General features: G+C 45.2%; 1 protein-coding gene and 2 long non-coding RNA genes across 6 annotated transcripts in view; 1 reads left to right on the forward strand and 2 right to left on the reverse strand.

Moving 5' to 3' along the window:
* Window positions 1–39511: 39511 nt before the first annotated feature.
* On the reverse strand, window positions 39512–87389 carry LOC148775844 (uncharacterized). 4 transcript variants are annotated; one of them, XR_016038870.1, is made up of 3 exons: window positions 85636–87389; window positions 83460–85336; window positions 39512–41172 (listed from the first exon to the last, which is right to left on the reverse strand). It is a non-coding gene; the product is annotated as an uncharacterized LOC148775844 (long non-coding RNA). The 4 variants fall into 4 exon arrangements; XR_016038869.1 differs by lacking the exon at window positions 39512–41172 and having other exon boundaries at window positions 81568–83548; window positions 83920–85336; XR_016038871.1 differs by lacking the exon at window positions 39512–41172 and adding an exon at window positions 81568–82578.
* Window positions 87390–92906: 5517 nt separating this feature from the next.
* LOC129556356 (uncharacterized) lies at window positions 92907–96889 on the forward strand. The gene is made up of 3 exons (XR_016038872.1): window positions 92907–93217; window positions 94550–94639; window positions 95926–96889. It is a non-coding gene; the product is annotated as an uncharacterized LOC129556356 (long non-coding RNA).
* Window positions 96890–139419: 42530 nt separating this feature from the next.
* Window positions 139420–144179, reverse strand: part of HMGB1 (high mobility group box 1) — a 6222-nt gene continuing 1462 nt past the window's right edge. The window contains exons 2-5 of the mRNA XM_055426313.2: window positions 143156–143319; window positions 142790–142935; window positions 142166–142340; window positions 139420–141123 (exon numbers count right to left, since the gene is read on the reverse strand). Coding sequence (XP_055282288.1) covers window positions 140947–141123; window positions 142166–142340; window positions 142790–142935; window positions 143156–143305 — 648 coding nt within the window. The 5' untranslated portion in view covers window positions 143306–143319 and the 3' untranslated portion in view covers window positions 139420–140946. The remainder of the gene's footprint in view (window positions 141124–142165; window positions 142341–142789; window positions 142936–143155; window positions 143320–144179) is intronic.

Raw genomic sequence — 144179 nt, forward strand, 5'->3', positions numbered from 1 at the left:
AACACGCATCTCTTAAGTCTCCTGGATTGGCAGGCAGATTCTTTACCACTAGTGCCCCCTGGGAAGCCCAAATGTAAAGTTAGCTCATTTTAATTGCTATAACAATATAATACAGTTCTTCCATTTCCTACCAATGAATGTTTATATTGATGTCTTAGTGCATTTAGGCTGGTAACAAAAATCCATAGACTGGATGGCTTATCAACAACAGAAATGTATCTCTCACAGTTCTGCAAGCTAGGAGCAGCAGATTCAGTGTGAGATTTCTAGTCATGGACAACTGTCTTGCTGTGTCCTCGTGGCAGAAAGGGAGAGGGAGCTCTCTGGGGCTCCCTCAAAAAGAACACTAATCCCATTCACGAAGGGTTCACCCTAATGACCTAATCGCCTCCCAAAGGCCCCACCTCTAAACACATACCATTACATTGGGGGTTAGGATTTCAGCACATGACCTGGGGAGGTGGGACAGAAATATTCATGTCATTGTATACTAACTTCACTTTCAGATAGTGAGAACAGGTAATTGGTAAGCTAGGGGGAAAGGGACAGAGATGAGGGTGAATAAGAGCTTTTAGAAATCTTTATTACAGCTGTCTATAATAAAGCCTATAGCAGTCCACATGGACACTTCAGAATTCATGTCCTACTCATATGTCAACTCAAAAGTCTAAAGTCCAAAGTCTCCTCCAAATATCATGTAAGTCAGATACAAGTGGGACTCAGGGTAAGATTCATCCTGAGGCACATTCCCCAGCTGTGTGTCTGTGAAACCAAACCTGCCATGTGCTTCCAAAATACAAAGTGGTAGGAGGGGCATAGGACACACACTCCCAGTTCAAAGAGGAGAGATGGGAAAGAAGGAAGGAGTGACAGTCCCACACCTGTGGCTCCACAGTTTGTTGGTCCCATCCTTTGAAACCTAGGTGGAGGCAGCCATGCACCCAGGGCTGATGCACTCCGTGGGCACAGCACGGATGCTGTCACAGTCTGCTGCCTGGGCCTCAGCTGCACCTGCCCGCACCTGGGGCAGCTAAGGAGCACCATGCCCGAGTGCAGGTTGCAGACACGTGATGCCAGGCGGCGCTGGCGGGTCCCCCGAGCTCCGGCAAGGGCCAGTAGCCCCTGCTGCTCTCTCCCACCCTAAAGGCAGGCCTGTGATGGAAGCAGCTCCCCTGATGACCTCTGAATCAGTTTGGAGGGAAAGGAGAGTTAGTCTTCCATCATCTTGGAGAAGAGCTCCTGGTTTCCATGGAAGTGGCGGGATAAATCTCTTTATGGAAGGCTCACCTGGCCCCATCCTTAGTGTCCTCTCGCACACGGCACTTCTCATTTGTTCCAACATGGACACTGTTGTTCAGTCGCTCAGTTGTGTCCGACTCTGCAACTCCATGGATAGCAGCACAGCAGGCTTGCCTGTCCTTCACCATCTCCCCAAGTTTGCTCAAACTCACATCCATTGAGTCGGTAATGCCATTTAACTGTCTCGTCCTCTGTTGCCTTCTTCTCCTTCTGCCCTCAATCTTTCCCAGCATCAGGATCTTTTCCAGTGAGTCAGCACTTCGCATCAGGTGGCCAAAGGATTGGAGCTTCAGCATCAATCCTCCTGATGAATATTCAGGGTTGATTTCCTTTAAGATTGACTGGTTTGATCTCCTTGCAGTCCAAGATCTCTCAAGAGTCTTCTCCAGCACCACTGAGATTTTCCCAAATCTTTAATTTCTATTTCTTTTTTTATTAACAATTTTGTCTTTGAGTCATTTCTCTTTCTTTTCACATTTTATCCTGAAGAGTCAGAAAGAATCAGGCTACTCCTGCAACTCTGCTTAGAAACTGCTTCAGCTAAATATATCATTTCATTCCTTGCAAGTTCTAACTTCCACAAAACACGACAACATGAACACAATTCAGTTCTTTGCCACTTTAGAAGGACAGCCTTTCCTCTACTGTCCAATAAAATGTCCCTCGTTTCCAGTTAAGACTTCATCAGGATGGCTTTTTCCATCCTGATTTCTGCCAACATTCTGTTCAGAAGTACTTAAGAAGATTGAGGTTTCCTCTGCTGAAGGAGGACATGGCAACCCACTGCAGTATTCTTGCCTGGAGAATCCAAAGGACAGAGGACCCTGGCGGACTATAGTCCTTGGGATCGCAAGAGTTTGACACGACTGAGGTGACTTGGCAGTAGCAGCAGCTACATCTCATCAGAATCACCCCTAATAAACATGAATACAATTTGTATCCTACTATTGTGTGAAAATTGTATAAATCTTAATTACGTTGAATTGATTCATGGTGCTTTTCAGGTCTGCTATATGCTTCTACTTTTCTATATATTTATTCTATTAATTTTTGAGAGTTTGGCATTGAAACTTCAACTAAAAATCTTAATTTTAGATAAATTACTACTTACATTACTTAAAATAATTGTAATATACAGGGGACATATATGTAACTTTGTTCTGTATATTTCAAGTCTCCTGTAAATATGTTATCATACTTTCATAATTAAAAAAATAAGAAAAAAATCACCCAAATGGTCTGTTCATAACAATGATGGTTTTTTCTAGAAGGTACCTCAAAACTCTTCCAGCCTCTACTCATCACCCAGTTCCAAAGCCACTTCTGCATTTTTGAGTATTTATTACAGCATCATCCCACTCCTGGGTTTTCACTGATACTAAAGATAGTGCCATGAATATTCTTGGATCTTACGATGTGCATAGTATTAAAGTTTTTTATATCAAGAAGTAGAATGACAGGTAACAAAGAATGTCAGGTAGGAAAGGAAGTTGGGCAGCAGAACTGTTGCTGTTTTCAGTGGCTCAGTTGTGTCCGACTCTTTGCAACCCCATGGACTGCAGCACGCCAGGCTTCCCTTCCCTCCATCTCCCTGAGCCTGCTCAAACTCACGTCCATTGAATCAGTGATGCCATCCAACCATCTCATCCTCTGTCGTCCCCTTCTCCTGTCTTCAATCTTCAAGAATGATGGGTAGTAAATAATGTTGGGTAGCAAGAAAGATGGAGAAGGCAATGGCAAGCCACTCCAGTACTCTTGCCTAGGAAATCCCATGGATGGAGGAGCCTGGTAGGCTGCAGTCCGTGGGGTCGCTAAGGGTCGGACACGACTGAGCGACTTCACTTTCACTTTTCACTTTCACACATTGGAGAAGGAAATGGCAACCCACTCCAGTGTTCTTGCCTGGAGAGTCCCAGGGACGGGGGGCCCTGGTGGGCTTCCGTCTATGGGGTCACACAGAGTCGGACACGACTGAAGTGACTTAGCAGCAGCAGCAAGAAAGATGGGGAGTGAAGCACGTTCCTCTTCAATTTTCCATTCATGTTCTGCTCCCCATGAAACAATCAGTTCCTTAGAAATGGAAACTGTCTTTATGGCTCTTTACCCCCAGCTGTACCCACCCTGTACCACTTGTACAGTGCATGACATCAAGTCAAAATTAATAAGTATTATATGAATATAATAAGTGAATGAATGTCAGAGACAAAAAAGTTCCTGCCAACATTTATCGACAATCTATTGAATGTAGAGTATTGTGCTGGAGAGAATTATGGAAAAAATAGTGGAAGTTGACAGCGATAAATTTTTTTTAAATAGGTATAAAATGACCTGCATTTATAAATAAGAAGTGTCCTTATACACAACTAAGTGTCATCAGGAGTCCCACTGACAGTGTGCTGAATGCTGAAAGTGCGATTGAAGGAACACATGCCTTTCAGCCCTTCTCTTAACCGATTGCCTATTTTTATCTCTTAAGAAGGAAACCTCAGACATCTCTCTCCTAACCCAGATCACTGTAGATGGTGATTGCAGCCATGAAATTAAAAGACACTTACTCCTTGGAAGGAAAGTTATGACCAACCTAGATAGCATATTAAAAAGCAGAGACATTACTTTGTCAACAAAGGTCCGTCTAGTCAAGGCTATGGTTTTTCCAGTGGTCATGTATGGATGTGAGAGTTGGACTATAAACAAAACTGAGCACAGAAGAATTGATGCTTTTGAACTGTGGTGTTGGAGAAGACTCTTGAGAGTCGCTTGGACTGCAAGGAGATCCAACCAGTCCATCCTAAAGGAGATCAGTCCTGGCTGTTCATTGGGAGGACTGATGTTGAAGCTGAAACTCCAGTACTTTGGCCACCTGATGCAAAGAGCTGACTCATTTGAAAAGACCCTGATGCTGGGAAAGATTGAGGGCAGGAGGAGAATGGGACGAGAGAGGATGAGATGGTTTGATGGCATCACCGACACAATGGACATGGGTTTGGGTGGACTCCGGGAGTTGGTGCTGGACAGGAGGCCTGGGGTGCTGCAGTCCATGGGGTCGCAAAGAGTCGGACATGACTGAGCGACTGAACTGAACCTAACTGAACTGAACCTAGATCTACTCTCCAACAATAGGACCCAGTGTATGGCAAACAACAGAGCTCCACAAGTCCCTACATGACTGACTCAGGGCCCTCCATACAGGCCCATAAACCGTAGTGAGATAGCAGCTCACACCTGTCAGAATGGCTATTATCAAAGCCACTGGAGTGGAGGCAGACAAAGGGGAACACAGGTGGACCGCTGGTGGGAATGCAAACTTGTGCAGCCGCTATGGAGACCAATATGGAGATTCCTCCAAAAATTAGTAGAACCTCCATATGATCCAGCTATTCCACTTCTGGGTATTTATCCAAAGAATATGAAAACACTAATCAGAAAAGATCTATGCACCCCCTGTGTTCATTGCAGTATCATTCACAATAGCCAAAATACAGAAATGACCTAAGTGTCATCAGTGGGTGAATGAATAAATATACACTACATATACATGTAAGTATATACATATACACTATATGTATATATGGCACTAGTGGTAAAGAACCTGCCTGCCAATGCAGGAGACATAAGGGATGTCAGTTCGATCCTTGGGTTGGAAGATCCCCTGGAGAAGGGCATGGCAACCCACTCCAGTATTCTTGCCTGGAGAATCCCATGGACAGAGGAGCTTGGTGGGCTGCAGTCCATAGGGTTGCAGAGTCAGACACGACTGAAGCAACTTAGCACACGCTCGTATATAATGGAATATATAATGGCATATAATGGAATATTACTTTGCAATAAATAGGAATGAAATCTTTCTGTTCATGACAACATGGGATGAATCTTGAGGATATTGTGCCAGATGTCAGACAGAAAATTCGACTACCATATGATTTCTAAAAAAACAAAACAAAATAGGCCCAGGGAGCCCAAATAAAGTAATATGACATGTTACAGATTTTAAGGTGGCTTAAGAACACATACAGCAACTGCTTCAAAAACAATTACAAGCCAGAAAATTCAGAAACGCAGCAGGAAGGGAAGTGTGAATCAAAAATGGACTCAGTGGCTCAGACAGTCCTTTTACCCCGGGAAGGCCAGTTTGTTCTGGTCAATTCTGCAACCGAGGCTGGTAAATCAATGAACAAACCAGACCAAAAACATACACAGACTCCAGGTAACAACGTAAATTTTGCAGTTCATGTTAAGTCCCAAGGGTAGGAAAAGAGTGCTGTAAATCACCTGACATCTCTCAAACCACTGACTCTTCCCTGTAGAATAATAGCAGCAATTTATATTTGTGCTGCGGTTTATAGTTTATGAGAAACTTTGTTCCAAGTGAGCCCTGTAAGGTAGGTCCACATAGTATCCGAATCTTACAGATGAGCAAACAGAGAGGTCACACAACCATGAGTGGTCACACAGTGAATGAATAGCTGGAACTATATGGGTTGTTGTTTAATTGCAAAGTCGTGTCTGACTCATTGCAACCCCATGAACTGTAGCCCTTCAGGCTCCTCTGTCCATGGGATTTCCCAGGCAAGAACACTGGAGTGGGTTGCCATTTTCTTCTCCGGGGGATCTTCACCACCCAGGGATCAAAGCCGAGTCTCCTGTATTGGCAAGCAAGTTCTTTACCACTGAGCCACGAGGGAAGCCCAGGACTGTATTCATAATCGTACCACTTGTTACAACAGAAGAGCAATCAGAAACCTGGATTCCAACCCCAGTGATCCTAGCTACTTAGCTATGTGATCCTGGACATGTTACCCAGCCTTTCTGAGCTTCCTTTCCTCACCTATAAAAAAATGTGCATAATAATACCTTCTCCATCTGCCTCACAGGGTCCTTATGAGGACAAAGCTGGTGGTATGTTGAACATGCTTTGTAACTGGGAGGATTATTATACAGATGTCAGGTCTTAGCAATCTTTTCCAACAAAATGAGTCATCTTGTTATCATCTTTCTACTTTGACAGGGCCTTTCATTGCAGCCTTTTGATAATTTTGCAGCATATTATTCCTATATAACATCCCTGTTCCTACCATCTCTACAGGTATACCAGCAGCTGACCAATGAGGGAGGGGCAGGCTTCTTTCTTCTGGAATGAATTTAGAGCAGTGATTAGCATCACCTGCAGAACTTTAAATACACAGGCGTCTAGGACCCACACTGTGGCTAGTTAAAATCTTTATCTGGGGGTGGGGAGGAACTGGGCATCAGTCATTTTTAAAGTTCCCCAAGAGGTTCTGATTTGCAGCTAAAGTTGGTAGCCGCTGCTGTAGAGACTGTGTGCGTGAATGCTCAGTTGCTCATCGTGTCTGACTGTCTTTGACCCCATGGACTATAGCCCACCAGGCTCCTCTGCCCGTGAGATTCTCCAAGCAAGAATACTGGAGTGGGTTGCCATTTCCTCCTCCAGGGGATCTTCCCAACCCAAGGATCAAAGAAGCGTCTCCTGCACTGCCAGGCAGATTCTTTACCAGTGAGCCACCTGGGAAGCCTGTAAAGACTACAAGTCTGTCTATTTGTTCCAGAGGGTGAAGCACATAAGCTGAGGATATCTGAAGTTACCTGGGAAAGTGACTCAGGAATTGGGCCTTGGACCACAAAGATCCTAAAGTCCTGCCACCACATCGGTAGCCTGGCTCCTTTCCGGATGGGCACCGTGGGCAGGAAGTATGGGCAATGTGTGCGGTGGGAAAGATGCTGAGCACGCAGAGAAGCCTGAGCAATGCAGAGTCCATGTCCTCATCCTCATTTCTGTCTCTGTAAGATCTGCTTCTCAGAAACATGCACCTATGTCTTCCCTATGTCTAGAGATTGGAAAATTGAATACATTTGTTAATTAAAAAAAAAAAGAAATCTCAGAAGATAAGCAAATATTCTATAAGTGTCCAATCCTGTCATTTTCCCCACTGATCAGAAAGAAATAATCATTTAATGTTAACTTCTCCCTCTCAATTCTAATGCTTTTGCAAATTAGCATGTTCTATCTGTTTTGTTTTAGGGTTAACCAAATAAGCATAAAATTACTTTACAAATACGCTTCCTGGGTGGTGCTAGTGATAAAGAACCCACCCAATGCAGGAGACATAAGAAACACGGGTTCGATCCCTGGGTGGGGAAGATCCCCTGGAGGAGGGCATGGCAACTCACTCCAGTATTCTTGCCTGGGAGAATACCATGGACAGAGGAGCCTGGCGGGTACAGTCCATGGGGTCGCAAAGAGTCAGACACGACGGAAGCGACTTAGCACACATAAGCATGCACACACTTTACAAATGGGATTTTTAGAAATGAACATCCCTCCCCTTAAAGTGGTCCCATTAGAAAAGATCTTGAGATGAGTTACACTGTCTCATTTGATCGCTCCTCTTATAAGACTGGAAACAATTTGGTGGGAGTAAACTCATGTTACAAGACCTGGAGATTTAAATACTGAAGAGGTTTATGTCTCATCTGAGAAGAGTTTATGGTCCAAAGCAATGGCCTGGAGACAAGTAGGAAGCCTCTGGGACCCCACAAAGGGGGTAATTAGGCAGCATTTTATTATGATGCAGTGATGGTGTGAAAGCTGGAGCGGGGCTTAGAACCAAATTGGCTTCCTGGAGAGCCAAAGGAGGAAATCTGGCAACCTAAAAATATTTAAAGAGCTAACATGCCCAAGGGAGAATTTCCAGCTATTGAAGTGGAAAAGATAAAGCATTTGCTATGTCCAAAAAGGAGATTTTTAATGAAAAACTCAGCAAAGTGCAGACTTTTGTAGGACATCTTTAAAATAATAATAATTAAGATAATACCTATCATAGATAGCATATATATATGTATATAGTAATATATAGTAATCTATTTTCTCTATGATGACATTAAAAAGGAGCTAAAAATAGACTGAGCAATAACGAACCACTCTTTCCCCAGAGTTCATTAGAATCCAACACCTTCATTATACAGGACCTGCCTTCCATCTCACCATCTCCAAGGCGTAAATCTTGACACGGACTTCAAGATCGTTTCCTCTGGCCTCTAATTATAATTCTGCTTCTTATTCCTCAATCCCGTCTGCATTTCATATGCTCCTTATATGAATGAGATGCAGTGTGTACTGCAGTTAAACTTTCAGGCACCAGGCCCACCTGCGTGGCCCAAGTTCTCTGACCTTGGCAATGACTTCCCTGCTTTGTACCTTGGTCTCCTTGGCTGTAAAATGAGAATACCAGCCTCAGTGGGCTGTCAGGAGAATTAAAGCAGGTGTGCAGGAGTCCATGGGGCTGCAAAGAGTCGGACATGACTGAGCGACTGAACTGACTGACTGACTGACTGCTTGCGATGGAAAAGCACTTGAAAAAATTCTGACAGTCAGCACTCAATAAATATTTGCTATTGTTATCACCACACTTTGCATTTCTGTGGTGCCTCAGTTCAGTTCAGTTCAGTCGCTCAGTCATGTCTGACTCTCCGCCACGCCATGAACCACAGCACGCCAGGCCTCCCTGTCCATCACCAACTCCCGGAGTTCACTCAAACTCAACATCCATTGAGTCGGTGATGCCATCCAGCCATCTCATTCTCTGTCGTCCCCTTCTCCTCCTGCCCCCAATCCCTCCCAACATCAGACTCTTTTCCAGTGAGTCAACTCGTCGCATGAGGTGGCCAAAGTATTGGAGTTTCAGCTTTAGGATCAGTCCTTCCAATGAACACCCAGGATTGATCTCCTCCAGAATGGACTGGTTGGATCTCCTTGCAGTATAAGGGACTCTCAAGAGTCTTCTCCAACACCACAGTTCAAAAGCATCGATTCTTCGGCGATCAGCTTTCTTCACAGTCCAACTCTCACATCCATACATGACCACGGGAAAAACCATAGCCTTGACTAGACAGACCTTTGTTGGCAAAGTAATGTCTCTGCTTTTTAATATGCTATCTAGATTGATCATAACTTTCCTACCAAGGAGTAAGTGTCTTTTAATTTCATGGCTACAAAAATATTTAAGATATGTTTAAAATTTTTTAAAAAGATGCTTGGTTTAACAAAGGATTCTCTTCAGATTCTTGGATTTGCTTGTGTTCAAAGTCTCAACACACCACTGAATTACACGTTTAAAGTATTTTTTTACCTATGATTCTAAAGCCCCAAAAGTATTCTATAATGTGGCCTCTAATCTCAACCAGCTTATACTGGTTTTTTAAGAGATAGAACATAAGTTCATGAAACGCTCATTAAGAATCAAAAGCAGTTCACAACTGTGTATAAATAAGTAGTTCAGACCGTAACAGCTACAAAAATTTGGAAGAGAAAGAATTCGGAGGGACTAGAGCCTTCACTGTGGGCGTAAAGCTGACAGAGAACAGCACGTAGAGTATGGAACACAGATAAGGAGGACAAAGAGATGTTCCAGCAGGAGAGACGCCATGAAGGTGCGGGCACTCCGCTCACCTGAACGTGGGACCTGTGTTTGGAATTTGGTGAGATGAGCCAACAAAGTCACTCCAGGTGCAGGCCGCATGGTCGAGGGCTTCAAATACCAGACTAAGGAGTCTGATTGCATTCTGAGAGTTATAGAAATTGTGTTAGTAGAGATGTAGCATAAACATAATTATGTGCAAGATAGGTTCATGCGGGGAGAGTCCAGAAGCATGGTGATGAGGTGATGAGGTCCTGGGCCAAGGTGGGGACACTGGGAAAAGAAAGCAAGTGACAGCCGTGAACGGCGTGACAAAGACGTCTCCCCTCTCTCTGTTCTCGCTGCCCAAGTGTTCCCTAGACCGTGTCATCTGAGCCAACTAGGTGCATTCCCAAAGCTTCCCGGGTGTCTGGGATCTGATGCTTTCTCTCCGCCTTAGGTGCCTCAGAACAGAGCCGCACATGCCCCTAGGAAGCGACTTCAACATCCTGGTAGACCCTCTTGCCCTGATTCCCTCTTGCCCTTCTGTCATTCGTGTGTCACACAGATCCCAGACAGAACTCATATTCATAAATTTACATTCATAAATCATATTTGTCTTGCTCCCTCTCAAGGTCACATAATATTTCCCAATTGTGTTGGATTTAAAAAAAATTTTTTTTTTATTTGTGTTGGTGAATAATCTGGGCCGGGAAGATGCCCTGGAGAAGGAATTGGCAACCCACTCCAGTATTCTTGCCTGGAGAATGCCATGGACAGAGGAGCCTGGCGGGCTACAGTCCATGGGGTCGCAAAGAGTCAGACATGAATGAGCAACTACACCATGCCACCACATTAAGTAGTTTAAAAGGTTAATACTTTGAATGGATACAGTTTATTGTCCCTACATTATTCCTCAATAAAGTTCATTTTAAAAAGGTTTGATAATGGAAGATACAGAGAGGTGAAAATTAAAGCTTGTAGATTGAGTATTAAGGGGAAAAAAAAAGCTTAACCTTAGTCCCAAGGCACTAGAGCTCGTAGCTGAGAAGTTTGCGTCGTTTGTTTCGTGTATGATAATATATCTCATATTGTATCACAGGATCATTTTTCTCTAATCCAAGATTAACAAAATGGAACAAGCAACTTTTATTCCCCTGAGTATCAGGACCTGGGGCTTCAGTCACCTGTGCTTATTGAACATTGCACTGGGGTACACGCCTTGGATAGTAGTTTAAAGTGATGATGAGTCTTGATAGCCTCTTAAAATGCCTTTCAGCTCAGCAAGTCATGTTCAGATTGGTATTTTCTGTGCTGAATTTGATGATGGAGATAGTAGCATGCAGAGCAGTGCTACTCAGAGAGTGGTCTCCGGATGAGCGGCGTCAGCATCCCTGGGGGCTTGTGTTGAAAACGACGGAAAATGCAAATGCTGAAGCCCCAGTGAACACCTTGCCAATCAGTGGCTGTGCTGTGCTGTGCTTAGTCACTCAGTCATGTCTGACTCTTTTCAACCCCATGGACTGCAGACCGCCAGGCTCCTATGCCCATGGGGATTCTCCAGCCAAGAATACTGGAGTAGGTAGCCTTTCCCTTCTCCAGTGGATCTTCCCAACCCAGAGATCAAACCCAGGTCTCCTGCATTGCAGGCGGATTCTTTACTGGCTGAGCCACCAGGGAAGCCCCCCAGTCAGTAGAAGGGGGCTCCAAATCCAGTGAAGCTCTGTGTGTGTGTGTGTGTGTGTGTGTGTGTGTGTGTGACGGTCCACACAGCAGTCAGGAAGCAGAAACATTATGAAGAGCCATGTGTCCAAAAAATAAATTTAGTTATATAAAATATAGACTATAGGTAAGTGTTTTGTAGTTATATATCTCTATAGAAATAGAATCATCCTCTATTTTTAAAATTTTAAGATTTTTTTCGATAGAGTCTTTATTAAATTTGTTACAATATTGCTTTTGTTTTATGTTTTGGGTTTGGGGCCAGGAGGCAAGTGGGATCTTAACTCCCGACCAGGGATCAAACCTGCCACCCCTGCATTGGAGAAGTCTTAACCACTGGATTGCCAGGGAAGTCTCTAAATTTTAGAACTATTTCCAGTCAAATTTTTAATAACACTTAGATATCTGAAGTGCTATCTTCTGACAGTTTCCAGGAATGGAAGGGAGGAGGGAAAGAGAAGGGGATGCTTAGTTTATTTCATATACTGTTGCAAGCTCTGAGAAACAAACTCTTACTCTTATCACTAACACTGTGATCGCTTGGGGGAGTGAGAGTACCCTTTAGCTTAAACATGGTTCTGGGACTTCCCTGGTGGTCTGGAGGCTGAGACTCGGCACTCCCAAGGCAGGGGGCCAAGCTTTGACCCCTGGTCAGGGCACTAGATCCCACATGTCGAAACTAAAGATCCAGACCTGGTGCAGCCAAATGAATTTTTTTATTTTTTTTTTTAAGTGTGGCTTCAACAGATGTTACTGTCAACTGGCATTCTTATCTAAATGTGTAAAAGCACACATCTTCCTAAAAGGCTCAGCCCCTGGACTGTAATCGCAGAACAGTCTCTCCAGTCCCACCCAATGCTTTGCTGTCTGTCCTGGTCCTGCTCTCTGCCTTGCAAACAGCCCAGGTGCCACTAAAACCCATAGCCGCCTCTCAAAGTCTGCATCCCATTCACACGAACCCTCCCTCCCCAAGGTGCCCTGCCGGGTCACAGTTTACAGCCTTTGTTTCTATCCTTTCTTCTGCCTGAAATTCCCGCCTGCCACTAGTCTACCAGACAGACCCTGACCATCCATTAAGCCTGAGCTCACATACTCTGGCCTCTGGAAGCTCTTCCAGAATCGCCCAAGCAGGTTAGGGACCTCTTCTCCTGGACCCCTCACACAGTGACACAGGCACACACACAAGTTCACTATAATGGCTATAGTGCAATCTTCTGTCATTGCACATATGCGTGCTAAGTCTCTTCAGTCATGTCTGACTTTGTGCAACCCTATGGACTGTAGCCCACCAGGCTCCTCTGTCCATGGGATTCTCCAGGCAAAAATACTGGATTGGGTGGCCATGCCCTCCTCCAGGGGATCTTCCCAACGTGAGGAACGAACCTGTGTCTCTTATGTCTCCAGCATTGGTAGGTGGATTCTTACCTCTAGTGCCACTTAGGAAGCCCCCTCATTGCATATCTTTATACTCAAATTCATCTCTTCATCAGACTAAGTCCTTTGAGGTTGGAAGGATGTCTCTCTTATGCATCCTTAGCAGGGGACTTATTGCCCAGTAACAAAGTATTGTTGAATGAATAGATTCAACGAATGAATGAATGCTATCTAAACAAAGTCCTACAGGAGCAAAGGAATGGAAGCTGTAACCATTGAAAGATCACACAGAAAGAGATAACACTTGACCTGAGTATGGAAGGACAAAACTGATTTTACCTGAAAGAAAAAGAAGGGAAGAATTGCAAACAGAAGAACAAGAAGAACAAAGTCAGCAGTGGGGACAATGGTGGGTCTCCTCCAAGAGCAACCAGTATTCCCGGTCCAGTAGAAGACAGCACTAGAGAGGAAGTTGTGCTGACTCAAGGGCCAGAATAATGTGCCCAGGACTTCAGGCCTCGCTCTGGTTGTGAGGGAGACCCGTGAAGGGATTCCGAATAGGGCAGCGAAGTGATCAGATGGAATTGGAGATTGTTCCAGAGGAAAATGCTAGAGTCCAAGACAGCTGTAATAAGTGACACTCTGATGGAGCCAAGCGACAGTGGAGCAAGGAAAACAAAAGGAACTTGAGAAGCTCTTTTAGAAACAAAACCTTCTCTGGTGGCTCATATGGTAAAGAATCTGCCTGCAGTGTAGGAGACCGGGTTTGATCCCTGGGTTGGGAAGATCCCCTGGAGCAGGGAACGGTAACCCACTCCAGTATGTTTCGTCTTCACAAGGAGATAAAAAACCTCAGAGGGAGCAAGGATCTTAGCATGTTCTCTGTGCATCCCTCGTTCAGAGGCACTTTGCTAACATTCATTGAGAGAATTATATACATTAATATAATTATTATATAATATTTAATATAATACATTATATACATAATAATTAATAATTAATGTGTATAATTCTCTCAACGAATATATATAAAGGGAAAATAGTGCCATATTCATAGTAATGTCTCTTCTTCAGAGATAAACTGAGTTTTTCTTGGATTCTCAGCATGTTTTTCAAGCACAAAGGAATTTACGACTGCATCTTACTCTTCAATCGTGCACCCACCAGGTGGCCCCTGCCCTTCCTGCCCAACAGAAATCTCCTGTATGATTGTGTGTGGGTGGGCCGGGCAGGGAGTGGGCATGAGACAGGTAACTGGTGGGGTTTTCACTATTTTTGGAGGGAGAGCTATGATAGTTTCATTTCTCTGAAAAAATGAATCCAAAACAATAAAACGGGCTGAATGTTTTCCTCCAGTGGAAGAAAAGAAAGCAAACCCAACTACAGGTAAATTGAAATCTTCAAATAGACTCATAACACATTGCTGAAACAGTCTTGAGATAATGGCTTTAGTTAGACTGGGGCCACAAATCTTTACATTTCTTCATCTGCCTGGCAGGACTAATGAGATTTTATGGCGGGCAAGCTGTTTATCCCTTGGGTGACATTGGCGAGAACAGCTATATCTTTATCCATCAAGAGTTTTCTGCACTGCCGCTTCCTTCCCCACAAAAGCCTGCCCAGCCCAGATCACAACCCTTACAACATGTAAGATCCTCATTTTGTCACAGAAACACTCCACTCATTCTCTCCTGCTGCTTGGATCTAATCATTCCTTCCTACCGTCACATCACTCCATAAATGTAAAAGAGAAGAAAAGACAGTTTTGTTTGAAAGGGACCCGCCAAGAGAAGGGCCTTCCCTGGTGGTCCAGTGGTTAAGATTCCACATTCCCAAAGCAGTGGGCACAGGTTCAATCCCTGGTCAGGGAACTAAGATCCCAAACGCAGTTGATGGCCTGGCCTAAGACATAAAATAAAGATTAAAGTTCTGGGGGCTTCCCTGGTGGTCCAGGTTGAGAAGCTTGCCTTGCAATGTAGGGGGGACATGGATTTGATCCTTGGAGACTAAGATCCCATATGCCATGGAGCAACTACCCCTGTGGGCTCTGGAGCCCATATGCACCAAAGATACTTCGTGACACAGCTAAAGCCCAGTGCACTAAATAAATAATTAAAAAAAAAAAAGATTAAAGTTTCACATACACAAAGCCAACACAAAACAAACAGAAAGGGGACCCTGGGATGAGATGCTGGGCTGACATCTCCCCACATGGAATATCACAGGCGCCCTACAGGCCATTAGGAGAAGAGCCGCCCCCAAGCAGCTGTCCAAAGTACCGTCGCATCAAACAGGCCGGGCAGACTCTGCTCCCATCAGCAGTGCCTGGCGATGAGAGGACGGTGATGGCCACTCTGGTCTGGAACAAGGACTGGGCTTCTCTTTGGAGGTTTCACGATGCCCACAATAGGCTGTGGTGTCTTTTATCCACACTTCAGTAGTACTCACACACACACAGATATACAGGCTCACATACTCGACAACCGCCATCACAAACTCCTATGATGATACGTCCGCTCTCCCTTTGTAGCTAGGAAAGGGTCCCCAGTTTGGAGAAATGGCTCAGCAAAAGTCAATAAGCAACTTCTAGATCTGGGTAAGATGAGATCTCTGTTTCTCTATCCTGGCTCACCCAATGAGTTCCCGGACAGAATTGGGGTTGGGGGGGCAGTGATCTGAGGACCAAGCAGAAAACACCAATCCGTAGCAGCATCAGCTGACTTCAGGTCCACCATTCCCCTCCCACACCCTGGTATTCCATGGAAGAGACACAAGGAAGCCTGAAGCCCAGAAGTGGGTGTCAGTGTGGACCGAGGACACTCCAGCAAAAATCTTCAAGTTCAGCATCCTGGTGTCACAGGTATAGGTTCGCAACCTCCAGAGCTTCCTTCGTGAAATCTAAAACTGCTCCCCATACAAGGCAGGTAGGGAGATATGGAGGTAACAAGTAAGACCCTACAGGTTGTCAGGCGGCAGGTTTCATGAGCAAGGGAACTTACATAAGGTGTTCATCTAGAGCAGCAGCAAGGCAAACAGATCACTGCATCCACCCACCAGAATCTTGAAAGATTATGCAGAGCCCTTAACTGGGTCCAGTCACATACACCATCTGGATGGCCTCAACAACACCCCCTCCCAAGGCTGAGATCTGGGAACAGTTCCCACCGCGGGAATCATGGGCAGAATGTACATTCACGGGAGGGGAGGGGAGTGAGGAGACTCTGCCTCTCCAGATCCAGCTCATGGGTCACCTGGAGGTCACATGTTCTCCATCACCTCCTCTGACAAGCATGGAAAATGCTGGGGAAGGGGACTCTTTCTCTCCAGGCTCCAAGAACATGCTTTTCCCTCTCTTGGTGTCCCCCACCCGTTTGGTCCTTTGTTGTTTCTGTTCAGTTGCTCAGTTGTGTCCAGCTCTTTGAGACCCCATGGACTGCAGCACGCCAGGCTTCCCCGTCCTTCACTATCTTCCAGAGTTTGCTCAGACTCATGTCCGTTGAGCCGGTGATGCCACCCAACCATCTCATCCTCTGCCTCCCTCTTCTCCTTTGGCCCTCAATCTTTCCCAGCATCAGGGTCTTTTCTGATGAACTGGCCCTAGACATGGGCAAAGTCAGAGGAACTGCACAGAAGAATAGGGAAAAAAAAACCCAGGTTTCTGCATGGATGGCCAAAAATGGGAAACCCCAGGAAACTGGAAAATACCAGGGAGATTATATAGAGAAAGGGGACTGGGGAAACAAACTCATGATGTTATCATCTAACTTCTGGGCTCACCGCCAAGTCAGGCATGCTTGGATTCGATCACAAACAGAGCTGCAAAGACAGACAACTGAACTAACAGGCTCCTCGCGCTCTAGGTCTCAGCCTGACCATGAGATGGTGGGCATTCAGAAGAAATGTGAATAGCACTGCAAAGACTTTGAAAGTGGAGCTGACATTGGAGCCACAACCCACAGAAGTCAGTTCAGAACTTGCATCCTGAGCCCAACTGTGTCGATGGTCTGCCTAAAAAAAAATCAACATTCTCTACCAGATTTCAACAAGACCCAGTAACTCCTAACATAATACTCAAAATGTCTGTGATATGATCCAAAAATATCTGGCATATGAACCAGCTAAACCTCAGCTCACACGGGAAAATACAATAGATGGATGGCAGTGCCAGGACGAGAAAGATATGAAAGTTGTCTGATAAAGACTTTAAAGCAACAATTATAAAAATGCTCCAAGAAGTAAAAACACACACTCTGGAACACCTCAGCCAAAAAATAAAAAATATAAGGCAAACCAAAGAAATATCTTAAAAATGAAAATACATTCACAAAAATGTAAAATTCACTAAATGGGTTTAAAAACAGAATATAACTAACATGAAAAAGTTGATCAACTCAAAGTAGAAATTATCTAGTCTTAACAAGAAACAATTAATATGTGTGTGTGTGTATGCATATATCTGAATCACTTTACTGTACTGTACCAGAAACTAACCCAACATTGTGAATCAACTAAATTTCAATAAAAAAAATTTTGAAAGACAGGAAAAAATAAAAAACAAAAAAGAGAGAGAATGAAGACTGAAAAGAACAAACCTTCCAAGTTCTAGGGACAATGCTAAAAAGTCTAGTATTTGTGTCATTTGCGTCTCAAAGGATAGAGTATGCTGTAGAAAACTAAGTCAAAAATACAGACTGAAAACGTCCCACGTTTATCAACAGGCATAAAACCTATCGGGAAGATTCCAGAATCTCAGCAAACCCCAAACAAGATAAACCCAAGAAATCCATGCCCAGATGCATCACAATCAAACTGCTGAAAATGGGGGGAGGGAAATCATGATCACAATCAGAAAAAAACCACACATTATGTTGAAACAGCTGAACAACTGGAATTCTCATCTGAAACAAATGGGGGAGAGCAGGTAGTTGAGCAACGGTGTTTATGTGCAGAAAGAAAAAAAAAAAACAGTCATCTTGGAATCCTATATTGTAAGAGAATATCCTTCAGGAATGAAGGTAAAATGCAAACCTTCTCAGGTGAATGAAAAATAAAAATTCACCAGCAGCAGACTTGCTCTAGAAGAACTGCTAAAGGGCTAAAGAAAGATCGTCAGATAAAATTACCCTGGGTGAAAAAAGCCAGACTCAGAAGGTTATGTACTATAATGATTTCATTTATATGATGCTCTCAGAGAGATAAAGCTATGGTGATGGAGAACGCCTCAGTGGTTGCTAGGAGTCAGGGGTGAGATGAGGGTGGGAGTAAAATGGGACAGCGGGAAAGAATTTCGGAGGGACGAGGCTGTCTGTATACTGACTGTGATGGTTTTAAGGAACTCTACATTCAGTAAAATGCATGAAACTCACACACACACACACACACACACACACAAAATCCACACTGTGCTTAGACGTCACTCAGTCGTGTCCAACTCTGTGACCCCACAGACTGTAATCTGCTGGGCTTCTCTGTCCATGGGGATTCTCCAGACAGAATTGGTTCATATTAATTTCTTTTAAAAAGTCAGGGACGTCCCTAGTGGTCCAGTGGTTAAGAATCTGCCTTCCAATGCAGGGGATGCTAGTTCGATCCCTGACCGGGGAACTAAGATCCCACATGCCACAGGGCAACTGAGCCTGCATGCCACAACTAGAGAGGCTGTGTGCTGTATGCGCAGAGCCCATGCACTCTGGAACACAGGCACCACAGCTAGGGAGAAGCCAGAACGCCACAGCGAAAGAGCCCATATGCCACAACTAAGACCTGATGCAGCCAAAGATAAATAAATAGACATAAAGAAAGTCAACAGAGACATTGTTCCCTAGGAATGCTTTGTTCCCTTGGACTGCAAGGAGATCCAACCAGTCTCTCCTAAAGGAAATCAGTCCTGAATATTCATCGGAAGGACTGATGCTGAAGCTGAAACTGCAATACTTTGGCCACCTGATGCGAGGAACTGACTCGCTGGAAAAGACCCTGATGCTGGGAAAGGTTAAAGGCAGGAGGAGAAGGGGCTGACAGAGGATGAGATGGTTGGATGGCATCACCAACTTGATGGACATGAGTTTGAGCAAGCTCCAGGAGTTGGTGATGGACAGGAAAGTCTGGCGTGCTGCAGTCCATGGGGTCGCAAAGAGTCAGACATGACTGAGCGACTGAACTGAAGAATCTTCTGGGCTTTGAATCATACCTAAGGCTCCATCATCTCCCTTGGACTCCTGCTTACAAGGGCAATCAATGAGGCCAAGGTCATGGCCAATGCCAGGCTGTTCCTGCTGCCCTTGAGTGCAGCCGGTAGCTGAATTTACCCTCCCCACCTGCCTAGCTACCAGTTCAAGGGAAGAATGTATCACATGCTTGAACTGGACAATGAGCAAGAAGTCTCGGATCACTTTGTGTGACAGCCTGATAGTTTTATGAAAACCATAAAATTGAGCTCCCTTCATCCCTACCGCACAAACAAGAAAAAACCCACTGGACTCACGGGCTTCAGGGCTTATGGATCTATATGACCCCTTATCGCTGGAGCTTCTGGGGCTGCTTCTTAGCTGCCACACCCACAGAGGTTCAGGAAAACCCTGAAGGCCCTGGAGTCCCTCCTGTACTGTACCACTCTGGCACCTGGCCAGCATGTAGAGCATTCCTCTTATAACAGATACATTTGCAGTCACAGTAATGAGCCTCCTGTTGTGTGTAGTGGTTGCTATTATGATTTACACCTCCGGCAGACCCATCTGGGAAAGAGGAAACCAGCACATCTGCAGGGGAGAAATGAAGATAAAAGCTGGCCTTGAGCTCCGTGTGGACACTGTTGTTCCACAGTGTATACAAGGACCCACCATAGAGCGCAGGCAACACTGCTCAATGTAGGATGGCAGCCCGGATGAGAGGGGAGTTTGGGGGAGAATGGGTACATGGATGGGTATGGCTGAGTCCCTTCCCTGCTCACCTGAAACTATCACAACATTGTTAATTGGCTTAAAAAAAAAAAGTGCACTTATGTCCTACCACATAGCACAGGGAACTCTGTTCAGTGTTATGTGGCAGCCTAGATGGGAGGGAAGTTCAGGGGAGAATCAGCTCAGTTCAGTTCAGTTCAGTTCAGTCGCTCAGTCGTCTCCGACTCTTTACGACCCCATGGACTGCAGCATGCCAGGCCTCCCCGTCCATCACCAATTCCCAGAGTGTACTCAAACTCATGTCCATTGAGTTGGTGATACCATCCTACCATCTCATCTCCTGTCGTCCCCCTCTCCTCCCGCCTTCAATCTTTCCCAGCATCAGGGTCTTTTCAAATGAGTCAGTTCTTTGCATCAGGTGGCCAAAGTATTGGATCTTCAGCATCAGTCCTTCCAGTGAATATCCAGGACTGATTTCCTTTAGGATGGACTGGTTGGATCTCCTTGCAGTCCAAGGGACTCTCAAGAGTCATGGATATGTATGACCGAATCCCTTCCCTGTTCAACTGAAACTAAAATAAAATGTTAAAAGCCATGGGAAAAAAAAAGGCGTGTTTATGTGACTCTCTCCCCTGGGGGCCAGAAATGGTGCTTTACTCGTCTTGTGTCCCCAGAGTGGGACCCTGTGACGGACAAAGGCACGGACATCAGGATGGGCTGTGAGCTGGTGAAGGACGCAGATGTGACGGAATGAACGGGCTGCGTGGCCGACAGAGGCAGCGTCCTGCAATCACACTAGGAGCTGAGCTCCCCGCACCCAACCTTTCAATTGCCACTGACAGGAGAGGATGGGCAGGGGTGATCTGGAGAGACGAGGGTCCAACAGGGGGACTCGGTCTGGCCAGGGGGAGGCAAGGGAATTGGGCCATGGAAGGTAACTCACCATCCTGCCCCGGACACTGGCCTGAGTTGCCCCTCTCTGTGTTGAGGAGGAAGGAAGGAAGCAGAAGAAACAGTGAGCAGGTGAGAGGCGAAAAGTCCACGTGCAAACCCATGCACCCTCTAAAGCACGTTTCGTTCCCCAGATGCACCGTCAAAGTGTGACCCGTCTTCAAATATGGTTAAGGAATACTCTGTCTTGTGTCTCCGTCTTAAAGAAAGATGACACATATTTGCTGGATTAACACCTCTGAAATGCACCACAGTATAGGAGTATGTTGAACTTTTTGAAAGATTTAATTGAGGTATTATTAACATAAGCACGAACCTCAATCGTTCAGGTCGATAAGTTTTAACAGTTGAATGCACACTTCCCTGGTGGTCCAGTGGTTAAGATGCCGTGCTTCCACTGCAGGGGGCACAAGTTCAATCCCTGGGTGGGGAACTAAGACTCCACATGCCACACAGTCAAAAAATAGAAGAAAAAAAAAAAGTTGAATGAATCTACCACCATCCGAAACGAGACACAGGATGTTTCCATCACCCCAGGAAGTCTCCTCGTTCCAGTCCATCCTCTCTCCCTTCATCCAGCAGCAACCAGTGTCTGACTTTTCATCACCACAGTCTGGCTCTGCTACTTCTTAGACTTCACAAAAACCAAATCATGCCACATGGATTTAATTCCGTGGGGGGTCTGGCTTCTTTTGCTCAATGTGAGATTTCTTACTTTCATCAAAGCTACTATGTATATTGGCTCATTCTTCTTTTCTTTTTTTGGTAGCGATTGAGCTGTATTTCACTGTGCATATATGGATGCATGTGTGTGCATGCTAAGTCACTCCATCTGACTCTGTGTGACCCTATAAACTGTAGCCCACCAGGCTCCTCCATCCATGGGATTCTCTAGGCAAGAATACTGGAATGGGTTGCTGTTTCCTTCTCCAGGGGACCTTCCTGACCCAGGGATCAAACCCTTGTCTCTTGCATCCCCTGCACTGACAGGCTCGTTCTCTACCACTACTGCCACCTATATGTTTATATATCTCATGATCTGTTTATCCATCAGGTTGTTTCCAGGTCTCGACTATCATGAATAAGGCAGTTACAAACATTCCTCTGCAAGTTTTTTGTGGTCATATGTTTTCATTTTTCTTGGGTAAATACTTAAGAAAGGAATGGCTGGGTCATAGGGTAGATATATTTAACTTCCTAAAAACTGCCAAGCAGCTCTCCAAAATAGTTGCACCTGTTAACTTTTTGGACATAGTGTATTTCCTGTATTCATTTGACCACAGAACCCCACGCATCTGTAAAATGAGCAGGTACGATGAGATAGCATTTAAGATTTCTCTCAACTATTCCCTCATAGTCAGTTGGTAAAGAATCCACCTGCAATGCAGGAGACCCTGGTTCGATTCTTGGGTTGGGAAGATCCTCTGGAGTAGGGATAGGCTACCCAGTCCAGTATTCTCGGGTTTCCCTTGTGGCTCAGATGGTAAAGAATCTGCCTGCATTGCAGGACCTGGTTTTGATCCCTGGGTTGGTAAGAACCCCTGGAGTAGGGAAAGGCTCCTCACTCCAGTATTCTGGCCTGGAGAATTCCATGGGGTCACAAAGAGTTGGACACGGCCACCTCATGCGAAGAGTTGACTCCCTGGAAGAGACTCTGATGCTGGGAGGGATTGGGGGCAGGAGGAGAAGGGGACGACAGAGAATGAGATGGCTGGATGGCATCACCAACTCAATGGACGTGAGTTTGAGTGAACTCTGGGAGTTGGTGATGGACAGGGAGGCCTGGCGTGCTGTGATTCACGGGGTCGCAAAGAGTCGGACACGACTGAGCAATTAAACTGAACTGAACTGAGTGACTTTCACTTTCACACGCTATGAGAAGATGGCCAACGCATTGAGAAGTGGAATTGTTTTGTCTTCTCTTTGTATATCTTGTCGACAAAACCCAATGAGCTGAAATCCAAGAGGACCAGAAAGAGTTTAAAAAGAAGTTGGTGACAGGAAGAAAGGAGGCAGCCTTGAGCACAGGGAGTGAGGAAGATGTTTTCAGCAGGCAGTCGTTTAGACAGAGGCGTGAAAAAGCCAGAGGGAATCTGAGATACCAAAGTTAGAGACAATTAAAGCAGCGACAATGGTGTACCAAGACTCCTGCAGTGTTTAAGAAGTTTCTCCGGATCTGGGGCATCAATAATGATAAGATATTAATAATACTCTTCAACATCACTTTTTTTAAAGGGATAATTGAGTAGACAATTTGGGGTAAAAGTAAAAAATTATTCGTTTAATTTTATTCATTCCAACTTCATTTATTGAGAGTTTAAGCTTAAAAAGACATTTCTGGAAGGATACAATTCTTCATGGATATCTCAAATTTCTGCATGTCTTGAGCAGAGACTCTGACCGCTTTTTGTTCTGGACTGTCTTTTGAAGGATATCTACGCATTGACCAGCCTTGATAAAGAGAGACAGCGTCTTGCTTTGAAGCAAAGTGCGAGCGTGCTTACATTCTTGTGAGACTGAGAGAATGTCTGTCTGTGAAGCAGAGGGTGTCACAGGCTTACTGCTGTGTATAAAAGATTCAGATTCCCTAAAATCAGGCTTCTCTGCTGTGGAGGCCAGAGTCTCAGAGCCAGATTTCTTACTCCCTCCTCATTTCATATCACCTGCCACCTTGTGGTATAACCATCAGTTACAACATGTCTTCTAATCGGGAAGAAGGGAGAGAAAGGGATCAACCACCCTCTGCTGTGGAGAATGTAGGAAGACTACCTGTTGCATTTTCCTTGTTATGAGCATCTTATTTGTTGCAAAGACTCCTACATATATTGGCTCCTCCCTTATCTCTTTGGAGCCAATTTCTCAGAGCTATCTGAGAGGCTGTGTCCTGAGCTTAAGTTTTCAGTTTTGTCTGCCAAATAAAACATAGTTCTCAATTTTTAGGCTGTGCATTTTTTTCAGTGGACAACAGTCAAATATGTTTACAGAACAGAGTAATGAACAAAAGTTTTGAATGCAGACCTTCTCAGAGCCTTTAATATGCTAAAGTGCATCTGAAGAGATTTGTTAAGATTATTTGGGCACGAAATTCTCTTTTTTTCCCCTTTGGGGCACCTTACAGTGCTACTGTTAAATGGAACACAGATTTTAAAACATTGCATTAAGGGGACTTCTCTGGTGGTCCAGTGGTTAAGAATCTGCCTTTCAATGCAGGGGGACATGGGTTTGATTCCTAGTCCGAGAAATAAGATTTCACATGCCGGGGGGCAACTAAGTTTGTTCACGGAAACTACCAAACCTGACAGCCAAAGCAAAGATCCCATGTGCTGCAACTAAGACCCAACACTACCAAAAATAAATAATAAATTAAAACCAAAAAACTGCATTAAGTCATTATATTCTGGATTAATTGATCAGATGTGCCAGCCAACTTGCCTCCATCAGAGAATTCTGTGAACGTTGGTTAGAGAACGTTGGCAAGTCTGAGCATGACCCTTCCGTGAGAGGGTCTAAGACCCCATAAAGGCACCATTCACCTGAGTCGGTCACTGGAAAACAGTAGATACCTTTTGGAGGGACTATGAGAAAGTGCGGGCTGCAACAGTGCAAGCTTTACCTACCTGACTCTTTTAATTGGCATTTAAGCCTGTCTCATCTCATCCAGTCCAAAGAGACAAGAGTGGGGTTACAGTCACACCTCTTTAATTCCTGGGGACTGTGTCTGATCTCCAGAACCTTAGGACAGCAGCCTTGGTCTCAGAATCTTGACGTGGCTCCTACAATGCTGGTACCCTAATGCTTTCATGTTGAAGACCCCCCACATATACAAGGCTGAGTACTTTTAAAACTTCCCAGGTAATTTCAGTATGCAAACACAATCAAGCAAGGAACTTTTAAGGAAGGAACTGACTTGAGTATACAGAGTTTAATTGTGACAGCTGGTAAAAGATGTATTTAGCTGTTGCAATAATCTAAGCCTTAGGCTATCAAAGCAAAAAGGAAAGTAGAAATAGAAAATGGGAGACGGAGGTGAGGAAGATTTCAGAGAAAGAATCCACAGGGAGGGGCTTAAAAATAACTCCTATTTTGAGAAGATTGAAAGGATACTGTACCACCAAAAAGCACACGGCAGCGATGGGAGGGGTGGGGAGGTCCTGAGTTTTGCAGAGAAGATCACTGCTTGAGTTGACATCTGGAGCAGCAGTTTTTAGAATGAGATGTGACTGGAAACATCCAGGAGGCATTTGGAGATGGTAGCTGGGTCTTAGAAGGCAGACGATAAACTTTGAAGTCATTTGTGCCCAGGCGCTGTTTGAAGCCTTGGGAGTTTAAAGTCAGTCTTTCCCACAGTGTGGTCCTGTTCAGGTGAGAACACACTCATCACTGCCAGGAGTCAGTGGGAAAGACTCGAAGTTCACGTTCAACGCTGCCAAACAGCTGCATGGCCTAGCACAAGATCCTCTTCCTTCCAAGCTTCAGTTTCTTTAGCTGGAAAACAAGAACAGCCATACCAAACTCCCTGGGCTGTTGCAAATATTAAATAAGCAAATCTTCACAAAGCACCTGGCATAATGCCCAGGTGAAAAATGTGACCTCGACTGGTCTTCCTGATGGCCTTGGTCTCACCCCATGCAACACCCACGCAGGACACCATACAATCCACTTCAGCATCAAGAATGAGTCCACCCATGCACACTGCTGTATTTAAAGTGGATAACCTGGGGGAGCATGGATGAATGTTTAGATGTAGCTGAGTCCCTTCACTGTTCCCCTGAAGCTATCACAACGCTGTTAATCGGCTATACCCCAATACGAAATGTTTTTGGTATTATAAAATGGATAACCAACAAGGACCTACTGTGTAGCACATGGAACTCAGTTCAATGTTATAAGGCAGCCTGGATGGGAGGGGAGTCTGGGGGAGAATGGATATGTGTATATACTTATGTTTGAGGCCCTTTGCTGTTCACCTGAAACTGTCACAACGCTGTTAATCGGCTATACCCCAAAATAAAATAAAAAGTTAAAAAAAAAAGTGAGTCCACCATCAACAAACAACCAATTTGCACTCACGTCGACAGTATGTGAAGATCAAATCTCAGCAGGCCAATTCAATGCTCTTCGACGATAGATTGGCCATGTAGATAGGGAATAAGCAGGAGGTATAATCTCTGTGCTGAAAGATGACCTTAGATTCTATTGCCAATGACTTTTCATCAATGAGATAGAAGGAAATAAGACTTCTTTCTTTCTTAAGAGCTGAATAATATCACCCAAGAGGTGGCTGATCGATAACTCAGCCTCCACCAGGGAGCATCCTGCTTGATCTCACTCGTGTCAGCCGGGGCTGAACATCTCTGTCTTCACCCCAGTGATGAAACTGAGAACGTCCTAATTAAGATCGCAGATGACACCCAGTTGGGAGGCATTAGTAAGAAGGCAGGTGGGAGTCAAAATAGCATGAACTGAACAAAGAAATAGTTTAGAAAGACAGTGAGATTCAACAGGAACAAGGGTAACATTTTTTTTAAACAACCCATGTAGACAAAAAGAAGGTTATCTATGGACTAATGAACTGGACCATCAACTTGCTCCACCCAGAGTTCTAGCTAAGTAAGCAAGGATGCTCAAGGGTGGCCGGAGAGCCTGAGTGTTTAACACAAAACTGAGAAGAAAGGAGAAGACAGAGGAAAAGGAAGGCAAGGCAGGATGAGGAAAACAGAGTGGAAGATTCTAGCTAATTGGAATTCTAGTTCATTTACACAGTCAGACACGATTCGACTGAGCTATTGAACAGTAACTGTCACACCTCGCAAAACAGTGTTCTCCTTTTGGTTTTTTTCCAACCACTTCAAAGCTTAAAAAACAAACAAACAGAAACCTTAGCTCACAGGCTATACGAAAATAGGCATCCGGGTCAGATGTGGGGCTCAGTCAACCCTTAATCCAAGAGACACTGGGGCAGGGGTTCCCCAGTAGACACCTGGTGAGCTGCATCCTTCCTGCCCGACCCACGATGGAGCAGAGCACGGCAGAGCCTGTGTCCCCTGGAGGCTAAAGACCCATGTGATTTAAGGCCAGGGCTTCCTTACTGGGATTCTGAAGGCAGGTCCCATGATGGAGCAGCCCTGACTCCATGAGGAAGAGGACTGACTAGTACTTGTAACTCTCTCTCAACAACAACAACGAAAAAAAACTTTGTATTTTTATAAAACTGCATCTCCTAAACTCCAACTCTTTCTGCAGCGAATGTAAGTTGCAGCAACATGGCTGCAGGTGGTTTATGGAGTGGGGAGCTACTGCACTTATATGGGCAATTTTCATATTTCCACTATTGTTGGTGTAATTTAAAAAAGAAGTTATTCAGATGAAAACAGGTTAAGCACTGACATCAGTTAACAAGGGAGGCTGCAGAATGTCTATCCTGGGATCTTTAAAACTCTGATCAACAACCATCTGTTTTGGAGGTTTAAGAAGAGCCCAGCATGCCTTGAGGGGCTCAGGGTGGGGAAAATGGACAAAACCACTCCAAGTTTCGTCCCTCTCCATAATTCCAGGGTACAAAAGGAGACAAACACCCACAGGGAAGAGCGGCTAGAAAGAGCAGTTCTTTCCTCCCCCCGCCCCCCACAACAGAGATGGCGAAGATTAACTCCCCAAATCCCTGTGTAACACTGAATACCCAGCAAAAGAAGTTTCCTTTGAAATCGCAGCCTCCTGCATACAAGGTCCACGAAGCCTGCATTTTAATGCCAAGATAACTCCAGTTATTTGAGCTGCTGTTACTGTTGAAAGATTTTTGAAGAGGAAGAAAAGAAAAGGGTTCTTAGGAGGACAAGGAATTTGTCGAAAAGGACGAGGTCCAAACAAGGTGCTGCCTTCTTTTTCCCTACAAAAGGGGTGGGGATAGCTGAGGAATTGCCCCCCGCCTTTTCTTGTCCCTGAAGAGAAGACAGATGGGCCTCGTTCTGGTCCCCAATCACTCTGCATCAGGTAGCCACTGCGTCTTTCTACTGAGTGTCTGCAAGTCAGGTCACTCACTCTTTCTCTGTCTCTCGTTTCTGAGTTTTCCCTGGTGCAAGAGATACTGTGCATCCAGAAGTGACTGGCAAACAGTCTTGACATCTCAGAGAGCCAAATGCATTGCTGCTTGCTCTTCTGGGGCTGGTTTCAAACCACTGTGTTAACAAGAGCCAGCACTCGGGGTTTTTTAATTAATTCATTACTATACTTGGTTTTGGTTGTGCTGGGTCCTCACTGATGAGGGCAGCTTTCTCTAATTGCTGCGAGTGGGGGCTATTATCGAGTCACAGTGTGCGGGCTCCTCAGTACTGCAGTTTCTCCTGTTGCAAAGCACAGGCTGTGGGCCCTCGGGCTCAGTAGTTGCGCTGCAGGGGCTTAGCTACCCTGAGGCCTTCGGGGTCTTCCTGGACCAGGACTCGAACCTGTGTCCCCTTGCACTGGCGGACTCTTAACCACTGGAACACCAGGGGAGTGTAGCACTCAGTCTTTGTCCCCTGTTATATAAAATCAGTTTTGTATAACCGATTAAAAATATAATAACATAGGGATAGATATTATGTGAGATCTTCTGAAATTTTTTTCTGCCATTACCTTTCCATGACCAGTTTTACTCCTGCAGTACACAGCGGAAGGTTGGCAGTTTCGTGGTACTTTTTATGCTATGCCATCCTCAGTCTAGGTGTCCAGATAAATCAGGTAACAGGGAGGCAGCAGAGACACAGCTAAGTTAGCTCTGTAACCGCCCAGCTGAGAAAAGTTCTCACTCACTCACTCCCTTCTGTCCTGGACAGAATCGCGTGGTTTACGTTTGCCAGAAATAGATGTGCAAATATTTTCTCTTGGCTGGACTTCCTTCTCTCTGTTGTAGTATCAATAATTATGAAAAGATGAATACAGAAGAGGAGCAGTGTCGCTTTTGATCATCGCCACCCGTCACGGACCACCTCCCGCAGACCTGCCTCCAGCACAGAGGCTCCCGCCCCTTCCTCCCCCTCCCCTCCCCCAACATCTGCGCAAGCCGGCATTATTCATCCATTTTTACAGCTACGTAAACTGAACGGCAGGAAGTTAAATAACTTGTCTGGGCTCATACTTCTGGTATGAAGTGGAGCCTGGCTTCCAGCCGAGCTGTTTGCCTGCAGCGCCTCCCTCTCCCCCTTAAAAGTCTCAAAGCCTCCCTAAGTAACTTAACGGGGCTGACCTAGCACTTTCTGTGACTGTCCCTCTCGCATATTCACCCGCCTCTTTCAAAATGGTTACTTTTTCCTTGTAATCGCACAACGATGACTTTCAAGATCAGTTGTAGACGTGGGGTACCACTCCCTCACAACTGTTTTCAGTTTCTATGCTTTCTTCTAAAGTTCACCAACGTGGATTTAACGAGCATACATTTTAAAAACTAAAAAATGTATATCCTTCTTTTGCACTTAACATATCATAAATATATTCCCATGTTTCTACATAATTATTTTAAACTAATTTAACAACTGCATACTATTTCATCAATAGACATCAATCTTAAAACCATTTCTCCTCTGTTCAGTTGTTTATATTTCCCTACCATAAGTAATGTTACAATAAACGTTTTTCAAGTATATACCCTTTTACCTTTCAGTGGGATTTTTCTTTAGACTATATGTCCAAAAGTATGATTTTGGGACCAAAGGATTTGAGTATTTTATGTCTGGCTATCTTTCACCCTGAACACATAGGGATGAGGTCCAGTGCAGACATCCCCCTCCTCATCTGTTTGGTTTTTTTTTACAACTATTTTAATTTTTAGCCTCATGTGGGATCTTAGTTCCCAGACCAGGGATGGAACTGGCGCCCCCTGCAGTGGCAGCTCAGAGTTCCAACCACTGGACCACCAGGGAAGTCCCCCTTCCTCATCTTCTAAGGTTAATCTGGGAGACACAGATTCAACTCATGGCTTCATTTTCCTCACACTTGACTGGGCATCGGGCTGGAATACAGCCTGTTCACACTCAAGAGATGCTGCCAATTTCTGAATGTAAGCTAGACTTCTCCCAAAATCTTTGTATTACCCAGTCAGATAGCAGGCCAGAAAGATAAAAATCATTACTCAGTGCTGGCAAGGGTATAAGGAATTAGACACACAAATAAACTATAAAGTGGAAGACTTCTCTGGAAGACAATTTGGCAATACATAGGAAAATCTCTAAAAATGTATATATGCTTTAAGTCAACCAATCTACTTTAATAATTTAATCCCAAAGGGGGAAAGTTAAGAAGAGGTACAAATATTTAACTACAAACATAATTTTTATAGCATTTCTAAGAAAAGTGAAAATAGAAACAAATTTATGTCCAACAAAAAGACTTGGCTTAAAGAATTATGACATCTGTATAATGGAGTGTGCTAGGCAGTTAAACTATGATGGTAGATGACAATATGTTAATGACATAAACACAGGCTTATAGTATATTTAATGAAAAAACAAACTAGTACTAATTATTCTACCTATTTGTTTAAAATATATAGACATAGAAGTATAAGATGCTTCAGTTATTAACAGTATTTATATCTGCATATTGAAAGTATGGGTTTTTAATGGTCTTCTTTTTTATTCATTTAAATATTTATTTATTTATTTGGCTGCACCAGGTCTTAATAGCGGCATATGAACTCTTAGTTGCAGCACATGGGATCTAGTTCCCTGACCAGGGATCAAACCTGGACCCCCTGCTTTGGGAGCGCAGAGCCTTAGCCACTGGACCACCAGGGAAGTCCTGCTTTTTAATTTTTTTTTATACCACAGATACTATTGCTTTTATAATAAGAAATAAACAGTGAAAGTTTATTCTTATTTATACCCATTTCTAAAGCTTCAGTTCAGTTCAGTCGCTCAGTCGTGTCCGACTCTTTGCAACCCCATGAATCACAGCACGCCAGGCCTCCCTGTCCATCACCAGTTCCCAGAGTTCACTCAAACTCAGGTCCATTGAGTCGGTGATGCCATCCAGCCATCTCATTCTCTGTCGTCCCCGTCTCCTCCCGCCCCCAATCTTTCCCAGCATCAGTCTTTTCCAGTGAGTCAACTCGTCGCATGAGGTGGCCAAAGTATTAGAGTTTCAGCTTTAGCATCAGTCCCTCCAATGAACACCCAGGATTGATCTCCTTTAGAATGGACTGGTTGGATCTCCTTGCAGTCCAAGGGACTCTCAAGAGTCTTCTAAAGCCTACAGGTACACAAAACCACTTCCCATACTCCACCCAGTTGAAATGGGAGCAAAAAGGACCGTCTGTGTCATTCTGTAGACTCTGTGTGTCCTTTCTCATCCATTTGCCCAAACAACCAGGGGATAATGAAGGTGTAACCAGGACACAAAGGAAGGGGGATGCTTCCACCCCTATAATCAGGGCCTGGACTTCTCTCCCTGTGGAAGGAAGGAGGGACTCCCAGAGACAGTAAGGGTAGCAGGGAAAAAAATACTGCATCCCCTTCCTGTAGTAACCGTCGAGCTATTATGGCTAACCACCCCTAGGCTCAGGAGCTTAAAACAACAGATGTGTGCCATCTCTCACAGTGTCTGAGGGTCGGGAACCTGGGCGTGAGCTCACCGGCGGCTCTGACTCAGGTCTCAGGAGACTGAAGTCAAGCGGGGACTGCAGGCATCTGAAAGGTCCACACCCCAGGGCATCGCATAGTCCATAGGGACCGCAGCTCCTCACTAGCTTTGAACGAGCAGTCTCTACTGCCAGGGCTCCCTCTTCACCTCCTTTTCTCTTCCTGGCTTCCAATGCAGGTTTTAAATTATGCCCAACAAGAATGACAGACAATCTCCTGACACTCTCACCTGAATCTTGGAAGGTCATCAGGGGTATCAAGTGGAGCGAAGAGTGGAATTTTAGGAAGAGGAATCAGTGTGACTTTTACAGTCATCTAGTGATTTGACTCGGAGAAGGCAATGGCACCCCACTCCAGTACTCTTGCCTGGAAAATCCCATGGATGGAGGAGCCTGGTGGGCTACAGTCCATGGCGTCACTAAGAGTCGGACACGACTGAGAGACTTCACTTTCACTTTTCCCTTTCATGCATTGGAAAAGGAAATGGCAACCCACGCCAGTGCTCTTGCCTGGAGAATCCCAGGGATGGGGGAGCCTGGTGGGCTGCCGTCTATGGGGTCACACAGAGTCGGACATGACTGAAGTGACTTAGCAGCAGCAGTGATTTGACTATAAGGTTGTTCAGGGCTTACAGCAAAGCATTTAGTAGACTTGTTGAAAGTGAATGCAGGAATGAAGAGTTGAAGAAGGACATGTGACGAGTTGACTCACTGGAACAGAGTCTGATGCTGGGAGGGATTGGGGGCAGGAGGAGAAGGGGACGACAGAGAATGAGATGGCTGGATGGCATCACCGACTCGATGGACATGAGTTTGAGTGAACTCCGGGAGTTGGTGATGGACAGGGAGGCCTGGCGTGCTGTGATTCATGGGGTCGCAAAGAGTCGGACACGACTGAGCAACTGAACTGAACTGAACTCTGTTTGGTAAAATAAAAAGTGGACAACTTTGTGATGGCCCCCCAACCCTCACCCTATCAAAAACAATTTCTGGCCTCTGTAATTCTGGCCAGTGCACCATTGTGTAACTGTATGATTAGTGTACCACTAATAATTTGTATGATTAATGAGTGCTAGGTTGCTTCGGTCATGTCTGACTCTCCGCGACCCTATGAACTGTAGCCCTCTGGGCTCCTCTGTCCATGGGATTCTCCAGGCATTGCTACTGGAGTGGGTTGCCATTTCCTCCTCCAGGGGATCTAACCGACCCAGGGATCAAACCAGCGGCTCTCACATCTCCTGCTTTGTCAGGCAGGTTCTTTACCTCTAGCACCACCTGGGATGCCCTTTATGGTTAGTACCATGGTTTTTCTCCTGCCTCTTGAGATTGGAAGACAAAGTCCCACAGAAGGACACAAGCTGACTACATGATCGCGATATACTGTATTTGCATTAGGAGTCTTGAGCCTAGTAACAAGAGATAGAGAAGAATCTTGTGGACAAGACACGGAATGTGTCTAGAAGTAGAGAAAGGGTTGTACTGTATGGAGAGTTTACCGGCTTACAGCTTTGAGAGAGACTGGGGGACGTCCAAGGGGCCCAATGGTGAGCTCTCCTAACCTGGTAAATATGATAATGGCAGGTGCTTAAACACAGTGTTTTTCAGGGTTTCCCAGGGACCAAGGAGCCAGACCTGAACTCCCACTGGCTTGGAGGAGGGAGGCCAGGACTCAGAGGTAAGGACTTGAATTCCACTGGAGTTCTTTCTCCCCATCCTCTTGTCTGCTTTCTTGTGTGTGGATTTCTTTCTCTCCCACTACAGACAGCTTCCCTTACACAGTAGTGGACATGGGAGTCCACCTCACTGGACTCCCAATCAAAAGACTCTGTGACCAAAGAAGGAAGGGTTCTTCTGCTGGGTCCAGCCCAGAATACCCTGGATTGGAACACTCTTGGGTGACAGGTCCATCTCTACACCAATCACTGGAGCCAAGAGGCTAGTTGTGTTTCCTTAAACTCTATAAGTTTCACTTTCCTCATGTGTAAAATAGGGATAGTATTAACACCAACCAGGACTTGCCTGTTGGTTAACAGTATGTGCTTCTAATGCAGGAGACATGGGTTCGCTCTCTGGTCGGGGAACTAAGATCCCACATGCCATGTAGAGTGGCCAAAAAAAAAATTGACACTAACCACAGATGGTTATCGTGCAGATTAAAATGATTTAAATGAGATAATGCATGTAAGGTACTAAATTCTGTAAGTGGCATATAGTAAATAAATGCTCAAGAAGTCCATTGTCTATTTTTGCAATTGTTAAAGCTTTGTGATCTGCTCAAACCACAGCGTCTGGTCTTCTACTTGTAACCCAAATGGTGAGGCTTTCTTGTCAACTCACCCCTATTCCAATGGCTAGACTGGAATTACGTTGAATAATGTACATAAAATACCACAAAATCACGTGTAGGAAGGTGTGAGAAGGTCAGCAAAAGTCAAAACCAGAATCATACAATTTAGGACTTAAAAGAACTTTTCACTATTTCAGAGAAAACTTGCACCCTTACTTGCCTACTTAGTGCCTTGTTGTTGTTGCTTAGTTGCTAAGTCGTGTCTGACTCTTCTGTGACCCCATAGACTGTAGCCCACCAGGCTACTCTGTCCATGGGATTTCCCTGGCAAGAATACTGGAGTGGGTTGTCATTTCCTTCTCCAGGGGATCTTCCCAGACCAGGGATCGAACCTACGAGTCCTGAATTGGCAGGCAGATTCTTTACCACTGAGCCACCAGGGACAGCCCTGAACTAGCGCCTAAGATGCTGTTATAATGAAATGATAGCATACTGGATTTGCATGCTGGTCTCAGTCTCAGCCAGCCTTGCTTTGCTCTAAGGCCTCTGCTTTTCCTTTCTGTAAAATGGAGATAATGATATTCCCCTTCGACTCCCACGCTGGGGTGCGGTGAGACTTAACGAGGCACTTTTGGTAAAATGCTTTGAGCTTAGCTAATGAAAGGCTCCAGGAAGTCACTCAGCTCTATTACACAGACTCTTCATGATCATGTGTGTTTGGAGTGAGAAGCTGGTTGGCACAACTTCAGACAACTGCAAAGAAACACAGATAAGCTAAACTGTCTTTTTTAAAATAGAGATTAAATCAAAATGGAAAGTTTGGCCCATTCACTGTCTTGTCTGAGTAGGGCCTCGTGCCTGCATCGTGGGGGATCTTTGTTCCCCGACCAGGGTTGCACCCTTACCCCATGCATTGGAAGTGCGGAGTCTTAACCACTGAACCGCCAAGGAAGCACCCCGTTTCCTCATTTTAACTCTTCCATTCATTCTTCCCGTCAAGCATCATTCATTACACCGAGGTGTCAGACCTCCTTTACCACAGTTGGAGTTTCAGTTAGATAATGTGAATTTTGGATGAATTACCACTGAGTTAACAACATATGAGTTAAATGCTAATTATATCTCAACAAAACTAGGAGAAAAATCCCCAATATAAGAGGAAAGATAATTGTGTTCTATATAAGAGCAAACTGAACAACTTTTTGTTTTAAACTGAAGTATAGTTGATTTACAATATTGTATTTCAGATGTACAGCACAGGGATTCAGAATTTCTGCTTGTTATATTCCATTATAGGTTATTACAAGATAATACATGTAACTCCCTGGGCTATATAGTATATCTGTGTTGCTTACCAATTTTATACATAGTAGTTTGTTAGTCCCATTCCCCTAATTTGTCCCTCCTCCTTTCCTTCTCCCGAGCTCTGATAACCATTAGCTTGTTTTCTAAATCTGAGTCTGTGTCTGTTTTGTATATACTTTGACTTGTATTATTTCTTAGATTAGCCAGTTGACTTATTTCACTAAGTTTAATATTCTTTAGGTCCATCCATGTTGCTGTAAATGGCATTATTTCATTCTTTTTATGGTTGAGCAACATCCCATTGTCAGAGAAGGCAATGGCACCCCACTCCAGTACTCTTGACTAGAAAATCCCATGGGCAGAAGAGCCTGGTAGGCTGCAGTCCACGGGGTCACTAAGAGTCGGACATGACTGAGTGATTTCACTTTCACTTTTCACTTTCATGCACTGGAGAAGGAAATGGCAACCCGCTCCAGTGTTCTTGCCCGGAGAATCCCAGGGATGGGGGAGCCTGGTGAGCTGCCGTCTATGAGATTGCACAGAGTCACGACTGAAGTGACTTAGCAGCAGCAGCAGCAGCATCCCATTGTATATATGTACTATATCTTTTTTATCCAGTCATCTGTTGATGGACATTTAGGTTACTTCCATGTCCTCGCTATTGTGAATAGTGCTGCTATGAACAGTGGGGTGCATCCATCTTTTTAAATTAGTATTTTCATTTGAAAAGTAGTTTTTTAGGACTTCCTTGGTGGTCCAGTGGTTAAGACTCCGCATCTTCACTGCAGGTGGCACAGGTTCAATCCCTGGTTGGGGAACTAAGATCATGTGGCCAAAAAAAAAAGGAAAAATAGTATTCCAATAACATACTGAAATGACAATTAAACCATTAAAAAGACATTAACGCAATGGTATGCCAGGGGCAGCTGATACTAGCTTATGAGAACTGACTGTTAAATTTTTAGGAATTTCTGGAACAAGTTGTTAAATACAGTTATTTTCAAAGCTAAATTGCATAAGCTTATAATTTTAAAAATGACACTGCAAGCAATGGTAATAATTTCTCAAAACTTACCACTTCATAGTAATTTTGCAATTATATATTCTTTTGAGGTTATTTAGCTGCTCCTTATGTCTATTGTGTCTGTACGGTAGAAATATTATATAATGATGTGCTTCTTGGCATTCCTTCTCATCTGTCTGTTCAGTGATGTCCTTTTGGTCACTCGAAATAGCCATACTAGGAGGACTGACACACCAGAAACTGGACCACTACAAATCAGGGCCTCTCGCTCCCCGCAGGAGTCACTTATGAAACATTTACCAATGCACTCTTGTCTAGACTCCTAAGGACAAAGAGAGAATAGCAATGGAGACAAAAGTAGGCCAAAAAGTCAACAATTTTCGGGACACTAAAAAAGCAGACGAAAGACAGTTCGTTAGTTTAGCAAAGAAGATACTGTCAAAACCTAAGCCCACAGGGAGGGAAGCCTGGAAGAAGCAAACCAGCTTCCATAGAACCTGAGAAAGAAACAGAAATCGGTTCCCCCCATGTAGGGCCTGGGTGCAGGGGCACTGAAGACAAACGTGTTGAAAATTAGTGCAAGGAACCAGGAGACACCTTCTGTGCCTTCCCACAAACCTGCACGGCCAGGCCACACCCCTGCCCAGCCCTGAGAGAAAAGACTGAATCAGAGACCACGTGGACAGCAGGCACTACAAGGAGCTGGCATGTGACCCGCTGCTGAAACAGGAGTAAATGACAGTCTGCACTGGGGACTGTAACAGCCGCAGTCTCCTCCCCGCTCTTGGCTCCCGGAGTGCTGGCAGTAAGGCTTACACCCCACAGGCAGACCAGATGATTCATCTCCAGGGAAGCTGGCAAGGCCAAGAGAAAAGACTTACAGAGACTGACCTAGCAGGAAACATCCAGGTCGCTGCAGAACCACCAGCCTGGAGCCCACTGGGCCACAAAGCTTGCCCAGGCACACACATCACTTTAGTGTGAGCAACAAACCAGCAGACACCAGAGGGAAGACCCTAACATGAAGAAAAGTTATTTGCAAAGTCCAGTTCTATATCCAGACAAACTACCATATGCTACAGAAGAATAAAGACACAAGTCCCCCAAACATTTATCTGCCGTGAACCCTTTCTCAGCAATCTACTGAAGGATGTGCTCCAACAAAACAAAGGATAACCCAAGAAAAATGACAGAAACTCCAGGAAACAGAGGATCCAACAGGAAGAGAAGGAAAGAGGATCCTCAGAATGATGCTGAGATGTAAGTGCAACCAGTTGAGGGGGAACCAGCTCCGAATCTGGAGCAGGAAGACAAATCCAGGAAGACAACCCACAGGGAGAGAACAACTGAGAGATTATGACGTGTTCATCACCTTGAGGAGAACCTGAGGATGAATTACTCAAAAGCACCCCTCAAAACTACATGGTTAAATACACAAGGCAATTGTTAACTCCAGGTAGGGGGAGATGTACTAGAATCAAAATACAACCATAGTACGCTACGTATACAATCAGGCTTCCCAGGTGGCTCAGTGGTAAAGAATCTGCCCACCAATGTGGGAGGTGCAAGTTAAATCCTAAGATAGGGAAGATCCCCTGGAGAAGGAAATGGCAACCGACGCCAGTATTCTTGCCTGGGAAAGCCCATGGACAGAGGAGCCTGGCAGGCTATAGTCCATGGGGTTGCAGAGTCAGACATGACTGAGCTACTAGACGACAACAACGTGTATACAGTCAAAATAAGATGAAAACTGATCAGTGATTTAATCAGAAATTGTGAAGTTCCATAATTTATAATAGTTTAACGTGCACATGCCTTTCACATCTTAACATCCTGAAAGTCAGACTGCACCTTGCAGTCGATGTGATAAGACAGTGATCCTGATGGTCCACTGATTAAGACTTCAAGTTTCCAATACAGGGAGAGAGGGTTCCATCCCTGGTTGGGGACCTAAGATCCCACATGCCTCCCAGTGAGGCCAAATAAAGTATTGTTTCTTAACTGGGGAGCCTTTTGTTCTTTCGTAGTGACTCATAGATAATGGTACATCTTATGATAGATGTCTTTTAAGATGGGAAAACAAGGGAGTGAATACCTGTGTCCAGGAGGGGAGAAGAAAGCTAAACCCTCATCTTCCACAGCAGTAAGTCAGTAGAAGATTTCTCAAATTATCAAAGATGCAGCTTTACAAACGTATTATTCAGATTGATGGCGGCACATACCAGGAGTACCAATAAATCAGAGCCAGCGGTTGGCTCAGGACAACAGTAACTGGACCTAAGAATGGGTGAGGCAGGAAGCACTGAGTTGTGATGTTTTTTGTGAGCCTTGTACACATGTGAATCTTTGGTGGTGGTGGTGTTAGTGGTTCAGTGGTGTCCGACTCTTTGCGACCCCATGGACTATAGCCCACCAGGCTCCTCTGTCCTTGGGATTCTCCAGGCAAGCACTGGAGCAGGTTGCCATGCCCTCCTTCAGGGGATCTTCCCAACCCAGGGATCGAACCTGGGTCTCCTGCATTGTCAGGTGGATGTGAATCTTTAAACTATACATATTAGAAGTCAAAGTAATGCATACAGAAATAAGAATAATAAAATTCAGTGCTCCATTTCAAGCGAGAAGTTCTCAGATCGTGAAAATGAAGACAGATATTTATGGTCTCCACACCAGGATGAGGAGTCTAACTGTCTCTGCGCCCCATCCCTGGCTGGTCTTAGGAAATGCGGCCCTTGGGCGATCTGGACATTGTCCCACATGCCACTTCTCGCCTCCCATCTCAGGAAACCCAGCTGCCTGATTTGTCACTCTCAGATGAGACAGCCGGTCTTCGGGGAAAGGGGAAACGGCAGGGCACACGACACATGTTTCACATACTGCTGCTCCCCAGAGCCCTGGAGAATGAGAAAGGAAGCCGGCGGTTGGGCAGGTGCGGAGGCCCCTTCCTGCAGACATCTGTCAGTGGTTCTGGATGCCCCAGCCCCTCCCTTCACAGAGGAAGAACCCTGGATTCCTGATGAGATGAGGCGCCAGCTTGCACCAGCTGCACGCCAGGCTGGAAGGAGAGGGTGAGAAAACCAGAGAAAGAGCCCGCCTGGAAAAGCAGGAGCTGCCAGATCCTCAGATGTCAGACCTGGAGTCCCCATTGGCTGTTCCCAGGGCATCCGGCGCTTCTGCCAGGGAACTGGGTGAGGTCACTCTTGCTGGTAGTGATCTGGAATAAGCACCCCAGGGAGCTCAAGGTGGGGACCAGCATCTCCCATCCTCTGCCCATCAGAGTGACATTCAGCTGCGGTGAAAAGCTGCAGCAGCTGGGAGGAGGGGGGCCCTCCCCAGGTCCCCCACACCTCCCACCATCCTGCAACCAATGGGGGAACATATGGCCCAGCAGGGGGCCTCCGGGAGCTGGCGCCAAGGCCCCCCCATGCTCTGATTGGCCAGGCTTGCTTGTTAAATATTTTAAATATCACTCCCTAAGCCAGATCTTATCCGTGAGAGGCCAGAAAGCAACTTCCTGCAGAAACCCCTCCACCTTCCTCTCCCGCCTCTTTCTCCCTCCCGGAGCTCAACGTTTGTCAGAGCAGCACGCCGGGGAGTGTCCTCTGTAGTAAAAATATCTTTTTTTTCTCTGTGTGAGAGGAGAGACCCTTTTCTCATTCCCCAGGGACGGCCCTGATGCTCCAGACTGCAAGGAAATGCTCCTATGTGCCTCTTTCTTCTGCTTCCCTAACTAGTTTATCCTGATGGAATTAGGTTAAAATGGCCAGGGAATGGTCCTAAAGGGGGAAAATGAAGTTACTAGAGGGTATCTGCAGCCTCAGGGGAACGTGCCAGTCAGGAGGAAAGCAGGCATGGACTGGGTGGTGTGCCCAGCCCATCCCAGCCAGGCTGGCTGGAGGCCTATGAGTACCACACGCTCTCGTGTTGGCCGCCAGGGTCCCTGTTTCCCTTCACCTCCCCTCTCTCTCAGCTGCCACTCTCCATTTCCAGCCACTGCAGAAGAGGGGTCCCCCTAGCCCTGTGAGGGCTCAAGTCTCAGATATGAGGATGTCCCTAAGGATGCTCTGGGCATCTTTCATGAAGCCTTGGGGAGGGGACTGCTCTTTCTGCCAAGTGGAGGTTTAACTGCTCTCTTACCCTCAGATGGACGCATGCTCGGGTCTCTCCAAAGACGAGGGCCCCCAGCTCTCCTGGCTCAGGGAGAGCCAGGTAACCCAAGGGCACCCCACAAATGGCCTCTGGCCCTCCCGGGTGTGCACTGTCATCTGAGGAACACTTCAGTGTGTTCTCGTCTACCTTTGTAGAAAACTTTCTCGGCCTGTCAAGATTATAACACTTGGGGCAATTTAGCAGATGATCTTTTTTGGGTTTGTTTTTTATTTTGCTTGCTTCTTTTTATGTGAAATCAAAGGCAGGCTGCAGAGGACTTCCCTGGTGGTTCGGTGGTTAAGAACCCGCCTGCCAATGCAGGGGATACGGGTTCTATCCCTTGTCTAGGAAAATTCCATATGCTCAGGGGCAACTAAGCTCATGCACCAGAACTACTGAGCCCACATGCCCTAGAGCCCCTGCTCTCCAACCATGAGAAGCCCGCGCACCTCAGTTGGAGAGCAGCCCCCACTTGCCACAACTAGAGAAAGCCTGAGCGCAGCAACGAAGACTCAGTGCAGAAAAAAATAATACATTAAAAAAAAAAAAAAGCAGGCTGCAGAGTGGAAAGGGCCCACCCAGTGAAGACTTGGAAAACCAGTGCAAATCCTTGTCTCTCTGACCAAGGCCTTCTCTCCCTGAAATGCCTCCCCCAAAGGGATGTGGTAAGTAGTAAATTTAACCCAGTTTGTAAAATGCCTTAAAAAGTGTAAAGCAGCCGTGTTAATTTAAGCGGCACTGGTTTTCTCTTCCATTCTAGCAAACTCGTGACCACTCTGCTTCCACTGGCAGCTTGGGATGGGGTCTCTCCTCCGTCATGGTGGGTGGGCTGCAGAGTGTCAAGGATGCCTTCAGTTCAGTTCAGTTCGGTCGCTCAGTCGTGTCCGACTCTTTGTGACCCCATGAATCACAGCACACCAAAGGATGCCTACAGCCCTGCTAAAGCACCACAGGGATGGGCCAGCCAGGGCGGGTGACCAGATGGCCAGAGTAGAAGAGCTGATGTGCAGATGTGGCTTGTTTAACCCAGAGAAGAGCAGCTGGTCCAGGGGGCTGTGCTTACAAGTCTTCAAATGCATCCTTTGTAGGGAAAAGATGAAGGTCTTCTGTATAGCTCTGAGAGGTGAAACCAAGTGGGCTCAGTGCTAGGATTTAAGAGATCAGATATTTTTTTCCTTTAACCATCTTAACCATTTAAAAGTTCATTATCCAGTATTGTTGAATATATTCACATCATTGTTCAACAGATCTAGAACTTTCTCATCTTGCAAAACTATACCCATTAAATTAAGTAAAATTAATCTATACCCTGCTGTTGCTGCTGCTACTGCTAAGTCACTTCAGTCATGTCTGACTCTGTGTGACCCCATAGACGGAAGCCCACCAGGCTCCCCCGTCCCTAGGATTCTCCAGGCAAGAACACTGGAGTGGGTTGCCATTTCCTTCTCCAATGTGTGAAAGTGAAAAGTGAAAGTGAAGTCGCTCAGTCATGTCCTACCCTCAGCGACCCCATGGACTGCAGCCTACCAGGCTCCTCCATCCATGGGATTTTCTAGGCAATAGTACTGGAGTGGCTTGCCATTGCTCTATACCTATTACATACTAATTCCCACTCACTCAAGCCCCTTTCTACATTCTGTCTCTATGACTGTCACTATTTTAGACATTTTCTGTGAGTGGAATCCCAGTATCTGTCTTGTTGTGACTGACTTATTTCACTTATGTGGTGGTGGTTTAGTCGCTAAGTCATATCTGACCCTTTGAGACCTCATGCACTGTAGCCCACCAGGCTCCTCTGTCCATGGGATTCTCCAGGCAAGAACACTGGAGTGGGTTGCTCTTTCCTTCTCCGGGGGACCTTCCCAACCCAGAGATGGAAGCTGGGTCTCCTGCACTGTAGTCAGATTCTTTACCAGCTGAGCCACCAGGGAAGCCCTCACTTCATGCAGTGGGCTTTAAGTTCATCCACACTGCAGCCTGTGGCAGGACTGCCTTCTTTTTCTAAGGCTGTATAATATTTCACTATGTGTATAGACCGCATTTATCCATGCATCTGTTGACTGGCATTTGGGTGGCTTCCACCTGTTGGTTATTGTGAATAACAGTGCAATAAGTATGGATGAGCAACTATCGCTTTGAAATCCTGCGTTGAATTCTTTTGGGTATATGCCCAGGAGTGGAATTGTGGATTATATGCTAGTTCTAGTTTTCATTTTTTGAGGAAACTCCATACTGTTTCTATAGTGGCTGCACCATTTTGCATTCCCAACAACAGTGCCCAAGGGTTCCAATGTCTCCACATTTTTGCCTACACTTGTTATTTTCTCATCTGCTGACAGTGACCATCCTCATGGCTATGAGGTGATATCTCACTGAGGTTTTGATTTGCATTTATCTGATGGCTAGTAATACTGAGCATCTTTTCATATGTCTGTTGGCCATTTTTTATCATCTTTGGAGAACTGTCTGTTCAAGCCCTCTGGCCATTTTTAAAGTGGGTTATTTATTTTTTGTTGTTTTGGTTGATTTCTAGAAGTTCCTTATAAACTCTGGATATTAATTCATTATGAGATAACATGATTTGCAAATATTTTCTCCCATTTTGTAGGTTGTCTTATTCTGTTGACTGTTTCCGTTGACATGCTGAAGTGTTTAAACTTAATGTGGTCTCATTTGTCTATTTTTGCTTTTGTTGTCTAAAAGCATATATTTCTGAAAGGCATACTAGAGAAGTAAAGTGATACATGTACAGGTTAAAAATGTCAAAAATATATAAAGATATAAACACTTGCGTGTGTCTTCTTGTACATATATCCATACACATCCACACGTAAAATTCTCCCTGCTGCCCCTGACACCCAGGCTCTCAATTCCCTTTCTCAGAGATAACCACCATTGTCAGTATCTTTCTAGATAAAACTTAAACATATATTCGTGCATATCTTTATTTTCAATTATATAAATGTCATATGTATCTTATACACTTTATTTGGAAAACTTTACACATCTAAGGGTTTGGAAGACATCAGTAATTTTTTAAACTATAAAATCTGTTCTGCACCAGAATTTCTTTCTCTTCACATGTATTATTGAACCTTTCCCCACTAAACAACCTAACCAGGGGCAAAAGAACCAACATAAAGGCTTTCCGATCTTTCCACTCTCTCATGTCAGCGCATGAGAATGGCTTCATTGTTTAACAGCAGCCTGATACTCCATAGAATAGACACTCCATAATTTGTTTAATCAGTCCCCTGATTAAGCATTTAAATTATGTCCAACCTTTTGCTTCAATGAATATCTTTGACACATGTCTTTGAGCCCATGAGGACTATATATCTGTACAGTAAGTGATTAAAAGTGGAATTTCTGGTCAAAGGCTTTATGGATTTTACACTTTGATAGATATTGCCACATAGTGGGTAGTGAGTGTGTATAAAAGTTGCTCAGTCATGTCCGACTCTTTGCGACCCCAGGCACTATACAGTCCATGGGATTCTCCAGGCCAGAATACCTGAGTGGGAAGCCTTTCCCTTCTCCAGGGGATCTTCCCAACCCAGGGATCGAACCTAGGTCTCCCACATTGAAGGTGGATTCTTTACCAGCTGAGCCACAGGGAAGCCCAAGAATACTAGAGTGGGTAGCTTATCCCTTCTCCAGTGGGATCGAACCACCGGAATCGAACCAACCCAGGAATCGAACCAATGTATTCTGCCTTGCAGGCGGATTATTTACTAACTGAGTTATCAGGGAAGCCCATAGTGGGTAGATTTTACCACAAATTAAGAGAGAATTTTAGCAATCTAAACTTCCCTGAGTGGTGTGGATTACTTTAGGAGACTGGGTGCTTTAAGGAAATCAAGACCAGGTCACAAATCAACTTGTCAAGAATGTTACTGGAAGTATTCAAGTGCTGTAACCTCACGCACCACAAAGTCCCTTTGACTTTGTTTTTTTTTTTTAATTTTTATTTAATAAATGGTACAAAGCACAATGCCATAAACATTAACAGTTAAAATTTCACCAAATGAAAAAAATACTATAGAATACACAGTTGCAAAAAGCTACATTAAGTTATTTTACAACTGCCTCAAGCTGCAAAAAGAAAAAAAACCCAATGCCATACCTAAGTTATCCCTCTCTCAAAATAATGCCATTTATATTATAAACCACGAGCTCCCCATCAAAAGACGGGAACTGCTTTTGTTAATTCATATATATATAGATGACTGTATCACCTTTGACTTTGATATTTCAGCTTTAAAAGGTATAGCCCAAGAGACTTCACTTTTTTTTTGCTGAATATTGCTCAGTGATAAGCAAGATGTGGGCTTGATCTGCACTGAGAGTTGCATAAAGGTTGTCTGTTAATACAACACATGCCAGACGAGGCCCCTGGGTGAAGCGATGCTCTAAATTAAGGACTCGCACATGCTATGCTTGTGCCACGTGGCCCTGGGCAGGTGGTTGGAGTGGATATGTGGAGGCCCTCCTTGTCCTCTTCGTCCATCACCACTCATATTCCACACATCCGGAACTCCACATACAGAAGAGTGCCCTGCAGGAGGTGTGGCCAACAGGGAAGGCTGCTTCTGCAAGAGCCCTCGGTCAGGGTCCTCGGTAGCAGAACCACGACCTGGGTGTTATAATCCGACTTGAGGAGTCTGCTCATTCCCCTCACTAATTAGAGAACTGAGGCTTCCCAGGGATGGAAAGTCCCCTACCTTGCGCCATCTCATTTAATTTCCAGCTATTGATTTTTTTTTTTTTTTGGAAGATCTTTCCTGAATATTCATTGGAAGGACTGATGCTGAAGGTGAAACTCCAATCCTTTGACTCCCTGATGCGAAGAACTGACTCACTGGAAAAGTCCCTGATGCTGGGAAAGATTGAAGGTGGGAGGAGAAGGGGACGACAGAGGATGAGATGGTTGGATGGCATCACCGACTCGATAGACATGAGTTTGAGCAAACTCCAGCCGTTGGTGATGGACAGGGAAGCCTGGTGTGCTGCAGTCCATGGGGTTGCAAAGAGAGGGACACAACTGAGTGACTGAACTGAACTTCTTATATATACTGGACTGAGCTGAAATCTGTCCCCCCTTAAAGTCAGTTTACTGGCTTTAGTTTTTCCTTATAGAGTCATTAAATACAAGATTCTTCGCCTACATTCTAGGCCTTAAGGTGCCTGAGAGCACCCATCAGGTGTCCACTCAGGCTTCTCCTCTTTGGGTTCAGTCCCAAGTCTTCACTGATTTCTTACGTGGCATGTTTTCCAGATGTCCACCACTGTAGTTCCTCTATCTGAACATCTATCTTCCAAGCAGTCAAAGCCCAGCACTGGGCCTGCCCCTGGCCAGGGAAGGATGAGATGGACTCATTTCCTTGTTTTCCTGTGGTCCTTTTCTTTTAAACAATGGAGTCTATAAATGGCAGGCCAGAGATTTCTTGGTTCTTCAACCTAACATGCCTTTCCACTTTTTGGGTAAAAGCCTTCTGACTTCCCATTAGGAAATTCCTCTTCCCTTATTCTGACAAGGTTTGAGGGCCTCTCAGTCAGGATTCTTCCTGCCCCCTCCTACTGGGGTGGGGGTGGGGCACAGAGAACCCAGTTGAAGCCATTCAGACTCTGGTTCCTAGGACTGTGAGCCTTGGGGAGAATGAAGTAACAGAAAACAGTGGAGCAGATGGCGCGCAGAGGGACAGAGTCTGCCCTTTCATTCCCGATCCTCTTCTTCCTGAGCCTTGACCCTTCCGCATCCAACAACTATACCTTTCCAGCAAAGTCCACCGACACAACTAAGCGTGTCAGAGTCTGTTTCCATTACTTGCAGGTAAAGCATTCTGACCTCATCAGATAACCTTGTCCTTGTATCTGTCCCAAGAGGGGCGCATTGTGGATCAGACTCCAGATCTCTTTCACAGCTTATGATCTGTTTCTGTTCACACTTCCGATACCAAAGGTATGTATGTTTGTTTCTTTCTTTCTTTCCCCCAACACCAAACAATTCTGCAGCTCTCTGCACACCAACTGGGTGTTCTAATTCAGGTCTTACACTTACTCAGAGTTAGCAGGGATCCCGTAGGTTCAGGGCTCAGTCCTACAAAACTGCACATTCTGCAGGTGCCAACCGCAGGTCCCAGGGCCTCCAGTCACCTGACCCGTGACCAGCCAGCTAGAAAACCAGAGGTTCCCACAACTCCCTCTTCAGATCCAATAATTTGCTACAACACTCACAGTTTACTTACAGTTTTTGTTGCCATGTAGTTGCTGCTACTGCTAAGTCGCTTCAGTTGTGTCCGACTCTGTGAGACCCCATAGACGGCAGCCCACCAGGCTCCTCTGTCCCTGGGATTCTCCAGGCAAGAATACTGGAGTGGGTTGCCAGTTCCTTCTCCGCATTTAGTCGCTTAGTTGTGTCCAATTCTTTTGTAACCCCGTGAACTATAGCCTGCCGGGCTCCTCTGTCTATGGAATTTTCAGGCAAGAACACTAGAGTAGGTTGCCATTCCCTTCTCCAGGGATCGAACCCTGGTCTCCCACACTGCAGGTGGACTCTTTACCATCTGAGCCACCAGGGAAGTCCAGTGTGTTATCAAGGATATAAAGGATACAAATGAACAGTCAAATGGAAGAGATGCATGGGGCACGGTATTAGAGGAGGTATTAGGTGGAGCTTCCACATCCTTTCTGGACACGTCACCCTCCCAGGACCTCAGTGTGTTCACCGACCCAGAAGCTCTCTAAACTCCATCATTTAGGGGTTTTGGTGGAACTTTCATTATATAGTGATCAAATCTTTGGCTTCTGGTGATTAACTGAAGTCTCTAGTCCCTCTCTCCTTGCTGGAAGCCCAGAGGTGGGGTGGAAAGTTCCAACGCTTTAATCGCTTTAATCAGCTAAGTGAGCTGGTTCCTCTAGTAACCAGCTGCCATCCGGAAACTCTCAAGTGCCCCTTCCCTGAAAAAAAAAGTTACTTCATTAGCATAATCTCAGGTGTGGTTGAAAGGGGCTTATTCTGAGTAACAAAAGTTGCTCTTCTCAGCAAATTGGGGCTTCCCTGGTGGCTCAAATGGTAAAGAATCTGCCTACAATGCAGAGACCAGGGTTTGATCCCTGCATCGGGAAGATCCTCTGTAGAAGGGAATGGCAACCCACTCCAGTATTCTTGACTGGAGAATCCCATGGACAGAGGAGCCTGGCAGGCTACAGTCCATGGCGTCTCAAAGAGTTGGACATGACTGAGCAGCTAACATTTTCAGTTCTATGACTCAGGAAATTCCAAAGGTTTTAGAAGCTCTTGTACCAGAAACTGGGGAATAGTGACCAGATACAGATTTCTTATTCTGGCATAGGATCACACAGGTGCTGCCATTAACTCACACGTCCCCTAGTTCTGTACTTGGAAAGTCGATTTGGGACAAAAACATAGCCTTTGAGGATCTTGAGTCTCCCTCATCTGTTCCCATCTATTTGTTACCAGATATTTGTCTGCTGAGTTGCTAACTTACATCAAGATCCATTCAAGCCACTGCCAAAGCATGAAGCACCTAATCAGAGCTCATGAGTATCTGTGGCTAACCTACCCTGTGCCTGTCTTCAAAGCAAGATAATCGGTGTTCACAGAGGTTTCCTAGCTGGCCAATAAGCCTGAGCTTCAAACCCAAGTCTGGAAGCCCCAAAGCCAGGGAGAAATCAGGGATTCTCACAGGGTTCACAGCCCACAAGCAACCTCGGGAGAAGCTATATTTTTAACTATTTTGGACGACCTGGAATAAAAGGGTGCAAGAAGTCCACAGGATGCAAAAGCCCGTTTCAGACTCTGTGAGGCAGGAGGCAGATGCTTCCCATCCTCCCTGGGTAAAGCAATTGGAGATTCATTCCCTATTGACCAAAACTCTAAGACAAGAATAGCAGGACAGTTAAGGGAGGAGGCTGGGCCCTGCTCAGACCACATATCTCTCGTTCTAGGAGTCAGGAGACCTCCCCGACCACACATGTGCAGAAAAGCTCCTTGGAGGCCAAAGGGGAGAATTGTCAAGGGATGCTCCACCGAGATGCCTTTGCAGTAAAATCCCATCTTGGCTAAGAGATGCATAGGAATCCATGGGAGGATCCTGAGATATACCAAATATGAATTGTGAACTAGGCAAATCAAAATGACTGGCCAAAAGAAACTGGAAGAAATGCCCCACAAAGGTAATTCAAACGACCACGAGGGTGCGACTCAGGCACTCTCCCTCTGAGTCTGCCCATGTGCCCATCCACATGTACCGAACTCTTTTCCTCTTAATAAATACTTCACTTGTTTCGCTGCTTTCCATCTTTGTGGCAATTCTTTTCTGGAAAGCCAAAGGGCCAGGGCCCTTGTCACTGACCACTGGTCTAGCGGCTAGGATCAGATGCTCTCACTGCTGTGACCCAGCCCAAGTTCCGCTCCAGCCCAAGCTCCGCTCCAAGCTGTTGCAGGCTGAGGCTACCCGAGACCACAGATGCTAATTAACAGCCAGAAGTCGAACTCACTGTGTGTTGAGATGGAGGTTTAAGGCATCAGCTTTCCTGTGACTGAGACCTGGTGGGGAAGGCTCCTCCCACCTGGCTTGTTCTGCATCCTGAGCACTGGACTGACAGTCTGATGCACCTCCCACGAGTGTGGCAGCATCTTTTGGATTTGAAGGTCATGAGAAAAACAGCCCCGCTTCTCACAGTACCCGCTCACCCCGCCTCCTCTCCCCAGCTGCCTATCTTGCTCCAGCAGTGACAGCTCTCAGGAGAGGGAATTAACAGTATAAGAGATCTGACATGAACAAAGATAAGACAAACATTGTGGGAAATGTAAGTTATATTAACATAGATTTAGATGTTGCTTTTATTCAAGTTCTTGTTTGTTTTTGTTTTTATTTTATTTTTGGTTGGTTGGTTGGTTGTTCTGTTTTCTCACCCAGCTTTGGGAGTTTCAGAGCTTCATTTTTATAACCTTGGTCACTGGGAGAAACTCAACTGATTCCTGTCACTTTAAACATCCTTTTCTCATCACAGCATCTAGAGTACGTTTCCTCTTCTTTTTCAACATATCACATTTCTTGGCAGAAATCTCTAGCAAAAAAGTACCAAAAAGTTTATAATGAGGATAAAAATCAAAATTTCACACATCAGATTTCTCTTGTAGACTATTTCTTCCTGTTCAGTCTTACCCTATTTTAACTGGGTAACGATTTAAAATTTGATTTCAGCATAGTCCATTCATTGTGCAGGGTTTTGATGCCTAAGGGCACTTGTTCTCTGCTCTGACTTTAAAGTTTCTAAACGGAAACTTTGCCTGTGTCACGTTCCAGCAGCAGTCCTCTTTCCGGTCAAATTCCCAGGGTAAACCCCAGAAGAACCTCCCCGCTTTCCCTGTCTCCGTTTCACTTGACTTCTGAGATTTTCCATTTTAAAATGTGTGCTGTGCTCTTGCTCCCAACATAAATGTTCGTGATTGTCCTTAGGAGTAAAGGTCAAGTTCAAACCCCAGATACCAACACGCACTGGAGGAGCCACAAGAACAGTTCACTGAATGACCAAAGCCAGCCAGGGGGCAAAAGGGGCTTTGCCACTTCCAGCCGAATCACCATGGGCCCCAGACTGTCTGCTTTTTCCCTGAAAGTGCCTTCCTGTCTCTGCTCACTGACTCACTCCATCACAAATGTGACCCAGTTTGTTTGGCAAGCTGTGGATTTTTTTAACTCCTGCTGCTTTCCCTGGTCACGACTCTCTCACAGGCGCTCAGCGACTCCCTCTCGGCATCCGTCTGGTCTCACCGCCGGGCTGGTGCATGGCTTTCTCCCCAGCTGTTCCCTTCCAGCCCTCTCTCCTCTCCCGAGAAAATCCATATTCCGTTTGCTTTTCTACAGCATTCTGGTATCTCCAGAGTCTCCCTAAAATAAACACTCAGCTCCAAGGGAAGCAGCAGGCAGAACCCACGGAATTGTACCAGCTCAGGAATCTGCTCTGAAGGCAGAGTGGGGTGGGGAGCTGGACAAGGGAGGTTATCAGCGTTTAAGGCTGTCCATTATCTCCAAGAGACTTGGATTCACGTTGTCTCATTTAACGTCCTTGATCGCCCACGGCACAGGTGTAAATGGTCCTTCTGTTTCATGGTAGGAAAGCAAGGTTCAAAGAGGCAGAGAACCTGGAATTCCCTGGCGGCCCAGTGGTTAAGCATCCGCCTTCCAGTGCAGAGAACGCTGGCTCAATCCCTGGTCTGGGAACTAAGATCCCGCTCTGCCTTGGAACAACTAAGTCTGGGATGCAACAAAGATCCAGTGCCGTCAAAAGAAGTAAACAACTTGTCAATACTGAGATTAAGAGAGAGGCCAGGAGCTGAACTTATGCTTTTAAAAACTGCTGTATAATTTACATTCAGTAAAATACACAGGGACTTCCCTGGTGGCACAGTGGTTAAGAATCTGCTGCCAATGCAGAGGGCACAGGTACAATCCCTGCCCCAGGAAGATCCCACATGCCACAAAGCAACTAAGCCCACGCACCACAACTACTGAAGCCCATGCTTTCTAGAGCCCAGTAGGCACAACTAGTGACCCCTGTGTGCCACAGCTCCTGAAGCCCATGTGCCTAGAGCCTGTGCTCTGCACCAGGAGGGGCCCCCGCAATGAGAAGGCCACACACCACAACTAGACAAAGCCCAGCAGCAGCAACGAACACCCAGTGCAACCAAAAATAAAAATAAATAAAATACACAGATCTTCAGGGCTGTTTGATGAATTTTGACAAATATATATACCTGTGTAAATACCCCCCTAAAAGGATCTAGAACATCCCCATAGCCCACCAACTCTGCACCCACACACACCCCTTTCCTAGGAAACCTGCCACCACCTTCTGGCTTCTCCATCCTAGATGACTTTGCCTTGAACCCGTCTTCTGATGCCAAACTCCATATTCCACGTTCTGCCCTTTTTCTATTACACCATGTGGGTCTTTGCAATGAACTCAATCGCACCCACCTGGCCAGCATATCTATAGACAGAGGACTGTGGGGAGCCAGGCCATAACCTTTCAGCTGAAAAAGTAGATGAGCTGGTGGAGTGGACCCTGGGGCTTGCAATCTGGTGGGGACATAGGGAGCTCAATTTCCAAACCACACAAAAGGCCTCCCTGCAAAGTCCACTGTGACGTTTGGCTCACTCAACAGCACTTGGCACTTGATCTCCAGAGGGTTTCTGAAGGAAAATCATCATAGGGTTTAAATAAGAGGGATCAGAGTTCAGCTTTGAGATCAAGGACACCAGACTCCACTCTGGTGGAGAAAGATTGCCAGGAGAAATATCAACAACCTCAGATATGCAGATGACACCACCCTTACGGCAGAAAGCGAAGAGAAACTAAAGAGCCTCTCGATGAAGATGAAAGAGGAGAGTGAAAAAGCTGGCTTAAAACTCAACACTCAGAAAACTAGGATGTTGACATCCTGTTCCATCACTTCATAGCAAATAGGGAAACAGTGGTAAGAGTGGCAGATTTTACTTTCTTGGGCTCCAAAATCACTGTGGACGGTGACTGCAGCCATGATAATAAAAGACACTTGTTTCTTGGAAGAAAAGCTATGGAAAACCTAGATGGTGTATTAAAAAGGAGAGACACTACTTTGCCAACAAAGGTCCTTATAGTCAAAGTTACGGTTTTTTCAGTAGTCACGTATGGATGTCAGAGCTGGACCATAAAGAAGGCTGAGTGCTAAAGAATTGATGCTTTTGAACTGTGGTGTTGGAGATGACTCTTGAGAGTCCCTTAGACTGCAAGGAAATCAAACCAGCCAATCCTAAAGGAAACCAACTCTGAATATTCACTGGAAGGACTGATGCTAAAGCTCTAATACTTTGGCCACCTGATGCAAAGAGCTGACTCATTGGAAAAGACCCTGTTGCTGGGAAAGATTGAAGGCAGGAGGAGAAGGGGATGAGAGAGGACGAGATGGTTGGATGGTATCACCAATTCAATGGACATGAGTTTGAGTAAGCTCTGGGAGTTGAAGGACAGGGAGGCCTGGCATGCTTAAGTCCATGGGGTCGCAAAGAGTCAGACACGACTGAGCAACTGGACAATAACAAGACTCCAGTCCACACTTCCAGGATCTCCCCACCTCCGTGAGCTGCCACCGCGGTGTCTGGGGCCACCGGTAACGGGGAACACTCTGAATTTTTACACTCATGGGCTTTTCAAGACCATCAGGTACATCTGTCCACTGGGAGTTTTGTAGTTAGGAGCCTCTGTTTTGGGGGGTGGCGAGAAAAACTTGAAAGAAAGGAAATAACTCTAAAGCCCATTTGATTACACGGTAAAGGGAACTCACTGAAAGTCGCTTTAGGTCAAATTCCTATCAGGTTTTCATTAATGAAGGGACACATGATACAATTAACCTTATCTGCTTATCTGCCCACAGTTCTCCGTTCTCTTTGTTCACTGTAGCAGGTTAACTGGTTTCTCTTGGTCCGTGTTTATACACAGCAGCGGATTGATCAATGTTTAACGGCTGATCCTCTGGGTGGGGACAACAGCCCTGATTTTGCAGAGTTTGCTGGTTTCTGCCTGGCCTTGACGGTGGGGTTGGGAGACAGGCTGTGTGATCAGGCCGCTAGGCCTCCCAACACACACAACACGTTCTACCGATGAAACACATGTTTCCCCCAGGTGGCGTGGGCAAGTAGGGGTGGCAGAGTGGCCACTGCCCAGCATGCCAGCCATCTCCAGGGTGAATGGTGTGTGTGTGTTGGGGGTGGGTGTTGGGGGCGGTAGTCTGACTTCTGTACCTGCTCTCTCAGGCTCCTCCCCTAGTGGGCTCCAATCTTCAAAAGATATATTTTACAGTCAAGGTTTTGCATGGGATGCCTCTCCTGGGCTGGACTTTCCAAATAAATCTTCAGATTCATTTCAAAGTGCAAAATAAACATAAGCTAGCCTGAGACGAATTCCCACAAGTCATCAATCCAGTGATTTTGAGCAACCAGCCTCCACTTTTCGTTCCTTTGCCTGAATTACTAGCCGGTCTTTAATAAAAGTTTTTGGACTAACCCTAACCATCCATCTTTCTTGTTTGGTTTTGTTCTTCCCCTTGGAAGACTAACTGCAGAAGAGCAAGCATGCCATCATTTCCTGCTCGCAGATGAGGATCTCTGGGCCAGCAGAGAGGAAGGGAGGCAGGAAGGGGCTTGGCCTCAACAGCTGTCTGGGGTCGGCTCTAATAATAATTCCCGTCGGAGGCCCCCACCTGCCATCAACACCTCATCCACAAAGTGATGATAGTTGGAGAAAAGAGTCCTGGATGTTCGCAGGTTTATAAAATGACTTGGGTGGTGGAAAAACTGTTCTCCTTTTTCATCAAATTGAGTCAGGTCAGCCGAGCACCCCGCTCTGTTAGCATTCACTGCACCACACAGTCTCTTAACCCCTTTAGCGAGTGCTCACCCCGTCCTCCAGAACTTGACCTGACCCTGCATGACCTTTCCCAGCCTCCCCTCCACTTCCTGTCCCAAGGCTCCCTTGCTCTTTGCCTTCTGCGCCGCACGTTGCTTTTACAGGAGCACTGGCATTGCATTTGTGAGCCTTCAGATGACTTTACGTACTTTGAAAAGTTGTCTTGGCTTCCTGCCTCCTGTTAAGCCCAGATTCTTTCATGTCATATGGTCATTAATGGAGGGACTCAAAGACATCCTAGAAGAGGTCCTCTGCCTTCCGTGATGCTGTAATCTAGGAGAGGGGACACCGATAGTAATATCAAAGCAAAATTGACAGCTGTTTCCTTCAATCACCTTAGATCTCATAATAACCCTCAAAACAGACACTAATGCTCTTTCCATTTGACATGTGATCACTAAGACTCAGAGAAGTTACATAACCTGCCAGAGTCACACAGCTCATAAACAGTGAATGTGATTACGACCTGGGAGTTCCGGCCCAGGTGATTCAAAACCTTGACACCTTATCACTGTGTCATGTGCTTACTCACTCAATCGTGTCCAGCTCTTTGCGACCCCATGGACCGTAGCCCGCCAGGCTCCTCTGTCCATGAGATTCTCCAGGCAAGAATACTGGAGTGGATTGCTATGCCCGTCTCCAGGGGATCTTCCTGATCCAGGGATCGAACTTGTGCCTCTTACATCTATCTCCTGCATTGGCAGGCCGGTTCTAGCACCACTTGGGAAGCCCTGTGTCTCGTACTAAGTATCAAATAATGATAATATGAGGAGAGGAAAGTGCTGATGGCAAAACCAGAGCAGAATTTAAGAGCTGGGTGATCTTAGAAGATGAGATAAAAACCAGAAGTGCTAGATGAGAACCTTCCCTGTGGGCAGGACTGGGCTCCCTGGCTCCAGGGTACTCTGGCAGAAGCTGGAGCCATCTGTGATGCTTTGGGCCCATGCCAGAGCCCAAAAGAGACCTCTGTAAGTCCTTCAGCTTTTGTGTGATGGTTTTAGCAAATGGCCTATGAGCTCAGCCTGGAAGGAAGGCTTCTTGTTGGTGTGAACAGAGGGGAGAAGGCATTTGGGGTGGAAAGAACCTAGGGGTGGATCTCCAGATCCACAGCACATAAGACATGCCTTTCATTGTGACTAGAGTCCCCAAAGGACACAAAGCATGCCCGTCACTCAGGTCAGGAGTGTATATAGAAAAACACTGCTGCTGTTTGATAGCTAAAGAATCAATAAATGTGATCACTGAAGCGAGTGATCCTCAAACTATGCTCCTGAATTTATTCCGTAAACTAGACTCAGGAAGTCTACTGGTAAAATTAAATAATTGCAGTTATTATCAATTTGCCTGGAGAATCCCATGGACAGAGGAGCCTGGCGGGCTACAGTCCATGGGGTCACAAAGAGTCGGACACAACCGAGCACAGCACGGCACAGCACAGAAGCACCCAGGTGTCCCAAAGGCACCTCAACCTCAATATAAGCATTTGAAATTGAGCTCTTAAATTTTTCTTCAAACTTTGGCAACCGCTACCCCTTATCTGCCAGTGAACAGTGATACAATAAAACAAATAAGTGAGCAGAGCTAACAGAAATGAGCAGAAAAACAGAAATAACCAATTAGGCTTGGTATGACAGCCTGATTTTTTTTTTCATAGACAGTTGGTGGTAATTTTAGATTGCATACATACATTATACAGTCATCCTTTCCACCCATAAAATTGTTCTTAGATCATTAATAGAAACAACTACATCAATATTTCATGGTGTTCTACAAAGAGCATGGCGGCTTCAGGGGCCCCCCTTTGCCTGCTGAATGTCTCGTGGCGGAGTGAAGACTGTATAATTACTGCACTGCCCTGCCCTGTGGATGAGGGTGGAGACATTCTAAGAGTGGGGCAGCACTGTTAGGCAGGGAGAGGACATTTAGAAGGGCTGGTGCAACACAGTTCAGTTTAGGGATACAAAACCCAGGAGGGTCCCAAGCCTCCTCACCCATTCTTTGTGATTCCCCCCATAGCATAAGCCCCCCATCCATGAGACTGTATTGGAATCACCCTCCAGGAGCTTCCTCCAAATGGATCCACACCACCACCTCCCCTAAGGATAGCTCAGCCCCAGGGCTGTCTCAAGCCTCTGGCTTGTGAGAGCCTCAGAGGCCTGGGGGAGGCAGAGGCCACATGTGTATGTGTGTTAAGTCACTTCGGTTGTGTCCAACTCTATGCGACCACGTGGGCTGTAGCCCGCCCACTGGCTCTTCTGTCCATGGGATTCTCCAGGCAAGAATACTGCAGTGGGTTGCCACGCCCTTCTCCAGGGGATCTTCCTGATCCAGGGACTGAACCCAAGTCTCTTATATCTCCTGCATTAGCAGGCGAGTTCTTTACCACTAGTGGCCCCTGGGAAGCCCAGAGGAGGCTATGCACAATGTGGAAGGTCCTTGCAGGCTATCCTCCCACCCATCACCTGCTTAAGAACTTCTGCCTGGACCCCACGATCAAGACCTTTAAAGACCTGCCTCACCAGTGGTCTAAACGCTCCCATGTTCAACAGTCCTTGTGGCCAGCTGGGGGCTGTGACTCACATCTCCTCCCCAAGCCCACCCTTCTCCCCTGTCCAGCAAGAGAACCAGCCTTGGGATACGATGTCCCAAGCCCTGAAAGAGACCCCTGCACCAAGCTGTTTCCCAGGACCTGAAGCCGCTAAGGTGCTCTGTCACCTCCTTAGACACCCACACACAGGTCAAGTGTCTCCTCTCTGCCTAGCTCTGCTCCCACGCAGCCCCCAACCCGCTTTCCCTCATGGCCTGAGGTGTCCCAACACTGGCTTGGCCCCATTCAGCAGCCACCTGGTGGCATCTTTCCATCCGTGGACTGATGACTGGCTTGGCACCTTGCAAGATGTCTGCTTGCCCAACCTCCACGTGGCCTCAGAGAAGGAGCTGACCCTTCAAGAAGCAGACAGTACAGTCAGGCCTTCAAAGGGCCGCCCATACCTCTTAGCATGGTGTCAGAGACGAGAAACACAGCTTCCAGCGTGGAAACCAGTCCTGTTCCCCCTCTCTGATTTTTAGCTGGTATTTACCAAGTGCATGGCTCTCACCAACCACCTCACAAAGGGTGACTCAGTGTCATGGGTGAGAACCTAGGCTCCATAGCCAAGTGAAAGTGAAACTCGTTCAGTCGTGTCCAACTCTTTGCAACCCCATGGACTATACAGTTCAGTTCAGTTCAGTCGCTCAGTCGTGTCCGACTCTCCGTGACCCCATGAATCACAGCACGCCAGGCCTCCCTGTCCATCACCAACTCCCGGAGTTCACTCAAACTCATGTCCACAGAGTCGGTGATGCCATCCAGCCATCTCATTCTCGGTCGTCCCCTTCTCCTCCCGCCCCCAATCCTTCCCAGCATCAGAGTCTTTTCCAGTGAGTCAACTCGTCACATGAGGTGGCCAAAGTATTGCAGTTTCAGCTTTAGCATCAGTCCTTTCAATGAACACCCAGGATTGATCTCCCTTAGAACGGACTGGTTGGATCTCTTTACAGTACAAGGGACTCTCAATAGTCTTTTCCAACATCACAGTTCAAAAGCATCAATTCTTCGGTGATCAGCTTTCTTCACAGTCCAACTCTCACATACATACATGACCATGGGAAAAACCATAGCCTTGACTAGACGGACCTTTGTTGGCAAAGTAATGTCTCTGCTTTTTAATATATTGTCAAGGTTGGTCATAACTTTCCTTCCAAGGAGTAAGCGTCTTTTAATTTCAGTCTTTTAATACAGTCCATGGAATTCTCCAGATCAGAATACTGGAGTGGGTAGCCTTTCCCTTCTCCAGGGGATCTTTCCAACCCAGGGATCGAACCCAGGTCTTCCACATTGCAGGAAGATTCTTTACCAGCTGAGCCACAAGGGAAACCCAAGAATACTGGAGTGGGTAGCCTATCCCTTCTCCAGAGGATCTTCCTGACCCAGGAATCCAACCTCAGTCTCTTGCCTTGCAGGCAGATTCTTTACCAACTAAGCTATCAGGGAAGCCCATAGACAAACCCGGGTTCAAATCCCAGGTCTGGCGCTTGGTGGTTGTGTGACCTTGGGCAAGTCACTCTCAGTGCCTTTCTGTGCCTCAACTTTTCTCATCTGTAAAATGGGATGAGAGCAGCACTGCCTCCATCAGAGGGTGACTCTGGGGAATGAACGAGCTAATGCAGAATAGTGCCAGGGATGCTGTTGGGGCTGCCCAGGTACCACTACCGTCATGTGAGTGTGCATCTCAGCAAACCCACTTTACAGATGAGGAGAGAGGGGACTGAGACACGAGCCAGGCCGGGGCCGGGGTCCTCCAGATCCACATCCTCACCCCAAATGATGCACGCGGCCCCGATGCCTTCCACCGAGGAGCCAGGCCTCCGCTCCCAAGGGTTAGACTGGGCAAGACAGTCTGCATCTTCATACACACATTGCTTATCTTGTTCGTAGGAAACGTGCTCCAAATTAATTCAAAAGTAGGAAATGTCCCATACTAAGAAACAGTTCTTTTTATGAAAATTAAGCAAAGGAACAAACACCCTTGCCAGTTAACACTCAACCAAGCCACTGCATGAGCCAGAAAATGATAGGGTAGCAGAGCAAGGGCTCAGAGTTTTGAGTCTTGACTTGATGCTTTCAGCAGACAACTCCACGGTCCCCCCGACCCCCCGGGAACATCAGAGACCTAGCATACAGACCGCGCCTGCAGGTGGGCCTCTTCTCCTTCAGCTGCCCAGGGTCGTTTGGCAGGAAGCATGTTGGTGCCCTGGCGGTTTCTAGGGCCGCGGGAGCTAACTGCCAAGTTAGACTTCTGCAATTAGAGCCCCCAGGGACCAGCTGCCTGAAATAAGACATTGTTGCTCTTATTTAGAAAGGATCAGGCAGTAGCCCTTCTGTTGTAGTTGCTAAGTCATGTCCGACTCTGTGACCCCATGGACTGACTGCAACACGCCAGGACTTGCTGTCCTTCACTGTCTCCCCAAGTTTGCTCGAACTCATGCCCACTGAGTCAGTGATACTATCCAACCATTTCATCCTCTGTCAACCTCTTCTTCTTCTTCTGCCTTCAATCTTGCCCAGCATCAGGGTCTTTTCCAAATAAGTCAGTGCTTTACAACAGGTGACCAAAATATTGGAGCATCAGCTTCAGCATTAATAGCCTTTCTAGTACAAGGGAAAACTTGGGATGGAAAAATTGACTTGAGTTCAGGTTTTGTGGTGACAAACAGTGAGATAAACAGGAGTGCTGCAGTTGGATGATTAATGAAGCACATAAGCCCTTGTGCTTGGCTTTGAGAGATTATAAATACATGAGTCTCATTGAGCACAACCCGTCGGTTACAAATTGCAAGTCATCTTTCAGTTGTCGTCCCTTCCTGCCTCTTGTTTTGAACAGAATGAGCACACAACCTTGAACCCACCAGCTTCGGAGTCCCAGGTGCCCCGGAATCTGGAGACACACCTGCACATAGACGGCTCTGCAGGAGTTCAGTTAACAAGACGTTCAGCAAAGCTTTGACCTGCAACGTCCCTTCCCATCACTGCACGCTTTGGTGTTGACTGGGAGGCTTGGTTCTCACTGCTCTGTGTTTAGGGGTTGTTACTTCATTAACATTTCTGAGATCCCATTTCTGCACGTCTCACCAGTCACAGAGACAAAGAGCTGTGCGGGCCATTACTTTTTAAAATGTAGTAGATGTATTTGTGTTCGGAGAAGCTTAATAATACTCTCAAGCATCCACTGTTAGAAGCTGCTTGCTTTCAGGAAGGGAACATCATACCTGAAAGATATGTTTGAAGAAAACAACCATGTGGTGACCATCCACAGTATGCCAGGGCATTTGTAGTGAAATCATTACATCCAGTATAACTGGGGCTGCTTCGGGATTTCAGCCTTTGTTGTGATACACACCCACACACACCCCAACAGCAAGCATATATGCTCCGCAGATTAAAATCTCAGCCTCAACAGTACAAAAGACACTTGAATCTTCTGTCTCAGACTCGGCCAGAGTCTGCATCTCCTAACACGAATTCCCTTGTTGTTCAGTTGCTCAGTTGCGTCCGACTCTTTTTCTACCCCATGGACTGTAGCCCTGCCAGGCTTCTCTGTCCATAGGATTTCCCAGGCAAGTGTATAGGAGTGGGTTGCCATTTCCTTCTCCACAGATCTTCCCGACCTAGGGATTGAACCTGTGTCTCCTGCTTGGCAGGCAGATTATTATTTTTAACCACTGAACTACCAGGGAAGTCCCATAATTTCCTTATCTTCTGAAATTCAGGACAATAGATATTTAGTTTACCTGGGCTCTCTGTAATTAAACTCAACTTCATGCTTCCCTGGTGGCTCAGATGGTAAAGAGCCTGCCTGCCAATTCAGGAGACATGAGACGCAGGTTCAATCCCTGGGGTGGGAAGATCCCTTGGAGGAGGGCATGGCAACCCACTCCAGTATTCTTGCCTGGAGAATTCCATGGACAGAGGAGCCTGGTGGGTTATAGTCCATGGACTCGCAAAGAGTCAGACATGATTGAGAGACTAACACTTTCACTTTTTACTTCATCTTAATTGGAAGAGAAATTTTCAAACTGAGAAAGCAGCCTCCCTCCAAGTTTACCCAAATATGAGAAAAGCACAGTTTGATTGCTTTTGTGTTCATTCCTTTTCCTTAAATGCATCTGCCAGAATGGTTCCTGTTCTTCAAGCCAACCAGTTGAGCGATATTTGATCAGGTTCCCTTTACAACACATTTCTTTCTCCTCACTGTATTTCTCCCAAACAACTGAAGTATTAAATATTTCATAACCTGTGGGGCTTGCACCTGGCAGAGTGGCTCAGCCGGAGCAGTCTAGCTTCACACAGTACTGCCCTTGCCAAGCGCTCCCTCATCCCCTCTGTGCTCCAGAAGGCTCTGTGAGTCAACAGATACACTACCTGAAGTGCTTCCTCCTTGGGGGAGAAAACAGGCAAAGACTCCTGCCCTTATCCTGCTCTTATTCACCATCCCTGCGAGTTATGGGATAGAATTTCATCAGAAGAGATGGGACAATTGACTAAACTCTGGTTCCAAAATCAACCCACAGGAAATCAGAGTTACAATGAATATCCCACGATTTGTGTGTGTGTGTGTGTGTGTGTGTTCAAAGGCAGGGTGGACTCAAGCATGATCACCCACCCAGTCACCTTAAAGTCCCTCGTGTCCTCACCTGTGGGTTTATCCTACATATAGTCAGTCACCAGCTTCCCAGGTGGTGCTAGTGGTAAAGAACCTGCCTGCCAATGCACGAGACTTCAGAGACAGGGGCTTGATCCCTGGGTTGGGAAGATCCCCTGGAGGAGGGCATGGCAACCCACTCCAGTATTCGTGCCTGGAGAATCCCATGGACAGAGGAGCCTGGGGTCTATAGTCCATGGGGTCGTGAAGAGTCCGACATGATTGAAGCGACTTAGCACTCAAGCATGCAGTCGGTCACTTCGTGCTGTTGCGTGTACCTCTCGCCAGCCTGGAATCCCCTGTGGTCTTTTTTGCTCCCTCATCCTGCCCCCGCACCCCCGCTGGGCTGGTGGTCTCTGGGCTGCAGTCCTGCCTTCCCTGTCCCTCCAGCCACGCTGCAGCAGTGAGGGCTCCAAATGCAAATTCAACCAACTCTCCTTTCTAGTGGGCTCCCCACCACCAGCAAAATAGAGTCCCAGTGCCTTCACAGGGCATGCAGAGACCATGCACTGGCCACCCCTCTTCTTCCCCACAACCACACACACCTCACTGTCCTGCAATTAGGTGTGTGTGTGTGTGTGTGTGTTGGAGTCGCCCCTTCACTGTGAGATCTTGACGGGCAGCCCTGTCTCTTTCAGATCTGGACCCCCAGTGCCTAACATGGGAAGAGCTCCCTTACTAAATGAGCATATAACCGAGAAAATAATTTTTATACCTTGCCTTATTCCAGACACGATTTGAGCTAGCAACTGAGGAAAATTTACAATCTCCATCCCAATCAGACTGTAAATATACTGAAACGAGCACATGGGTTTGTGAACACATCAAATAAGCTAGGAGGTCTGTGACCTTGGGGGGTGGGAGGGGCTTCACTATAAATGTTAATAATGGCTATCATTTGGCCAGTGTATCAAAAACTTTGTGAGGATTTAAACTCCTCTAATGCTGATCGCCGAAAAATTGATGCTTTTGAACTGTGGTGCTGGAGAAGACTCTTGAGAGTCCCTTGGACTGCAAGGAGATCCAACCAGTCCATTCTAAAGGAGATCAATCCTGGGTGTTCATTGGAAGGACTGATGCTAAAGCTGAAACTGCAATACTTTGGCCACCTCATGCGAAGAGTTGACTCACTGGAAAAGACTCTGATGCTGGGAAAGGTTGGGGGTGGGAGGAGAAGGGGACGACAGAGAATGAGATGGCTGGATGGCATCACCGACTCTGTGGACATGAATTTGAGTGAACTCCGGGAGTTGGTGATGGACAGGGAGGCCTGGCATGCTGTGATTCATGGGGTCGCAGAGAGTCAGACACGACTGAGCGACTGAACTGAACTGAACTGAACTGAATGTGGAGCTTTCTCTTCTTACAGGTGAAGAAGGAAAGGTTAAGAAACGTGTCCAGAGTCATATGATCAACAACGAGTGAAGATTTAGTGCTGGGAACCTTTTATCTCCACATCCCAGGCTCCACCCACTGTGCCACGCCCCCTCTGTTTAAAGCTTGGCTTCTATCCCTGTGAGCACTGCCAACATCTTAAAACAGTTTGCTTATGTCATGGTCAGCAAAGGGACACTGCAGCGTGGCCTTAAAGGAAAAGGTTAGAATTCATGCTGAGAGGTAGTATTGACCGAACCCTGATCGCATCTTTATTTATCCCCAACCCACATCTCCAGAGATCTTCCCCAGGGGCTCAGATAGTAAAGAATCTGCCTGCAATGTGGGAGACCCAGGTTTAACCCCTGGGTCAGGTAGATTACCTGGAGAAGGGAAGGAGGACAAAGGAGCGACAAAGGATGAGATGGTTTGATGGCATCACCGACTCAACGGACAGGAGTTTGAGCAAAGACAGTGAGGGACAGGGAAGCCTGGTGTGCTACAGTCCATGGGGTCGCCAAGACTTGACACAACTGAGTGACCGAACAACAACAATCGTACTCCAGGCTCCTACTCAGGAGCCTTAGAAGCTGCCGAAAAGACACTTTGACCTAAGCTAGTCACCAGGCAACCTGACCATTGGCATCAATTGCCCAAAGGGTACCTTGGAAATGACCGTGAGACTTGCAGGTGAGAGGGTTCGCTGCAAACCCCTCTGCAACTCCTCTGGGTGGTAGGATGTCAGGTCTGCTTTCTAGGGATGGAATCAGTCTCAGAGGCTAGAGACGGAGGCGGCACACCTGGGTTCCAGGCTCTGAGGCTGAGGATATGCAGAGAGGATATTCGGAGAGATGTCTCTGAGGAGAGACGCAGTGACTTAGATGCCCGGGAGCCAAGTGGATCCCCCTCCTAGGTGGGCACAGTGTCTGGCAGACTTGTTCCCAACATGCTCCTCCCCTGGATAGCTAGCGTGTTCAAGGAGTCCACCTTATCACTGGAACAGGCAGAGAGAAGTCCCCAACAGGGAAGCAGGTAAACCCTCCACCAAGACCCAAAAGCACATTGCAGAGGCGTGACTGAGGATAGCAGGTATGGAAAGGAGGCAGCAGAAGGGAGCTGGAACCAGGCCCTGAACCAATGAAAACTACTGTCCTCCAGCTTCCCTGGGGGTCCAGTGGTTAATAATCTGTCTTGCAGTGCAAGGGACCCTGGTTCCATCCCTGGTCCGGGAAGAGACCACATGCCTAGAAGCAGCTAAGCCTGTGTGCCACAACTACTGAGCCAGCTCCCTAGAGTCCTTGAGCCACAACTACTGAGCCCAGGAGCAGCAATCACTGAAGTCCACACATCCTAGAGCCTGTGCTCTGCAACAAGAGAAGCCACCAGCATGAGAAGCCTGCACACCGTGAGGAAGAATAGTCCCCGCTCGCCGCAACCGGAGAAAGCCAAATGGACTCATCCTCTATTGCTCTTCTCCAGAACATCCTGCTGTTTTTTCATCATTGATTATGTTCCTCATGGACAGCATGAGAGCAAGGACTGTGATTCCGCGTGCAGCAATAAAGACCTACCTCAGTCAAAATAAATAAGTAAATAAATAAATCTTTAAAAATATATTTAGCAGCCACAGCACATGCTGCTCCTGCCTCCCTCAAAACCTCTCCAACATCTTAGGGAGACTTCCCGGGCGCTCAAGTCTGCAACACTAGAGATCTTCCAACTCCCCTGCCCTGGGGTTTTTCTAAGTAACCTCCCAGGTCAATTATCAGAACAGTAGCATCTTATTCCAGGTTGACTTCCTGCTCCAGGAGGCATGTAAGCATGTCAGTGGCCTCCGGAAGCACAGAGGTGGGGGTGCTTTGGAGCCTCTCCAGCAGGAGTGACAGAGGCACTAATGTCTGGTCAGTCTCCAACCTCACGAGTGCTGAGTGGCCCAGCACAGTTTCCTGTGCAGCAGCCTTCCCGTCTGCAGCAGACGCAGTGTGGTTTGGGCAGCAACTACCTGCCCAGGCCAGTTTTGCAGCTGAACCTGGAGGCCTAGTCTGCAGCTTCCCTCTCCAGCACTCATCACCATCCTGTAACCCAGTGGTTCTCAAAGACAGGGGTCACTGGACCAGCAGTATGGGCAGGACCTGGGAACCCATTAAAAATGTAAATTCCTGGGCCTCACCCCAGACCTACTGCCTCCGGCAGTGTAACCCAGGAATCTTGGTTTAGCAAGGCTTCCTGGTGATTCTGATGCATGCTAAAGTTTAGGAATCTGTGCTACAAGCCAACAGCCTACAGTAAGTCCACTTCGGCTAAAACTAACTGAAGCGGAGTCTGTTGTCTGCAACTTAACCCTGACTGAATCACAGTCCCTGCTCTCATGTTGTCTATGAGGAACATAATCGATGATGACAAAACAGCAGGATGTTCTGGAAAAAAACAAAATAGGGGCACTTCATCCAGCCAAAAATGGTGATCCCTCAACTATTTTGACTATATGTCCATCTCAAAGTTTTTGAACGTCTACCTTCAATGGTTATACTTATTCCTAAATTTTATGGACAACACTCATTCCTAAATATTATGAACACTCTATTAGTATATCATAAAACACATATAAAGAGAACCACAGCAGGTGAGATTTTTAAATGAACAAATATTAATAGTCAAAATAAACACAAATTCTAACATCTGCATCCTGCACCTCTGTAGGTGACACTTTAGTGATCACTGGTCTCGAGTGCAGGAAACCTTCCAGCAGAATAGCAGAATCGAAGAAATTTAAAAGACAGTGCATGATGCATTTACGGAACCAAGTAGGCAACAGTGACTAGAAAGAAGGAGAGGGGTAACCAGAGATGACAATGATGATGATGACAATAAATAACATTATTGAGCAACTTACATGGTCATTTAGCGCTGAAAGCAACCCCATAAAGTAGATTTATTATCTCCATTTTTCAGGCTGGGAAATTGAGGCTCAACTGTCTCCTACCTAGTAAGTGGCAGAGCTATTATAATTATTTTCATATTTTTTAAATAAAATAACATGGATAAGACAGTAAAAACAATGCAGCACTTAATCACCTTATGCTCCTATTAATAAGTGAAAACATTAGAAAGAAACTATAAATAAGCCTTAATGAGTCCTTTTGCAAATAAATGGATAAACTGTAGTGGTCCATCCCAAGGAATACTACTCAGACATGAAAAAGGAATGGATTATTGATACATACAAAGACCTGGATGAATTTCCAAATCATTATGCAAAGTGTAATGAGTTAAAGAGAAAAAGAGTCACACTATATGATTCCATTTCTATAAAACTCTAGAAATGGCAAATTAATCTATAGTGACAGAAAGGAGATTGAGTGATGGCCTAGGAATAAGGGGAGAAAGAGGGAGGGACAGACAGACAGCAAAGGAGGAAACTTTTGAAATTGACAGATATGTTCATTATCTTGACCATGATGATGGTTTCATGAGAGAAGATATATGTCAAGTTGTATCAAATTGTATATTTAAAGTGTCAATATACACAGATAATTGTATGGTAAATACCCCTCAATTAAGCTGTTGAAAAAATAAAACAAAAAGCACACTTAATTTACATGGCAATTTAAAAAATGTTATTCACAATAACCTTTGCAAATTGATTGATTAAAATCACAGCTATGATTAAAGCCTGGAACGGTCTGCTACTCCCATAACAAAGAACCACAGACCTGGAGGCTTAAACAACAGAATTGTATTGTCTTTCAGTCTGGAGGCTAGAAGTCCAAGGTCAAAGTGTCAGCAGGGCTGGTTTCTTAGGAAGCCACTCCCTCTGGCTTGCAGATGCCACCTCCTCCCCGTGTCCTCACATAGTCTTCTCTCTGCGTACGTTGATGTCTGTGTCTTAATCACCTGTTCTCATGAGGACATGAGTCATATGTGATTACAGCCCTGCCTAATGGCCTCGTTTTCATTTAATCACCTGTTTAAAGACTCTGTCTTCAAATACAGCCACGTTCTGAGGTTCTGGGGGTTAAGGCTTCAACACAGGAATTGGGGAATAAGGTACAATCCAGCCCATAACAAACCATGTCTCTGCATATATTACAGCACTTACCACACAGTTCATTTAGACACAGCCTACTGCAAGGAGATCCAACCAGTCCATTCTAAAGGAGGTCAATACTGGGTGTTCATTGGAAGGACTGATGCTAAAGCTGAAACTGCAATACTTTGGCCACCTCGTGCGACGAGTTGACTCACTGGAAAAGAGTCTGATGCTAGGAAGGATTGGGGGTGGGAGGAGACAGGGACGACAGAGAATGAGATGGCTGGATGGCATCGCTGACTCGATGGACATGAGTTTGAATGAACTCCGGGAGTTGGTGATGGACAGGGAGGCCTGGCGTGCTGTGATTCATGGGGTCACAAAGAGTCGGACACGACTGAGCAACTGAACTGAACTGAACTGAACTGAATTGCTTTTAGGATATTCTGGTTATGTGAATCGCATGATTCAAAAAGAGATTTTCTTCTTTTTTTTTTTCAAGTCCTTATTGAGTTTGTTACAATGTTGCTTCTGTTTGATGTTTTGGTGGGGTCTTAGTTTCCCAACCAAGGATCGAACTAGCACCCTCTGCTTTGGAAGGTGAAATTTTAACCACTGGACTGAATACCAGGTAAGTCCCAAGAGATCTTCCTGAATTAGCATTTCTATTAAGCTAGCAAAAGCCATACTTGAGCTTTTGGTTTTGAAAAAAACCCACAGGGACAAGAGATAAACAGGCAGGAGGAAATGTGATCTTTCGGGAGATGAAGAGGGTTGGGAGTTGGGGGAGACAGGGCTGAAAACAGAAAGAAGGCCTGGAAGTTATTCCTTCCAACGACGTCCCGTAGGAAAGAGAAAAGAGACAGGATCACCGAGTTGCTTTCTCTTTATCTCAGGTCCTGTCTTACCATCTGCCTGCCTGGATGGACCCACATGAAGTTTTTGTCCAGCCAGGTCTGAGACCTATTTGTCCTGGGTCACTGGAGAAACACCCCAACCCCAAAGGAAAATCATGACTTTACGACTTAAATGACCGCATTTCCAGGCAGAGCTCCTTCCTTGTTCTGAGGCCAAACTGGTAGCTGCTGCATTTGTGAGCCCCTCTTGCCAAGGGCAGGAAATTCAAGCCAGAGTCAGGCAGGTGGGGAGCTCAGGTGTGGTGGGAATCAGGATGCTCGGCGGATAAGCACCTTCCAAGTGAGGCCTTTGTGTTTTTGTTCAATCTAATAAAGTTCAGTTTAGAAGTGTGCACAGGTTTCTAGATTGCAAAGCATTCTTACTGGGCCTGTGATGAAAATGTCCCCTTTGGGGTGAGCTTCTTGGACTTCTATGTGCAACTGGGGAGCAAAGATCTTTTTTAAATGTTATTTATTTTTTACTGTGCTGGGTCTTCACTGCTGCCCGGGCTTTTCTCTAGCTGCGGCAAGTGGGGGCTACTCTCCAGTTACGGGGCATGGCCTTCTCACTGCAGTGGCTTCTCTTGCTACAGAACACGGGCTCTAGGACAGGTGGGCTTCAGTAGCTGTGGCTCCCGGGCTCTAGAGCACAGGTTTCAACAGTTGTGGCGCTTAGTTGCTCCACATCATGTAGGATCTTCCCAAACCAGGGATCTAGCCCCCCAGGCTCCTCTGTCCATGGACTTCCCCAGGCAGGAATACTGGAGTAGGTAGCTACTCCTTCTCCAGGGGATCTTCCCAACCCAGGGCTTGAACCCAGGTCTCCAGTATTGCAGGCGGAGTCTTAACTATCTGAGCCACCAAGAAGCCCCAGGGGAGCAAATACCTTACCTCAGGCTTGAGGGGAACTGATGACATGAGTGTGACCTGAGCGTCGTCCTGTGACTGTCAGATACGCACCCGGCCTTGTACTACACCTGAAAGAATCACAGTCCCTTTTCCAGAGGTTTCTTTAAAGAATAGGTAAATGACTTGCATTTAGTTACATGTTTGACAACCTCCCATGCATTATTTCAATGCTGAGGTGGGAGGTGGAGGATCTGAGGAACCACCCGCGTTATCGATTTGGGGAAGTCATTTTGTCCTCTCCGGGTGTCCCTTTCTTCACGAGGAACTGCTGCTGATTCTTTGATTTCCACCGAAACCCTCACAGAGTAAATCAAGAGGGAGGAAGATCTACACGGTATCTGAGCTGGACTCAAAATCGAGTGGGCAACTAGAAAATTATGATTATTAAAGGATTATGATTTTTTCCATAATTATTATGTGACCATTTATTGGTTATCTACCACATGTCAGGCACTGTTGTAGACTATAATATATATATAACTTAATTCTCACCACAGTAAGAAATAAATAATAATAGTTACCATTTTTATATCAGTAAAATGAGGTTCAGGAAGCAACAGTTAGAACTGGATATGGAACAACAGACTGGTTCCAAATAGGAAAAGGAGTACGTCAAGGTTGTATATTGTCACCCTGCTTATTTAAGTTATATGCAGAGTACATCATGAGGAACGCTGGGCTGGAAGAAGCACAAGCTGGAATCAAGATTGCCAGGAGAAATATCAATAACCTCAGATATGCAGATGACACCACCCTTATGGCAGAAAATGAAGAGGAACTAAAAAGCCTCTTGATGAAAGTGAAAGAGGAGAGTGAAAAGGTTAGCTTGAAGCTCAACATTCAGAAAACTAAGATCATGGCATCTGGTCCCATCACTTCATGGAAAATAGATGGGGAAACAGTGGAAACAGTGTCAGACTTTATTTTTTTAGGCTCCAAAATCACTGCAGATGCTTGATTGCAGCCAGGAAATTAAAAGACGCTTACTCCTTAGAAGGAAACTAATGACCAACCTAGATAGCATATTAAAAAAGAGAGACATTACTTTGCCAACCAAGGTCCGTCTAGTCAAGGCTATGGTTTTTCCCGTGGTCATGTATGGATGTGAGAGTTGGACTGTGAAGAAAGCTGATCGCCGAAGAATTGATGCTTTTGAACTGTGATGCTGGAGAAGACTCTTGAGAGTCCCTTGGACTGCAAGGAGATCCAACCAGTCCATTCTAAAGGAGATCAATCCTGGGTGTTCATTGGAAGGACTGATGCTAAAGCTGAAACTGCAATACTTTGGCCACCTCATGCGACGAGTTGACTCACTGGGAAGACTCTGATGCTGGGAGGGATTGGGGGCGGGAGGAGACAGGGACGACAGAGAATGAGATGGCTGGATGGCATCACCGATGGAGGTGAGTTTGAGTAAACTCCGAGAGTTGGTGATGGACAGGGAGGCCTGGCGTGCTGTGATTCATGGGGCTGCAAAGACTGAGCGACTGAACTGAAACTGAACTGAACTGAAAATGAGGTTGGGGAAAATTCCTTGCCCAGGGACTCACAAATCTGAAGCAGCAAAGCTGAATTCAGACCAAGATTTATCTGATTTAAAAGCCCACTCTTGCTTCTCCACCACTCCTCACTTTTCTGAAAAAAAGGCCCTAAAACTCATTTGGGATTGTACCTGAGTGCTGTTATTTGGTGAGTTATCTTTGTATGTCTATTCAGAACGCAAGGTTCTTAATACAGAAAGAACGGGTCTTTTTCTGGCTTTGGTTTAGCAGAGTACTCAAACCTGTGTCTTTAAAATGTGACTTGAAGGTCAGTATCTGACTTAAGATATTGTACCAACATCAGGCTCCTGGTTTTGACAATGAACTGTTGTTATATAAAGATTGCAGGCGAAACTGAGTGACGTGTACATGGGAATTCTCTGAACTATTTTGCAACGTTTTATGAATCTTAATCTAGTTCAAAATAAAAGTATTTTAAAAATGTTACTTGGCAATGATGATAAGGAACACTGTGGTGTACAGAAGAACAAAGAGAACCTGGATCCCAGGTTCTAAAGCTGACCTTCAACAACTGCTCTGAATGGCTCTGCAGAAGTCCCGTGTCCAACTGAGGCCTGAAAAAGTTCAGATGGTGTCCAAGTCCCATGTGAGCCCCGAATAGTAATTTCTGTTGTGAAATATATATATACAATGTATATATATATATGTTCTACAGAAGTTATTAAGTGACCAGGTTGGGATTTGAACTCTTGATGACTGGGTACAAAACCTATTTTCTTTCTTCTATAAAACACTGCTGTAGAAGTTGCACTGACTGCAGAGATGATTTTTGGTTGTTCTAATTAATTGGTTAATATTTTTTTCCTTTCACCTTGTTGAAATAATTGCTAATTAGTAAACTGTAAAACTAACACTTTAGATTTCCCAGGTCTGTCTCACTGGAAATAAAAGAAATTTTAAATCTTGACTAGGGAAAAAAAAAAAAATTCTAGACCTCCACTTTTGGATGCAAGAATATATATATATACATCTAACTTGCTTCCTCCCAAAACACACTAAAACTGTCGCAAAGGGATGCTTTAAAGACACATCCCCCAAAGGACAGGGGGGCCAAGAGGAGATGACAGCAACAGAACGACAGAAGCTGGGAGGCAGATGAGTGAGTGACGACGGGCCGACAGGCCTGGAGCTGGCTGGAGGTAAAGCTGAGGGTGAATGCCCTTCACACGCCGGGACCCTCACAAAGCTCAGGCACCAACAGCACCAGTGTCCCTGGAGATGGAGACACAAAGAGGGCGGCTAAAGGAAGGCCTGGGTGAAAACCCCAGAGATACAGATCTCTAGATTGCTCCCCCTACTCAGGGCCCCTGGCAGACAGCTTTTCCCCTATCTGATCAGACTCTAGAGAGTTCCCTCTCTTAGGAGGGAAAGATAGAAGCTGAAATTGTCACGTCAAAACCAAGAAGAGCAAATGACTGCTCACACAATGACCATGGAGTGCTGAGACTTCCCACCCTCCTCCTCCAGCTTAGCTCCCAGAACGCAGAGCTTAAGCTTCCAGGCAGGAGGCTAAAGTTCTGCCATGGAGAATCTGACCACGCCAAGAGAAACAAGCCAAAAATACTGAAATTAGGAAATGTGTACAACCAGCTCACCCTGCAGGAAAGCTCACTCTCCACCAGTCCAGCCTGGAGCTCAGAGTTTCCAGTTAGATTTTTTGGTTCTATCATAAAGACAGATATTAAACAAGAGAAAAACGCAACTGGGAGGTTACGTAGGGAGAAAAGAACTTTCCCCCAAATAATTAGTATCCTCAGAGACATGAGAGAGGATGTATGCAAAAGAGAGCTATTTTAAACAGAAACATGTAGAGAACAACAGCAGAAAGAGCTCTGGGAATTAAAAACATGAACACACAGATGACAAATTAAAGAGGCAGGAAAAAAACGTTAGTGGGAAGTATCTCAGAAACTAGAGCAAAAAACCCAAAAACATTAGAGAAAAGAAAAACAGCGGGTAAGTCCAGTAAGTGTGATGTTTAAATAATGGAAGTCTACGAAATAGAGGAAAGAGAAATAGAAAAGAGTCAACCAGCAACAAAACTATTCAAGAAAATTTCCCAGAACAGAAGTACATGAGATGCCAGAATCAAAGTGTCCACCAAGAACCAACACAATGGATGAAAACAGACCGAGGAACATCACTGGGGAACTTCTAGACTCTGGGACCAAACAAGACCCAACGGGTTTTCCATAAAGATAAAACAGGTCAAACACCAGGATCAGGAAACACACTGACCTCAGACTTTTAAGAGCAGAAAGACAACGGACAGGGGGTCCAGTTGTAGGTAAGACAGTAAGCGGATCCTTCACCCAGACTCTCCTGTGGACTGCCCTTATAAAACCTGGACAGAAGGACACAGCAGCTGTCTGAGGAATTCGAAAAATAAACAGGAGCAGACAGACTGATGAAGACCAGAATCCAAAGTACCACTGAACCAGCGATGCAGGCATCGTTTTTTCCTCTGTAATATCCGGCTTTGACTTTCGGCAGTGTGACAGTTATGGCAGCTGCAGCCTGAGGTGCCAAGGGTGGAATATCACTCAGCAATAAAAAGGAACAAATTATTGATCCATGCAATAGAATGGATGACTCTTAGATGCCTTCGGCTAAATGAAACAAACCGGATCCAAAAGACTATTATGTTTCCGTTTATTTAAGATTCTGAAAAAGGACACACTTTGTGCAGGGACAGAAAATAGGTCAGTGATCACTACGTGACAAAGTAGAGGGAGGGGCTGACCATAAAGTGGAAGCTTCAGGGCATTTTTGTGATAGAATTATTCTGTATCATAACTGTTCCTTGCATTTGTCAAAACCCATAGATAGACCTGTACATCACAAAGAATGAAATTCGCTATGTGTAAATTAAAAAAAAACAAACAAACCAGGATATGGAAGAAAGCCCCCACCCAAAAAATGTAAGTGGTAACAAATTAACCTAAATGTTAACAATGAATAATATAACCACAGAGGAAAGCAGTGAAGAAAAAACTTTGGAGCTTTGAAGACAGTATTTAGCAGGGTAGTTTCAAGTTTAAGACAGCATTTCCCACCCCACCCCCGCCCCCCACCCCCAGCCCAGGATGTGTATTAACTGAAAAAGGAAAAATAATAACTTTACCTCGTCTGTTAGGCAAAGGAGGAAGGTAAACCTCACCAGTAATGAGAATTCTCAACACCATGAATCTCTGGACATGATACACTGAGAAGGGTACATCATTTCTGTTGTATCCTTGCTACAAACTCATCATGAACAGACACACCAACCCAAATAGAGGGTTGGTTTTATTCTACAAAATAACAGATGGGTGTTCTTCAGTAGTGATAAAGTCATGAAAGTGAACAGGTAAACCCCAAGGAACTGTCACAGGCTGGGAGAAACTAAGCAGAAGTAACCTCTAAACATGATGTGGGATCCTGGGACAGAAAAGGGGCATTTAGTAGAAAAACTGATGAGCTGCAAATCATAAACCCATAGTTCGACGTTTTACACCAAAGTTAATGTCCTGGTTTTGATCATCGTACTATGATTATATAAGACATAAAAATTAGGGGAAGCTGGATGAGGGAATATGAAAACCCTCCATACTATTTTCAGTTTTCTGTCTCAAATTATTCCAAAATAGAAGGTGTTTTTTTGTTTGTTTGGACCACGTGGCTTGCGGGATCTTCATTCCCCAACCAGGGATTGAACCCTAGCCCTCAATACTGAAAGCGTGGAGTCCTAACCCCTCCAGGGAATTCCCCAAAAAGGTGTTGTTGTTGTTAAGTACATACTATGTTAAAATGTCATCTTACATCCAAAGCTGATCTGTCCCAGATAATTGCTGAGGTTCCCCAGGAACGACGTGCGTTGAGTGCCAAGTCTCTCAGTCATGTCCGATTCTTTGCAACCCTTTGGGCTCTAACCTGCCAGGCTCCTCTGTCCATGGGATTTTATAGGCAAAATACTGGAGTGGGTGCCATGCCCTCCTCCAGGAGATCTTCCCAATCCAGGGGTCAAACTGCATTGCAGGAGGATTCTTTACCCACTGAGCCATCAAGGAAGCCCCAGTAATGATGTGGATTTATAAATCACACAAGAGCTCAACCCTAGTGGACGAGTGAGTTGGTGTCCGGGATCCTCTTACCCCTTTTTCTACATCAGCCCGTAGGTTTGGCTACAATTCCCAGGCCTTGGCCTTTGCTGAACTAGAAAAAGGAAGAGGAAGGGGAAGCGAACAGCCCCTGGGGTGGAAGCTGTCTTCCTGTGCTCCTCTAAGCTCCTTTCTGCTCCAGCTCTCCAGTTCTCGAACCCCCAAGGAAGCTACTCTTTCACCGTGTCCAGAAGACTACAGGATGATAGAGTGTAGGTTGGATGGGTGATGCCTGTTTATGCCCCTGGAATTTTTCAAACCATCTCCATGCTTACAAATCTGAGCTTTTATGTCACATTTGTGGGGAAATAAGCAAGCAGCTGCCAGCCGGTAGCAAGACTCTTCATGTTCAGAAGCTCCTCCGCGTAAGCAGCACATTAAGTCCTGAAAGGTTTTCTTAAGAGCACTATTTGTCCTTCCAGTTGCCTGGGAGGGGTTTACCGTTTGCAGCCCTCAGGTTTATATACTTCCATCAAACCGGAGGGTTTCAAAACCAAGTCTGTGCTGCTCCTCTGAGCTGGTGTCTGTCCTCCCAGGCATATTTTCCCAGCACATTTCCCCAGCACATTTCCCAGAGCTTTTCTACGGCTGCAGTGCATTGAGAGACAGGCCATCTGCAAGGACTATAAGACTCTCTCCCCAGCTGTTTCACAGCTATCACCCCACCCTACTTTGAAGTCAGGGAAATTCAAAGGAGCCTCGAACGGAGGAAGTATCCGTGGCTGGGGGCCAACGTTTCATCACTTCAGCCTCCGAGTCTTCAAACAAAGTCCTGGCAGGCTCCTGGGGGGAAGCTGGGAGGCTGTCCATGTGGAACCTCCCAGCCCGGACGCTCCCAGGCCTTTGGGTTCTGTCCATCACGCGACCCGTCTCTTGCTGGTTATCATTGGCTGTTGAGCCAAGGCAGCTTCAGACACTGCCTTTTAGAACCTTTCCTAACACTGAATGACTTGGTCACACCCAAAGCCAACGACATTCAGGATTTTTTCACTGCTTTTCATTTTTTAAAAATTACCTCTCGTTTGTACTTCACACTCGTAAACTACTCATGGACACGACATGGGGTTACAAATATTCGTCAGATACCTCTGGCTCAGCATGAGCAGAGCAGGCACACTGCAAACCAAGGTGGCTGCGGCCAAGACCTTGACCCTGGTCACCGGTGGCGAGCAGAGCCTTCTCGGGAGAGCACAGCTTTGCTGTAACCACGGAGAGGGCCTCTGTATCTCCCACAAAGAACAAGGAGATTCCAAAGCTGGTGCTTGGTACACTGTTTCCAGAATCAACAGCAGCAGGAGGTGGACACAGTGATGTGGAAGGTTTGGGCAGAAATCTATTTATCTACATAATTTAAAAAAATAATCAGGGGCTTCCCCAGCAGCCCACGGGTTTATACTCCACGCTTCCAATGCAGAGGCGTGCGTGCATGCTTAGTTGCTTCAGCGACCCCATGGACTGTAGCCAGCGAAGCTCCTCTGCCCATGGGATTCTCCAGGCAAGAATACTGGAGTGGGTTGCCACATCCTCCTCCAGGGGAAGTTTCCCAACCCAGGGACTGAACCAACGTCTCTTTTGTCTCCCCAGTGCAGGGGGTGTGGCTTCAATTCCTAGTCTGGGAACTAAGATCCCATATGCTGCGCAGCCCAGCCAATAAGTTAAAAAATAAGGCCTAATTAAGGTAAGTAATTAAAAAAAAATAGAAATAATCAAAGATTGCTTCAGAAATTTTTTAAAGGGTTACATTGTTTAGATGTTTACTCTGTGTCAAGCACACGCATCAGCTCACTGAATTCTGAGAACGATGCCACAATACAGATGTTATTGTTCCCAGATGACAGACTAGGAAACCAAGACACTGACTAGTAAAGGAACTTCTCCAGAGTCGCACAGCTAATTAGGGGCAACACTGAGACTCAAACCTGGGTCTCTGACTGCAGAATTCAACCACCAAGGCCCCTCAGACTCAGGGGCCTTGGGTCAATCCCTGACTGAGGAACCAAGATCCCAGGTGCCACCTCAACACAGCCAAAAACAAAGAAACATTCTCTCCCGTGCACCAAATCCACTAATATGCATCACAGACACGATGACAGGATTAAAAAAACAACAAAAAATAAATAGAGTAGAAATGAGCGTGCTTCTCTCCTTAGGAGTATGACCCTTTTCCTCACGACACTGTCACCTAGGAGTGCTGGCCTGGGAGCCCTGGGTCTCCTCCTGTGGCCATCTCTCTAGATGGCCTGACCCCACACCTGAAGAAGCCTCACATACTAATAAAAAGAAAGATACCAGAACACATTAGCTAACAAACAAAAGGATAGAAGAAAGAAAAAGAACCCACACAACTGGAAGCTGATGGTGGCCCTCAACCAGGGGTGATGTGGCCCCCAGGGGACATTTGGTAACGCCAGAGGGTACTGTTGATTGCCTGACTGGTGTATCCATTGCAGAGTGGAAACCACTGGGTAGCAGTCAAGAGGCTAATAATCAATTCTACAGAGCACAGGGTGGGGGTGGGGGGTGGGGGGAGTCCTCACTGCCCTACCCCGCCCAGTCCTCAATTACAATGGTCTGGGGGAGGTGGGGCCCCAGTGGAAGGACCAGCAATGCTCCCGAGCCGTTGTCCAGCAGAGGAGGATGAAGGGTCAGGAAGCTGGAAGCTGGGTCAAATGGCAGCTCACTGGTGGGGGCTGGGGGGGGGAAGGGAGGTGACCACTCACACTCAGGCTCATTTTACCCGGCTAATTCGTGCATCTACTGATCATCAGAACCGCCAGCCTCCTCTCCCCAATAAGCAACATGTTGGAAGCCTTCCCGAATTCAAAATACTGCCTGACAAGCTAGGCACATGATTTGACCAGGCAACTTTCCTCTGTGCAGCGGTGTGTCTCAGGGGAGTCCATGGGAGAGAGAGATGTGGCATAGACAAGGTCACAGAGGCCCCGGCAGGTGACAACGCCAGCGAAGAATGTTACCACCAGAGGAGGAGAGAGGCCCTGAAGGCTGGTCAGGAATCCTGGTCCCCACTTACCTGAGCAGAACAGGTGATCAGGCTCTGCAATGGGGAGGGAGGTGAAGGCGGAGCTATGACCTGATATCGCTGCAAACATACCTCCACTCGAGGAACTAAAACGAGATGTGTGTTACGCTCACTTCACGAGAAGCTGAAGGTCAGAGTTCTGCCAGGGGCTTCCCTGGTGGCTCAGAGGGTAAAGTGTCTGCCTGCAATGTGGGAGACCTGGGTTCGATCCCCAGGTCGGGAAGATCTCCTAGAGAAGGAAATGGCAGCCCACTCCAGTATTCTTCCCTGGAAATTGCCATGGACAGAGGAGCCTGGTAGGCTACAGTCAATGGCAACTTCACTTCTGCCAGGAAGGAACCAGCCTGCAGTCAGACACAGCTGGTTCTGAGTTCCAGCCTTGAGATGCTGTCACCATGTGACTGCGGCCAGGAAACAATCTCTCTGAGCTTCCTGGGTCTCTTGTCTGCAGCAGGACTAATTATCAGCCACTCCTGAGGTGTGACATGTGGAACGAGGCACGCGGTGGTGCTGGGCGCAGAGCGAAGGCAGTACCGCGTTCTGCCCTCTCTACCTGCTCCCTGCACTGGCACATGTGATGGAGATTGTTTTTCCCTGAGTGTGACTGGGAGAAGGGACCCTGGCCAAGGCTTTTTATTAAATGGAATTTACCTCGATGAATAATTCCATGCGAGATGTCCAGATAAGCATACTTGTCTTTAACAAGTATTTGTGAATCTAGGACCCAGAAAATGACTCCTTGAGATACACTTACAATGGAGCCAGAAGCAGATAGAGCCTGAAGCTAATGGAAATGAAACTTCAGGCCTCTCACTTTCCAGCCCCCAGTGGAGGCCCAGGCAGCAGCCCCAGACACACATTCATGGTCATTTGCTTCTGTAAACTTGGCAGTGGTGAGATGCTATGACCTTCATCGCTTAAGATAGCTGCTTCTTTCTACTCTGACTGCTCTTTGGCCATATTCCTCCTCTTTTTGGGTGACTCTGGAGTGGCCGCGGATATTCTGGGTCTGGCAAAGAGGAACCTGAGCTAAAGATACCTTTACTTTGGCTTAAGATAGACTTATACATTTACAAACTATATTTATAGTCGAGTTACTGAAAGCTGCTCTGGAGTAGGGAAGATCTCCAGAAATGTTCCTACGGCTCCCTCCCCCCCGGTCCCCCACCCTGCATAGAGATGGGAAGGCTCAGATCCAGAGGGCGGGGCACAATTCGAGCATGTCCTGCGGGGTCTGGCACCAGAAGTATTCTGGGCGGGGAGGAGAAACAAGATTTGAAACCGAGCCAGAAGAGACCAGTCCAAAGCTGCTGCTGCTAAGTCACTTCAGTCTGGAGGAAATCGTTCCAATCATCAAGCTTGTACAATTATAGGCACACTTAAAGCTGATTAAGTGCACAACAATAAAGTTCTCTCCTTTCAAGAAGATGAGTCTATCAAAGAATATACACCGTCAAAATGCAAGTTTAAAGAGGTGTGTCAAGCAAGCAATAAGTATTTTTATGAATTTTGTGATACTTCAAAAAAATATGTGTTTACTGTCAATATTTGGCTGTACCCAGTCTTAGCTGTGGGCTTTCCTTGAAGCTCACTTGGTAAAGAATCTGCCTGCAGTGCAGGAGACCTGGGTTCAATCCCTGAGTTGGGAAGATCCCCTAGAGAAGGAAACGGCAATCCACTCCAGTATCATTGCCTGGAAAATCTCACGGACAGAGGAACCTGGTGAGCTGCAGTCCATGGGGTTGCAAAGAGTCGGGCACGACTGAGCGACTAACACTTAAGTCTTAGTTGCAGGAGGCAGGATCTTTGATCTTCATTGCAGAATGTGGTATCTAGATCCCTGACCAGGGATCAAACCCAGGCCCCTGCATTGGGAGCCTGGAGTCTTCACCACTGGACCACCAGGGAAGTCCTCTCTGATACTGTGATAGCTAGTTTTCTCTCTAATTTTCTATTCTCTTCAAAAGGGCCTCTCAAACTGTAAAAACTTCATGCCCTACAAAAACTGGATCCATCCATACTTTTTGAAGAGAGCAGAGTGAAGGAAAAGTGAAGAGGGAGTTAACTAAATGTCCTGCAATAACTATATTCCAGTGATACAGTGGATCTAGAAACCTGGACATTTCCTTGTGTATTTGTTCCTTCTGAATACCCTGCTTATTTAACTTATATGCAGAGTACATCATGAGGAACGCTGGGCTGGAAGAAGCACAAGCTGGAATCAAGATTGCCGGGAGAAATATCAATTACCTCAGATATGCAGATGATACCACCCTTATGGCAGAAAGTGAAGAGGAACTAAAAAGCCTCTTGATGAAAGTGAAAGAGGAGAGTGAAAAGTTTGGCTTGAAGCTCAACATTCAGAAAACAAAGATCATGGCATCTGGTCCCATCACTTCATGGGAAATAGATGGGGAAACAGTGGAAACAGTGTCAGACTTTATTTTTGGGGGCTCCAAAATCACTGCGGATGCTGATTGCAGCCATGAAATTAAAAGACGCTTACTCCTTGGAAGGAAAGTTATGACCAACCTAGATAGTATACTAAAAAGCAGAGACATTACTTTGCCAACAAAGGTCCATCTAGTCAAGGCTATGGTTTTTCCCATGGTCATGTATGGATGTGAGAGTTGGACTGTGAAGAAAGCTGATCGCCGAAGAATTGATGCTTTTGAACTGTGGTGGTGGAGAAGACTCTTGAGAGTCCCTTGGACTGCAAGGAGATCCAACCAGTCCATTCTAAAGGAGATCAATCCTGGGTGTTCATTGGAAGGACTGATGCTAAAGCTGAAACTCCAATACTTTGGCCACCTCATGCGAAGAATTGACTCACTGGAAAAGATTCTGATGCTGGGAGGGATTGGGGGCAGGAGGAGAAGGGGACGACAGAGAATGAGATGGCTGGATGGCATCACCAATGGAGGTGAGTTTGAGTGAACTCCGGGAGTTGGTGATGGACAGGGAGGCCTGGTGTGCTGTGATTCATGGGGTCGCAAAGAGTCAGACACCACTGAGCGACTGAACTGAACTGAACTGAACTGAAGACGGTTAAGTAAAATATCAATTTAAGGCTCCAGATTACATCAGTGGATTTTCCTTCAGGGCTGAGTCTGTATCACACAGTGTTTCAGAAATTACTTTATATATAATGTGAAATAAAATAGGTAATTTTTGTTTGTTTGTTTAAAATGTTGTCAGTTTCTGCTGGGGCCTTTAATCTGTATTTAGCTTTCCCTCCAGTCAAGACTCTATAAAACTCTACATTCACTCCCACCATTGTCACCTCTAGGCAAAAATCAAACTTAGCTTGATAATTCCAGTTTCTGAGAGCGAAAATAACACGAGACAAGCTCCAGAAAGTGAAAGAACTTCTTTCTAAATTCAAACAAGGAAACATTCAGGTGGGCAAGAGTCCTTGCAGCGTGTGTTGCAACCGCAGGAAGATTTAAAGGAGCCACACTGGGGATGCTGGCTGGCACATTACTGAAAAACTCCAGAATCACCCAGGGGCTCCCCGTGCCCCTCCCCACTCCTCCCCTCCCCGAACTTCACCCACCCAGGAGCAGAAATTCCAGAAGAAACAGAAGAGGGGGATTTCTGCTCCTAAAGGATGCGGTCCACCACCAGCGCAAGAACGGCCCGCACCTCCCGCCCCGCGGCCCGGCGGGCCGAGTCCTGGGAGCAGAGCAAAACCAGCGGGTATTTTCGGCTCTCTTCTTTCCCTTGGAAAGAGCTTAGCAAGACATCCCACCCACCCTGTATACCTTTCGTTGCAGTCCTGCTTGTTTTGTTTTTTTTTAATTAAAAACAGAGTTTGTGTCTTTAAAACCTTCATTTCCCTCCCCCCTCCCGGTAGTAAGCTTTAGTTAATGATGGCCAGGCGGCTTCTGTGTCTCCGCACCACGTGACTGGGGCACGTGACTTGGAGCGGGCAGCGGTGGTGGTTCCTTGCAGTTGAATTTAAAAAAAAGATCAAGCTTATTATTGCATGAAAAAGCCTGGGCAGCTCTTCAGGGCAATGTGATGCCCGGGCGGGTTACACAATGCGCGGCAGCGCTGGGAGGCGTTTTCTAAAGAACACAAGACAAATACGGGTTTTATGGTTTCCAGAGCGGCGAGAGTCCATTTTCTGCTCGGAAAATGTAGGGTGAGCCTGAAGCAGGAATGCACCCAGTTTCTTCCGAGCCACGTTCGTCCTTTACTGGGATGAGGCAGGCGGACCGCGGGGCACACAAATAACGCAGGAAAAGAGGAAACCCAGTCCCCTCCTCAAGTGAAGATTCAGGATTGACTAAGTTACCTTTCTCCCTCCCGGGAAAGTCTTCAAAATATGCTCTCCTTTATTTATACAGGGCTTTCCTGGTGGCTCACAAGGTAAAGAACACACCTGCAATGCGGAAGACCTGGGTTCGATCCCTGGTTTGGGAAGATTCCCTGGAGAAGGGAACGGCTACCCACTCCAGTGTTCTGGCCTGGAGAATCCCATGGACAGAGGATCCTGGAGGGGGTGGGGTGGGGGCGGCTATAGTCCATGGGGTCACAAAGAGTCGGACATGACTAAGCTACTAAGCACAGCATTTATAAAGAATAAAAACTAGAAATGACATTTGGAAATTCAAATTTTAAATGATGTGTTCATTTCACATTCCCCCCGGCCCTGAAGATTGCTAGAACCTTAGCAGTTAAATTTTGGTTCAGCACATCCTGAAGAAGAAAGCCCAAGAAAGATTAGTCTTTCTACAGGTGGGAAGAGCTAGGCGGGCCCTTTGCAGGTCAGGCTGTAGGTGGGCCTGGATGCAAATATATGCAACTCTTCTCCAAAGGGCCCCGCCCCTGCCCCCCCCACCCCCGCCCCCCCCCCCGCCCCCGCCCGGCAGGTGCCGCCCTGACTGTGCCCGTCTCCTACTGTCCTCCCCGGATTCCCCTATCTGAAGATGCCCTGCAGCATTTTGCTTTCTCTCATCTGTAGGGTAGTCTTTCAGTGATGACTCAGTTACAGGAGAGAGAGATAAGGGAGGAACAATAACCATGGTTCTCGCCTTCTCGGAATAGCGCTGCTTTAGAGCCACAGAGGAGAACCACAGTCACTTTCCCACCCAGGCCTGTTCTGGAACAAGAGGCAAGCCCTTCCCCAGCTCAGGCCAGACTTCAGTGAGGCATTCATTCACTCCACCGATGTGGATGGGGTGACTCCTCCGCCTGGCACTACCCAGGTGCTGAGAAAGCAGGAGTGAGCAGGCAGACAGATTCCCGCTGCCTGGAGCCTGGCCCCAGTGAGGGCAGGTGGTCTCCCAGAGGCCAAACCCAGGAGTCCTGGTGGGGCCTCCTGCACCGCCAGTGCTGGGGCCACCAGAGACCCTGCCAGTGGATGCTTTGGAAATCAGAGCTACATGTTTGCCAACAGGTTGGTGTCACCCTGTTTCCTAGACACCTGCCAAGCTGGCACTGAGGAATCTTTGCTCAGTGTCTGATCCTGGTGGTCAAGAGTCTGTGTAGACGTCTTATTATGGCTCGAAGCAGGACTTCAAATACAACAGGGCTTCTGGGGAGTGATGGCTCCCCGAGCTATAATCAAAGCACTGTACGGACATCCAGGCAAGCCTCGAAACCTTCCCCGCCCCGCTTCCCCACAGCCCTCCTTCAGAGGACACCTGGGTACCTCTGCCTGAGAGGCCAGACGGTCCAGAGTGCCCAGGGCCAAGGTACAGCCTCGGGTAGCCTTCCAAAGGACAGGATTCCAATGCCGCTGGTATTCCTCCATGAGAGATGGGTATGAGCCTCCCGACTTGTCAGACCCAAGGTGGATACAAGAACCAAAGTATGTTCGGAAACTGGCAGAGCTTCCGACATCCTGAAAAAGAACTGGCCAGGGAACAGGTGGGAGAACCTGGGGGAAAGGAGGAGTTATTACGATCTTAGAAAAATCGTGGTTGGACTCTTATGGACACTCGGTGAGCACTCCTTTCTCTAGAACTGGACAGTCACCCTCTGTATCTGGAGGTTCCACATCCTTGGACCTAACCAACTGTGGATCCAAAACACTCACACACACACACACACGTACACACAAACTCCAGAGACTTCCCTGGTGGCCCAACACACACACACACACACACACACGTACACACACACTCCAGAGACTTCCCTGGTGGCCCAGTGGCCAAGACTCTGCGCTCTCCATGCAGGGGGCCTGGGTTCCATCCCTGGTCAGGGAACTAGATCCCATATGCCACAACTAAGAGTTCACAAGCTACAACTAAAGATGCTGCATGCCACAACTAAGACCCGGTGCAGCCAAGTAAATAAATATTTTATATATATGTATATATTCTATCCTTCTATAAAGCTTGTCAGTTGGCACTGGTGGTAAAGAACCCACCTGTGCCAGTGCAGGAGACATAAAAAACATGGGTTTGACCCCTGGGTCAGGAAGATCCCCTGAAGGAGGGCAGGGCAACCCACTCCATGTGGGCTGAAAAGTATTCTTGCCTGGAGAATCCTGTGGACAGAGGAGCCTGGCGGGCTACAGTCCATAAGGTCGCGAAGAGTCGGACATGACTGAGGTGCCTTAGCACACAACACACATGCATAAAGCTTATACTTAATAATTCTAAATAAACAGGATCTTTTGAGCTGCTTGAATGGGATAGCCCTCATTTGGAAAAGCCACAGGCCTCCTTGGAAGAAGTTAAGCTGGTGGTTAGAATGGCCAAGAAGTGCTTTCTGGATTGACAGCTGACAGTCACCATCAATAATTCATAAACTTACCAATGGGCCAGGAATGGGAGCTTTCTACTGCAGCTCCCCAGCAAACTCGGCCCCAATTTCCTCCTTCAACAAGGCAGGCCTCAAGGAGGCTGAAAAGTCATTTGAAAAAACTGAGATGACAAAACCATAAATAAGAACACTACGTTAACATCCCTCACATACCAGCCCCATTTGGCTGTCAAGCAAGAGTGCTTACTTAGCTCTGTGCTTGTCATTAACAAACATTTGATTTCCTGGGTGCCATTATTATTATTATCACTTTCTGGATAGCCCACTGATACAGCAGTCACATTTTCCATGTCCCAAATTAGGAACTTCTGGTGTAAGATTTGTACGGTTTACTCAAGCAGAGAGTAAAATAGATTATTTCAATCCCAAACTGTCTGGAAAATTCCAGGCTGTGTAGCCCTTCCTATGGGCCCACCATTGACAGATACTCTGACTTAACGATGAAACTTACCCAAGCTCCTGTATCTTTAGGGGTATGTGAAGGGAATGGTTCATCCAGCTAACACAATTCTCTTGAGGCCTCTTGTGGTGTGTACGGGCACCAGGGGAAGCCCAGGGTATTATGGTGGCAGCGAGGGGGCATCTCTTTCTCTGGCTGGGCCAGGGAAAGCTGCTGACTGGAAGAGGACTGGATATTGAAGGACAAGTGCAATTCACGAGATGAAATGAAGGACAGCAGCCCAAGATGAGGCATCCACGTGGGAACATCAGGCACGGACAGTCCTACAGGGCTGAGAGGCTCCCATCCCAGGCCGCAGTCCTCGGTAGGGTCACCAAGTAAAACAGAATTCTCAACACAACGCGGTCAATCAACTACACTTCAATTGAAAAAATAAAAAACCACAGGGACTTCCCTGGTGGTCCAGTGGTTAAGGATCCATCTGCCAATGCAGGGGACATGGAAGATTCTACGTGCCGTGGGGCCACTAAGCCCGTGAGCCACAGTGACTGAGCTCGAGTGCCCCAGGGCCCGGGCTCCTCACCACTGGAAGAGCTGTCCCCTAAGCAGCAACCAAGACCCAGTGCAGCCAAAACATTAATAAATAAAGAAGTGAAAAAAATTTAACCCACATAATTCTCAACTTTCATGTTGTGCTTTTCTTTTTTTTTTTTCAGTCAACACACCTTAAATTATGACACTGAACTCTCGCAGGTATGGTCTGCCAAGCAGGTCATTCTGAGACCACATCACCCACCCTAGTCGTGTTGGTAAGTCTCAAAGTTGCAGCCTCCCAAGTCCCTGGGATTCTGATACGTGACCAAAATTCACCTTTCACCCCATCTGGAATACTCTGTAGCTGCAAAGGACAGAGTGGCAGGTGCCAGCGCTAAAGCGGAGAGTTGGGGACCAATTTCAGAGTCTCCTAGGCCATGCCAACAGGTCGCCACATGTCTCATAAGAAAGAACTGTCTGTATGTTATCAAATTGTTCCATTTTCAGCTTGATGCAAAAAGGACATATTCACGCCTGAATACTCATTGTTGAAAGTGATTTGCCAACCACTCCCCCGCACCCCCTACCCACCCCCGGACAGTGCACAGGGAGGCATCGGTGGACACATTGTTACTAAAACCCCACAGAAATCAAAGACTGTTGTACATTACTTCATCAGCTTTCATCTAAACTCATAGAAAAAGGTTACTTGTTCCCTTGACTCTTAAATTTTACCTTTGGCTCCTTTATGTACCTAGGTTGAAATCCCAGGTGGGGAGGTCTTGTTCAAGGGCGGAACTCGCTTCTCAAGTCTCAGTTCCAAGATAAATACGTCTTTCCTGCCATGCACTTAGCTTCCAGAATCACAGCTGAGAGGAAAAGTCTTCACGCACTGCAACGCCAGAGGCGCGATCGAACTTCCAAAGGGGATCGACTGCATCGTGTTAGGAAAAGTGTAGAAAAAGAAAAGCGTCTCTAAAAGAAAATCTGAAATACTCCACCACCCAAATTCATCTTAGGGAGAAGGAGGAGAAACGGAGGGGGTTTCATGGGGCACTACGTTTTTTCTAAGAGGCCGTCTGTTCACACTGTGCTGGGAAGGCAGTGTGTGAACTTGCTCCAGCCATGTCCAAACCTACTCTTTGTAAACAAGACAACACTCAGGATTCTAGTTACCATCAAACCTCCAGGGCAGAAAAGGTACTGAAACATTTAAGAAAAACAGGAATTTACCTGCAGTGCAGGAGACCCAAGTTCCAGAAGATCCTCCGGAGAATGGCAACCCATTCCAGTATTCTTGCCTGGGAAATCCCATGGACAGAGGAGCCTGGTGGGCTACAGTCCATGGGGTCACAAAGAGTTGGACATGATTGAAAGACTTTCATGTAATAATCACACGCTAATATTATTCATGTTTCTTAGATCATGTCTTTTGGGAAAAAGTTAAAGGCCAGGACCCTAGAGACAGATGACTTGTTGCAAATTCTAGTGGAGTCTTTCTGTTCCACGACCTTGGGTAAAGTAACTGACCTCTCTAAACCTCTTGTTTCCTCAGCTGTAAAACAGAAGTGGTAAGTAGCACCTACCCCTTCTCTGGTGATCCAGTGGCTAAGACTCCCAATGCAGGGGACCCGGGTATAATCCCTGGTCAGGGAACTAGATCCCATGCAGCTAAGAGTTTGCATGCCAAAACTAAAAGATCCCTTGTGTTGCAGCTAAGACTTGGCACAGCCAAATAAATAAATAAATATTAAAAGAAAAAAAAAAACTGTGGTAAGGGTTAAGTGAGTCATTCCACAGGAAAATTCAGGACTTATATTGGCATGTACTAAATAGCCAATAAATATTAACACTTCTCATGGTTTGATTATTTCCACCAGGAGTCAGAGTCTCGGGTTCTGCCTGGGACATGCCAGTTTGCTTTGCAAAGACATACTTCTGCCCTGTAGCTAAAATTTCTGCCTCTCACCTCAGCTAACACCTTTAAATGCATGTTTCTAAGGGCCTCAGCAAGAGGGTGAGGATGAGTCAGCTACCAAACCTCAAATTAAAGTCAGGGACAGCTTCTCCATATTTAAAAAGCAGCACTTGTACTATGAAATAATATGGATTCTTAAGGAAGAACCATGCCAGGATCATTCCAAATCCGACTTCAATAAAGATTGGTCAAGCGGAGATGCAACCTACATCACCATTCAAAATCCCAAAAGTCACACTTTGGGTTTCCCTGTTGGCTCAGCGGTAAAGAATCCGCCTGCCAGTGCAGGAGACGGGTTCGATCCGTGATCTGGGAAGGTCCCACATGCCACGGAGCAACTAAGCCACAACTGTGAGACCAGGCTTCAGAAGCACTGAAGCCCACACACCCGAAAGCCAGGGCTCCATAATAAGAGAAGCCACTGCAATGAGAAGCCTGCACAACCCAGCTAGAAAGTAGAGAGTAAGCCCCACTTGCTGCAACTGGAGAAACGAAGACCCAGCATGGCCAAAAATAAGCAACTAAAAACAAACCAAAAAAAGTATTTTTAAGTCACCCTTTGCTGAAACTTCAAATCGCTAAAGACAAGATTGATACCATCTTTCTAAAAATAGAAATCCCAGGGAAAAAATGAACAAAATTAAAAAAAAAACCCACCTTACAAAGGAAAACCCAGCTCCTTCTATACCTGTTCGTAGCTGTCCAGGCTTGCTTAACACTGAAGTACTGTTTAAGAAAAAAAAGCCAAATCAGGTTTCATGAACTAATCTTCGTGGTTTATAAAAAGGCAATCATTGAGTTTATTAAACAGTGAGCAGTCGGACTTCCAATTTTAAATGCTGCTGCTCTGAATAATTAACATGGAAGGAAAAGTTGAGACAAATCCTGGACTTTTTCTGGGCTCCCTTGCCCTTGTGTGCTTGCAGTGAGGCTCTATTTAATACCTTCAGCATTTGCTCTTGCCTTGAAGCAATAGACAAGTATGTGCCGCTCTGTTCTAAATATGGGAACAGCGAGTACAAACAGAAGATTGAAGATTGCTTTGAAGCTGATGTTGCCAGTGCAGAGCCTTCCCCAAATGCTGGGAGCAGGCAGCCGGGCCCTGCAGAGGGAGAGCTCCCTGCTTTTAACTGTAACATATTAATTCCAGGTGGTATCTGGTTAGACTGAAGGTCAAGAATCTGATTTTGACTTCAGTGCTCATTGGAATCTCATGGGAATCCTGCAAGTGGCTGAATAAATGCTATAATATAACTAATAATTAATGATGATGATAATGTCCCCAGATTCTTGTTTGAGTGCTTTCTATCTCCCAAACGGATGCCGGGAAAGACTGAAGGCAAAAGGAGAAGGGGGAGGGCAGAGGTTAAGATGGTTAGATAGCTTCACTGACTCAACGGATATGAATTCGAGCAAATTCCGGGAGATGGTGGGGGACAGAGGAGACTGGTGTGCTGCAGTCCATGGGGTCGCAGAGAGACAGACACGACTTAGAGACTGAACAACAACAATCTCCCAAAGGTTTCAAATCACTTCACAGACCAATTGCTTCACCTCCTATTGACCTGTAACCGACTCAGGCACAGACTACTGCCCCACTGTAGAGAAGACAGGGGCACTAAGCCTGCTTAAGCCTGAAGAAAGATACCCACTGAAAATTAAGGTGTAAATTTTAGGTAGGCAGGTTATAATTATCCATTGTAAGTCAGGCCAAGAAATGACGTTTAATACTCTTCTTTTGTGAAAAGCACCCAGGCAGCTTTCCCAACTATAAACAGACCTCAAATCTTCATCTCCTCTAACTTAAGGTTTCTCAGCCTTGGCACTACCGACATTTGGGACTGGATCATTTTCTTTTGTGGGGTGAAGTGGCATCTTGGGCACTGTAGGGCTTAGCAGCATCCCTGGCCTCTACCCACAAGATGCCAGTAACACATACACACACAGTTGTGACAACTGACTGTGTCTCTGTGCATGCATGTACAGTTCAGTTCAGTTCAGTTCAGTCGCTCAGTCGTGTCCGACTCTCCGCGACCCCATGAATCACAGCACGCCAGGCCTCCCTGTCCATCACCAACTCCCGGAGTTCACTCAAACTCATGTCCACAGAGTCGGTGATGCCATCCAGCCATCTCATTCTCCGTCGTCCCCTTCTCCTCCCGCCCCCAACCTTTCCCAGCATCAGAGTCTTTTCCAGTGAGTCAACTCGTCGCATGAGGTGGCCAAAGTATTGCAGTTTCAGCTTTAGCATCAGTCCTTCCAATGAACACCCAGGATTGATCTCCTTTAGAATGGACTGGTTGGATCTCCTTGCAGTATAAGGAACTCTCAAGAGTCTTCTCCAGCACCACAGTTCAAAAGCATCGATTCTTCGGCGATCAGCTTTCTTCACAGTCCAACTCTCACATCCATACATGACCACGGGAAAAACCATTGCCTTGACTAGACGGACCTTGGTTGGCAAAGTAATGTCTCTGCTTTTTAATATACTAGCATGCATGTACAGTCACTCAGTTATGTCCGACTCCTTGCGACTCTTTGGACCATAGCATGCCAGGCTCCTCTGTCCATGGCATTCTCCAGGAAAGAATACTGGAATGGGTTGCCGTGCCCTCCTCCAGGAAATCTCAACCCACGGATCGAACCCGAATTTCCTATGTCTCCTGCATCACAGGGGGATTCTTTACCTTCTGAACCATCATGGAAGTCAGACATTGCCAAATGTCTCCAGGGAATGAAATCGCCCTCAGTTAAGAACCGTGCAGCTCTAAGTCAATACGTTGCAAGGGAGGTTTGAAGCTTCTGAATTACCAGGACCTTCCATTCCCTCAGACTGCTTAAAGGATTCCTTGTGGAAGAGAGATACTCACTTGCTTTTAGGATTCAGAGAAACTTAAATTATGAAACAGGACTTTGATTATGAAACAGTGACTTGAAATTAGGTCTCCCATCCCCCCTCCAAATTAAAGAAAATACACAACCTTAGACTATCAAATGCAACCTCCAAGCTCACGAACCCCCTCCCAGCTCACATCTACAAAAATACACTTTATACTTCTTAAACTTTTTTATCTTGAACTAATTTTAAACTTATAGAAAATACACAACCCTAGACTATCAAATGCACCCTCCCCTGCATAGCAGGGGACCTCTTTCTTCCTGGCATGTGATTTCCCCCAAAGGGCTGTCTGTTGTACGTTGTAACAGGATAGTGCTCCAACGTCCAGACATCCACAGCTCCCACCCAGCTCTCAAACTTCCTAGGATCACAGATCCCCTCCCTCCTGGAATCCACAGTCTCTGTCAAGCTGCACAACTGCGCCTGCATCCAATCACCTGAAGACACTGTGATAACACCAGCCCCCTCTCTGACCATTACCCCTGGCTGGGGCTCCTCATACGCCCCCATGGCACCCACAAAACTTCTTGGGACCTCAGCTCCAGGAAGGCTCCCTGGACCGCCTGGTCCACATGCCCTCCACACCCCAGACAGTGGGGACCTCAAACCTTCTCATTGTATTGGGTTGGTCAAAGAATTCATTGGGTTAGGGATTCTATTGTTCAATAAATGCATTTCCTTTTTACTTAAAACCAAATGATTTTTTTGGCCAACCCAAGAGTCTATATCACAAACTCCCTCCCAGCTCACATCTACAAAAATACATTTTATACTTCTTAAACTTTTTATCTTGAACTAATTTTAAACTTACAGAAAATTTGTGAAAATAGTACAGATTCCCATATATCCCTTGCTATGATCTGAATGCTGTGCTCCTACCCCGCCCCCACCACCAACTTCACATGTTGAAACCCTCTGCCAAATGTGATGGTATTAGGAGGTGAGGTTTTGGGAGGTGATCAGGTCATGAGGGTGGGGGGCCTCATGAATGAAATTAGTACCTTATAAAAGAGGCTGGAGAACTCCCTGGCCCCCAAGACACAGCAAAAGGGCAGCATCTGTGAACCAAGAAGCAGGCTATCACCAGACACACAATCTGTCAGCACTATGATTTTGGATTTCCAACCTCCAGAACGGTCAGAAATACATGTCTGCTGTTTACAAGCCAGCCAGAACAGACTGGCTCCCCCTGGAAGAGATCCTCACTCAGCTTCTCCAAGTGTTAACATCTAATCGAACCACACTGCAATTGTCAAAACTGTCACCTGCAAAGCCCACTGGGGTCCTGGGGGAAAACAAGATGGAATCTATGTAATAAGGCCTAACCTCTTCTTTCATGCTTAATGTAGTTTCACTTGCCTGTGTCCAGCCATTTGCAGAGGGCTCACATCTGAAGAGTTGCATGAGGGTTCCTAGTGAAGGCCAGCTGCTGTCAGACACCTCTGCTCCTGGCCACTTGCAGAAGCACCCTGATGGCTACCATGATTCAAGATGGTGGAGGTGGCCTTGGGCAGAGGCTACGGGGCACAGTTGCGCGTGGGCAAGCCTCCCCACCCCGACTACCCCCCACCCCCCCCCCGAGACCCTATAAAGCAGCCCCACCCTATAAAGCAGCCCCACCCCATGGCCTGCTGGCAGAGTACATCCTCTAGAGCCCAAGTTCCCACCTCCCCATTCCCTGATCAAAGGAAAAAACTCCTTGGCTTCTGAGCTGAACTTGGTGTTGTTCTATTGGCTGGAATGACCCAGCCAGGACCCTTGGGCCAGGAGGACTCTTACTGTGGATGGTCTTGGGAGAGAGTAGGTAACAAAACCAGGAAATTAACATCTGTGCAATACTGTTAACTAAACCAAAGGCCCTGGTGACTCAAACAGTTAAAAAAATCCACCTGCAATGCAGAAGACCCAGGTTAGATACTCTGGAGAAGGAAGTGGCAACCCATTCTAGAAGTCTTGCCTGGAGAATTCCATGAACAGAGAGACTGCTGGCTACAGTCTATAGGGTCTCAAAGAGTCGGATACGACTGAGCGAATAACACAGCAACAAAAAGTCCCCAGTTTTTCGCTGATGTCCCTTTTCTGTTCCGGGATCCTATGAAGGATCCCACATGGCATTTAGTTGTTTCTCCTCAGTCCCGTGAGACTGTGACAGCGCCTCCACCTTCTCTTGACTATTAAGATCTTGAGGTATTTGAATAGTATGGATGAGTTTTTTTGTCAAATGTCCCTCAATTTTGGTTTCTTTGATGTTTATTCAGGTTGCCTTGAGGTTATACATTTTTGGCAAGAATGACACAGGAATGATGTTGTGCTCCCACCCCAAAAAACATAAATTTCAAACAGAAATTCCACAGAACTATATCTCTGCCATGTTAAATACATGCTGAGATTTTTCTATTATTGTTTGAAATGTTGGTTTCACGATATTGCTTCACAGCCATCTAATGGGTCAGAAAACACTGCCCTAGGCCAGCTTATGTTTGAGGCCTTCTCCTCCTGCTGGTTCTTTCTTGAATATCTTTCCTCTCTGAGACTCAGTGGCACTGCACTGACCAGGTTTTCTTTTTTCATCTCCGAAGAGCTCTTCCCTGTAAATTTTGGCCTTTTTGCCCCACCCCCACCCCATGTTCTACGTGATGGTGATGGATGTAAACACTCAAATGTTCTATCTGATGATACCGTGCTAGACATATTTCCTCCGTGAATTGACCCATTCCTTCCATTCTGGCTCCACATAGTTGACCCCACCTCTGCTCTCCCACCCAGGCTCTGCCTTCCTGCTGCCTCTAGGAATTCCCAGGTGGGTGCCCTGCCCTCCTTTCGACAGGACCAAAATAACATTTATTCAGGGCTCTCCCCCTCTGATCCTCACCAACTGGATCGCCTTCCCTCCATCCTATGCCTGTCAGCATTATACCCCTATTCCTCCTGTCTCATTTCTGCCACAAGCCTGGCTTTCACAGTCTAGCAACTGGGAATGCCACCGGGCTGGTTCCTTTACTATCCATGTCCTAATCGGGGCATTCTCAATGTAGAGAACACTACTTTAGAGAATACCACAATCACCTAGGGGGCTTGTTAAAAACTGATAGCTGGGGCCCAACCCCAGAGACTGTAATTTGGGATGTCTAGGGTGGGGCCCTCAGACTGGCATTTCTAGCGAGTTCCCAGGAAAGGGTGATGCTCCTTTGAGAACCACTGCTTTTACCACCCCAGACAGTAATTCCAGACTCCTGAGCACTTCCAGGTGGCAGACAGTATTCCATCTCCCCAACCCAGCCAGGCGGAGAAGGTGATGGCACCCCACTCCAGTACCCTTGCCTGGAAAATCCCATGGACACAGAAGCCTGGTATGCTTCAGTCCATGGGGTCGCGAAGAGTCGGACACGACTAAAGTGACTTAGCAGCAGCAGCAGCAGCAACCCGGCCAGGATCGGCTCATAGTAAGTCAGGGTTTTCAGGACATGGAGGGCCCAGTCCATCCCCTTGCCTTCCAAGGACTCCAGTCTCCCCTGCTCCACGAGGATTCGCTCCAGATCAGCAGCCCCCAAGGCTTTGTTCTTCTCCAGCCTGCATGCAGCTGTTTCTCCTAGTGCTTGGTGGTAGGAAAGGGGCGATTACAACTGCAAGGTTATTAGTCCTGCATCTGCCAACTAGACGTGCTCAGGAAGTCCCAGGCTCATAGGAAGCTGTTTTTCCTCTGTGATCACCACCCTTTGCACGCTTCTTTTCATTCTGATTTCTAACACATTCCGTCTTCACCTTGCACACACTCCCAGACACGCTCAGGCACATACAAGGGCGCGCGCACACACACACACAGGCACAAGCACTAGTTTACGGCTTTGCCTGCAACTGTTTGCCCAAGAGCCATTTGGTGAGCCTCCATGAACTTGAAAGAAACCGAGTGAGACCTCGCCCTTTCTTTCAGGGACTCGGTGAGTGAAGGACAGCGGCTCTCGGGTTCTCTGTGCCCAGCCGTCGGTGCGGGGGCAGGGCGGGGGGCGGGTGGGGGGCCCTGGGTGGCGCGAGTGGTGGGGGGGAAGGGGTAGGCAGGGGGTACCTCTGGGCCTCCCTATACGGGCACACACGTCTTTTAATATCTTTCGGAAGAGATCACGCCGAGCCCTTTGAAGTGGGACAAGGACAGGATCGCAAAGGCCAGGAGCGTCGGGGCTCGCGCCCGCTGCCCGCCGTCCGGCGCGGAGAGGGTGGGGGCCGCAGTGCCGCGCCCGGCCGGCAGGGGTCTCCGTCCCGAGCCTGCCGTGACCTACCCAAATGGAGGCTCCCGGGGCGGAGCGAGCGCGCCCTCGGCGCTCCCGTGCTCACCTTTGAGACACTTGGTGGCCGCACGGGTCCGGCGGGAGCGGAGCGGGGGGCGGGGGCGGTGCAGTGACCTCGTCACGTGGGGAGGACGTGCCTTCCTGCCTCCCGGCCTGCCCGCTCCGGTTCCGGGGCTCGCCCGACCACCCCAGGCCAGCGGTCCGCACAGGACCGGGAGCCTGGAAAGCTGCATCCCGGCTCTCTCCTCCTCTTTCCAGACAGCGGCCGGGACCGGGCCGCTGCCCTGACATCTGTGCCCTTCGGGGAAGTTCTGTTTCCTAACCTGCCTCTTGTGAAAGAGGTCCCTTTGCTGGGTAATGACAGCGGCCGAGGAGGCGCAGGTCGGGCCAGGAGCGATCACTTTATTCCTTCATCTAACAAGTGCTCGTTGGTCATCTCCGGGTGCCAGGCACAGTGGCTTGCGTGAGCAAGGACTCAGACCCTGTCCTCACTACCCGGAAAGCCAAAGAACTGAGTTTTCAGGAGACCAGATGGACTTCTGGTGCCTATTCCTTTAAGCATTCGGACCACATGGAGGAAGAAATCCCACTCTCAAACCAAAGTGAGCAGTCTGGGCCACCTTTAGAAGCTGGTTAGTGCAGGCTTGCGATAACCTTTCAGACCGTTCACTTCATTTAATAGTGAAAAAACAGATAACACCTTGACTGACAGGTGACCTAGGTGCTGGGGATATAATGGTGAATAAGATGTATCTGTGCCTGCAACCCACGACACAGCAGCGGGTGGGTAAATCATAAACAAGAAATGGCCAGCTTGCCTCCTGGTCCAGCAGTTAAGCATCTGCGTTGCAATGCAGGGCACACATGGTCCATCCCTGGTTGGGGAAGATCCCCCATGTCCTGGAGCAACTAAGTCCTCTTGCAACAATAAAGACCCAGCACAGCTAAAAATAATTAAATAATTGAATTTTTTTTAAAAAATTGCAGTGTGGCTGGGACCCTGGTCCACTGGTTATCTGGATGCTACTGATTTATTACATAAGCACAAGAGGACCCAGAAGAGAGAGGCGTTGCTGGGTGAGTCAGACCCACAGACCAACCCCAGTGATATGGAGCCCCACAGGAAAGCCACCATCTGGTGCTGATACCCAGGGACACATCAGTTGTCCTGTATCCCAGGACCAAGTAACAAGAGTATCCTAATTCCTGATCCTAGGTTTGCTCTGGCTTCACTCAACTCATTTCCCTTCATTCATTCCCTGGGAAGTTCCTAAGAAACTAGTATTCAGCAAACAAATATTTGGCTTCCCTTCTCGTGAAACTCATGAACCTGGCTAGTGTAGGAAGAGGAAGAAGTTTCACTATTTCTTTTTTTAGCTGCATCCTGCAGTTTGTGGGATCTTAGCTCCCCCACCAGGGATTGAACTCAGGCCCTCAGCATTAGGAGCTGTGGAGTCCTAACCACTGGACCACCAGCGAATTCTCAAGTTTCACTCTTTATATAGCTTTTATATAGCTCAGTTTTGGCTATTGTTTTCCTGTGCTGAAATTATCTTTGGGCTCTCTTGTTCGCCTTCTGAGATACGTTTTAAAAACCCAGACTTCCAGGAAAGACTCTCTTTTTCTACATATTAGGTTAACAGAACACTAGCTGTGGGGTTCCAACCTCCAACGTTTCTAGGCAGCAGAAATCTCATCGCATAGCCAGAGAAACAGTCACAAATTCCCATGACACACTTTCAGGCCATATCTCTGCTCTTGGCCTGCTTCAGGGCTGTGGGAGGAAAGGCAGTGCTCCGAAGATCAGCCGGGAGTCACTTGGAATCCCTCCACACTGATATTTTGTGCCTTCTCCCTTTGAGTGAGAAGCACAGAGTACTCTACAAGCACTATTATGTGTTTGTTTGTTTGATTTTATGAAAATACACAGACCTCTATGTTCCTGTTCTCTGAGCGCTGTGTTAATATTCAACATTTAGTGCTGTAAAAAAGGAAAACTTTGGCTCGTTAAAGGAGCATACCAGAGTCCTGTTTACTTTTTTGTCTGTCTGTTCATACCAGGATAATTCCTGACTGACTACCTAAAGTGCCTGAGCAGTTACAAAGGGATCATTCATTTCCTTTCTCAGCTGTTGAGTGCTAAAATCATTCTCCTTAAAACAGATGCCATGACTTATCTAGAAAGATACTCGGGAAGCAACATTTATGATTATTTACAAGGGTGGTAAGCACATCGGACACATGACTAAGAGAAATTAGGTACGTTTTGCTCATTCTTAGGATGCCCTCAGAGAATGACACACATTTCCCACAATATCAAAGCCCTTTCCTCTAAATCTCGTGTATTCCCTTCCATGTTTCAGAAAATGAGCATCGTTCTACAAATCAAATCCCATTATCACCTGTAACACCTGTAACACGGAGAAGGTGTTCACATAGAAAAAGCTATTTCAGTAGACTGAATTCAAAGTTGTTTTCAATAACAGGCCGACCTGTGACCACCTCACAAAATTTTGGAGTGGAAACCAAGTCTTCAGTATTAGCGAATGCAACTTCCAGACAATATCTCTGGCAAGCAGCATGCTTCCAGAGGCAAAGTCTTCGGCAACAGTTCTTCCCTGGAGCCTGAGATTCCGGAAGCTCCTCTCCTCTGCGCCCACTCACCTCTCCAGACCGGCCATGTGGGAAAAGCCTCACCAACAAGTAGCTCCTTCAGTGTCTGAGTAGCTCTCAGAGGCTGTACTCTTTTAGGTTTACAGTGCATGCTCAGTCGCTCAGGTTTCCATTAAAGCCTTGCTTTCTTCATTTCATGTGTGCTTAGTCGCTCAGTCGTGTCCAGCCCTTTCCAACCACATGGACTGTAGCTCTCCAGGCTCCTCTGTCCATGGGATTTTTTTCAGCCAGGAATACTGAGGTGGGTTGTCTTTTCCTTCTTCAGGGGATCTTCCCAACCCAGGGTTTGAACCTGTGTCTCCTGCGTCTCCTGCACTGGCAGGCAGATTCTTTCCCCTCTGAGCCATCTGGGAAACCCTTTTATTCACTGAGTCTGTTACAGATTGCTCATTGAGGTTTATCAGGAGAGAGAGATGGAATTGGGAACCAGACAAGACCCTAGCCCTCCTGGGACTTCTACTGAGGAAGACAAGATCCATGGTTAAACAAGTGAATGCATAATATTGTGGCAGGTAACAATAAAAGCACTGATGGAAAAGCAAGTTCCAAGACTGGGGAAGGGGAGAGCTTCTTTAGGTTGGGAGGCAAGGGAGCCGCCATGAGGAGGCGACATTTGACACAGGCCTGACTGAACTGAGGGGATGAGCCCTGTGAATGGGGGAGGGGAGGGAGCAAAGGTCCTGCAATGATAAATGTGCAATATGTGAGGACTATCGAGGAGGTCAGAGAGGCGAAGTGCAGTCAGGGGAGAGGGGTAGGAAGTGAGGTCTGAGGGGTAGCCAGGAGTTCTGTGGTCTTGAAAGGGCCTCGTTCTGCAGGATTGAGAGCAGGGATGTGATCTGATTTCAAGCCCTCACCCATCTTAGTTGCTGCCTTCTCTTTTTCTGGTTGGTCAAAGTCTCTGTCAGAGGCAGTAACCCAGACTTGTCTCCAATGTTCCAGGTGAAGCCTGACTTGAAGAGTAGAGCAGGGCCAACCCTCTTTAATTCTGGACATACTGTTCCCCTCAATACTATCTAAGACCTCTCAGATTGCATTTTAGGAAGCCATTTATTGAATTTACTATTTTAGCAGCACTGTTAAAGCACACACCCCATCTGAGTATCTCCCTCATTCTCACCCTCATCCACCTTGGCCCAATACCTTCCAATATCATGGAGCTTCAAGGAACATCCTAGAACCCAAGTGGTAGCCTACTCAGAACAGACTTTACAGACACATTTTTGTATTTGCCTCATCCTGGTTCCATTTTAACATGCCAGGTTCCAAACACCCTAGGCTTGTTTGGATGGCTTTGGGGGGTCCAATGGTGTGATTACCTCTCTACTAAATTCTATCTTCTAAGACTTGGCATCTAGTTTTAGTTTTTAAACATATTTTTGGACCCTAAAGTGACAGCATCTTAATGTATAAGCTCTCCTTTCCAGATTTCTTCAGGATGTCACTTATAAGAAGACTGTATTGCAGAAGGCTGAGACAGAGCCCTGGGGCGAGGCAATAGAGACCTCCGTCAGAGTTGGAATGTATCCATTACCAAGGCTTTTGGGAAGTGGTTGTTCAACCAGCTACAAATCAATCTAATTGGCCTTATATCTACCCTACATCTCTTCATTACTCAACAAGGAACTAAAAGATTCTTGTCTAAGATACTGAGACATACACGCACCCACCACCTTGACCTTCCAACCCAACCCTGCTGTAAAACAAAGAAATGAAGTCCTACGTACACCTCACATTTGTATTTTCTTTGGCATCTCTCTTTTGCCTGCTCTGGACTTTTCCTCCTGGCCTGAGGCTCTCCTAACGTCAGACAGTGGCCATACCTAGAAGCTTGCTTCCTTCTTTGTTACTGTAATTGTACAATGTAGTTTTGTCTTCCTAAACGCATTATACATGCACTGAAAAGTTGTGTTAACTTGAATCATGTTTTAAGCATCAGTTCAGTTCAGTCGCTCAGTCGTGTCTGACTCTTTGCGACCCTATGAACCGCAGCACGCCAGGCCTCCGTGTCCATCACCAACTCCCAGAGTCCACCCAAGCCCATGTCCAGTGAGTCGGTGATGCCATCCAACCATCTCATCCTCTGTCGTCCCCTTCTCCTCCTGCCCTCAATCTTTCCCAGCATCAGAGTCTTTTCCAGTGAGTCAACTCTTTGCACCAGGTGGCCAAAGTTTTGGAATTTCAGCTTCAACATCAGACCTTCCAATGAACACCCAGGATTGATCTCCTTTAGGATGGATTGGTTGGATCTCCTTGCAGTCCAAGGGACTCTCAAGAGTCTTCTCCAACACCACAGTTCAAAAGCATCAATTCTTCGACGCTCAGTTTTCTTCACAGTCCAACTCTCACATCCATACATGAACACTGGAAAAACCATAGCCTTGACTAGACAGATTTTTGTTTACAAAGTAATGTCTCTGCTTTTTAATATACTATCTAGGTTGGTCATAACTTTCCTTCCAAGGAGTAAGCGTCTTTTAATTTCATGGCTGCAATCAGCATCTGCAGTGATTTTGGAGCTCAAAAAAATAAAGTCAGCCACTGTTTCCCCGTCTATTTGCCACGAAGTGATGGGACCGGATGCCATGATCTTAGTTTTCTGAATGTTGAGCTTCAAGCCAACTTTTTCACTCTCATCTTTCACTTTCATCAAGAGGCTCTTTATTCCTCTTCACTTTCTGCCATAAGGGTGGTGTCATCTGTATATCTGAGGTTATTGATATTTCTCCCGGCAATCTTGATTCCAGCTTGTGCTTCCTCCAGCCCAGCATTTCTCATGATATACTCTGCATATAAGTTAAATAAGCAGGGTGACAATATACAGCCTTGACATATGCAGTGAACTTTTCATTCCATCAATAAAATAAAAAGTGTTAGTTGCTTAGTTGTGTCTGACTCTTTGCAACCCCATGGACTGTAGCCCGCCAGGCTCCTCTGTTCATGGGATTCTCCAGGCAGGAATATTGGAGTGGGTAGCTGTTCCCTTCTCCAGGGGATCTTCCCAACCCAGGGACTGAACCCACGTCTCCTGCATTGCAGGTAGACTCTTTACTATCTGAGCCACCAGGGAAGCCCAATGAATAAAGGTATTGATCATTTCCTTGAAAAGTCTAACATTTCCAAATTGAAAACTCTTTTTGAAATACAAATATAAAAACAAAAGAAATAAACAAAAAAAATGAAATACAAGTATAATACTAATTTAGATTTTTGTTTACCTATACTCAATTTGCTCAAAATATATAATATCTTCAAACACAATAATAACAGGCCAAGGCTGCTGTAACTTGAAACACATGATGTGATTCAATATCTGGCATGTGATGTCCTCCTGCCAGGAAATTCTTTAACCTCAGATCTTCAGACTCAGTAAAATAAATAGTATTTTTTTTTAATTGGTAGTTCAGTGAAAATAAACAAAAGCAGTTTCTATCTGGTTTGACATTGATCCTGAATTATTTTCAAGTCATCACTGTGCCCCCTTTTCAAACTAGATCACAAATCTTTTATTTTTATCGTTTAAAAGTCTGATTTATTTATTTAAAATAAAAGTTAACTTTTAAAAGCAAGCAACACTCCTTTAAATATTCACATACTTCTTTTCCAAACAACAAATCAAAAATATAATTCCCTAAACTTTCATACTTTGATTATAAACTTAAACATATCAAAATGTACATTAAAAGCATATCAGATTTTCTTGGTAGCTCTCTGTAGTAAGCTGAATGATGACCACCTAAAGATATCCAGTCCTAATTCCTAAATCTTGTAAATGTTACTTTATAAGGAGCAATGGCCTTTGTTGGTGTGATTACGGATCTCTCTTTTAAAAAAAAAAAAAAAAGCAAAGGCCTTTTAGTGCCTTTAATTGGCTATATCTAATCTTTTATATTTCAATTTTTGTTTTTTTAAATTATGAAAGTATGATAACAATCACAGGAGACTTGGAAAATACAGAACAAGGTTACATACAGTTCTATTATATATTACAATTATTTTTTTCAGTAGATAAATTAAGATTTTTAGTTGGAGTTTCAATATCAAACTCCCAAAAATTAACACAATGAATATACAGAGAAGTAGGCGGATACAGTAGAACTGAAAAGCAATATGAACCAGTTTAACACAATTAAGATTTACACATTTTCATAGAACAGTAGGATACAAATTCTATTCAAGTTCTCGTAGACTGTAAACTAGGAAACACTGGAACATATTCAGGGACATAAAGCAAGGTGCAAAAATTTCACGGTCTAAAGGTATTGAAATCATACAGAATCTGTTCTCTTCCCACTGTGGAATTGTTAGAAATCACTATCAAAAGATATTTGAAAATAACCCACATATTTTCAAATGACATTGCCAAGAAAGATCTTTGACTTAGCCATCAAAAATGTCAATAAAGTCAGACTGAAAAAAACACATAGGGTGACTGCAGAGAAGAAAGCCTTTAAGTGAGAAATTAGTATCAAAAGGAGAAATTAATAGTAAAGATACTTTAAACAAAATCCTATGTATTTAGAAATTAAGTGTCCACTTTTAAATGATAGGTGTTAGATCACAAATCTTGAGGAGGGCAGAGGTCACGCTGGTCTCACCCCTCACACCATCACGGAGTCCAGCACTACACCTGGAGCATATATAATAGGGGCTCAATACATATTTCCTGGACAGATAAAATGAGCAATAAATGGAAGTTTGTGTACAAAAATAGTAGTCACAGTTTTGCCCAGAATCAAACAGAGACACGCCCAATGCCTTCTAAAAGAGAAATTTGGGGGTAAAAATCACCATTTCAGATAGATAAATGATAACAATAATCTCAAAGTGCATGAGTGCTAGGTCGCTTCAGTTGTATCCTACTTGTTGCAACCTTACGGGCTGTAGCCCACCAGATTCCTCTGACCATTTGATTCTCCAGACAAAGAATACTGGAGAGGGTTGCCATGCCCTCCTCTAGGGGATCGTCCCAACACAGGGATCAAACCTGAGTCTCTTATGTCTCCTGCATTGGCAGGTGTGTTCTCTACCACTAGCGCCACCATTTTGGTCTCAGTTCACCTTTACGCTATTAAAAATTATCAAGAACCCCAGAATTTTTGCTTATACAGGACACACTCATCAATATTTTGGACTTCCCAGGTGGCACTATCGATGATAGGGAATTTGTCACTCAAGAATTGAGGCAAATTCAGCCTCTAGAGTAACCCCGACTCACACCTACACTGACCACTTTTCTATAAGAACAGTTAATTGGAACGAGTCCTAGGAAAGTCACCTTGGGAAGTGACTTTTCACTGCACTTCATTCTCCTGTTTGGGACCCTCAGCCTGCTCACGGGCCTACCTGTGGCCACCTTGCTTGGATCAGTTTGTGTACCTGATCCAGGCTGGGCCAATCGCATCTTCCCTCCTGAGAATCTGGTACTGGGCTGAGGACAACCAGTTGCTTGGCTAACAATCTCTGTAGGAGGTGTTAGTGGTCATAATAGTGGTCATCATAGAGGGATCATCTCCCACCCGGCCCAGCTGCCCACCAAGAGGAAGAAACAAAGTCAACTGCAGAGAGAGACAGGCATCAGGGACAAAGCTGGAGAGGGGTCCTGCCTGGCTGGGTGGCAGCCACCTGTCCTGGGCCTCAATGAGACATGGCTTTATCTGTGTACTTCCCTTCCCGCTTCAGCCAGTTTAGGTTGGTGACTTGCAACCCAAAGGTCTTAACTGAGGCAAAGACAGAGCCAGAAGCATCCATGGGTCTTTCTCGACAGCCAGGTGCCTTAAAGCATTCTGGAGAGCTCTGCAGGCCCTCAATACACATTTACTCTCTGAAGACTCGACCGGACAAAAACATCTTTCCAATCCAAGGCCAATGAGATTAGGAAATAGCATTTCCTCCAGCTTTCCATCCCCCGAGGGCAAATGTACAGACGACTGCAGTTGGCAATTGACTCTGTGGGTTAGTATTTGCTGAGGGCACACACCCAGGGACTTGAGCGACAGAAATCCCCAGGTGCCAGGCAAGAGGCTGGCCCACTGAGCTTCCAACCGCTGGCCTGTCCTCCCTCCTCTAAGTCAGCACTCACCGGAGCCCCAACCCACCATGACCAGTAGGATGACCCACTTTTAAAAGTGCCAATTTTTAGCAGCTGGAAACAATGAACATAGAGGTAGGTAAAGATGCCAGAGGATGGATTTCTCTCTGTGCGTGTGTGCTAAGTCACTTCAGTCGTGTCTGACTCTCTGTGGCCCCATGGAATACAGCCCGCCAGGCTCCTCTGTTCATGGGATTTTGCAGCCAAGAATACTGGAATGGGTTGCCATTTTCTCCTCCTGGGGATCTTCCCAACCCAGGGATTGAACCCAAGACTCCCACATCTCCTGCATTGCAGGAGGCTTCTTCACAGCAAGGCCACCAGGGATTTATCTTTACCTGTTTTCAAAAGATGCTCTAGGACCAGGGACCCATTCCAAGGATGTAACGCGACAGCCATGCAAAGCTGGTGCAGCTGGAGCAGTTGTGTGACAGTCGGTTAGTAAACACAGCTCCCTGGGCCTCGGTTTTTATGGCTACAGAATGAGGAGGTAGATGTAGACTGTATTTAATATCCTTTTCATCCTTAACTTTCTACAATCTTTGTGCGCTGGAGAGATTTACACAGAACTTCATCTTGCTTTTATTACTCATAGTTCATCTTCCTCTGACAGAGCCAGCGGCAGCGACAGAAGTAAGTGGCTCTCTCTTCCAGGATGATTTAAGAGGCGTTGACAACCCCAAGCACCTTCATCACGCTCTGCACAGCCCAGGCCCACAGCTTGCCCATCCCAGAGCCAGCCCTTGGGATCTGAGCATGGTCTGTCAATTGTTCAGTCACTCAGTTGTGTCCAGCTCTTTGCAAACCCATGGACTGCAGCACACCTGGCTTCCCTGTCCTTCACCATCTCCCAGAGCCTACTAAAACTCAGGTCCTTTGAGTCGGTGATTCCATCCAACCATCTCATCCTCTGTTGTCCCCTTCTCCTCCTGCCCTCAATCTTTCCCAGCATCAGGGTCTTTTCCAATGAGTCAGCTCTTTGCATCAGGTGGCCAAAGTATTGGAGCTTTGGCTTTAGCATCAGTCCTTCCAAGGATTATTCAGGGTTGATTTCCTTTACTGGTTTGATTTCAAGAGTCTTCTCCAACACCAGTTCAAAAGCATCAATTCTTCGGCGCTCGACTTTCTTTATGGTCCAACTCTCACATCCCTACATGACTACTGGAAAAACCACAGCTTTGACTAGATGGACCGTTGTTGACAAAGTAATGTCTCTGCTTTTTAATACGCTGAGTAGACTGGTCACAGCTTTACTTCCAAGAAGCAAGTGTCTTTTAATGGGATCTGTTGATGGTCCCCATCAAAAGGCAGATACCTACATTCCCCATTGTTTCTCAGGGAGTGTATTAGCCTGGACTTCCCTTTGGATTCCCTAGAAACGGCACTGAGAATGGGATTTGGCAGAGGCGCTGTGGCCAGAAGGGTCTGGGGCCCAGGGCACGGTGGTTGCAAACCTGCCTGGGCAGTCGAGTGTGCAGGCAGCAAAAGCTCCAAGGGTAGATGAGGAAGCAGTTCTGAGTCAACTGTACTGGCCATTGGCTGGGACAGGAGGGTGGTCAGGTTCATTTCTCTCGCCTGAGTCTCTTCTCTTCAGGGTGCCCAGCAGGAAGTAGAAGAGTCTCCGATCATCCTCCACAGGTCCCTCCTCCAGTCAGGGAACACCTGCCCTTAGGCTCCGAGAGATCATCCTGACAACAAGACAAGGGAAGGTGGCCACCCTGGAGACAGTAGCCTGATTCTGCTGTGGCTCAGTTGCCTAGAACCACAGGTGCCCCTTGCATTGCAGGGGTTCATGGCTGCTGCCTGCTGGCCCGGTGGCACCGGCTTCCTTCCTGTCCTGGCTGTCTGCCTAAGAAGACACAGCCCACTATGGCACCCGCCCACCCAAAAGGCAAGGCTTGGGTACAACATCGCTGGCAGTCCAGTGGCTAAGACTCCGCGCTAACAATGCAGGAGACCCGGGTTCCATCCCTGGTCAGGGAACTAACTAGATCCTGCAAGCTGCAACTAACAGTTCACATGCCCCAACTATAACCCAGCACAGTCAAATAAATAAATACACAAAAATAAATTAAAAAAAAATGGTTTGTGTGTCAGGTTGTACTAATCCCCATTTCTGGTGGTTTCAGCTCTTAAAACATAAAAAAGGAGAAAGGATAACCAGGAAGAGAACTTCCTAGTGCTCCTATGGGTGGATTTATTTATCAATATGGGAGCTGTATGAGGTTTAGGAATAAATGAACCATCAGATAGCACCCTGAGGCATTATTCTTCGACACAGTATCTTAAACACGGATTCCCTGCACCGTATTGGAACAGATGTCACACATTACATTAGAGAACCAAGCTTCCCACGGACTTTCTTAGAAGGCTAGGCTTGTCAAATCTTTTATCTCATTTGTGGGTGAGGATTAGGGTGTGTTCTGGTAGTTTATGTGTGTGTGTAGATATTAAGTAGAAGTAAAAACAGCAACTGAAGCAAAAGCCATCCTTAGCAGTGTTCTGAAATCTTCCGAAAAGAAACTGTGGAAGAGCCCGAGAGAACCAGGTGTGTTTTATATTTCCTGGGGGTAAACAGGAAAGAATCACATGTGTATGGAGGACCACAAGCGTTCCATCACCACCTTTCTCTTTAGTCTCCAGAGCAAGCATCTTGTAAAGTACCCAGAGGGCCAAAATTCCAGTTATTCCCAGGGGTTCTCCATGGTCCAGCAGAGGTTTCTGGGTATGTTGCATGAGTCCCATTAAACCTTCAAATTTAACTCACCTTGGCTGGTTTCCCACTACTGTAGATATCCTTTGCAAGAGAACAGGAACTGGGGGGATTGAAGAACTCTTATTGGGTAGTCTAGCGATTTTGCACTGGGACACCAGCCTGGGGCCTAGGGAATTTCCCTAATGAACCCCAGGGAGACTTGGGTTAACTGCAGGCAGGCACAACTCCTCCAGCACTCAACTCTGGAGAGGGTCTAGGAATCCAGAGACTCCTGCTAATGAAAGGTCTGTTCAACATCCTGGGGCTAAAGATGAACCGATTACCTCCACTGTGAAACAGGAATCTGCAAAGAATTCTGAGTACATACCTTCCTGCAAACCTACCTGCCTGTCCTGCAAACAAGGTGTGCTAAAGCCGAACCGTTTGTATGAACCAGCCAATCAATACTACCTCACAGTAGAATACGGGTTAGGAGTCACAGACATCTAGGTTTGAACCCTGGGTGGGCTACCAAGAGCTGTGTGACCGCGCCAAGACACTCAGTCTGTCCCCTGCCTCAATGTCCTCGTGCGCAAATGGGAATAAAACAGACTCACACGATGTGGAGCTACTGAGTCTGAAGAAGTGGGAAACAAGTACGTGCGGCCCCATTTCTGCAGGCAGAACTACCACACACTTCTTTCCCTGGGGTTTCGAGGTCTGGGCCACCTGGTCGGTACACCGACCGGCACTTGCAGCGCAATTCCGCCCTAAAGGGCCCTCCATCCCCAGCCCAGCGCACCAGCTTGCTCGCCGCTCTCTCTGGCCTCCCTCTCTCTCCCATCCGGCGCTCTCACAACACTTTCTAAAACAGAAAGTACTACCGCCCTTTAATCCGTGCTCAACGTCAAGGGCAGAATCGTCACGAAAGTGAGCAGCCCGGCTTTCCGGGCGCGGACGGGGCAGGGCTAGAGGGCGGTCCCGGGCAGCTGGCGGGGCCCCAGCCGAATGCCAGATTCGGAGCCTGGGGACCACACTCTGCCCGAGCGCGTGTGGGGCGGCCGACACCCGGGGGCCGCCCGCAGCGCTGGGGGCCGGGGGCGCGGAGATCGGGGAGGAGGGGTGGGGAAGAGGCGAGGAAGTTGGAGAAAGGGAGGCGGGGTGGGGGAGGGAGGGAGGAGGCTGGGGGAGGGGCGCGGGGGAGGGAGGGAGGAGGCTGGGGGTGCGCGGGGGAGGGAGGAGGAAGTGGGGTCCGAGGAGGGGGAGGGCGCGGACCCCTCCCCGGCGAAGCCCCAGGACCAGTGGATGCGGCCGGCGAGCGCTGCTCCGGGACAGCGGACCCACTTGGGAAGAGTAGGTAGCACGGCGGGGCTTCCCTGGAACAAGCAAAAACAAAACCAAACAAAAAAGCAAAAAACAACCACCGCCAAACCAAGCGCAGGCCGCCACGCCCCACCCCGCCAGGGCCTCGGCGGCAGCAGCACCGGCGGCGGCGGCGGGGACATCGGGGAGCGGGGACCGTGGCCCTCCGCGCGCAGGGGGCGCTCCCCGGGGCCCGCGGCCGCACAGTCCGGGAACTGGGCTCCGTCAGACTTCCGGGAGGCAGGAGGCTGCTCTTCTCCAAAATCCACCAGACCCCTCTGATGCGCTTTTCTTAACAGTGGAAAACTACAAAAAAAGAAAAACATAGCCATGAAAATAAGTGAGAATAGAACCCGCCGGCTTCACTTCCATGGAGGCGTTGAGTCTTGAAATTCAGAGTCTTTGCGGGTGAGCCTTGAGAGCGCCTTTCTAATCCGTCCACACTGATGGGTGTGCGTCTCTGCTGTGTTTAACACTGGGTGTCGGTGACGTGGTGACATCGTGTGAAGTTGATTTGGTGATGATTTCTGCTTTGGTCCGGTTACCTTGCTTCATTTGATAACACGACGTAAACGCATACACGTTGCAAAAAGAAAGGCACAGAAGGAGCAGTATCTTTTTAACTCTGGCTTAAAATAGATGAGACGCCCAAAGGCGCTGCCAGCGCTGAAAGAATGAAGGGTTAAAAACAACAGTTATGCATTGGCTCCTTCATAGTCATGCTCCATAAGTTAACATTGTCAATCATTAAATAAAAGGGACGAAAACCGTATTCGTTGTTATAAATTTACAGTTTTAGAAAGTGCGTCATTACATCATATGTGCTGAATCACATTATCAGGTCTGTATGTGAGAAAGAATTTCTGCTCTGAAATAGAGCAGCTTTAATGCTTAAGTGCCAAGCAGTGCTTCTTAGGAAATTTCCAAATGCAATCAATTAATTCAAAACATGCAGTAGGGAGTGATTACTGAAACTGAAGGCTCTTCTCCCAAAGAATGCACCCCATTTTCCTTTCAAATGAGCCTGGAAATCATTCATTTTCAATTGGCCAATGAGGATTGACTATCACTCCAAAATCAGAATGGGGCATCTTTTCCATGGTAGGTTAATAGGCCCAATTCAGTTTACAAAAATGTGTTTGGGCCAGGTCTTATTCACCCGCATAAAATCAAAGACGCGGTGATGTGTGTTTTATCACATTGAACAGCAGCACTGATAGGGTGGATGTTATGGAAGCAGGATGCCCAGAGATTTCACTGAACCACATCCCAGCTAATGCATGCAAAGCCCCTGGGAGGTGGTTAGGCTGGTGCTCCATCCTCCACTCCTTGTTTTCCAGGCCTGTTTGTTTGCCCTTTGAAGTGTGTTTTAAACTTTTGAATTCGTTATCTGTATTAAAACCCAGGATATTTCACAGGGAAAGCTGGACTTTCGGCTTCTCTTTGAAATCTGAGAAGACCTGGAGCAGAGTGGCAGTGTCATAAGTGACCGTTTGCATGCCCACGAGTGCACACACACATACACACACACACCACTGTTGTCCTCTTAAAATATTTGTTTGCCCTGTACCCCGAGTTTTCTGACCCCGAACAAACTACTTCATCTAGTGTTCAGTCGTTTTATAAGGATCATTAAAGTCATAGGTAGTTTCAACACTCTCTGTCCAGATCTAATGCATGTATAATTAAAACCTCAAATCTTGACTTCCAGAAATTCATCTTGACAGATTCAGCAAATCAGAAACTGAATAAAGACAGACACAACGGAATGTCCCAACTCCTCCATGGGGCATTTCCCCAAAATGCAGCAGGACACAGGTGAGCGTGTGGTCTCAGCAATTAAACTACGTACTTGCTATGCAATGTTTGGCAAGTTACTTACTATCCTAACCAGCGCAAGTTATTTACTATCCTTACTTCCCTGGTGGCTCAGATGGTAAAGAATCTGCCTGCAGTGCAGGAGACCCAGGTTCAATTCCATTGTCAGGAAGATCCCCTGGAGAAGGGCATGGCTACCCACTCCAGTATTCTTGCCTGGAGCAATCCCATCCATGGACAGGGGGGCTTGGGGGCTACAGTCCATGGGGGTCTCAAAGAGTCAGACACAACTGAGCAATTAACACACCAGCATGATTCTGTAAAGCAATTATCCTTCAATTAAAAATAAATTTAAAATAAAAAAATACATACTAAAACTACCCTTTGAATTGTTGAATATTGAGTTATTATATGTGAAAGAATTTTGAACAGCCCCTGGTCCATAGGAACTACCCCAAATATTAATTTCTCCTGCCCTTGGGATTTCAGTTACTAATGCAGGCTCTTTAGAGAGAATTATTATTAGATTCTACTTAAGTAGAATTCAGCCTTTGGTACCTGCAGGAGATTTATCTGGAAACTCGCTTATAATGCTAGTTTCAGGGTCCTGCTCCTAAGATTTTGATATAGGAAGTCTCAAATAGGGCCCTGGGGTTTCACATATTAACATTTAATTCTGGGGCACAAGTTCTCAGCCCTCAGTCTGACAGTCCCTGTCCTGGACTTGCCCTTGGCTTTTGAGGGAGAGAGGTGGGGATGGAGGCCTGGGCTGAGTCCCAGGCTGTCCAGGCCAGCCTGCTGGTCCTGCAGCCTAGACTGGACCCCTCCCTGGACCCCTCTTGCCTGCTCCTGGACTCCCAGGCATTTACTGAGCAGCTGCTGGAAGCACCCTGAGCTGGCACCAAGCATGCAAGACAAATGAAGCGGTTCCTGTCCACGGGGCACCCAGGGCACAAAATTCCAAGGTCAAGCCTGGCATTTGGGTCCCAGTTTCTTCCTCTCCCTGGTGGCTCAGCCAGTGAAAAATCTGCCTGCAATGCAGGAGACCTGGGTTCGATCCCTGGGTCAGGAAAATCCCCTGAAGAAGGGAATGGCAATCCACTCCAGTATTCTTGCCTGGAGAATCCCATGGACAGAGGAGCCTGGCAGGCTACAGTCCATGGGGTTGAAGTGAGTCAGACAGGATTGAGGGACTAACACTTCCACTTCTGCTTCTCCTACAGCCCAGCATGTAATGCACACCATTCCAAGAGACAGAGTTCCCAAAGATGCTCCCCAATACCATCAACACCACCCCTACCCCAGCACTGCACTCCACACCACGATAGAGCGACTTCTGTCTTACCCGAGGACACTAAGCACAGCACTGCTTAGGTGCTCATTAGATATTCATGGAATCTAATTTCTTTGGACAAATCTGTCTTCTGAAAGCTGGTTGATGTTCATTCACTCATCAAATATTTATGAGCCAGGAACTCTTCCAGAAACGGGATAATAGCCATGAGCCAAATGTAAAACCCCTGCCCACGTGGAACTTCCATTCCAGTTGGGGAAGAAAGGCCATATAAACAAGTGATTTTGAATGCTGGTGTTGGGGGTTGTGGTCTGTACCCTGACATTTGCTGCAATCTTGTTTGCTCTCACTAATAGCTCCATTCCCTGCCAAGTGGCCTTCTTTCCCAATCCCAGTCTACACAACCCTTACTCTGGCGCAATTCTGTCTGAGGCCAAAGAGCAAACTGGTTATTTTATTGTGTCTTGAATCAAAGCGTCTGTATATCTCCTCTAGGCATGAATCAATTTCAGCCATTCATTTCCAAATGCCAGAAGCTTCCACAAAAAGTGAAACTTGTAAATTCTCTTAGAAAGTCTTAGGAAGAAGACTTGATAGAAGCCCGGTGACTCTGCTGTTCCATTGTTTGGTCCTGTTATAATTATCGCTTTTCTTTTTAAGCTTCTTAGCTATTAGTGAAAGTGTTAGTCATTCAGTTGAGTCTGACTCTTTGCAACCCCATGGACCTGCCAGGCTCCTCTGTCTATGGAATTCTCAAGGCAAGAATACTGGAGTGGGTAGCCATTCCCTTCTCCAGGGTATCTTCCTGACCCAGGGATTGAATCTGGGTCTCCTGTATTGTAGGTGGGTTCTTCACCATCTAAACCACCAGGGAAGCCCTTATTAGCTATTATGCCAAATATAAAAGTAACTCTGACTACCTTGCATTCATATTCTGTAGCTTCATTTGAGTAGACTTTTAATAATTTATCAGTATAAGGTAATCTTACCTTTAGATATGTGATTTTGTAGAGAACATTTTGCTGCATTCTTACTGAGCTCTTTGTATTTTTCTGGGTCTTACACTTATTATAGAAAAATACAAGCCCAATTTTGTCATAAAATGATAGAGGATTTCAGTATTCTATCTAGTGAGTTACATCTAAAAATTCAGGTAAAGAAGTATAATTTTCATTTCTTCTCTAAAGAGGCAACTTTTTGTGAAAATGCCCCCAAATGTATTATTTCTATCTCTCCGAATGTGTATACTTTTATTTATTTTATTCTGCCCCCCCACCCCCACACTATGTGGCATGCTGGATCTTAGTTCCCCAAACAGGGATTGAACCCACGCCCCCTACAGTGGAAGAACAGAGCCTTAACCACTGGACTGCCAGGGAAGTCCCTGTATATTTTTATATCTGACCTCTATCTGGGATCATCTTTGGCTCTCAATTGCATACATTTTATCATTTCCCGAGTCTGTAAGACTTCCTGTTGAGAAATATGAACTGGGTCAGTGGAAATTCTTTGGGAAGCCAACTCAGACACATAGGATTTCCTTTATGCTATGAAATGCAAGATAAACAATTTGATTTGGACATAATATCACTCTTTAGTCTTGCAACTGGTGAATAAGCAGGTAGAATTAAAATGTGTTGGACCATGGATGATCATCTAGCGAGTGGCCAGTTGCTGCGCTTCGCACAATTTCAGACTGCTCAGTCAGAACTGAATTTGAGAGTCTATATATGTGCACTATTGAAAGTGGCCATTAATAGATTCAACTACCATCAGAGCCACTGGAGTGTTGAAACCATAAGACGTGGCTACTCTGATATCAGAACTCAGGCTATCAGAATTATTATATCAGGATAGTAACACATGGTCCAAACCAGAACCCAAAGTTTACTAAGAGACTCTGAAAGGAAAGAAATTACATGCTCTGTTTCTTTCTAGGCCCCTTTTCTCCCAGCTGGGAGTGTGGGTGGAGAGGCCAGGTGGAATAAGAGTGAAATTTTTTTTAACATGTGTCTATTTATTTATCACGCCAGGTCTCTGTTGCAGCATGCGGGATCTTCTTTAAGGCACGCTGGATCTCCCGTTGAGGCATGTGAACTCTTAGTTGTGGCACGTGGGATCTAGTTCCCTGACCAGGGGTGGAACCCAAGCCCCTTGATTTGGGAGTTCAGTCTTAGCTACTGGACCACCAGGAAAGTCCCCAAGGGTGAAAATTTTGAACCTAGGCCATGCAAGCCATGATAATAATTGTGAGAAATCTGTTTTTATTTTAACCGATGTTTCCCCTCGGTGAACTGAAATTTAGTGATTGAAATATCTGGAACGCACACCATGACTTGGGTGTCTTTAGGCTAAAGGCTGAGACAGTAGAAGGTAAGGTACAAAGGGCTCAGATGACACTTGTAAAGGGAACAAAACAGATGCAAATTTCACAGGCAAAATAAGGTAGCTTTTCCAGCTCAAGACTGTGCTGAGCTGCTCTGGAGTAAGGCATTATCAGGTCTAGCCTTTCATCCCCCTTAATAACATTGTCAGGGGTTCCCCACCACCTTTTCAGTAAGAGCGGTAACAAGCACGCTGGGACTCCTGCACTCACTGTTAGTGACTGGTGATAGGATTTCTCCTGTGGTACAGATGTGCATAGATTTCTTCACTCTCCCACTCTTATGATGTTATTTTAGAAACTGAGCTGTTCAAGGTTGTGTTTGAACACTTTTTGAACAAGAACTTTAATCAAGCGATCAAAAAGCTTAAGCTCACAGTTTTTAATAACTGAAACCAGTGTCTATAATTTTTCATATCTAAAATCTATAGACACTGTTATCAGCCTCACTAGCTTCTTTTACTTTCAGCTTGCAGAGAAAGTTTTCCCTCTTCTTCACTTGTCTTTTTCACATCCGGTAGAACCAGCTCTTGTGATTATCATCAGTTGGAGGAAACCCATACACCACAGAGGGCAACATGAACTCACCAAGTTGCCAAGAATTCTAGGGATTTTCTTTCTTCCCTAGTCATTGTCACAGCCAATGCCCCCCCTTTTTTTTGGCTGCATTGGGTCTTAGTTTTGACATGTGGGATCTAGTTCCCTGACCAGGAATTGACCCTGGGCCCCCTGCACTGGGAGCTTAGAGTCTCAGCCACAGGACCACCAGGGAAGCCCTGCCAATGTCTTCTTGAAAGATGTGTCTTCATTTCATTGCCATACTAGGTGGCTAAGAGTTTTCTGGTCAATTTGGTAAATTTTGGACTATCTTAGAATTTAATTGGCTCAATAAAATGGCCAAAGGATCCATATTTGTACATATAGATGATCATATGTACAAATACATGTGAAATCAATGATACAGGCTGATGGTAGCAGGTGGGCCAATCCTCCTGTTAGTCTGGGGATGTGTTTGTGTGAGCTGCTTTGGTTTTGTTCTGTATGGTGAGGGCTACCAGTGTGGGTACATTTCCAAACTGCCCGAGAAAATGGGAGAACGTAATCCAAAAACACACAGCTCTAGCTGAAAAGGGAGCTTAAAGGAGATTGGATTCTTAAAGGAACTACAATTGTTTCACATGCAAAGCATAAAGCAGGGGCAAGAACTAAGGCGGTTCCAACCAACTTCTGTGATTATTTTATTGAATTGGAGAGACTATGACTAAGGGGAAACTTTTGTCTAGAGCCGATCATTGCCATGCAGTGATTACTAGCATTAGCTGGTATAAGGGTGCATCCCAGGCTGCCAGTGTGTGGAACAAGCTTGTTCAATCACCCACTGTACTCCCTTCCTTCTCTACCATTTTGTCTCCAGTACAAGCATCTAAGTAAAGACAGAAAAAAGTGAATACTTGGAAAGTCAGCTTTCACCCAAACATAAGAAAAAAATTTAAATGTCAAGTGGGCTTAGATGTGAGTCTTGCCACTTGGGGGCATTTTTTTCACAGTTAGGATGGAGGTGGGGGTGGTCAGAGGGTCGCAAATCTACTTCATGAATTTCACCTCAGAAGCTAGAGCTAGCTTTCAAATAGACTTTTCTGCTTCCTAGTAACTGGACTGTAGATTTATCGTGGGAAAAATTTCTACAAGGTTTCCCGAATATATATACATATATATATATTTTTTAAAATTTTTATTTATTTATTTTTGGCTGTGCTGGGTCTTTGCTGCTGTGCAGGTTTTTTTCTCGTTGCCATCTTCCTGCACCAGGGATCAAACCCATGTGCCCCTGAATTGGCAGGCAAATTCCTAACCACTGGACCTCCAGGGAAGTCCCCTGAGTATATTTCTATTTTCACTTTGTTGGCTTGGGAACAGTGAGTTAACACTAAATGACTTCCCCCCTTCATCTAGATTGTGGACCATTTGGTAACAGAGCTTAAGAGACTTCCAAAATGAATAAACACCTACTGCTATTTAAATAGACAACCTTCAAACTGATTCAGAAACCACCCAGGCAGGTATTCTGAGTCCCTGTGTGATTCTAGACGTGGCGCTGACCTTTCTTCAGGCCAAAAGGAAGTTAATGTTTCTCCCTCCCATTAGCTCGTGGCGGTGCCTTGAGAGTAGAAAAAAATAGATATGACAAAGTCCAGTGCAGAATTTTTAAATGCCACAGGAAAAACCAGGTAAGAAGCACTCATCTTTTGTGAAATGTAGCTGCCATGTGAAAGATGCAGGGCACGCGGTCTTCTTGGCTCAGGGACACACAGATCTGACTTCCTAGAATTCAAAACCAAAGGTAGGAACAGCACAGTGGAAGGTTTTAAGAAAGGACACAGGATGTCCTTTTTAGACCCATGAGGCAAATCCTGTTCTTTTCTGATGTCTCTGGAAAGAAACTGTGGTCTACATGAAGATATCTTATTGCTGATGCTGCCAGAAAGAGAACTCCGTGTTCACATGGCAAAATGTGTTTTCAGATGCAATTTCACCTCGAAAAGTGAGCACTCCTAAAGGAGGCTTTGGCTACGTGTCATTACAGGCTTTGGGAGGGGACCCTGGCTTCGTCTTTCGTCCTTCTCTCCTGTTGCTCCTTCTCTAAAACATGCATACTCGTGCCAGGTGAGGTCTCTTGCTGGCGGGACATGTGCGTGTGTACTCTGGGCTGGAGCGCCTGTCCCCGAGCATGAGTCCTTTGATGACACACAGTTGTCTGATGAGCCAGTTGGAAGCACCTTCCACCACTTCACAGACATACTTAATCTGAAGTCGGCCTGGCTAGAATTCTAGCCACAGAAAGACCAAGCCTTCGTCAAGGAGGAATTGTCTAAAAGGCCAGCAGGCAAAACTTGAGGGTTCATTTCTTCTTGATGCGAACACCATGCTAAACACAAAACCCCACAGAAGTAAGAAAATGAGAAATGGGCTTTGCCATGGATGCACCTTAAAGAGGTGATTAAGGTGCTGCAGGCGGCTGGCCAGCTGGTCTTCATGGAAAACAGGAGGTGGAGGGGGCACTTCCCTTGTGGTCCAGTCGCTAAGACTCTGGCTTCCAATGCAAGGGGCCCAGGTTCAATCCCTGGTCAGGGAACTAGATCCCACATGCCACAACTAACAGTTCATATGCCGCAACTAAGACCCAGTTCAGCCAGATAAATAAATAAAAGATATTAAAAAAAAAAAAAAAGGAGGTGGTGGGGTGTGGGAATGCATTCCCAAGTCACCCTTTAGAGTTTAAGTCTGCCCCTCAGATGTGGGAATGTGCTTTGCAGTAGCTACCAGAGGTGGACAGAAAAGTTTAAAGGTTTGTTTGGGGTTGTTTAGCTGGTCGGTTGGTGGATCTTGCCAAAGCAGCCATCTGGTTTGAGCTGCCTCCAGATTAAGGTACTGTTAGATTCTCATGGAAGTTTTGGAGAAGCAGACATTTAATTTGCTTATTATGCTTTCATTAGATTATCCAACCAACTTCACAGAGCGCCTATGATGTCCCAAGGCACTTGGCTTACTGCTGGAGACACAGCCTCATGGAAACCCTAATCCTGGCCTAGGCAACCTCTGGCCTGTTCTCCATGAAGGTTCTGCACTTGTGGTTCCAGGTGAATTTACCCATTTTGAAAATCAGAATCAGAGACCACTGATTTCTTGAACTCATCAGCAACCTATTCTCACCCACAATGCTGTCTAGATATGAGATTCCAGTATAAGACCTATTTTCAAAGACTTCATTTAGAAATACACTTGGAAAAATAAATAAAAATACACTTGGAGGATTTCCCTGGTGGTCCAGTGTGAAGAATCCACCTGCCAATGCAGGGGACACGGGTTCGATCCCTGGTCTGGAGAGCGTCCACCTGCCTGGGGGCAGCTAAGCCAGTGTGCCACCACTGCTGAAGGCCGCATGCCTAGAGCCTGGGCTCTACAAGAGAAGGCACCACAGTGAGAAGCCCTCACATCACAACTGGAGAGCAGCCCCTGCTCTCAGCAATTAGAGAAAGCCCGTGCATCCAGAACAATAATAATAAATTAAATAAATAAATTTTTAAATACATTTGGAAAACAAAAAGTAAAACAGCAGACTTTTTAATTCTAAAATGATGTGTGTTCCGGCTCACCTGTCTCTTTTAGGGTATCTGCTACAGCAGAACAGAAAAGGGGAGGCAGAGGGGAGCCCTGCTGGGGTCCTCAGTTTATCATCTTATAATCGTAATTCCACTTCTCCACCTATGAGAGGCTTAGGAGGCCACCACGCACGAAAGGCCACAGAGGCAAATCCAGCTGTCATGGCTCCTCACAGTGTAAGCAGATAGACTCGTTTTTTCACAGGAGAAAAAGCCTTACAGATAACAAGACTAGCCAGAGCCTGGATGCGGAGGATCCAGTCTTGAGATGACCCCTCTGGGATTGGCCGTGGGCTCTGGCCAGTCACTTTATGACTTTGGGCTGCACTGTCCTCACTTGTAAAACGAGAGCTTCGTGCTGGATGACACCTGACAGCCCTTCTCATTCGAACTTTCTGGCATCTGTGAAAAAGGGGGCACCAGGCAGGGTGTTTTGCAATTTTAATTCGTTGATTGGGCAGTCCATCAATGATTGAAGTTGCTTCAATGCTGAGATTAGAATAGCTGAGATTAGAATAATTGTGGTGAGGCTTCGAGGTTAATGATTAACTAAAATAAATGAGCCATTCACACCTCTGCCAGCGATCTCCTTTCAACTCTCAACAGAAGAACAAACAGCAAACAGTGATGAATTAATTCACAAGCTAAGATTATTTTTGGCAATTAGAAGAGTCAGACGCTTCTATTTACATATACCCATTACATAGGTAAATAGGTGTATACATTTATAACTGGGTATCTCCGTGCTCCCATTTGTCATTAAATGTGAATTTCCCCCAAAATTTATAAATAATAAAATTATAATAATATGTGTTATATTTATTGAGCACATATTATGTATCATGCACTGTTGAAGAACGTATTTACATTGTCGATAACTCCTTAAATAATATCTACTTATTTATTTTTGGCTGTGCTGGGTCTTCGCCGCTACCCATGTTTTCTCTAGTTGCAGCGAGCAGGGGCTACTATCTAGTTGTGGTGCATGGGTTTCTTATTGCGGTGGCTTCTCTTCTGGAGCATGGGCTCTAGGGCGCGTGGCCTTCAGTGGCTGCGGCGCATGCGCTCTAGAGCACCAGCTCAGTAGTGGCGCACACCGGCTTAGTCGCTCTGTAGCATTTGGGATCTTCCCGGATCAGAGATCAAACCCATGTAATCCCTTGCATTGCAAGGCAGATTCTTAACCACTGGACACTAAGGAAACCCTGTCAATAACTTCTTTTCATTAATTTCTTCTGTTTCCAATCTTAACACCCACAGTTGATTTCTCAAAATATGGAAGTTCATAAAGTTTATTGCAAACATCTCACCTGGCAGGCATAACTGTTCTAGTATAGAGAAACGACGTTTCATAAAAAGGCCTTCCAATTTTTCTGAACGTGTGGGCAAAGCCTTGCTGGACAGGCCCGAATTTGATGGTGTTTATGTCTAGTGGTGGCCAAAGTATTGTCATGGGGTCGCGGAGAGTCGGACACGACTGAGCGACTGAACTGAACTGAACTGAATGTCTAGTGGTGGCGATTCTGCCTCTAAATAACTGTCTTTGGGAGAGAGAGAGAGAGAGAGAATCTTGGAGTTTATGGAGAGTGGGAAATATTTTCATCTCTACTGAGACCGGGAGAAAAAAAAATCTCACTAAGGTTCAAGGAAAATTTTCCCGGCAATAAGGGTTATATTTGATAAGTTATTATGATACTTGAATCACAGCTTCTGGACACAGATTATAAAATAAATTTTTACAGATCTGAGACAATTCAGGTGTGTATCTTTCTGGCTGGATCATACACAATCCATACTAGGACTAAAACTTCATGGGATTACTATTTTCCTTTCTGTTTGCCCAAGCAGAGCACCCAAGCAGTAATGAAACATTCAGTAGCATAAGGGACGTGTTTCATATTATGATGATTATAATTCTACATGTTTTCCCAAAATGTACAAATATAAAATGTGCTATGTTCTACTCATATGCTTGCATATGGAAAACAGAAATAAAAATTGTTTACTCTGGCTACAACAAATGTCATTCTCTTGCTTGGTGGCTTTTGAGTTTCTTCAGCCAAACCAAACACATAGCTTCTCAAGATACCAGAATCTGCATTTAATCCAGTAATGAGTTTCTCACTTCAAGTATCTCTCTCTTTTAATGACTGCATTGTTAAATAAGAAATGGATAATGTCAACTTTCCCAATAGCAGCAGTAGTAGTTGTTGCTGTTTCATAAGTAATTTAGAAAGCAACTGAAGCATAAAGAAGCTAAATTATTTATTACAGTAGTCTCCTCTCCTGGACATCGTAATAATCTTCAATATTAATGCCTTCCTTACAAGTATGTAGTTAGGAAATTGAAATCAAGGGGTTAAATTGATAAATTAAACAATTACCAAATGTTTTCACATGAACAGTTGATTTTATCATCCAACCAAAAGACTGCCTCATTTCCTGCATGCATTATCTAAATATTTATCTAACATGTATTGATGTATTCTTAACTGTTTAGTGCATTCATGCATGCTAAGTTGCTTCAGTAGTGTCCTACTCTTTTGCGACCCCATGGACTATAGCCCACCAGGCTCCTCTGTCCATGAGATTCTCCAGGCAAGAATACTGGAGTTGGTGGCTGTGCCCTCCTCCAGAGGATCTTCCTGACCGAGGGATCAAACCTGAGTCTCTTATGTCTCCTGCATTGGCAGGTGGGTTCTTTACCATCAGCACCACCTGGGAAGTCCAATTGTTGTAATGTCTTTTTTAAATGATTTGCTTTGAGAGTTATACACAGCATGATTCAGTTTTCCTAAATCAAGTGCAAGCTTCAGTTCAGTTCAGTCACTCAGTTGTGTCCGACTCCTCATGACCCCATGGACCACAGCATGCCAGTCTTCCCTGTCCATCACCAACTCCCAGAGCTTGCTCAAACTCATGTCCATCGAGTCAGTGATGCCATCCAAGCATCTCATCCTCTGTCTCATCCTTCTGACAAAATGTGGTCCACTAGAGAAGGGAATGGCAAACCACTTCAGTATTCTTGCCTTGAGAACCCCGTGAGTAGCATGAAAAGGCAAAAAGATAGGACAATGAAAGATGAACTCCCCAGGTCGGTAGGTGCCCAATATGCTAGTGGACATCAGTGGAGAAATAACTTCAGAAAGAATGAAGAGGCAGAGCCAAAGCAAAAACAACAACCCAGTTATGGATGTGAGTGGTGATGGAAGTAAAGTCTGATGCTGTAAAGAGCAATATTGCATAGGAACCTGGAATGTTAGGTCCATGAATCAAGGTTAACTGGAAGTGGTCAAACAGGAGATGACAAGAGTGAACGTAGACATTCTAGGAATCAGTGCAGCCTTCAGTCCAGTTCAGTTCAGTCGCTCAGTCGTGTCCGACTCTTTGCGACCCCATGAATCACAGCATGCCAGGCTTCCCTGTCCATCACCAACCCCTGGAGTTCACTCAAACTCACCTCCATCGAGTTGGTGATGCCATCCAGCCATCTCATTCTCTGTCCTCCCCTTCTCCTCCTGCCCCAAATCCCTCCCAGCATCAGAGTGAGGTGGTCAAAGTATTGGAGTTTCAGCTTTAGCATCAGTCCTTCCAATGAACACCCAGGTTTGATCTCCTTTAGGATGGACTGGTTGGATCTCCTTGCAGTCCAAGGGACTCTCAAGAGTCTTCTCCAACACCACAGTTCAAAAGAATAAATTCTTCTACGATCAGCTTTCTTCACAGTCCAACTCTCACATCCATACATGACCACGGGAAAAACCATAGCCTTGACTAGACGGACCTTTGTTGGCAAAGTAATGTCTCTGCTTTTTAATATGCTGTCTAGATTGGTCATAACTTTCCTTCCAAGGAGAAAGCGTCTTTTAATTTCATGGCTGCAGTCAGCATCCGCAGTGATTTTGGAGCCCAAAAAAATAAAGTCTGACACTGTTTCCACTGTTTCCCCATCTATTTCCCATGAAGTGATGGGACCAGAGTCCATGATCTTAGTTTTCTGAATGTTGAGCTTCAAGCCAACTTTTTCACTCTCCTCTTTCACTTTCATCAAGAGGCTTTTTAGTTCCTCTTCACTTTCTGTCATAAGGATGGTGTCATCTGCATATCTGAGGTTATTGATATTTCTCCTGGCAATCTTGATTCCAGCTTGTGCTTCATCCGGGCCAGCATTCCTCATGATGTACTCTGCATATAAGTTAAATAAGCAGGGTGACAATATACAACCTTGACGTACTGCTTTTCCTATTTGGAACCAGTCTGTTGTTCCATGACCAGTTCTAACTGTTGCTTCCTGACCTGTACACAGGTTTCTCAAAAGGCAGGTCAGGTGGTCTGGTATTCCCATCTCTTTCAGAATTTTCTGCAGTTTATTGTGATCCACATAGTCAAAGGCTTTGGCATAGTCAATGAAGCAGAAATAGATGTTTTTCTGGAACTCTCTTGCTTTTTTGATGATCCAGTGGATGTTGGCAATTTGATCTCTGGTTCCTCTGCCTTTTCTAAAACCAGCTTGAACATCTGGAAGTTCACGGTTCATGTATTGCTGAAGCCTGGCTTGGAGAATTTTGAGCATGCCTTACCCATGATGAATTCAGCGACTACTATGGTGCTGGCAAGACTGCCAGGATTCAGCAGTGCCCTGCAGTAATGAAAACCAATGGTAAGAACCCCACCTTGCCTGGAGCTGGTAAATTGGGCAGATTATAGGTTAACTCAAAACGTATGGTTAGTAGAGGGCCTTCCCTGGTGATCTAGTGGTTGAGACTGTGCTTCCTGTGTGAGGGGCACAGCTTCAATCCCCGGTCAGGGAATTAATATCCCACATGCTTCATTTTAAAAAGTAATACAATTTTTTTTTAAAGATATGTTTACAAGAAAAAAAAAAAAAAAAAACTATGGCTAGTAGAGATGTGTCCGATGTGTTGTCTGGGAGTTAGGCCATTGGGCAGCCAGAGTAAGTCAGAAGAGACACTAGTTCTAGTATGTTTCTTTTCAGCCAAACAAGAAAGAGTTTAGGCAGAGATCATTAGGCAAATGAATCAACAAAAAGAGCGTAGGAGATTCGTTGCCTGGTTCAGCTATCACTTCTGTAGGGCGTTCCACATAAAATCTGCACAGGTAACCCTGATTTCTCACCTGCTCGCCCAGAAAACATCTTGATTCAAAGAAAGTGAAAGTTGCTCAGTCATGTACGAGTCTTTGCAACCCCATGGACTATACAGTTTAGGGAATTCTCTAGGCCAGAATACTAGAGTGAGTAGCCTTTCCCTTCTCCAGGGGGTCTTCCCAACCCAGGAATTGAACCCAGGTCTCCCACATTGCAGGCAGATTCCTTACCAGCTGAGCCACAAGGGAAGCCCATCTTGATTCAAGGAGTATGAAAATACCTGAAGTTTTTCAGTTTTTTCAGCCATCTTCATAAATGAGCATCACCTCTTCCTATGTTTTATGAAATTAGTGACACTAATGTCATCCTCCTGATGCCTGGGGAATTTTTTTGGACTCTGTCCCTTACTGTCCATTTCAACTAACACTCTCTGACTCAGCCTCCCAGTTCTACCTCCCTGACCACCAGCAGGACACCCTGCCTGCATGGCCATTTTGATCACTGCCCATCTCCTGTTCAGAATATACAGCGGCTCCTGCTTGCTTTAGCAACTGTGCCCTTCGCCTGACCCCTCGCTGTCTCCAAAGGCTGAGCACCTCTTCTATTCCTGAGCTAATCTATTTATTATCTCCCTCTGTGCTTGGCTTATAAATAAATCCTGAGCCCAAGTCTTACCAATGGCTATTTCCCCCACCCTGGAAAATTTACATTTCCTACCCCCACCACACCGAGTCCTTAAGCCACGCCCATTGTTCCTTTTGCATCTGACTCTGCCGTTTTGCACCTTCTCCAGTGCGGGGCATATCTGCGATGGGGGCATGAGGTCTTGAGAGGCCCCTCTCCATCCCCCTTGAAGGGTGAATAAGCACCCAGAGAGCAGATGAAAGCACCCGTGAATGAATACTGGAATGGCAGAGGCTGCTCCGGTGCTAAAGTGACATTGCTTTTCAGTATAGAAAAAGCGAGCAATATTTTTCCAGCACGCAATAAAGAAACTGCTGTATTGAAGCAAATGAATATTTCTTAAGATTTTGTAGAGTGCAATAGGAATTGCTCTCTAAATGATGTTTGGAAAGAGAAGACGCTGAAAAGACTGTGGAGATATGAATGTGACTAATATTTCCCAACAGACAAGGAAGGGGATATAAATTTGTGATGGGAGATACCATACCGCCGCCTTCACACACCCACACATGGTGAGATCTTTGAGTAGGATTAGAAAAGCCTGACTCTGTAAGCCAAAAGAGGAGGCAGGCTAACTGATGAATGCTGCTGCTGCTGTCACGTCTGTCGTGTCCGACTCTGTGCGACCCCATAGATGGCAGCCCACTAGGCTCCTCTGTCCCTGGGATTCTCCAGGCAAGAATACTGGAGTGGGTTGCCATTGCCCTCTCCAACTGATGAATAGGGTAGACCAAAAGACAGCTCCCAATGGCCCACCGGCCCTACCCCCAATTAAAGTAACTTCCAGAAATAATTCTTCTTCAAATTGAATTATCTATGCAAATAATTTTTTTTTAATTTTATTTATTATTTATTTATTTATCTGACTGCATTGGGTCTTAGTTGTGGCATGTGGGATCTAGTTCCTTGACCAGGGATCAAGGGCCCCCTCATTGGGAACTTGGAGTCTTAGCCACTAGACCACCAAGGAAGTCCCTCAAAAGATTCTTTATTAATAATCTACATCAGGGTTTGGCAGACTCTCCATGGGCCAAATTCAGCCCACCTCCCACCTCTGAATGGAACACAGCGCACCCCTTCATTTTTGTATTGTCCATGGCTGCCTCCCACCATAAGGACCTAGCTGAGTAGTTTTGAACAAGACCCTGTGATCCACAAACTAAAAAATGACCCTTCAGGGGAAAAGTTTACAGGTGCTTGAGCTCCGTGATCTAAGGATATAGTAATCTGATCAGAAGCGCCATTAACTTGCTTTCTCCAGTGGGAGTGTAATATGGTTGGATAGATTATTTTCTGAAATAAGTGAGGGATTCAGACCTCCCTTCCTTCTTACCAGGGGTAGACCTGGGGCCTGGAATCTGGTTGGCTGGCTAGGGGAGCAGTAACCTCCAGTTACCAAAGAGAGTAACCAACTTGTCCTGGTTTTCTGGGAATTGTCTTGGTTTTCAAACTGAGCCCTTTGTTCTGGGCAAACCAGGACAGTTAACCACCCTGACATGGAGTGAACAGTGTACAGCGTCTGGGGCAGACTGACGGGGTCAAATCCCACTTCTGTGACTTTATGCTGTGTAGCTTTGAGTAAGTTACTTAACCTCTCTGAACCTCAACTACCCTATCTGTGAACTGATTCTATTCTGAGGAGAGATTGTAAAGATTAAAGGACTTTATACACAGAAAGAGCCCAGCATAGAATAGGCACTTATTAAATATTCGTTCCCTTCCTACACTTCAGACGATTATCAGCTAATATTTTTACCCAATCTTTTTTTTCCCCAATCTTTAGCCAAAATTCATTTTTTCATAAAATTATCAGAAGGGAAAATTTAAAATACTGTTCTATGCCCTCTATTTTCTAATGATATTGTTTCTTTGTGCCTTACAAATAAATACCCAAATAAACAAATAATTTGTATGGCAGTGAGGGAATTAGCCCACCCATGCAAAATTGCCTGGTTTTCAATTTGATAACTGTTCTATATTTTAAACATAAACACCTGGAGACAAGTGGTGGTTGAATTCTGTTTTGTCCAATTATGGATACATCCCAGGAAGGTCTGCTGTACCCAGCCAGTTAAAGTAGCTTGTGATAGGAGATCCCTGGTGGTCCAGTGATTCGGACTCAGTGCTTTCACTGTGGGGCCTCAGTTCAGTCCCTAGTCAGGTAACAAAGATACTGAAAGCCACACGGTTCAGTTCAGTTCAGTTCAATCGCTCAGTCGTGTCCGACTCTCAGTGACCCCATGAATCACAGCACGCCAGGCCTCCCTGTCCATCACCAACTCCCGGAGTTCACTCAAACTCATGTCCACAGAGTCGGTGATGCCATCCAGCCATCTCATTCTCCGTCGTCCCCTTCTCCTCCCGCCCCCAACCTTTCCCAGCATCAGAGTCTTTTCCAGTGAGTCAACTCGTCGCATGAGGTGGCCAAAGTATTGCAGCTTCAGCTTTAACATCAGTCCCTCCAATGAACATCCAGGATTGATCTCCTTTAGAATGGACTGGTTGGATCTCCTTGCAGTATAAGGGACTCTCAAGAGTCTTCTCCAACACCACAGTTCAAAAGCATCAATCCTTCGGCGATCAGCTTTCTTCACAGTCCAACTCTCACATCCATATATGACCACGAGAAAAACCATTGCCTTGACTAGACGGACCTTGGTTGGCAAAGTAATGTCTCTGCTTTTTAATATACTATCTAGGTTGGTCATAACTTTCCTTCCAAGGAGCAAGCGTCTTTTAATTTCATGGCTGCAATCAGCATCTGCAGTGATTTTGGAGCCCCCAAAAATAAAGTCTGACACTGTTTCCACTGTTTTTCCCTCTATTTCCCATGAAGTGATGGGACCAGATGCCATGATCTTCGTTTTCTGAATGTTGAGCTTCAAGCCAACCTTTTCACTCTCCTCTTTCACTTTCATCAAGAGGCTTTTGAGTTCCTCTTCACTTTCTGCACGGTTCAGTTCAGTTCAGTTCAGTCGCTCAGTCGTGTCCGACTCTCCGCGACCCCATGAATCACAGCACGCCAGGCCTCCCTGTCCATCACCAACTCCCGGAGTACACTCAAACCCATGTCCACAGAGTCGGTGATGCCATCCAGCCATCTCATTCTCCGTCGTCCCTTTCTCCTCCCGCCCCCAACCTTTCCCAATCAGAGTCTTTTCTAGTGAATCAACCCGTCGCCCCCCTCAAAAAAAAAAAAGTAGCTTGTGATGCCTTGGGTCCATGACCAGATCCAGAACTTCTGGAAAACAAGATTCAGGGGCTTTTTCTAACCTAGTATTTGTGCCTCTAAGAAAGCAAGTTGATAGAGGTTGTGAGTGCCACCTCACTCATGGCTCCTCTGATGGATCACTGTGACCCGAGTGCTAAGTGGACCAACGCGCTCATTAATTTTTTAAAGAGGTTAATAATACACAGACAGCGGTGTCAAATCTGATAGCAACCTACGTGCCATCAAAAGTCCCCGAGATGAGATCAAAGGAACGAGACAACATTAACCTCATTCCAACTCTCAGCATTTTGATTTAACATCCAGTGGGTCAGCAAATGTGCAGGATGGAATTCAATAATGTGTACTTCTGCAATAGTTTATACTCCCAATTACACTTAAAATCCTAGTTGGTGCCCAACAAATTCAATTTCTTTAACCTGTAGTTATAGGACTTTGAGAAATCAAATTTTATTTTTTACTAAATGAATTAGTCAAATCAATTCAAAACTATCAGCATTTTAATTTAATAGCCAGATTCTTAGTAAATGTACAGAGTGGAATTAAATAATGTGGACTTCTATGGTAATGTGTAACCTAAAAACTTCCAAATACATACACAATCCTAGCTGATTTCCAATAAATTCAATTTACTTGAGGCTGTGGCCATGTGATTTTAATGAGTCAAACTTTTTAACCGAATTAATTGGTCAAATCAGCCAAAACTTATAAATTCCGTGAAAATACGTCAGGGGATTGGCTGATCTGAATGGCTAATGCAGCAAAATAAGTCAGATTAGTAGCTCAGAATACAGACTGCTTTAAATTGATTTAACCTATAGACATCTGTTTGCCTTTTTGATTGGGACAACACCAAAAAGCACTAGTTTTCAAACTTTGCTGATTCTACATTATAATCACCTGGGGAGCTTTCAAAAGTCCAAAGCCCAGGCCACACCACAGACTGTTAAATCAAAATCCTTGTGGGTGAGACTCGTGCATCAGTCCCTTTGTAAGTTCTCCAGGTGACTGGGAACCACTGGCATCAAGTTCAAATAATTAGGGGTGAAGCCACCATAATATGTTTTGGATTAAAGTCCAAGTTGGAGGAGAAAAGACTTTGTAGTAACATACAGTAATTATATTAATAACAAGCAAATTGTTTATTATAGAATTTTTGTTATGTAAAAATAGCTCACTATTTATTGAGTTCTCACCAAGTGCCAAACATTGTGCCGGATTTTACATGGATTATTTTATTAAATTCTCACACGTGACTGAGAAGCCTTATGAAGCTGATTATTTTACCCATTTTACAAATGGAGAAATTGAGGCACCGGAGGTTAAATAACTTGCCAAAAGACACACATCTAGCCAGTTGTCAGGTGAGAGCTGGACAAAGCAGTGTAAGTCCAAAGCCTGTACTTGAATGATTTTTGAAAACCGGTGACTTGAAACTCTGGGCTCTGTAGGTCTTTGAACTTCACATTCTTATTTCTTTGCTGGCATTGCTTTGGGAATTTGTTGTGTTTTTCACTTTTCTTTGTTTCTGGATGCAAAGGCCTTTCCAAACAGTGCACAAAAGCTATTTCTGATGCCCCCGGGGAGGGAGGTAGCCTGACTTTATGCATATAATAGGCAGAAGAGTTAATATTCCACCTTAGAGCTCCTCTCAGGGGAGTTTCTAGCAGACTTAAAGCTCTCTCAGGCCACAGAAAGGGAACCTGAAACAAAACCTCCACAGAAACGGACGTATTTGCTAAAGCATGTTTAAATTTTAATCTAAAAAGAGTAACAATAAAATGGGACTTCCCATTCACTGCAAATCTGGTTATTTCACAAAATCTTCACTGTTGACCTGTCAACCTGGATGGGTTTGTTTCAAATTTTTTGAGTTTTGTTTGTTTTTGAGGCCTCCTAAATAACATCAAATAACATCCACTCTGTACCAGCTGAAATCTTAACATTTAGCTGATAAACGTTGACAGTTTTTGGTTGCACAATGAAAAAAAAGAAGAAAGATGAAAATCTAATGTCACGGTCATTGGCAGCCATTTCCTGTCACAATTATGGCGCTGTACACTCATTTCTGAATGGTGTCTTCTCTGTCCTTTGCACACAAAAGCTGAGAGAGGAGCTGAAACTACCCCCAGAAGTTCCCCCAGGACCAAGGCCAATCGTCAGAGCAGAATCTGGGCCAATCTCAGCAGTTGTGTTTTTTTTTCCTTCCGCCCACTTACCTCAGGAGAGCAATTTGTCTCCTTCCAAGGACCTGCCCACCCCCAGCAACATCTGGGTCGTGTTCGGGCTCTGCCTGCAGCCCCCAGGTTTACTGCCCTGGTGGAACCAGACGGGTTCCTGCCACCCAGACAGGGCAACTTGAACTTGACCTTGGAAGGGACCGGAAGTTCTTCTGGCAGCAGGCACCAGGGTGGGGCTGGGGGGAAGCGACCTGTCCCTTGGAAGGCTGGGTCCTGGCAGCCCAGTGCTGCCAACTGTACCCACCTTCGAGAAGCGGGAGGACCCTGGGCTCCAACAACGCTCTGCGCCCCCAGTGTCACCTCTCACTCTCCTTTGTGGGAGAAGAGCCCGGGGCTGGGGGCAACCAGGATCCATCCCTGTTTCGACTGTTTGTGGGCAGGGTAAGGGGTCCGTTTAAATTTCCTTTCAGAAGTCCAGTGGTTAGTAGGACCCGGCGCTCTCACTCCAGCCTTGAGTTCGATCCTTGCGGGAACCAAGATCTTGCAAGACGCATGGTCAAACAAACAAACAAAAAAAGATATAAAAAGGAATTTGTCATGGTTCTGTCTAAATAAGACTTAGGTTTTCAAGTTTTAGGAGTGTGGCCAGAGGAGAATGTGAGTCTTGTCACTAGCAGGAAACTCAAGAGAAAAAATATTTTAAGGCGATGATGTCAAAAGACTGAACGACTCTCTGGGGTCAGGCCAGGCAGCAAGACCCCCCGAGAGGTGGAGTCAGCTCTTGCAGAGGGGGGCCCGTCCCCCCTCACCTCGTGCAGAACAGAGGATCCCTGGTGCTGGCCGTCGTGGAGGTGGGCAGCGATCGGGCTCCTCCATCGCCGCGGGGCGCACGGTGCGGGGGCTCCGCGCAGGCAAGGCGGCCTCGCGGGGCGCGGGGCGCTCCGCGCGGCGGCTCCTGCAGGGCCCGCGTGGCGGCGGCTGGCGCGCTTCCCGGCGGCTCCCGGCCGCAGCTGCCGAGCTATTTGCAGCCTCCACATCCTGAGAGCAGAGACCAAGCCGCTCCCCCGGGCGACTGGGAAGCGGGAGGCCAGGCGGGGCCTTCCTGGATCAGGGGTGGGGGCGGGGGGAGCGGGCAGGCAGTTCGGAAATAGCGACCTGCAGGGTCCGCAGGGGCTTCTGCTGGGGCTGCCCGGGGGAGTCCTGAGCCTCAGCCGCCCCCACGCCTCGTCAGAGCCCCAGAATGAGGGTCAGCAGGTGGGTGACCAACCCAGCTGGAAAGTGAGCGAACTTCCCGCTGCAACGCCCCAGGGAGGCCTTTCCAGACGGTCCCCCGCCCCCGCCCCCGCCCCGTTCTCCCACTTCCATCACTCACCTTTATCAGCATATCCTGAGCAGCATCCGAAGTGCTCTTTCTTACGTGTTTGTTTACTTGGTCATTGTTGGCCTCCTCCAGGAACGTGCAGGCTCCTAGAAAGTCCTGTGGAAGACGCCTGTCTGTTCCGCTGATCGCTGGTCTCCAGGGCCAAGGAGGGGTGCCTGGCTCCTTTGTAAGAGAATGAAGGGATCCAGAAAGAGAGGCGGCCTGCTGAACCATCAACGAGCTGGATTTCTCACCTTTGCATTCCGAGGAGATGTTGTCATCAACCTTTAGAGAGAAACTGGATTGATTTGGGGGGTAAGGAAGTTCATTCTCCCTGGCTTTATATATATTTTCCAACCCACTGCTGAATGTTAGTCGTCTTTAGTGTCTTTATGTGATGTATACCACTTGTCAGTATTTATTTAATGTAATCTGTGTCATTTAAAGAAGGTTAAATTATAGGGTAACTAGAGAGCGACAATAATACAATTTAAGCACAATCATTTAGAGGAAGATTTCCGCCCTAAAACTTGGTTAAAATACATTTGAGACAGACACTGTTCAATTCATTGCACAAATTTGACTTTGTGACAGCTCCAACATAGTCTGTTGTATTTAATAAGAATTCCTGCCCATAAAAGATTTAATGACATTAATGAAATTGCCTTTATGTATTAATGGAACGAAGGACTCTTAACTCTAAAAGCGAATGTTCTTTAAACCTAAATATTTGATACTCAAGAAAATCAGCTGAGAAAAAACTTGCCGAAAGTGATGGTTCTATCTGATAATGGTATCCACATCTGGAGATACTGTGAAAATTACTTTATGCAGTGGACAAATTAGTTTCCATTCTTCTCAAGGTCTCAGAGTTCATAACTTATTTTTTATACTTACAGTGAAATGTCCCCATTTTTTTGCAAACTTTATCCCAGATCCCTCTAGGCAATTGGGAGGTAGGGTACGTCAACCTAAATTTCTAGAAATTGTATCCTATTTGGTATTAGAACCCACATGTTAGAATTTGTAGTTTGCCACCTGGGAGAAAATGAATTAATTCACTCCCGAAGCACTTATTTAAGATCACACATGTGATCCAGCAGTCAAAGGAGCATCCCCCCCACTAGGACTGACAGCCCTAGTAGAAAACCATCACCCCATCGTTTGAACGGAGTGACAAACAATTGTTTAATTTGAGTTGCATTCTGACTGCCCCTCTTTTTAATGGAAAATAGAAATCTTGTGCAGAAGAACTTGGCTTGAAGGTCACGTGTCTAGACATAGGGAACTGGGAATCCAGCACCCTTACCTGCAGATTTGGGGGGAGGCTGCCATAGTCCCACTGGGGATATGCACTGACCCTAGAGGTGTTGGAAGTCCTGAGTAGCCCCCTCCAGGGGCCACAGGTACCCTGTTTCACTGGAGATTTGGGTCAGGAGAGGAAGGAACTAGTGGGATGGGCAGAGTCCACCTGGGAGTAAAGGAGAGACTTGGGCTGTCTTATCCCATATTTTACAGATCAGGGGTAAAGATCCCCAAGAGGTTCTTCCATACCTTGGACTCTCTCTCAAGGAAAGAACGTTTGAGTGTCTGCCCTATTTTTATCATTTTATCATATGTTAGAAGTCATGCTAACTAATTGTAGTGGGCCACCTACACACAGTAAAATCATATGTTGAATGGTACAGTATCTTATACTTGTAGCAGCCACATTTCAATGAATAAAATTTCTTTTAAAATTCTTGTATAAAAAAAATTGAAAGACTTCTTTATACTGGGTGAAAACTTAGAGTTCAGACCTAATTTTGATCAGCTTTATCATGAATACATTTTGTGAGTTTATTCCTTAAAAATCTTTCTCAGGCTTTCTCCTCTTAACTCTCTAAAGTGATACCAGATGGGTTTTATTTTGTTTTTAGCTAAAATTGGATCCTGGAAAAGAATCTAGTGTAGATGTAAGAAGATGACTGTCATTTGACAATTTCTATTACTTACCTAACTGACTGCCTCCCTGGATTTAAAAGAAACCAGAAACTTTATGGAGACCTGCATCCCCTTTGGGAGGAAGAATAACAGTTCTGTGTTTCCTTGTAAGTGGATTGCAGTGCAATCACAAAAACCTGCCTATCTCTAGGAAAAAAGTTTCCAGATTTCCTTTCCCTGGAATGTGGCTCCAAAGAGGCTATTTCCTTGCACAGAGGTGCTTTGACTGGGTGCTCAGCAGGTCCCTCAATGAGACAATGTCAATGATTGTAAGCAAAGTTCCCTAGAACTATTGAGGGTATAGGCCCTCCATACCCATTAACGGGAGCGCCTGTTTAAGTTTTTGGCCGATTACCCTGCTACAGGCTGCCACCCTTGGCCCAAGTGTTGTGTGCTAACTTGCCATCAACAAGTCACTGGAACAGCATCAGACTCTCAAACAGTATCCCAAGCTCCCGGGCAAGTCCACTTATTTATCGCATGCTTTCCTCTTGGTTTACAGCTTTACATAAAAAGAACTAAAGCACATATTAAACTCTGTCATCAGCATTTATTCATTTTGTGGGTTATCCTTTCATCCTATTTGATGGTGGAGGCATGAAAGCTAATAAAGATATATTTTGAGGTTAACTTCTATTTGTACTAGCGGTTTCTAAATAATTTTCCCATTTAGAAAATATATTTATAGTAAAACAAAAGAGAAATGTTTTGAATGATGTTTTAAAATTTGTTGTTATTATTTTTGGCTGCATCACGAGGCATGTGGGATTGTGATTCCCCCATCAAGAACTGAACTTGTGTCCCCTGCACAGGGAGCACAGAGTCCCAACCACTGGACCATCAAGGAAGTCCCATTTTAATGATTTTTTTAAAGTGAGGTTTTAAATATTATTAATAATAGCCTACTAAGACTCCTTGGTTTTAAAGGTGAGAAAAAACTTTATTGGGCCTTAAAATGAAGACATAGCAAAAAAACCCAATAATAATAAAACTATATCTCTGTTGTGTTTTCCGAGTCAGTTTGATTCTTAACTGTTATTCTTTAAAAATTCTCAAGACTTTAACAATAAAAAAAAAACCCTTCAAATATTAGATTTACAATAACATATCTCTTACCTAATTTTAAAAAATAAAATCAATATTACTTCTAATGGTTCATTATTATAATTATCTGTAGAAGCTCAGTATATATAAATTCATGATATAAGGTTTTGCAGTGTTGATCTCTAAAGTTTTGGTCCTTAAAAGAAGTGAAAAATTTATATTACTTTTCAGGTTTGATCCATATAGTGTAAAATCCAATACTTATCAATGTCTGAAATAAATTCCTATGGGACTGACTAGAATATAATTTTTTTTTTATAATTAATCCAATTTTAGGTTGACCTGTTGACCACTATTTGATAAGACATGTACTCCCTAGAAGAATTGTTGGCCTGTATCTTGGTATTAAATCACATGTGAAAACACAGTTAACTGTATTTAAAGAAAATAATTCTGATACAAATGACTAGTAAGTTTTGGAAATCATGTAGATTATTATGAAGAATACAATTAGATCCAATGAAACGAAAAGCAAGAAGCTCTAATGGTTTTGCAAAAATTTCAAAATTTTTTCACCCATTCCAATTGATCCACACGTTATCTTTTTGCAGTCCTGCAATCACTTGAATATAAAAGTGCTTTCTGTTAATCTTCAACCTGAAAAGTAGTAAAATAACAGAAGCATAAAGGGGAATGGACATTTCAACCCAACAGCTCTCCAGGTTTTTCAGGCTTTTAATCCGCTTGCTTTTGAAGGCTTACCCCTTTCACAATTTCCCCCACTGCTTTATAGAATCTTAGAAATCATGAACCTACATATCTCTTATATGTAAAATTGTCTCAATAGCCTTTTAAAAAGATATTACATTTGGGTGCAAACTTGCTCAAGGCAGCTAGGTAAAACCAAATTAATTGTTTCACTTCATTCAAAAACTGACTTCAAATTCATCCATTTAACTTTGAGGAATATATATAATCTAACAAAATAATCATAGACACAAAAGTATGGGTATAAGAAAAGATGAGTCATCTTAACCTTATTCAAAATACTTAAAAAATCAATAAACAAGGTCATTCCTACAGAAGGGAAACACAGGGAACTTTATTCAATATCTTGTGACAAACCATAATGGAGAAGAATATGAAAAAGAATGTATACGAATGTATGTATCACTTTGCTGCACAGCAGAAATTAATACAACGTTGTAAATCAACTATACTTCAATAAAACTAACTAAAAAATCAGAAACCACACAAATGTCTAATGAAATGGGATTGACTAGATAATTTATGGTATTTTAAAAAATTAATTTATTTGGCTGTGCCAGGCCTTAGTTGTGGCACATGAAATCTTCAACCTTTAGTTGTGGTATACAGGATCTAGTTCCCTGATCAGAGATTGAAGCTGGGCCTCCTGCATTGGGAGCTCGGAGTCTTGGCCACCCGACCCCATCAGGGAAGTCCTCCAGCAACATCAATTTAAGATACATTTGGCACAGAATGTATGATATTTTACATTTACTCAGTGGAAAACCATGGAGGCAGTAGAAATGTGCAATGCAGAGCACAATAAGAATATATGATGACAACGTTAGTTTAAGAAAGATTGTTTTCAGTAAAAGTCATTTTCAAATAGAATGTTTGTAAATATGCTACCATTTTTTTGTAAAACAAATAACAACCCAATTTGAAAATGGGCAAAGGGGACTTCCCTGGTAGTACAGTGGATAAGCATCCACCTGCCAATGCAGGGGACATAGGTTCGATCCCTGGTTTAGGAAGATTTCACATTCTGTGGAGCAACTAAGTCTGTGCGTCCACAACTACTGAGCCTGTGCTCTGCAACAGGAGAAGCCATGGCAATGAGAAGCCCGTGTACCACAGTGAAGAGTAGTCCCCACTCTGCAACTAGAGAAAAAGCCCAAGCACAGCAACAAAGACCCAGGGCAAGCAAAAAATACGTAATTTTTAAAAAAATTAGCAAAGGACTTAAATTAGTACTCCAAAGAAGGTTTGCACATGGCCAATAAGCACATGAAAAGATGCTTAGTATCATTAGTCATTCAGTTCAGTTACTCAGTCGTGTCCAACTCTTTTCGACCCCATAAATCGCAGCACGCCAGGCCTCCCTGTCCATCACCAGCTCCCACAGTTCACTCAAACTCATGTCCATCGAGTCGATGATGCCATCCAGCCATCTCATTCTCTGTCGTCCTCTTCTCCTCCTGCCCCCAATCCCTCCCAGCATCAGAGTCTTTTCCAGTGAGTCAGCTCTTCGCATGAGGTGGCCAGAGTATTGGAGTTTCAGCCTTAGCATCAGTCCTTCTAATGAACACCCAGGACTGATCTCCTTTAGAATGGACTGGTTGGATCTTTTTGCATTAGTCATTAGGGTAATACAAATCAATACCACAAGGAGATACACCTACTAGGATGGCTATCATAGATATATATGGAAAATAGGAAGTGTTGGTGAGGTTGTGGAGAAATTGGAATGCTTATCCATTGCTAGAGGGAGTGTAAAATGGTTCAGCTGCTGTAGAAGAGTCATCTTAGCCATCGTGGGCCCTAAAAAGATTAAACATAGAATTATCACGTGATCCAGTAATTCCACTCTTACATATGTACATGGAGAATTGAAAATAGGTATTCAAAACAATACATGAACATGCATGTTCATAGGAGCACTGGTCAAGGGTCCGTCAATGGATGAATGAATAAACTGAATTGTGATATACACTGGCAATGGAATATTATTCAGCCACAAAAATGAATGAAATACTGGTACATACCACTATGTGGATGAACCTTGAGAAGCAATGCTCAGTGAAAGAAGCTAGACACAAAAGGTTACATATTGTACAGTTCCATTTATATGAAATACCCACAATAGACAAATCCATGGAGACAATGCAGATTGGTTTTTGTCAAGAGTCAAGGGGGAGGGGGGAGTTGATGGTACAGGATTTCCTTTTAGGGTGATGAAATTGTTTGGAACTAGTGGTGTTGCACAACACTGTGAATGTACTAAGTGCCATTGAGTTGTTAATTTTATCTTATGAGAATCTCACCTCAGATTTTAAAAGTAAATATATACACATATATTTTATTTATTAATCATATGTATATGCCTTGCATTTCCCAAGTGGTGCTAGTGGTAAAGAATCTGCCTGCCAATGCAGGAGAAGAAAGAGATGCAGGTTCAATCCCTGGGTCAGAAAGATCCCCTGGAGGAGGAAATGGCAACCCACTCCAGTATTCTTGCCTAGAGAATCCCACGGACAGAGGAGCCTGGTGGTTATGGTCCATAGGGTCGAGAAGAGTTGGACACAACTGAAGCGACGACTTAGCCCCAATATACATGTTTGTATCATGTTATATATATAAAACTAGAAGGGCACATAATATGTTAATTGTTTTTCTGGATAGAATTGTAGATTTTTGGTTTCTTGGTTGTTTTCTTTCAATGAATGTAAATTTCATTCACAATAACAGTTTTCCAAAAGAGATTGCAGTGCATTGCAATCCTTCCTTCTTCTGGAGTTCAGGCTGCAGCTCTAAGAACTCATAAGCAGCACACATTCTTCTGGGGCTTCCCAGCCCTTTAGAATCAGGCAGCTTATCACTTTCTACATGATTGACAGTATTTTAGTTTTGTTTTGCCTGAAAGTGTCCTGAGTCCAAGTAAACAGAAGGAGGAAGGCCAGAGAGGAATCACAGGAATCACAGCAGTGTGCTGACTTGCTGGAACATACATAATCGTAGCCAAGACAGGGGAACCCAGGCAGAAAAAGGAGAGTTAGGGAGGAAGGCTTCCAGCTGTGGCACCCCCGCTACCCCGTTACTGTCCTTATAGGGAAGGGGAAGAAACTCATAAATTTTTTTGCACCTGCTCTTCGTCTGGTGCTGCTAGATTGTTTTGATACTGCTTTCAGTTCATTACCTAGCCTTTGAATTTTGGTGGGCCTCTACCAACTCACTGTTCTGTGCAAATACACCAGCTGGACTCCAAGAGCCTAGAGCCTTTCACTTCTAATGTACTAGGCCCCAACACTGGCGCTATGCTTTAGCCTTTGTTGTCATTCCGTCGGCAAGTCGTGCCTGACTCTGTGACCCCATGTACTATAGCCCACCAGGCTCCCCTGTCCTTCACCATTTCCCAGTTTGCTCAGATTCATGTCCATTGAGTCAGTGATGCTATCCAATCATCTCATCCTCTGTTGACCTCTTCTCCTTTTGCCTTCACTCTTTCCCAGCATCAGGGTCTTTGCCAATGAGTCGGTTCTTCACATCAGATGGCTGAAGTATTGGAGCTTCAGCTTCAGCATCAGTTCTTCCAATGAATTTTGAGTTGATTTCCTTTAGGACTGACTGGTCTGATCTCTTTGCAGTCCCAAAGCAATGACACCTCTTGTTCCTCTTGTAAAAATAAAAAAAAAGACTTCTCAGCCTGTGTGTGTCTAGCCCACTCACCATGCCCAAGTCCCAGCCAGGTGGACTCCAAGTGGCAGAGCAAGACTTGAGGTTGCCTGAAATTTAGGCCGGGGAGTAGGGAGGAGGCTGCCACATCCTTGCTCTGAAGAGCCCCAAGTTCTTACTCTTCACAGTATTGAGTAACATACAGCTCACCCCCAGCCCATGCTTATTTGCTTTAGGACTTTTCTTACCTGCTTATGTTCAGAACACTTTATAGGATGATCCCTAGTTGAAACCCAATGAAGGAAAAGTATGATAAAGCCTATAATTGGAGATTCTATGTAATTCTAAGGAACTTGGTTTAATTCCACTTTAAAGTCTATTAATACAATTGCACTTATAAATGCATTTGCAGTGTGCCCTTTTCCTAAAGTACCATCTTCAGCAAAGAGGTGAAGCAGTGGTCATTTTATCCCATTTAAGGCAGATCCTCAATATCCATTCCTCTTTTCCAAATAACCTATCATCTCCTAATGCCCGGAATCCGGCCCACACAATCCTTGACTATAGTTTGTCTCCAAAACTATTGGTTACAGCTTCTGTAAAGATTGACACACAATCTCTGCTAGAAAAATCCCTCCCCAGGTAAAGCTCCTGGATCCAAGATGCCAAAATAGGAGGTTCCTCATTTTCACACAATGAATTCATTATTGCAGTAACTTTATAGAGAAATAACTTGTTCAGTAGTTTAAATAGTCTGAATAGTCAACCCAAGGGTCTCTCATGTCTGATTCTACCGCCTTGTGTTTGGGTGGCTCTGAACAAACGACAGTATTTCAGTATTTTAATTTCTCATCTTTTAAAAATGGAGTCTGTAAAGCAATTATCCTTCCATTAAAAAAATAAAAAAAATAATGCAACAAGAAAAAAAAAAGGAGGGGGGGAGGTCATTTCATAGAGCCAAAGAATAATCAGTAAAAAAAAATCCTGATTTATCTTAGAAATCATTGCTAAAAACTTTCACAGTAAGGATAGCCTTGGGGAAGGGGTCATTTTGTCAGTATCTGCCAAATTTTAAATGAACGTATCTTGACTCAGCAATTCTATTTCAAGGTTTTCACTGTGGTAGTTAGGAATAGCAAAAAATAGCGAACATGAATGACCATCGGTAATTATCAAATATATTATGGAACATCATACCATGGAAAATCACTTGTATGTTTGAATTGTGTGACTGAAGAGAAAAAAATAGTACAAGTCTCTTTAAGCCTTTTTCACTGATTTTCTCACCACTGTTGATTGACTTTCATTCTCTGAATCCTGGATCCTATCATTGTTCAAACTACCGTAATTCCTCCTATCATTCCGGATCTGTACTACTACTTCCTCCTTTTCAGCTAGTTACATACATAGTGCAAACCAATGACATGACTCAGGCTTCCCGGTGGCTCAGATAGAAAAGAATCTGCCTACAATGGAAACCTGGATTTGATCCCTGGGTTGGGAAGCGCCCCTGGAAAAGGGAATGGCTACTCACTCCAATATTCTTGCCTGGAGAATCCCATGGACAGAGGAGCCTAGTGGGCTATAGTTCATGGGGTTGCAAAGAGTCAGACACCGAGGACTTTCACTTTTACTGGTAGCTGTGATTCCAGACCAATACCAACTAGAAGGTGGGGGCATATTCTGGAGTATGGCCCATTAAATTATGCCTGTCATCCCATGTCCTGCGCCAGGGTATATTGTTAAATAGTAGTGTTCCTAGAGCAGAGCCACGTTTTGCCTTGTTACTCTAGGGAGCAACTTGGCTTAGACCCAGGGAACTTCCCAAGTTCTGGCAAGTGTTAGCACTGTTCATTCTTCGCTGTAACAAGCAGGCAAGTGAACCAGCTTGCATCTCTTGTTGCATAGGTATCCAAAGAGTTTCCTTTTATGTTGTTTTAAAAGCATTTCAAGAGTCAATTTTTAGAAAATGACAATGCATCAATGTTAAAAAATTTTTTAAAATAACTTACCACTTAACAGACTAGTTACTAGCCAATGGTTCACACTTGAGCAGCAGTTAATCCCAAAATTTAAACTGTAATGGATTTGTGCTAATTTATAGTTATACCATCCTATGCAAAAAGTACCTGGCAAGTATTGAAAGAGGTTCAGGCCCTTTCAGAAGGCATGTTACACTGCACACACCTGAATTTGAACTTGTGTCATGGTTTATATGAGGCCAAAAGGGAGTTGCCCACACTTCCCATTCAGAAATTTCCAGTGCATCTTCAATACAGCTGGATACTACCCTAATGTCTAACAATAATGAAAAAATCCCCCAGGCTATGAAGGAAGTATTTGCTGAACATCTTGTCACTCAGGCACTTTTCATCTTTATCATTTGTCTTACCCCTGTGGTGTACAGGACACGATTTCCAGATTAAGAAAATTAATACAGCAAACATCAGTAACTGATAGCAAGACCACGAGGACAATTATAGTATCTAAGCAGCCAACAGCTCCCAACCTTTAGGAAAATTACTTTTTAAATCAGTACGCCAATTTTGTTATCAATTTTTAAAATGCAGAAAATACTATTTATAGTTTAATCTGATGTGAAGAAAATCTTCATAGCCCATAGTGCTGTAACTATTTCTAAACACTGAAATAGTTCCTCTGCATTAACTTTTAAAAAACCATCTCCAGTTAAACAACGGTTTTCCACTAAATTATCTAAATTGCCTCCTACCTTCATTTACTTGTGTTTTGGATACCCAAGTTTCAGGGTGTACTTTTGAATACTGAAGAGCTAGTATGGCTGAAGATTTAAGAGGGTTTTTGTCCATGTCTTCCTGTCAAGACCTGAATTCAGTTACTTAACCTGAAAAAATCCTTGTTCCCATTCTCAACTTCTGCCACATAATATCCACTGAAGTTCCTCAGGGCAGAATTTATCCATTTAGGATTGCCTACTAGCAATATTTCTATAGCTATAGGAAACCTGCATGTAAATCAGAGAGAACGCCTTGTTTCTCTTGACCAAAAATTTGATAAATTTTGATAATTTCAGCCTTCCTTTGATGTCCTCTCCTTTAGTTTAGGAAAGGGAAGTTTAGATTTATAATCACTACTCTCCTGCTTTTCACTTACATGTCTTAATTCAGTAGTCTGAAAGCAAAATTAGTTTTTTCCTATTTTATAGATATAGCAGCCTGAGAACACATGGACTGTCTCATGAAAATCTTTTTTTATCAGCCCATTAACCTATTTATAAGGGTGAAGTGAGTATTTTTAAAGGGATAAACTTTGGCAGCCCTTACACTTAAAGAATATTGCTAAGAGGTATTAAGATAAAATATGTATATAACAAATCTTCAGTGAAAGCCATTTAACTAATATTTAAAACCTCTGCAATTATTAGTTTATTAGTATCATCCAGGACTCAGATGTTCAGTATTCCTCCTGAAATTACATAAACAAATGCAAATGGAAAGAATCCAAGTCAAAATTATATAACAAAACAGCACTCCATCACAAAAGCGTGTAAAATTACAAGAACGCTATTTTAAAACACTGGCACTTTAAGAGAACAATAATCTCAAAAACCACAAAATCGCCAAATTGTTCCCTAAACTGCTAAGCAGATAAACATATGACCCTAATGAATGAGCTGGAGTTTTGTAAAGAAAAGTCAAATTCAAATAAATCAATTCATAATGAAATACAAAATGTCTTCCTCCCTCGTCTATACGATTTATAAAGGGGCAGCAAACCATAATACAGGAAGATATACCTGATTTAAAATGTGGTATATAACTTTAAAAGTCAGCCCAATTAATTAAAAATACTTTTAATCAAGGGTCTCAAGTTTCCTAAACAATCTCTACTTGGATAAGCAGGAGAAGACATTTACAGCCAGCACTTTTTTCCCAGAGCCTTTGCTGGGACAATCATCGCCAAAAAAACAATATGGCAGTCTTGTATTTTAAGCTCACGCTTTTGGGGATACATTCTCGGGTCTTTAACGTGGGAACTGCAAATATAACTGCCATTACATGGTAATGGGAGTTAAAGAGTGTAGAGTCCTCATGTAAAGATTAGAACATACTTTTCTATTAGTCCTTCAAGGACAGACTTTCAAAATGTTTGATTCTAATAATCCCGTGCTGTGAGTAGATTTGTTACTCTTCACTTGGTAAATGTAACTGGGCTATGTGAAATCCACTATCAACTCGTCAAGATTTTAAGTTTCAGTTATGGATGAAAGCTGTCTCAACTCAACTTTTATTACCCTCATCATGGGTATGCAGGGTGCGCAGACAAAAGTTTTTATTTATCAGCTAACTATATGAAAGATAAACAGTGTAATAATTCGTGTGATCCAAAATGGGCAAAAGCAAAAGACTAGCTTCCCCTTAAGAAAAATTTTCAGACCTATGAAAAGGACAACAATACTAATAAAAAAAATTGTATTTACTTAGAAGCATTCAGAATGTCAACAAAACAGCTGCAACTTTTTTTTTCTTTTTTTGCAATTACAGAGTGGTATTCAGTTAACAGAACAACAATTATTCGTATAAGCTGCATCAGAGACAACTGAAGATGAAAAAACTACCATCCCCATATATAACTAATTTGTGCTGTGCACCAACAAGAACCTGCTTTAAATTTCCATGCCAATTTACAACCCCCATACTGTACCAGGCAAGGTTAGTGGCTATTGAAAATACCACCAGGACAGGGCTATCTAAAGACACATTCGGTAGTGTGTTAACTATACAAAAAAAGACACTGTACAGTTTAAAAACAAATCTTACACAGCCTTACATTTCAATTTTTTTTCTTTAAAAGGAGTGAGTTGTGTACAGGGGGGTTAAATGCTTTATAGACAAGAAAAAAAAAAACTGCGCTAGAACCAACTTATTCATCATCATCATCTTCTTCCTCCTCCTCATCCTCTTCATCTTCTTCCTCCTCCTCATCCTCTTCATCTTCCTCATCTTCCTCCTCTTCCTTCTTTTTCTTGCTTTTTTCAGCCTTGACAACTCCCTTTTTTGCTGCATCAGGCTTCCCTTTAGCTCGGTATGCAGCAATATCCTTTCAAAATAAAGGCAGGAAGAAAGTGGGACCAAAGACAAAACAGTTAAGTAAGGGGAGAAATAAAAGTAACACGGCAAAGCTTTATGGAAAAAACAAGGACTCAGATACACTAAAATACCATATAGCTGCAGATTCACACCAACTTGCACTTTCACAAACACTCATAAAAATATTATGAGATAACTGTAAATAATCCAGAGCGCATGGTATGACATTGTCTAATATTTGCATTGCTATGTGTCACTGAAGTACAACTATGTAACACATCCAAACTTTAGTTTATTAAAACTAGAATGTAGAGACTGATTAAAGGGTAGACACTGCCACCTTCTGAATGCAAAAAAGCATTCTACAGGTTTATACTGACAGACCCTAATCCATAGCAGGAAATCTTTCCTTAAAAAAAAAAAGTTATCTGCCACCAAGCATGAAATTAGGTTCAGAAACATCTAGAAATGGATATATTTCTCAAGAATGACTAAATAACCTAAAATCTAACTTTACTTAATATTTCAATTAAAAGTATAAGGGGGGGTTTATACCTTTTTCTTATATCAATTTACTCTACAGATCAAAATATTTTAAACTTTCTAACTTAGTCATTTTTAATATAAGGGAGAGAACATAAGTGTTTCAGGGTGTTTATGAACAATATAGATCTGTATTACTTGGCCCAGCCTATTTTTATGTTGTGTGCCTGATCATTTAAAATAATGACATCTGACTCAAAGTGACTACCAGAATTTTCATAAATTCACATGGTGAACAACAAAACCAGCTTAAGTATATATGCCCTCCTCCAAGACAAATTATGTTAAGTCAAACAACTTTAACTATTTAGTTGATCTACATTCTTTGAAAGATGGACAGGGACTTGCAGACTACAGCTAATGGTGCACTGAATAGTTGTTATACTCAAAACTGCACCACACCTATTAGAAATCATAAAATAGGAAATTAAGATGCAGTACCAAGTACAGTTGTTCATCTAACATCTGCCATACTCTTTTCACCACTACACCAAAGCCGCACTGCTTACCTTTTCATACTTTTCCTTCAGCTTAGCAGCCTTCTTCTCATAAGGCTGCTTGTCATCCGCAGCAGTGTTATTCCACATCTCTCCCAGTTTCTTTGCAACATCACCAATGGACAGGCCAGGATGTTCACCTTTGATTTTTGGACGATACTCAGAACAAAACAAGAAAAAGGCCGAACTAAAAGGAGAGATTTAAGTTTAGAATTGCAGTTTTACCAACAACTGTGTTGTACTGCTATATAAAAGCCGCTTCTAATTTCTACCATATTTTTGACAGAATATAATGTTATAAAATGCTAAATATCCCTCACTAAATTTAATTTACACAATTATTTTAACTTATAACATTACTAGTTGAACATATGCTATTTATTAGTGTTCCAAATGAGTATGATTTCTCAAGAAATAAAAACGAATCAAAACTACATTTAGGAGACATATTGGGTGAGGTCAGTATCTAATTCCACTGCTCTAACTGCCACCCAACACAAATTTTACAAAATTTAAATATACCAATACCAGTTAGTTAAGAAACTTTGATTACAGACTGGAGATCCACAGGGTGGCTTGCTAAATTTGTCTACTATAAAATACTTACTGAAAAATCAAAACAGGCAAGATACTTACGGAGGCCTCTTGGGTGCATTGGGATCCTTGAACTTCTTTTTTGTTTCCCCTTTAGGAGGGATATAAGTTTTCATTTCTCTTTCGTAACGGGCCTTGTCCGCCTTTGCCATGTCTTCAAATTTTCCTTTCTCTTTAGCAGACATGGTCTATAAAAAAAAAAAAATTTGTAAACTAAAATCAGTTAACAAAATTTTAACCAGTTGTGAAGTATGGAAATGAATAAAATCAGTATCCTTCGCTAAATATTTAGTAACCTGTTCCAATACTAACACCCACATTATGCAAATTGTACCAAGGCTTAAAAAAAAAAACCCAATTTGGAATTCAGTCTTTATTACCTACTCAGTAGGTTTTCAGCCCTCTTACCTTCCACCTCTCTGAGCACTTCTTAGAAAACTCTGAGAAGTTGACTGAAGCATCCGGGTGCTTCTTCTTGTGCTCCTCCCGGCAAGTTTGCACAAAGAATGCATATGATGACATTTTGCCTCTCGGCTTCTTAGGATCTCCTTTGCCCATGTTTAATTATTTTTCTAAAAAATAAAAAAACACAAGTTTAATGTTAACAATGAAATTTATGGCACCGAAGAGCACTCTAACTCAATGTCACTCTAAGTCAATGAACAGTGTGGCACTGGTTATTAAACACGGTATTGGCATTAACCCCTCACAATATCAAAGAAAATGTCAGGGATCGACAATTCCTAGAAGAGTCTGCACCAACCCAATAAATGGTCCTTCAGTGCGATCTCAAAAAGAGTGTAGACACAATGGTACACTCATACCGTATTTGTGACTGATCTCCCCGCATCTGTTTTGAATGTAATACCCAAGTGGTCATTAAATTTTTTTTTCATGTAAGAAATCATTATTAATCAACAAACCCAAAGGTCAGAAAAGGAATGCTGCCGATTCATGCAGCTACATAAGGAGTAGGTAAGAGCCAAAGTTGAGTAGACCTTTCCGGATTACGGGCCAGATTCCCCGATCGTCTAAAGTTTTCCCCATGATTGCTTTAAAATATTCTCTTCTCGGCACAAAACTTTGCCGGGAGGAGGGAGCCGTGGAAGCGGCAGCTCGGACCCAGGCTGGGGGTGGGGTGGGGGGGGTGGCGGTGCTATTTGCGCGGTTGCCACCGCCAGGCAGCCTCGCTTCCTATCGGTTTGGCCCCGAGATGTATTTCGGTTCTGACTAAACACGTCCGGTCTGAAGTTTCTTCGAGTAAACAAGGATGAGGGACAAAAGCCACTCCTGCTCGTGGCTCGGGCTGACCCCCGCCCCCACCCGGGGAGTGTGCATATATATATTTTTAAGCCCTGAAAAGTTGGGGCGCCGCGCGGGGCGGGCTCCGCACACCTTCCCGCCACCCGGGACCCCCAACTCCCGCCCGCCC

This window comes from Moschus berezovskii, chromosome 13, assembly GCF_049115385.1.
Source record: "Moschus berezovskii isolate FMDL1 chromosome 13, NW_MosBer_1.0, whole genome shotgun sequence".
In the NCBI taxonomy this organism is placed as follows: domain Eukaryota; kingdom Metazoa; phylum Chordata; class Mammalia; order Artiodactyla; family Moschidae; genus Moschus; species Moschus berezovskii.